At 58.8% G+C, this 139,123-nt stretch overlaps 1 protein-coding gene and 1 long non-coding RNA gene across 2 annotated transcripts; both read left to right on the forward strand.

The window, feature by feature from the left end:
* Positions 1–420: 420 nt before the first annotated feature.
* On the forward strand, positions 421–55,851 carry PKD1L1 (polycystin 1 like 1, transient receptor potential channel interacting). Its single transcript, XM_040964497.1, is given in 49 exon segments — positions 421–613; positions 1,808–1,978; positions 4,029–4,148; positions 4,566–4,734; positions 5,040–5,279; positions 6,039–6,171; positions 7,362–7,568; positions 8,242–8,423; positions 9,273–9,494; positions 10,936–11,096; positions 13,721–13,780; positions 14,966–15,139; positions 15,645–15,722; positions 18,162–18,304; positions 19,041–19,161; positions 20,740–20,851; positions 22,483–22,678; positions 23,656–23,712; positions 24,293–24,508; positions 25,281–25,526; positions 27,114–27,224; positions 27,334–27,494; positions 28,298–28,398; positions 29,258–29,450; positions 31,231–31,314; positions 32,488–32,695; positions 33,040–33,146; positions 34,167–34,383; positions 35,540–35,731; positions 36,784–36,897; positions 36,981–37,050; positions 37,965–38,002; positions 38,683–38,794; positions 39,521–39,638; positions 40,358–40,442; positions 41,258–41,434; positions 43,217–43,335; positions 43,836–43,946; positions 47,504–47,615; positions 48,492–48,575; positions 49,087–49,177; positions 49,731–50,053; positions 50,482–50,586; positions 50,688–50,828; positions 52,545–52,685; positions 53,525–53,761; positions 54,233–54,394; positions 55,395–55,565; positions 55,798–55,851. Coding segments are annotated over 49 exon segments (7,140 nt in total).
* A 38,015-nt stretch (positions 55,852–93,866) lies between these two features.
* On the forward strand, positions 93,867–136,010 carry LOC121145908. Its single transcript, XR_005882101.1, has 4 exons — positions 93,867–93,944; positions 117,637–117,748; positions 124,934–124,971; positions 135,312–136,010. It is a non-coding gene; the product is annotated as an uncharacterized LOC121145908 (long non-coding RNA).
* The last annotated feature ends 3,113 nt before the right edge of the window (positions 136,011–139,123 follow it).

Below are 139,123 nucleotides of genomic sequence, written 5' to 3' on the forward strand. Positions count from 1 at the left end.
CAAAAGTGTGGGAGGTGTATGTGTGGGGAACCTGTTTTCACATTATGCCGTTGGTGACTGATGGAAGTCCCAGCTCAAGGCTGTGGCTCCTGTGGCTGGAGTCGGGCGCTCGAGTCCCTGCTGACCTCCGAGTGCCCTGAAGCCTGCCGACCCCACCCTGGAGTTTCTGATTCCATGGGGTGTGGTTGGGCCCGAGTGCTGAGTGCTGAGCTCTGCTGGCTAGGGCACCCCACTTTGTGACCTGAGAAAACTGAAGCTTTCATCTGGGATTGTGGTATGCGATGGCTGCTTCTCTCCCACAGCTCGCCTGGTGCTCCCAGCACCCCTGGCCTCTCTGTGTCCTGGTCTGGACCCCAGATGCTGTGTTCCCTCACTTGGTGTCCTTCTGGTACCGTTCCCACACGAGGCACTGGCGAGGCCATGAACTCCTCCACCTGTCGTTTCCTGGAAACAGACGCTCCAGCCTCTCCAGTTCTGGAGCTTCGTGTCCACACACCATCTGGAGCAGCTCTGTGCCTGCTGGTGGCTTTCGGGGCTGCTGCTGGCTGTGGCACGAGGCCCCACAAAGTGACAGAGGCAGCCTCGGTGACTGCTCACCACCAAGATGCCAGAGGTAGGCCGATGCCCCGAGGAGCCACAGAAGGAGGCTGAGCTCGGGATGCCGGGCACAGGGAGGCCAGCTGTGTGCCCTGGCCCTGGGGCTGTCTGAGTTCGGGGTGCCAGGCATAGGGAAGCCGGCTGTGTGCCCCTGGACCCTGTGCTGTCCTAGCTCGGGTGCTGGGCACAGGGAAGCCAGCTGTGTGCCCCTGGCCCCGGGGCTGTCTATGCTTGCATCCCCTCCTGTGACCAGCCACGTTTTTCTGTTGCCTTCCTGGCAGCCCCGGGCCTGGGCAGGATAGTCCCTGGTCACTCGGCATTGGCCAGGGACTCTGGCCTGCACAGGGTGGACCTCTGGGAACAGTGGCTGTCACACACGAGTTGTGTTGCTCACCCTTTTTCTGTACCAACATTTGCAACACTGTGTTTTCACTGAAGTAAAAAAGAAAAGCTCTCCAGCCCTGGCAAGGATGGGCGCTGTCCCCTCAGTCAGCCGCTCAGTTGCTGATGTGACCCGGCAGAGCTGAGTGGGGAAGCCGGACAGCCGCCTGTTCAGCAGCGCCTGTAGCTTCTTCCCTCCCTTCAGGTTAGTTTTTGAACATTCTCCTGGCACAGACACCCACATCCTAAGAAGATGGGTGTTGAGAACGCTTTGGCAACAGCTGTCGCTCTGCCCTCAGCGTGGGCACTCAGGCTGCCTCGCCTGTGGCAGTGACCGTGTCCCCAGACAAGCCAGAGAGAACAAAGCTGAACACATACACCCTGCAAATCCATTGGTACAAAGACCCGCACCAATTCCTGGGCTGAAGAAATACACGCCTGCACTCAACGAGGGGCCAGAGGCTGCAGTGGGGGCACTGGGGGGAGGGGCTGGGGTGACTGCTGGGCAGTCCCATACAGCTGCTGTTGAGCTGTTGAGCTGTTGGGCGCCGCTTTCCTGCCCAGCTGCAGGTGACACGACCTTCTCCTGAGTGTCCCTGACTGTGCACACAGGCCCCTGGCTCACAGCAAGGAACCAGAACTTCTCCCCTGCAGAGCCTGAAGCCACAGAGCATGGACTCGGTGGGGGTATGGCCCAGCTGCCGTGGAAGAGGGCAAACTCGTCTGCTGACAGTGCCCATTGCTGCGCCAGCCACCCCCGCATGGCCCACCTGTAGGTGTTAGCTGCTCTGCCTGCCTTAGGAGCTCACCACACCCTTTTTCTTCCCAGGAGTCTACTCGCTCAGGGCTCTTGTTGCCAGTGACTTCCGGGGAGCAGAGGTGGACTTTGGACCTTATTTCGTGGAAGTTGGCAGTGGGGCTGTGACTGTGTTCATGAATGCCAGCAGTGTCCGTGCGGAGGAGGCTCTGGCCTCTGCTGGCTCATTCAGGGACAGAGAGGGTAAGCACTGGTCCAGAGCAGGAGAGCGGGCAGGTGTCCTGCACCGCTTGCGCAGCCCAGTGGCTCTGCCCCTGACCTGCCACCTGCCAGCCCTCGTCCAGGGAGTGGTTGTGGCCGAGTGCCTGCTCTGGGGACATGAAGATACGGTCAAACAGGGGCCTGCGTCCTGGTGCAGGCAGTCACAAAGGGTTGTTTTTATCTTGTATTTGAGGACAGGAGACAGACCGGCAGCAGCCAAAGCTGGGAGCTGGGGGCTCAGTCCTGTCTCCCAGGAGGGGGCCAGGGGGCCAACCTTGGACCAGCATGTGCCTTGGCAGGAAGCTGAAGCTTAGAGTCCAGGTGTCCTTGGAGGAGCAGCACCCCAAGGAAGGCATGGAGCTGCTGGGTAGAAAGACAGGATGGGGCAGTGCCCTGAAAAGGGCTGCAGGCTTTGCAGGTGGGGACGCCTGAGGGGGGCGTGGCCCCGTGAGAGGGAGGGAAGGCGCTAAGGACAGACGGGGGCTCCCAGGGCAGCACTGAGGGTGTAAGGGCCTCCCTGTGTCACTCGCGAGGCTGCCTTCTCAACCGCCCTCCAAAGGATCTGTCTGTGTTCCCCACAGTTGAGGTCCAAAGCTCACAGGGGTTGGGGGCCCCCAGCTGAGTCCCATGGGGGCAGAGCAGAGAGTCGAGGTGTGGACTGTGGTGTGGCCTCACCTGTCAAGGAGGCCCCTGGAAGGTGTGTCCCAAGGAGCCTGCTCTCACAGGAGGCCGTGTGACTGTCCCATGTGGTCAGCCTTGGGGGACACTCCCAGCAGCACTGAGCCTGTGCGCGGGATATTCTGACTCTCATCACACTGAGCCACTGGCTGCCTGTGTCCACCTTCCTGCTCAACCCCGTGGGAGCGCAGCCCTTGGAAGCCTCGGGCTCGATGCCGGAACGAGAGGCAGGCGCCTGAATTTGACCCCAGCCCCTAGGCCACGCTGTGTTACGTGGGCATGCAGTGTCTTTCCATCTGAGCTTTGTGCTGCTGGCGTGTTGTTGTTGTTTTAAGGAAGGGTTTTATTCATTCAGAAGAGAGAGATCTTGCATGTACCCACCCACTCCCCAGTAGACACTGATGGACTGGGTGGAAGTCAGGAGTTGGAACTTGTCGCACGTCTCCCATGTGGATGCAGGCTTTCCCAGCTGCTTTAGCACGGAGCTGGACGGGAAGTGGAGCATCTGAGAGAGGAGCCAGTGTCTACATTGATACTGGTGTCACAGTGGTGGCTTCCTTGCTACGCCATAAACTGTTGCCCAGAACTGTGCCCGTAACTGCTAGGCCATGGTCAGATTGGCTGGAGATCCTGTTAGTACCACCGTGTCCTTATTTTACAAACATCGGAATGCTTTGTGGAGGACAAAATATCTACTTTGCATTTTCTTTCTTATAAGAGAGAATTGCTTCTGGCACAGAAGTGGCAACAGTCCTTATCGCCTTGCCTAACACCCCATGTGGTACACGGCTCACTCCAGGTCTTCCCAGATGGCACAGGCCTCGGCAAGGACCCAGCACGGCAAGGTGGCTGCCTGCCAGTACACACGTGCGTGTACACATTGCATGCACACATGTAACATACATGACACACATGCCTTATGTGGTGTGTTATCTACTGTGTGCTTGGAGTATGTGGTGTATGTACCACCTGCATATGTGTGTGGGGATCTGCATCTGCATCTGTGTATATTTCCAGAACCTTGCTCCACATCTGAGAGGGTTGAGATGCATGGGGCTGGTCTTTGAACCCCACTGAGAACCCACTTGAGCCAGCTTGGTGTGACAGGCCGTGCGGCCAGCTGTCACTGTCCCAAGGGAGCTGATGTGTCTCCTGTGCTGTAGGGAGCTCCCAGCAAGGAGAAAGCACACGGGGAAAATGTTCATGGGTGGGATCCTTGCCTCATGTTCCCCAGGTCTGTATGATCAGAGCTCTGAGTGTGTGGAGTCCTGGGAGGGAAAGCAGAAAATCCCGAGGGCACGTGGCGCTTGTCAAGTGGGCTGGTCTAAGACCGCTTTCTCTCCCCTCGGCCTAGGCGCTGGCGTGATGCACCATCTTCCATCCGCCTCTTCCTACAGCGTGTCCTTCGTCTCCTGGGCACGGACAGGGGCTTGCCTGGCATGGCACAGCGTCCCCATGGGCTACAGGATGGCATGTACGTTCTACCAGAGCTCTTGGCTGACAGGGTCTTCCAGGCGTGGGCGGTTGAGTTTGGAAAGCCACAGAGGGCACGGGTGCTGCTGTCCCCTCTGGCCCGAGCTCCACTGCCGTCAGTGGGGGCATTGTTCTCTGCTGTCTCAGCTGGGCCTTCGCAGAGTGTAGACACGGAGCTGTGGCCTCCAGCGCCCAGGAGATCAGCTGCCACATGTTCCCGCTCTCCCCAGCAGTCCCCAAGGCAGCCAAGCAGCTGGCCGCCTGGGCCTTGTGGTCTTTGCCTTGGCATGACTGCCAGGCCCTGCACACACCCTGGGACTCACACCCTTCGCTCCCAGCCCTAGATAGATAGAGTGAGGAGATTAAGAGGCTGACCTCTGCCTCCCCACGCTAATGTGTCTGCCCCCTGTCTTCCTAGCCGTCTCTGTCCGCACAAATGGAACTGTATTTGCCACGGACACGGAAGTCACCTTTGAGGCTGTTACCACAGAACCCGCACCCCTGGAGTTTGTGTGGCTTTTTGGCAATGACCCACCAGTGCGGACAGCTTCCAGAAGCATCAAGAGGCGGCTCCGCAAGCCCCAGGGGTCGGTAAAGTTGGTCACAGGACATTGGTAGCTTGCAAGGCTGATGTTGAGCCATTGTGGTCGTGTTGCGACAAGCCACTGGACACTCAGTGAATGCGCTTGTAGCTTTAGAGAAAGAGGGGTTCTCCTCCCTGGTGTGAGTGGACAGCACGTGCAGGCTCTGACTGCACAGTGCTGGCTTCCCTGTGGCTGTGAGAGGGACCCATGTCATGAAGGGACCCTGTGGTGGGGGCCCTGGGTGCCAGCCCACCTCTCTGTGGGAGCAAGCTTGCTCCATGCTCTGACCTTGTTGCCCACCCCGGCAGGTACCAGGTGACAGTCGAGGCTTCCAGCAGGTTCGGCAGCGTGGTTTCTGAGGCCCACCTCATCAAGGTGCAGGAGAGAATTGTGGCCAATCGGCTCCTGTCCACCAACTCGGCTCTGGTCAACACCAGTGTGGCCTTTGAGTGCAGAATCAGCTTTGGCACAGAGGTGACCTACCGCTGGGACTTTGGCGATGGCACCGTCAGCCTGGGGAGCAGCAGCAGCAGCCACGTCTACCACAGGTGAGCTGCAGGCTGCATGCCAAGCGTCGGCCCTCGGGTGCCTGCAGCCATAGCCTTGCAGTCAGTCTAGGGGAGGGCTAGGTCAGCATACACGGGTTAAACCCGCAAGCTTGAGGAGGTCACAGATCTGGGGAAAGAGAGGCAGGAGGTATTGGGGAGACGTCCCCTTGTGACTTGTGAACCCCGGGAACCATGGCCGTGCCACCTTCTCCGGAGGCCCAGGAACCATGGCCGTGCCACCTTCTCTGGGGACCCAGGAACCATGGCCTGTGGTTTAGCACCTGCCAACCCCCACGTTCCAGGCCTGGGAGCCTCCACCTCCCCAGGCTGGACATGGATCCATGACTGAGTTCTCTCCTACGTCTGAGTCCATCCTGAGAGATCAGCCCCCAGGCAGGGATGAGCACAGGAAGTAGGTGCCCAGGGATGCCCAGGGATGGGACAGGGGTGCTGGTCCCACCCCCATGGATCATGGAAGGATCTGTGCTTGGCCGGGCCTGGGCCATGGATGCTTAGAGCAGCGAGGCCCTTGGCCGCTCTGTGTGACGTGGCACCAGCTTGGCATAGCTACCCCATGCTGAGGGGCAGTCGGTCTGAGTGGGACTGTGAACAGGGTCTGGACTCAGCCCTCGCCCAGTCGCTTCCACCCTTGTCCGTACTGCCCGTCTTGCTGTGGAAGCCACAGTTCCGCGTGATCCGGCTGGTTACGGAAACTGGGCGAGGTCCGAGGCACAGCAGCTCCTGCCCTTGCCTCTCCAGGGAGGGGGAGTTCACCGTGGAGGTCCTCACCGTCAACGCGGTCAGCACAGCCGCCCTGCGGAAGCAGCTTTTCATTGTGCGCCGGCCCTGCCAGCCACCCCCCGTGAAGAACCTGGGGCCCCCGAAGGTGCAGGTAGGGCTGGGCCTCGCCTTTGGGGCTCAGGGCAGACCTGGGAGGCCTCCAGCCAGGAGGGAGTGGAAGGGGGTGTGCAGAGCCAGCTTGGCTCACTGTGACAGCTGCAGGCGCTGGCTGTCGGAGAGCCGTGGCTGTGTGAGGAGGAATGACAGAGAGATGGCTGTTCACAGGACACTTCCTGTGGGTCAGAGAAACAGCAACTTTTTATTTCTCTCATTGTTTTGAAGTCCTGATTGGAGCAAGTTTCCCTGTCCTGGACATGGACACGTGACAGGACTGAGCTGCACTGGCATGATGCCCGCCCCTGCGGTCTAGGTCCCCGCTGTGGTCTAAGCCCCAAGAGACACGGGCCCTCCCCCAGGTCGGGGACATCGGTGGGGTGGACAGCTTCTCTGGGCCCACAGCATCCAGCTGGGGCCCTGCTCAGGCCGGCTGCGTGGTCAGGTGCAGATTCTTCTACCTAAATGTCTCTAGTTCTGCGTTTTCTCATGTATGGGCTGAACAGGGCAGCACAGGTCAGTGAGTGCAGTCAGCGGGAGAGAGCCGCCGTCAGCCAGGTGCCGGGTCAGTGTTCAGTCTGACACCTGCCACTGTGGAGTGATTGCTGCCTTGTGCGGCTGCACCTGGAAGTCACAGCACGTGCGACATCCACACTGCCAGACGCATGTGCCCGTCTTGTGTTGCGTGAACGCTGTGGTGGTGACTGCCAGGTTGCAGGTCTCCCTGTGCCACACCCCACGACCAGTTCCTGCACACTGCCTCCCCGGGACCGACCCGAGCCTGGCCACTCCTGCCACGGACCCCAGGGAGCAGCCCCCCACTGCACACTCTGCATTGCCAACATCCGTGCCCACTGATGGGCTCCAGATGGGCATGTCATGGTGCAGTTGTGCCAGCGCTGAGGAATCTGGGTGGCTTTGTGACAAATCCCAGAAGGGCAGCACTCTCAGAGCAGAGCTGCTAAAGTGGATTTCCGTCGAGGCCAAGCTCCTCTAAGGATGGCTCTGCTGCCTCCTCCAGATGCAGTCACTCTTCCTTCTCGTGCTTTTCTCGCCTCAGTTCCTCTGTGACGTAGATGTGGTCTCTGGCGACTCCAGCCCCGGGGGCCTCTTGCAGTGATCCTGTGGGGACCTGAGGGTGGCTGTGAGGGTCAGGCGCTGACGGGGCGTCCTCTCTCTGTCGCCTAGGTTTGGCGGTCCCAGCCCCTGCGGCTGGGAGTTACCTTTGAAGCTGCCGTCCTCTGTGACATTTCCCAAGGCCTCGCCTATAGCTGGAGCTTCCTGGACGCTGAGGGCTCGCGCGTGCGGCTCCCAGCTGGAGTCGACACCCACAGCCAGACGGTCGAGCTGCCAGGCTACACGCTGCTCAGTGGGAACTACACGGCCTTGGCCAAGGTCTGCTCCCTGCACCGTGCTCCTTTGGGTCTGCCTCGCTGAGGAAAGGGTCTGTGTTAAAAACTTGATTGTTCCTGGAGAAGAGCTGGCGTCCCAAGGCCGGCCACGTGTTCAGCGGGCAGCTCCTCCCGACGTGCTGGTCTCAGGATGGTCTCTGCTGTGCAGGAGGCAGCCAAGGCCATGTGCCCATCAGGGGTGGGCATGCGCAGGGTGCTCGGCATGTTTGGGTTAGGTTGTGATGAAAACACAGGGGAACCTTCTGGAGAGTGGGCTTCATGAAGCAGGGTCTGAAGGAGTCAACTCACAGGCCAATAAAGGGGCACGGGAGGCGGAAGCAAGGAGGAGCTGGGGTAGTGGACCCCACCTGGAGGGGGCTCTGACGGCCACCAGCCAGGAGCTCCAGGCTGAGAGCAGACCGGATGCCCAGGGTGTGCCTTAAGGGCTGGTTTCCCTGTACTCTGGGCCATTGGCTCACACTCTCCTGGGCCCCTCCACTGGGCGCATGATATGCAATGGGTCAGTCAGAGCCAGATGGTGCGTTTAGACTCACTGCTTCCATTCTAGTTGGGTGGAGAGTGCATTTCTAACAGGTGCCAGTTCATCCGTGTGACACCCTTGCCCTCGGCCTGGACTCCAGCTCATCCGTGTGACACCTGTGTCTTTGGCCTGGCAGGTGCAGATCCGGGGCAGTGTGGTGTACAGCAACTACTGTGTGGGTGTGGAGGTGCGACCCCGGGTACCCATCAGTGTCATCACAGAGGGCACACACCTGTTCATCCCCAGGGCTGCCTCGGCCCCCCTTGTCCTCAGGGGGTCCCAGTCCTATGACCCCGACCATCCTGGGGCCGTTCTCAGGTGAGGACCACACAAAGGCCCAGGGCCCAGATCTGCCTTCCAAACTTGGCCTTGGGTTGTTTTTTCCTAAGTTGAGCTGTTTAGGGCTGACTGTAAAGGAAGCTTGGGAAGGGCTAGAAGCAAAGGTGGCGTTGAGAGTATGGTTTTGGAACGTGAGCTTTGCACATGTAACCTCACTGAAATCCCTGGTTGGCAAGCTGCCCCGGGCCCGCTGACGGTTGCCTGTCCCTTTGGGCGATCTCATGCTAGGGGCCAGATTCAGGCCACACTCTTCGCAGGCGCCTCCCTAGGACTGACATGGATACACTCACGCCCCAGCTTGGCCTCTGGCAAGGCAGCAGCAGCCTGTTGCCTTGGGCTCTGCCTGGCTCTCTCCTCTGTTGGCATCTGCCAGCTCCCCGATGCCCAGCTCTGCCTCAGGGTTGAGGGGGGTTGTCACAGGCCTTTGTGGGTACCCCGTGCTGGCCTTGGGGACAGAGCTCTAGAACAAGGCACCTGCACTCCCTCAGGGCCACATGCCTCTCTAAGCTCAAGAGCAGTGCTGACCTCGGTTAGCACCTGCAGACAAAGCTTGTTTCGGGGGCTCTGCCCTTGCCTTTGATCCTGAGAGCTGAGCTCCCACAGCCTGGCTGACTGTGCTGGCCCAAGCCGTGTCTCAAGGCTGGAAACTGTGCAGTGTGTGCCTGGGGAGGGGCAGAGAGAGGAGCAGGGACTATGGCCACGGTCCTGCCCTGTGTCTGCTGTCACCGTGTCGCTCAGCGCAGAGAGCTCAGCCTCCACTCTACCATGTGTCACAGGTTGTCCCTGGCCCCGACCAGTGCTCAGACCCTGCAGTGACTTTTTCTGCAGGTTCCACTGGACATGCAGTGCCGCCAGCTCCTCTGGGCAGCCCTGTTTTGAGGACTCTGCCCGCAGCCAAGTGGACATGGCGTCTCCCACCCTTGCTTTCTCAGCAAGGTGGCTCAGCACCTGCTGTGACCAGTTCCTTGTGACACTGATGGTCTCCAGAGGTGGCCAGAACTCTTTGAAGGCCCAGGTGTTCCTGTCCACCCGCCAGGACCCCAGCTTCAGGTATGTGTGCCCCGGACCCCGCACATCCCCTCTCCACTGTCAGCAGCGGGGCGGGAAGCCACCGTGCTGTACAGGGTGTGCTCCTTGCTCTCGGCACCGAACAGGATGGGGCACTGCATGCAGCCTGCTCTAGGACTCAACTCTGGGCTGTGTCTCACACTGCCAGCACCATGCTCAGAGGGGGCTCCCATAGGGCCTGCCCCAGGCCTGCCAGGAGGCAAAGCCATTTGGCATCCCAGCCAGGTACTTGGGGAATGTATCTGGGAGATGAGGCATGGCAGGGCTACAGGGACACCCAAGTGAGACTCATATGGCACCTAGTCTTCTAGGTGTGGCAGGAGCCGGGACATGCTGGACCCAAGTCCAAAGCCCTGTGGCTCCAAGGCTGGAGCCTCATCCTTGGGCCCCAGGCGGTCTCAGGCTCCGAAAGCTGGCAAGTGAGAGGCTGGGTGGAGCTGTGCCTGGAGCATGGAGAGGGGGAAGTGAACAGAAGGAGGGAGCCACTTCCTCCATGGGTGTAGAAAGCTGGCAGTGCCCAGTGGACGGTGCTGGCCCTGACCATGCCCAGCTCTGTAGCAGTCAGGGGTGCTCTGGGCAGCAGGGCTGCTTCCCCCACATGGCTGGTGTGTTCCAAGGCTTTCTGGAGAACCTGCTGGCCTCGCAGGGCAGGAAGGCTCTGCCCACCTCTGAAGACCCTACACCTCAGGCCAGTTTTGGGATGGAGGCGGTTGGAGTGAGCTCAGCAGGAAAGGCCACTCTGCCATCAGCATCACTGGATGCGCTTTAGAAGTGCAGAGATGCCAGCACAGGGGGCGGCACCATGATGGCCTTTAAATGGAGCAGATTCGATATTTAGCCCCAATACACAGTGCACAGTCTAAAGCAAGAATAGTATTTAAAAAGATTCACCACCACTGAAATGGTCGGGTGAGCTCTTTGAATTTCTCAGGCCTGAGTGGTTCACATCCCTGGTTGGTCTGGAGCCAGAGGATCTCTCCTTGTCTCAGACCATCCCTTCACCCCCACCACACTCACACCCTCACACGCATAGGACGTGTGCACGGTCACAGGCCCTGAACAGAGGATGGGCACACACAGATGCACTCTCTCTCTCACACACAGATATTCACTTCCACATCATCCAGACACATGGATGCATGCTCTTACTCTCCCCTGCCATGCACTGAATGGAGGCTGCAGGCTACTGTGTTGGAAAGCTTGGCTGCTGCCGAGGCTGGGGCCCAGAACTGTGCACCTGCTGGCAGTCACATAGCCAGCCTGTTGGCCTGTGTGTTAGCTCTGATCACATGGGGCTAAGCGTGGTGCACATGGGAGCTGTACACAACACAGACCCAAGGTGGGCATTGCCACACTCCCAACACCCGTGCCCATGGCCGCCTGGCTTGACACGCTTTTGCTAAAACCCGTCGTCATGTCCCAGGTTTGTGCACCTCTCCTGGGTCAGCTTCAGGGCCTCTGCTGTCAACCAGAACACAGAGCTGTCTCTGGAGGCTGCGTGCGAAGGCTGCGGGGACCTGCGAGACCTCATGTTCTCTTGGGAGCTCTTCCTGGTCAACGCCACGGAGGACCGCAGGCTGGCAGGTGAGGCCACAGGTCCTCTTGTTGCCGCCGAGGGGAGCAGTGGGGGTGAGGTTGCTTGGGGTCAGTACTGTGTGGTTGGTCTGCCCCCGTGTGTTCAGTCAGCAGCTGGTGGTGTGCACCAACCCTGCCTATACCTTTTGTGCTGGGGTGCACAGTAGTGATACAGCGGGGGGGGAGGGAAGGAAGTCCTCAGTGTCACCCTCACCCCGGGCAGCTTGTAGAGATTGTATCCTGGTCTGAAGCCACAATGAGTGTGACGAAAGCACCGGGTGATGACTCGCTGTCCATGTGCTGTGTCCCTGGGGTGCACGGACTGCGTACTCGGTGCTGCTGTGTCCCTGGGGTGCACGGACTGCGTACTCGGTGCTGCTGTGTCCCTGGGGTGCACGGACTGCGTACTCGGTGCTGCTGTGTCCCTGGGGTGCACGGACTGCGTACTCGGTGCTGCTGTGTCCCTGGGGTGCACGGACTACGTACTCGGTGCTGCTGTGTCCCTGGGGTGCACGGACTGCGTACTCGGTGCTGCTGTGTCCCTGGGGTGCACGGACTGCGTACTCGGTGCTGCTGTGTCCCTGGGGTGCACGGACTGCGTACTCGGTGCTGCTGTGTCCCTGGGGTGCACGGACTGCGTACTCGGTGCTGCTGTGTCCCTGGGGTGCACGGACTGCGTACTCGGTGCTGCTGTGTCCCTGGGGTGCACGGACTGCGTACTTGGTGCTGTTGGGGTTCCCCAGCCTGCAGCTTCTGAGACTCTTGTGCACATGGCCCAGCTGGAAGCTCACATGTTTGGGGGAGTTGGGACCCTGCACCTTGGCCTCAGGGCAGACAGTGAGTGGGTTCCTCGTGTCTCACAGTGTTGTCAGGAGCTTCAGTCTGTTCGCAGGACAAAGCCCACGTGATGGAGCCCACGTGAGGGAGCCACATAACAAAATCTATGTGATGGAGCCCACATGACAAAACCCATGTGTTAGAGCCCACGTGACAGAGCTCATGTGATGGAGCCCATGTGATAGAGGCCACGTGACAGAACCCATGTAATAGAGCCATGTGATGGAGCCCACACAACAAAACCCAAATGATAGAGCCCACGTGAAGGAGCCCAGGTGATGAGCCCATGTGAAACCCCAGAAGGGTGGGGTCCAGGAAGCTTCCCCTAGCCACGTGATAGGGGTTCCTGAGGGTGGCAGCTGTGGCAACTCTGTCCTCCCCATGCTTCACTCTGGGGTCACCCCTGCCCTCTGCACTGTCCTTCAGAACAAGCTTATTCATTGAGTCTTTTTTGAGTCCATGAGTACTTGGGCTGACTGGTCAGCCCTGAAGTCGGGGTGACAGGGACCCCAATCCTAGAGCCTCAGTCCAGGCAGTGTGTGCACTGGGGGAGCTTGTAAGGAAGACACCTACAGTGCACACAGTGTCCCTGTGTGTGGCCCCCAAGACGCTGACACGGTCACACCTGAAAGCCCAGCCTGCTGTCAGGTGGCTCGTCTATGCACGCTGGTCCCTTTTTGCTGCTGAGCCTCTGTCACTGACCCTGAATGGCTCTTAGAATGGTGGTCCTGTGCGATGGACAGGGAGTGGCGGTAAGGAAAATCCCTGTGTGCCCCAGAACGTTGGAAAGGACACAGTGGAGGCCGTAGGCATTGCGTAGAGTTCTGCAGACTCCCACTCAAGCCTGCAGGGCTGGGGCAGGCAGTTGGTGGAGTGGCCATGAACACAGGCCTCACCACGGACACGGTCCCTCCTGTATGCTACCCCCTGCTGTTGGGCAGCATGGCTGCAGGTGAAAGCCGGCTCCCACAGGAGGGTTTGAACACATGTGGGATCTGTCTGGAGCTGAGTGCATGGGTGTGGGCTGTTTGCTGGTCCTAGTGCAGACGGTCAACATTGCCTCGCATGTGTTGCAGTGCCCGCCTGCAGCGCTGTGGGGATGCTTGGTGTCTCGGCACTCGGGGCCTCCTGGGAGTCATCAGAGCCCAGCTCGCTGTCCACAGAGCCCAGTGCGGCAGGTCCTGATTCAGGGACGTCAGTGCATCTGCCATGGGCACCTTCACCTGTGCCCCAGGACCCGCCTGCCCTCTCTGTGATGTGGAGGACCTCCCTGGAGTCCACAGCAGGGACCCAGGGGACTCCAGCTGCTGTCCCCGGGGAGGATCTGGACGAGGGGCCGCTGAGCCTTGAGGTGGACTCCTGGGATGAGGGAGCCCCGACGGGGAGCCCCGAAGAGAGAAGCTGGTCCTCTCCCTATCCTGGTAAGCGCCACCATCCCTGGGCATGTCCCTGTCTGTGTCCCTCTCTTCTGGACCCCTAAGTTGCCTTGGGAAGGAGTAAGTCAGGGGTCAGGTGTGAGATCCCCTGCCTTGGGACTGTAGCTGGGTGTGTGCCCACTGCCCACAGGCTGCTGTGCCCATTACCTGCCAGCTGCTGTGCCATGCTGAGCCAGGGTCACTCAGCCTGCACCTGCTCAGAGCTCTGGCTGTTCCCATCTGCCATGTGGGGTGAGGGGTGAGGGGATGCCACTGGCAACACACAGACTCACAGAGACCAGGGCCTCCCGTGGAGTTGGTACTGGCTTGCGGGGAGCATCTGGCTGTGAGGCCGACATCTGACTTTGGCCCCTGCTGTAGATTTCGAAGCCTATTACGGCAACATTGAAGAAGCAGAGCCATCCCGAGGAAGACAGCCAGGTGGGTGGCTCGGGGCTGGCATCTGGCATCTGCCTCTGAGCCTGCTTGTCTCCCAGCCCTCCCTTCTCGAGGTCCAGACCCTTCTAGCTGCCCTTCCAGCACTCCCGGTGGCGGCGCCTGGGGTGGGGGTTGGGGGTAGAGGCAAAGGTAGACAGCTCTGTGTGCTGCTCCCTTGCCCCCGACCCCCATGCACCTCGAGAGGTGCCCCAGGCCCTGCTGGGGCATCATGGCTGCTCGGTGCCTGGTGCTGAGGGTGTCTGCCGGGAGCTCCACCCTCAGCCCTGCACGGCTGGCTCCCTGGGCCCTCTCTGGCTTCCCCTCACCTGTGTGTATAGCAGCTGGCTTCTGGTGCCCAGCAGTGCCTGCCTGCTCTGTGCTGAGGCTCCCCAGGGCTTCTGTGGCCAGGTCAGTACTCCCAGAGCGGTCACCCGGCGACCATGTTGCTGAGTGATGGCTGCCTGGGCATGACTTACCAATCAGATGAACAGATGATGGATGATGACCAGTAGGTTGCTTATGCATGTAGTGAATAAACAGCTGGCCGACGAACTTGTCGAGTGGACAGGTGGACACTGGGCAGGGAATGCTGGGCTCCCTGGGGCATCACAGATGAGTGGCCATCCTATGCCTCTGGCTTGCTGCGCTTGCCCTGTCAGCTTCCTTCCCACTTGTCACTCGTCCTGGGATCAACATGGAGGGCAGGATGCGTGGAAGTCCCAGGTCCTTGAAATGCAGGCTAGGAGGCCACATGGGGAGCCTCAGGGTGACCAAGAGACAAGACCCAACCAGGGGCCTGCGTGGGCGTCTCTGAACTGTACCTGTAGTCCCCAGTCCCCTGGGGTTAAACGGCCTGCTGGGGCCGGTCCCAGGTGAGCGCCCTGCCACTACCTGCACCAGCCTCTGCCACGAGCCCCCTGATTCACTCGCCCTGCTGTGACACGCTTCTGGGCTTCCTTCTTCAGCTTTCTCATCCCCTCAGTTCCCATTCTAAGTCCAGGGACTCCTGGGTTTGGGCCTGGGTTCTGGAGACCACAGCGGCGGATGGACCATGGGGAGGGCTCCGAGGGAAGCTGTCACGCCCAGGGGGAGTAGAGACCCCTGCAGATACTTGCCCCAAGTGAGACCCCTGCGGATACTTGCCTCGAGTGGGTTTCTTTTTCACCTGAGCATGTTCTGTCTTCACAGGAAGCGCCAGCCCCCTGGAGTCAGGAGCTAGCCTGGATGATGAGGGGATCCCCGGCGAGGGGGACAGTCTTGTGGGCCCCTTCCTCTCTTCCAGCCGAGCGCAGCCTACCCTCCTGGTCGACTGGCCCAAGACCCCGGTCAGCAGAGCTGTCTTCCAAGGCTACACCTCGTCAGGTGTGGACGAATGAACTGCGGTCTGGGGCTCGAGGCTTGGCCCCAGGTTCCTCTGGGGATCTTGCCCTGCAGTCATGGCTCTTTTGACGACTTGTCCTTGTCCTCTTGGGGACCCAGCCTTTTACAGGCTGAGGTTGGAGCCGTGCAGGTCAGCTGCCTGCAGAGGGAGCAAGGTGATACCCGGATACCCAGGCCTCAGTCGTCCTCCTCCAGGTGGGAACTTGCCACAGCCACATCCTGCGAGGACTTGCTGCATTAGCGTGCTCTCATTGCTTGGGCACTTGGCCTTCCTGAGCCGAGGTGCCAGGGCCACTCCTGGCCCTGCTCCAGCGTGGTGAGGGCCGTGAGCACTCTGTCCTGGAGAGCTGCGAGCCTGGGTGTGTGACTAGCACCTGTTTCACCTTCTCCCTGGAGTGAGGGCGGAACCTGCTCCCAGGACCCCGTCTGCCCTCCCACCTGGCACCCACTGACCGTCCCTTGCACATGGCCACCTTCTCCTCTGCAGGGATCACAGGCCCAGCCGTGACCATCAAGCCTTACTCACTCAGCAGTGGGCAGACCTACGTGCTGCAGGCCTCCGTGGGTGAGTAGCAGTTTGCCAAGTTTGGTACAGGGAGAACCACAGGGCGGTGGGCCTATCCCGTCGTGACGGTGGGGTAGGGGCCAAGGGTTCTGCACAACGAAGGGTCAAAAGGAATGTTTTAACTGCATCTGCTCTGAACACATACAGACTTCTTTTTTTTACAATGATCTGCAGTGTTTACATCTCAGCAGGAGCTGAGACTGCACAGCTGCCGTGTGTGGGCTCAGTGCAAACACCACGTGTTGATTGGAAGGGACTCTAGCAGCAAAAAGATACACTCTTGAATGCATCTTCTTTCTTGGGAATTTTCCTGGTCGGGACAGAACTCGCCACCTTTGCCCCCTTGGGTTTTATGTCGTGTCGTGGGATCTGTCCCCCAGGGTTGGTGTGGCTGCGGTGGACAGCAGGACAGGTCTAGCAGAGGTTTTGGCAATGGCAGTGATGGTTCTCATCAAGTCTTCACAGTTTAGCACAGGAATCTCCTATAATTCATCTCAAGGGAAATGCAATTTATTTTTTTTAAATAGTTAACTATTTTAATATGTAATTTAACATTCTTATTTAAATCTCTCCAATTCATTTTCAATCGCAGCACTTTTTAAAATTTTTATTATTATCATTTTATGGTACAGTTCCATAGGCTCCTGGTTTTTCCCTTATCCCAGCCCCAATTTCCTTATGTCATTACTAAAGTATAATTCTTCATTCACAGTCATATGTCCATCATTGCAGGCATGGACAATGGCAGAGAGTTCAGCATCCTATTGTCAAGATATAGTAAACAGTTTCATTGGGAGTCCATCTTTGTCTGGAAGCAGAAATGCATACATTGTATCCTCACATCTGGATGTTATCTCCGTTTCACAGCTCCTGTACACCCCCTTAAATGAAAAGTCATAATACAAAATCAACCATAGAAAGAAAAATAGAAATTTACAATGCCATGACGTTAAATAACATGTTGCTAGATACAACAGCTACTATACATCCAAATGCAATTTAAACGTCTTAGAACTTTGAGTCACTGTGAGGTTGTTGGTAGTAGCAGAGGCAGAGAAGAAACGCCTGGATCCCTGAGCAAGGCTCTGCGTGCCTGCATCCCTGAGCAAGGCTCTGTGTGCCTGGATCCCTGAGCAAGGCTCTGCGTGCCTGGATCCCTGAGCAAGGCTCTGCGTGCCTGGATCCCTGAGCAAGGCTCTGTGTGCCTGGATCCCTGAGGAAGGCTCTGTGTGCCTGCATCCCTGAGGAAGGCTCTGTGTGCCTGCATCCCTGAGGAAGGCTCTGTGTGCCTGCATCCCTGAGCAAGGCTCTGCATGCCTGGATCCCTGAGCAAGGCTCTGTGTGCCTGCATCCCTGAGCAAGGCTCTGTGTGCCTGGATCCCTGAGGAAGGCTCTGTGTGCCTGCATCCCTGAGGAAGGCTCTGTGTGCCTGCATGCCTGAGCAAGGCTCTGTGTGCCTGGATCCCTGAGGAAGGCTCTGTGTGCCTGCATCCCTGAGGAAGGCTCTGTGTGCCTGGATCCCTGAGCAAGGCTCTGTGTGCCTGCATCCCTGAGCAAGGCTCTGTGTGCCTGCATCCCTGAGCAAGGCTCTGTGTGCCTGGGAGGGCATTTCCGCCCAGCAGGATCTTACACAGCTGCTCACGAAGGAGCTTCACACCCGGTGCTGCGACTTGGGGAGTAGTTCCGGTGCTGATGCTGTGTGCACACGCAATCCAGAGAAACCTATCAGTGCTGCAGCTGTCCTGTGGGAAAAGTCTTCAGAAACTCCGTGGACAAACTGCATGGGTTTCAAAGTTATTTTTGCACCCAAATAAACTGATGTTTGAAAAATTATTTATTCAGTAAGAGGTGGAGGGGAGGAGTAATGGGTAGACAGTAATGGGTAGTACCAGTTCCTGGGGTGTGGCAGGGCTGGAACCAGGAGCCAGCAACTCAATCCAGGTCCCCTGCACAGGTGGCAGGCATGCAGTGACGCCTCCCGGGGTGGCAGTAGCATTAGAGTTGGCACCAAGGAGACTGGGTTCTCCGAGGTGGGACACGGGCATCCTGACTGGCACCTTAGCTCGAGGCTCAGCACCTGCCCCAGAGTAAGCTTCCTTGGGAATTCCTCTTTCCCACTAACGTTTGGAAGTCCCCTCGTGTGTGGCTGAAGCACTAAGAGAATCCAGGTCGGCAGGGAGGTGTGCGGGTGGGCCATGCGCCTGCCTGTCTTCTCCCCGTGCTACTGTGCAAGACTGTCCTCTGTCTTCCAGTGCCTAGGACTGAACCCCACAATGTGCCTGAGGTTCCCCAGGCGCGGCAGAGAGCCAGGAGAACCAGGAAGTCACTGGGGGCCTAGCAGGGCTGCCACTGCTGGTCCAGCGGTGCAGGTCTGAGGACCCTGCCGTGTGGTCTCGGCCCTCCGTCGTGAGTGAGGTACCTCTCTCTCCTCTTCTTTAGCCACCAAGCACGGCCTCCTCGGCAAAGCCCAGCTGTACTTGACGGTGAACCAAGCTCCGCAGCACGTGGCCTGCCAGGTGCAGCCACACCAGGGTCTGGAAGCGCACACCCTCTTCAGTGTCTTCTGCATGTCGGGAGAGCCGGTACGTGGCGGCCCCGCAAGCCTGAGGGAGGCGGCTGCAGTGGCTCCGACTGCAGTGCCCTTCCCTGATCATGGAAGGACTTTGGCCTAAGGTGGCGTGTTGGGGTCCCCCAGAGCAGCCCCCATTTCAGAGGAGTCTGGGACCTGCTCACCAGGAGCCATGCAGGGTACTGAGGGCCTCTGGCCAGGGCAGGACACTGTGGTTGAGCCTGCTCTGAGAAGCTGGCAGGTGATGGAGAGAGGGGTGCACCCAGTTGTTCTATGGGTGTGTGGAAGGTCACTGTGGGGCTGACACATGAGTGCAGCAGGAGGGTTAGCCTGCTTCCTCCGGGGCAGGTGGCAGGCAGGCAACTGGTGGCCCTGGGCTTCCCTCCAGACCTAGTTGTGGTGGCCTCTGCCTGACAGCCAGCATTGTATCCCTCTAACCACTCCTGCCCTGCCCCTCTGCACTGTGCCCAGCTGGGGGCCATGACAACTGATGGGTGGTGTCAGGAGGGGCAAGGAGAGCCAGCAGCTCCCTGGGAGGGACCCCAGCGCACTGGGAAGGCCGTGGGAACTGGGCAGAGGATGCCCACAGGCTGGGAGGCCACACCCCTGGGCTAGGCTGCTGGAGTTGTTCACCCATGCTGTCGCGGAGCATAGCCTTGGGGTCCACGCTGGCAGCACGTGCTCCTCAGGGCCGCCACTCATAGTCCATTCATCTCCCTGGCCCTTGGTTCCCCACACTTGGCTCCCAGGACTTTGAATACGAGTTCAGCTACCAGATCGGCGACACGCCACGACACATTCTGTACCATGGGAGGGACACCCAGTACTACTTTGCACTGCCAGCTGGAGAGCCCATGGACAGTTACCAAGGTGGGTCACGGTGCCAGCTGGAGAGCTCATGGACAGTCCAAGGTGGGCCACAGTGCCTGTCAGGGTCCCTGTGGACAGTTACCAAGGTGGGCCACAGTGCCTGTCAGGGTCACTGGCTGCAGTCACCAAGGTGGGTCACAGTGCCTGTCGGGGTCACTGGCTGTGCAGTCACCAAGGTGGGTCACGGTGCCTGTCGGGGTCACTGGCTGCAGTCACCAAGGTGGGTCACAGTGCCTGTTGGGGTCCCTGTGGACAGTTACCAAGGTGGGCCACAGTGCCTGTCGGGGTCACTGGCTGCAGTCACCAAGGTGGGTCACGGTGCCTGTCGGGGTCACTGGCTGTGCAGTCACCAAGGTGGGCCACGGTGCCTGTCGGGGTCACTGTGGACAGTCGCCAAGGTGGGTCCTTTGGGTTCTGAACATTTCCTTCTGGTTTCCAAAGACTAGAGATTGTCAAAATGATGTGTGTAGAAATCAAGATCTTTCATTTACCGTTGTTCATTTCTTCCACTATTTAGTCAATTAAGAACATTCATAATCATTAAGCTAGCTTTTTATGCTTTGAATGTTAATTTCATTATCATGTAAGAGATCAAATGTCGGAGGAAATCTTTTAATATATGAGTTTAATGTTTAGAGCACGCAGTCCCTCACCAGCGAGGGATGCCACATGCGGTAGATGGTGAGATTGTAACGGGACAGCGAGGCACCTGCTGCGGGGAGCAGGCAGTGCTGGCCTGCCGAGTGGGAGCCTCGTGATCCCAGACCAGGTGAGGTTAGCAGTGGCAGCAGCTCTGTGCCCTGGCCCCTGCCGCCAGGGTCCTGGGCTGCCCTGGGCAGTGGTGTCAGCCAGGCCATCTGAGGGGTGTGCAGAAGCAGAGGCCTAAGAATGTCCTTGGACAGACATGCCCTTACCCTGAGGAGACCACGAGGCTATGGCAGCTGGGGTGTGAGCATTCAGAAGTCACCCCTGCAGTAAGTCCCCGGATGTCAGCACTGGGGCTTCCTCCAGGAGGACTGCCTTGTGCCTTGTCAAGGGTATACCTTGTGTGATCAGCCCATGTGGCTCACAGGATTGAACCTGTGACTCTTGCCATCTAGCCTCCGGCAGGTCTCCTAGCCTCACCCTGGGCCCTGGTCACAGGAGGGACTCCCTGGGTCCCCCAGGTTGCTGTTCCCCGGAGTTCCTGCAGACCTGCCCTAAGCGCTCTTGGCCTGTAGCTGCCAGACCTGCCCACATCATTCAGGACTCACTTCAAGGACTGCTCAGCCCTTGTGGAGGTCACACTGTGTTCCCCAGACACTCCCCAGCCTGGACTCCACGGAGAAGTGGGTTCTGGAGCTTGGGGCAGATCTCCTGGGGGATGGGAGCCCCGTTCCCATGCCCTGCTTTGCTGTGCTGCCTCTGCAGCTCCCACTAGTCCCTGGGCACATGCCCTGCTCTGCCAAGGTGCCATTGTAGCTGTTGACGTCCACGGCACAGGCCTGGGGAAGGGTCAGCATCCCATTGGTGTCCCCACATGCCTCGGTGGGCTGGCCACATGCGCAGAACGCATCTCCTCTGCTGTGTTCCCTGTAGTCGTGGTTTCTGCTGAGATCACAGATGGCCGAGGCTCCAAGGCACAGCCGTGCGCTGTGGCCGTCACCGTGCTGCCCCAGTTCCGAGGGATGGACTGCCCTGGCGAGGACCTGTGAGTAACAAAGCCTGCATGACACATGTGTCACAGAGCAGGGCAGCAGGGGCAGGGTGGGCATGGCAGGAGAGACCAGCCAAAGGTGCAGCCAGCAGCCTGCATGCACCGAGGTGTTTGTGCATGCTCTTCCGGCCCTCCACCACTCGCTCCTTTTCGCAATAGCCTCAGCAGGCCTGAGTCCCTCCTTCCTTTATTTAAGTGTATCATGACGTTGTATGTGTCAACAATGATAAAAAGTCCAGCATCCTATTGTCCAGATGTATTTAACAGTTTCACTTGGAGTCCATCTTCTACTCAGGGGTGGAAATGCATACCGCAATGTATCTTCGCAGTATGCCAATTTCTTTTTAAAATATTCCTCTGGATGAATAATGGGTAAATGTGTCTGTATATCTATTGATCTTGTATTTTGCATGAAGGCTGCTTTATATCAAAGAACAGATGGTATTTGTCCTTTTGGGATTGGCTTATTTCACCGAGCTTAATGGTCTCTAGTTGGGACCATTTTGTTGCAAATGGTAGAATTTCATTCTTATTAATGGCTGAGTAATATTTCATGGAGTAGATGTACCAGTTTCTTTCTTTTTTTTTTTTTAAGATTTATTGATTTATTGGAAAGTCAGATATACAGAGAGGAGAGACAGAGAGGAAGATCTTCCATCCTATGATTCACTCCCCAAGTGAGCGCAACGGCCGATGCTATGCCGGTCCGAAGCCAGGAGCCTCTTCCAGGTTTCCCACGCAGGTGCAGGGTCCCAAAGCTTTGGGCTGTCCTTGACTGCCTTCCCGGACCACAGGCAGGGAGCTGGAAGGGAAGCGGGGCTGCCGGGATTAGAACCGGCACCCATATGGGATCCTGGGCATGCAAGGTGAGGACCTTAACCACTGCGCCACCGTGCCGGGCCCTGTACCAGTTTCTTTAACCACTCCTTTTTTGATGGACATTTGTGTTTTTTTTTTCCTTTTGTTGGTCATCTGGGTTGTTTCCATGTCTTTGCTATTGTAGATTTTACTGCTGTAAATATGGGATTACAGGTAACTTTCTCATATGCAGATTTCATTTCCTTTGGATATATCCCTAGAAGTGTGCCCTGTTTTTAATTGGGCTGCAAGAGTTCTTCAAATGCCCTGATTGAAGTCTGTGGGGTTTGTAGATAGTTCTCCCGAGGTTGTGGGTTTTCTTCCCACACTTGTCTGCTGAAGAAAAGAAGCTTTTCATTTCAGTTCAATTCGATGTGTTTGCCCTCTATGCTTCATGTCATTGGCATCTTTAAAGAAACTGCTGCCTCTGCCAAGAGCATGTGCACTTGGCTCTTGCTGTTGTAAGGAAGCCTGGCAGGTTCCCCGTTACTGATTCCATTATTGACAGGATCTTAAAGAAGGGTATGCATTTGAAAGGCAGAGTCTCACATGTATGTACAGAGAGATTGTTTACTCACCACGTGCCCACAGCAGCAAGGGCTGGGCCGAGCAGGAGCCTGGCACTGCCACGCAGGGTGCCGCCTGGCTCAGCAGGCGCTGCAGTGAGGGCGAGGATGTCTGAGAGCTGACTCCTCCCTGTGTCTGTGGGCAGGCTGGAAGGTTTTGCAGCGTGCAGGAACACTCATGCCACGCGGTGTCCCCTTCAGGTACAATTCCAGCCTGAAAAGCCTGTCCACTCTCCAGCTGATGGGGAGCCACGCGGAAGCCAGGAACTACATCACCATGCTCGCCCGGATCCTGAGCCGTCTGACCACGGAAGACGGAAATGCCTCGTGCGGCCAGTGGTCACGGATACAGGATGCGCTCATCTCCTCGGTGTGGGCCTTCTCCTCTGCAGACCAGGTGTGGCCCGGGTCGGGCAGCTTCACTGGCTGCACGCACGTGCCAGGCAGCAGGCCCGACAAGTGGTTGTAAGCACACAGCACAGGCAAGAGAGCCCATAGGGCCAGCTCGGCTCCATGCATGGCCGTGGTCCCTCTCGCCTGCCAATGTTTCAGATGAGTGCTGCTCATTTATTATTTTTTAAAGATTCATTTTTAAAAAATTTTGAAAGAGTTACAGAGAGAGGGGAGATACAGGGAGAAATCAATCCTCTAGCTGCCGGTTGACTCCTCAAACAGCTGTAGTTGAGCTCTGCCAAAGCAGGAGCCTCTCCCAGGTCTCCCACATGGGCGCAGGGGTCCAAGGGCATGGGCTTGTCCAGCTGCATGGACAGGGAACTAAATGAGAAGTGGAACAGCTGGGACCTGACAAGATACCCGTACGGCATGCTGGCACCACAGGTGAAGGCTTAGCTTGCTATGCCATGGTCCCGGCCCTGGTGCTGCTGGTTTATAGAGAGTGGTCTACGTCAGCGCCCACCGCAGCTAATTAAACACTAACACTTCAGGAAGGAAAAGCTCCCTAAATTCAGCTTGGTTTCTTCTGTGGCCGGGCTGCAGGCTCCTGTGCCTCCTCTGAAGGACTGGTGACTGGTTGCTGAGACCCCTCCCGGCTGTGCCTGGCACTGGCATCAGGGCACACTCACAGCTCCCAAAGCAGCTCGTGTGGTCACCATCATCGGACGCCACACTGGAGCTCAGCCCGTCCCCACCTGTGTCCCTCTCTGACTGGTCACAAGTCTGTCTCCTGATGGGGTTCTGTGGGGCTGGCCAGGGGGATGCAGGAGGAGCTAGAATGGGGGGGAAAGCTAGTGGCCAAGGTCATGGTCCCTTAAGAGCTCTGGGCTCTCAGCCAGAAGGCAAGGGGCCCACTCTGCTCCCACGTAAGCTGAGGTCTGAGACTAACGCATGCTGTCCCTTCTTGGTCTGCTGCTTCAGGAGGAGTTGATGGCTTCAGTACTGATGCTGAGGGACCTCGTGGGCCTCCCCAGGAAGGTGGGTGGCCTTTCTTCCCAAGGGCGTTTGCCTGCTTGTCGCGTAATGGGGGGATCACAGTTGGATGCGTTGGGATTTGGATACACACAGTGAAAAGCAGGGCTTATTCCTAAGAACTGCCATTGGCTGGGAGGCCCAGCTCGGCTCTGGGGCGAAGACCTTCCCTTAATGCAAGAACAGGTCAAGGCCAGCACTGACAGTGCTGTATACCTCGGGCACAGCCCTGGACTCTCCCATCACCACTGCTTCCTTCTCTTCAGCTCTCTGACCCCCAGCTGGACCCTGACATGCTACGGGAGGAGGGAGGACCTGGCAAGAAGGGGTTTTCATGCCAGTGGGCTTCAGCCCCAATAGCCTGTTAGCACCTAAGGGGCTGGAGACACCTTTGTTTGTCCCGGTGAGGCTGGGTGGGGCAGCCATGTATCCGAGAGCCGGCTGTAGCTCAGGAGGTCAGCTGGGACTCCCCTGGAGCCTGCTCCTGCACCTGGGCAAGTCTCTCAGTTCCTGATCACGAGGAATAGCGGCTGTGTGCACGCTGTGTGCCAGCGGTCCCCAACCCACGTCTCCTTTCCCCTGGCAGCTGAGCTCCACCAGCAAGCTGCTCATCCTTAGGTATGTCCGAGGACTCCTAGCTCGCAGCCGTCTTCCCACGGGGCTGGTGCTCGGCCGAGGCCTGCGGCTGGAGCTCGTCCAGCTCCTGTCCACAGTCTGGGATGCCTCGGGGCAAGAAGGGACAGTGGTGGCCCAGGCACACATCCAGGAGGAGGGAATGGAGTTGGCGTCAGCCTTGTTGCTGGTGAGTCCTCACCCTCTTGTGCAAAGTGGACACCCCATTCGGGAGGGCTGGGGCTGGAGTCGCCTCACAGAGCCGTCCTGTGATTCTGGGGGACACCTGGGGGCCCGTGTTTCATGTTTGGGAGAATTTCCATTTGGCACATGCGTAGGATTACATGGGAACTGCTAGGAAGTGATGGCAGTGAGCCCATGTGCAATTGTGCCGCCATGCTGCAGCTGGAAAACCTACAGAGCCACACTTCACTTTCGTCTGCAGCAAACGCTGGGAAGCTCTTGGAGATGGGGCGGCGGTGGTTGCGAGCTTCTGTCTGTCCTTGCACTTCTCCCCTCCCACCTGCCCAGGCCTGCTGCTTTTATTTAACAGGTGGGAAGTTAGAACACGAGTTAATGTCCACGTGAGTCGAGCAGCAGCAAGCCTGCTGGACTGACATGTAGAAGCCTTGTCCACACACCTGTCCTGGAGCACCCTTGGGCGCAGTCTCCCCTGCTTTAAGAACCACACTGCTGTTAAACTCCACTCTGCTGAGCTAAGACTTGCAAGAAGCTCAGCTGGTGTTAAGAAGAAGCAAAGCCTCCCAGGCAGATGTGGCGCAGCCAGAGACCCCGTTTGTACTTTGCTGTTGCCTGTCACCTGCACGTCCACGTGGCAGCCTTTCTCAGGCACCCAGACTGGAGACAAGCTGATGTTGTAGCTTCCTGCTCTGCCCTGCTCTGCTCCCAGCAGGGTCTGCTGTCTCTGTCACCAACATGGGGCACCACTCTTTGTGTTTTAGGGTGGCCTCTCTCTGCCACAAGAACGTGAGCTCCGGGTCAGTGCCAGGCAGGTGGAGTTCCTGACCATGCTTCATTACAGCCTTCAGCGCTCTGCCCACAGCCTGGGCCCCATCCGGGTGCACCTGCCTGATGACCTGGCTGGGCCCGGAGCCGCCTGGGAGGAAACACAGAGCCCATGCTACATCAGCCAGCTTGTGCTGTTCAGGAAGAACCCACACCCATGGGGCGGACGCGCTCCCGGGCAGGTACAAGCACTATGGGAACTTGGCTATCTCCAAGCTCCGGGCTCCGAGGGCGAGAGGAAACAGGTGTTGGGTCTACACCTGTGTATTGGTTTTAGGAGAGGCCTGGCTTGGGACATGTTGCCATCACCACTGCGCTTAGGTCAGCTTCCCTAGCACCACAGGTGTTGCTGCTCCTGGGGTGGCTGGGCCCCTCCCTTCCTTGTTTGCTGTTGGGGTTGGTGCATGTGGGACCTTGATGGTGCCTGGCCTGGGGCTCAGCCTGAGTGATGCTGTGGAGGGGCTGTGAGGACCTGCTGGTTCTCCTGTGTCCCCCTGACCCTGCAACAAGCACAGTTCAGCCAAAACAGCAGTGGGCTCCCTGGGCCCCTGGGGGAGGACCAGAGAGGAAGTGTTGAGGTGGGGACAGCAGAGCGGGTGGTCCCAGTCACTCGGTGGCTTTGTGAACACCCACCTCACTTCTGTACCCAGAACTGCACGCAGGACATCCTGGCCCCCGTGGCTTTGGCAGGTTGAACAGAGCGAGACCTCTGGCTGTTCTGCCCCAGCCCCGCTGTCCTGGCTCACACTCCAGGCTCCACTGGGCACTGAGAAACAACTGGGGAATGAGCATGCAAGAGAGTGATGAATGCTTGTTTTGTTCAAAGATAAATGATTTTAGAATGTACTTAGTTTTTCTTAAAAGACTTATCTTATTTTTATTGGAAAGTCAGATATACAGAGAGACAGATAGAGAGGAAGATCTTCCATCTGATGGTTCACTCCACAAGTGACCGCAATGGCTGGAGCTGAGCCAATCCAAAGCCAGGAACCAGGAGCTTCTTCCGGGTCTCCCACATGGGGCAGGGTCCCAAGGCTTTGGGCCATCCTTGACTCCTTTCCCAGGCTACAAGCAGGGAGCTGGATGGGAAGTGGGGCAGCCAGGACCTGAACAGGTATCCGTATGGGATGCCGGCACTGCAAGTGGAGCCCAGCCTACCACACCACAGTGTTGGGTCCCTAGTGTAATGCTTTTAATTATGCAGGAGTTGGAATGTAGTGAGTGTGCCAAGATGTCTGCTGCAAGGGAACGGCCTTCGGACGCCTGGACTGAAGCCAGGCTTCTAGGAATGCATGCTGTAGAAGTAAGGAGAGATTGCTGGAGGAAAAGTTGTGCTGGTTGTGATCACCCAAATGGAAATATACCCACATGTGCAAATGGGGGTGTAATCCACTCATTTCAAGGAATTAAAATCCTTCCTTGAGAGCCAGTTAAAATGACACCAGTCAGGGAAAGTTACTGATCCAGGAAGAGTCTCAGCAACAATGCTGAGGGCCGAGTTGTCTACACGGCGGTGTGGTCGGTGGGTGCAGCACCCCAACCCTGCCCGCTCTGAGGAGAGATTGGGAGCGAGAGCCACGCCGTTCACCTTTCTGAGCGGAGACTTGATGCCCATGAGCTCTTCCGGGGCGGATGGAAGGCTCTCTGAATGCTTGCAGTGTCCACCTTGCTGCACACAGAGCGGCCAGTGCACCCGGCTGCTGCCCGTCCAGCCGCGGGGTAGGTGTCTCGGGCTGCCTCCTCGGCGTCAGGCTGGCCTTTCCCCCCAGGTTGGTGAAGCTGTGGGCCTGACCCTGCACACCTGCTCCGGCAGAAGGCCGATCCGCCGCCATCGGCTGGCGAGCCCTGTGACTGTAGAGTTTGGGGAGGCCGGCGGCTCGGTAAGGGGTGCCCCTCGCGGTCTGTGCCTCCGCGGGCCTTGCAAGCAGCTCCGTCCCCGCTGCCTGTCGGGGGCAGGCTGTACTTTGCTGTTTTCTGTTGTGGCGGCAGGACGGCCAGGGAAACAGAATGCCCTTTGTGTTGCTTCGTGATGAAGTGAACGTCCATGAGTTTGCCTCGGGGCCCTCTGGAGGTGCTCCGGAGACCCTGCAGATGCGCGTGCAGTTCTCCAAGCCGGCGGTGCGGGCCTTTCCGGTCCTCCTGCTTGTGAGGTGAGCGTGGTGGGAGATCGGGTTCCTGAGGATCTTGGCGGAGGAGCCTCATTTTATAACTATGGCACACACAAAGGATACTCACGCGAACATCAGAGCCTGGCAGTCACACCCGCACGGAAGCCGCCGGCCTGTGGGGCTGGAGGGACCTCCCCCTCCCAAGGGATGGAGCCCCACTCGCTCTGCCCTCTGAGCTCTTGCCCCTGGTGCAGGTGTTGCCCACACAGCCCTTAGCACAAGCCCATTGTCCCATTGTCAACTTGCGTCTGACCGAATGACCTGAGCCATTAGACTTAGAGCTGCTTGCTTATAGAGTTTGGAGTTTGAATGGAAGTCTGTACTGGAAGTCTCATTCTGAGGGTCCTGTGCTTCCCGTTGGTCAGCACCAGCCACCTACTGCCCACAGAGGGCGGCATGCCAAGGCCACCATGTGCCTGTACCCAGGGCAGCTGTGCCCTCCCACCAAGGGCAGCCATGCCCTCCCCGCCCTGGGCAGCCGTGCCCTCCCCATCTTGGGCAGCCATGCCCTCTCTGCTCTGAGCAGTCATACCCGCCCCACCCCGGGCAGCCGTGCCCTCCCACCAAGGGCAGCCATGCTCCCTGTGCTCATTCTGGAGTGTGCAGGTTCTAAATTAAGTTCAGGATGACCAGGTTATGTAGACAGTTTTATGTAGACCGATGGGGCTGGGGTAGGCCTGGTGGCCTGTGTGTCGTCCCGGGGAGAAGGGACGTGTGGCCCCAATGTCAGGGTGAAAGGCTCTAGGGGGGAGAACCTGGACGCCTGAGTACACACTGTCTCCTAGATTCTCCGAGAGACCCACGCCCTCGGCTTTCCTTGTGAAGCAGACCCACCTCTGGGAGGAAGGAACGCTGCAAATTTACATCCCTGCTGCTGCCTGCAAAGGTCAGAGGGCAGCACGGCCGTGGCCGCAGCTCCTGGGGTGTGAGGAAGCCTGCATGTGCACGCGTGCATGGGCGTGCGTGCGTGTGTGTGTGGCCCTGGCCCCAGCCCTGGTGTGGCCCCCTGTCACATGTGAATGCATGGCATACAGGCGTGCAGTGGGCAGTACAGCCTAAGGGCCTGGGCCCCTCACCTGTGTGGGAGACCTGGCCCAGCTCCTGGCTTTAGCCTGGTCCAGCCCTGGTCTTGTGACCGTGGGGGGTGGGCCAGCAGCTCGGCCCTCCCTGGCAGAGGTATCCGCCCCTTCTCTGTCTCTTTCAAGTAAACAATCAAAAAGTGTATATATTTTAAGTGGTTAAGTCTGCCAGCTTTTCCTCGTACATTTTGAGGTGTATTGGTAAGGCCCCGGGAAGCCTTGCCCGGGCCACCTGCTATGTGACTGAGATCTCGGCCTGCGTCTATTGTTGTGAATGCCGCTAAGAATGGATCTGATTCTGTATTTTTATAATTGGCTGATATCCAGTTATCCCAAGAATGATTTTATTGAAAAAAAAATCTTAGAACATTAAGTGCTTTTGCTTTTAAATATGAAAATTACCCCAAAATGGTGAGCCAAGACCACATTGGGCCCCAGGCAAGTTGGGACAGGGACATGCTGGTGGCTGGCCAGGGGGCCTGGGCAGGCAGGGGTGCATGTGGACGGTGGCAGGCAGGTGTGGATGTCGCCAGCCCTGGGGACACTGCACTTCCGCCGGTTCTCAAGTGATAGGCCTCATCACGGGGCCTCAGCCTTCCCTGCCTGTGTAGGGAGCAGGGTCTCCTGCAGACCCCAGCCTGTGTCCATGCTGGCCTTTCTCTGCAGAGTCCCGAGTGGGCTTCTTGTCCTTGCTGGATGCTGACTACGACAAAAGACCCCCGAACAAGCACCTGGCTGAGGCAGTGAACTACACGGTCCGCTTGCAGTGGCTCCGGTGCCTGCAGTGGGATGAAGGAGAGTGGGGGTCGTCCCGCTCCTCCCCACAGCCAGGGACTTCTCCTGACTCAGTGAGCTGCAGGTACAGGGGTTGTTTTTATCAGTTGATTTGGCTATCATTTTCCGTCGTGGGTCCAGGCCCCGGAGCCCTCTCCTGGGACAAGCTGGAACCATCTCCGTGGGACAGCCCCAGCCCTACTCGCCCATGTTACCACATCTGCCTGCCAGCCACAGGCCTCCCACTTGCATGGCACCAGAGGGATGGGGGTCTAAGGCTGCAACTGCCCTGGCCCATCACTGGGGACGGGCACGTGGGGGCCGCATCCCCAACACTGAGATCTGGACACCATCTGGTGTTCAGACGAGCATCAGCAGCGAGGCCGCACTCTCTGGGCAGCTCTGTGGTCCTCTGTGTCCTTCATCGCTGTGGACTTCTCACCATGTCTGTGTGTGCCTGTGTGTGCCTGTGTGTGTCTGTGTGCCTGTGTGTGCCTGTGTGTGCCTGTATGTGCCTATGTGTGTCTGTCTGTGTGCCTGTGTGTGCCTGTGTGCCTGTGTGTGCCTGTGTGTGCCTGTGTGTGCCTGTGTGTCTGTGTGTGCCTGTGTGTGCCTGTGTGTGCCTGTGTGTGCCTGTGTGTGTCTGTGTGTCTGTGTGTGTCTGTGTGTGGCTGTGTGCCTGTGTGTGCCTGTGTGTCTGTGTGTGGCTGTGTGCCTGTGTGTGCCTGTGTGTGCCTTGTGTCTGTGTATGCCTGTGTGTGTCTGTGTGTGCCTGTGTGCCTGTGTGTGCCTGTGTGTGCCTGTGTGTGCCTGTGTGTGCCTGTGTGTCTGTGTGTGCCTGTGTGTGCCTGTGTGTGTCTGTGTGTCTGTGTGTGTCTCTGTGTGTCTGTGTGTGTCTGTGTGTGGCTGTGTGCCTGTGTGTGCCTGTGTGTCTGTGTGTGTCTGTGTGTCTGTGTGTGCCTGTGTGTCTGTGTGTGTCTGTGTGTGGCTGTGTGCCTGTGTGTGCCTGTGTGTCTGTGTGTGGCTGTGTGCCTGTGTGTGCCTGTGTGTGCCTTGTGTCTGTGTATGCCTGTGTGTGTCTGTGTGTGCCTGTGTGCCTGTGTGTGCCTGTGTGTGCCTGTGTGTGCCTGTGTGTGCCTGTGTGTCTGTGTGTGCCTGTGTGTGCCTGTGTGTGTCTGTGTGTCTGTGTGTGTCTGTGTGTGGCTGTGTGCCTGTGTGTGCCTGTGTGTCTGTGTGTCTGTGTGTCTGTGTGTGCCTGTGTGTCTGTGTGTGTCTGTGTGTGTCTGTGTGCCTGTGTGTCTGTGTGTGCCTGTGTGTGCCTGTGTGTGTCTGTGTGTCTGTGTGTGTCTGTGTGTGCCTGTGTGTGCCTGTGTGTGCCTGTGTGTGTCTGTGTGTCTGTGTGTGTCTGTGTGTGTCTGTGTGCCTGTGTGTGCCTGTGTGTCTGTGTGTGTCTGTGTGTGGCTGTGTGCCTGTGTGTGCCTGTGTGTCTCTGTGTGGCTGTGTGCCTGTGTGTGCCTGTGTGTGCCTTGTGTCTGTGTATGCCTGTGTGTGTCTGTGTGTCCCTGTGTGTGCCTGTGTGTGTCTCTGTGTGTGTGTGCCTGTGTGTCTGTGTGTCTCTGTGTGTCTGTGTGTGCCTGTGTGTGCCTGTGTGTGCCTGTGTGTCTGTGTGTGCCTGTGTGTCTCTGTGTGTCTGTGTGTGCCTCTGTGTGTGTGTGTGTCTGTGCCTGTGTGTGTCTGTGTGTCTGTGTGTGTCTGTGTGTCTGTGTATGTATGTGTGTGTGTGCCTGTGTGTCTGTGTGTGTGTGTGTGTCTGTGTGTGTCTGTGCACATCCATGCCACGTCCTAACCCCGTGGTTTTCTCCCAGCTATGACCGCCTCGCTCTCTTCTCTCTCCTGAGACGGACACTGAGCGCCAGCCTGGGAGTGAGCCGTGTTTCCGAGTGGCGAAGGTCAGCTCGCGGTTCTCTCTCCTGACTTGGTCCCATTCATGCCTCTGCCTGCTCTGCCTTCTTTTCTGGCGTGTGGGTGTTGGAGGGGAATTGGCTGTAAACAGTTGGGAAGGCGCACACACTGCTCCCTCACACTGGCACGGGTACCATGTGCATTTGGTCACCTCACACCCGTTGGTTTGAAGCCTGTGCTGAGAGCACTGCCTGGCTTGCCTGTCCTGGCCTGTACCACGGGCTTAGCCTAATTTCACCTCTCCCTCTCATAAAAGTGCCCCGTTTTGGATAATGATATAAGAGCCAGGCTATTTTTGTGGCCGGTGTTCTATGTGGACCCCTGCCATTTGCTGTGAAATATGGGCGGGTGGACGTGTGGTCGGGAGCTTCCCTGTCCGCCATCAATGTCACACGATGCTGTCGTCAGTCCAGTGCCCGACCCTGAAGGTGCTTAGGGGACGTTTGCTGAATGACTGTCCAGGGCAGTTGTCTCTCTGTGTCCGTGTGCTCAGAAGCTCTACCTGGCTTGCTTGTTTACTCGCCCATATCAAATACTTAGGAAATAGGAGGGTCGCTACTGAAGAAGCAGATGGTGGCCATGGTGGTCACGGTCATCCCAGCAACCAGGGCCCCAGCACAGTGGCCACAGCCAAGGCTTCTGTGGCACCGACAGTGCTGGGGAACCAGCATGGGGAGCAGCCCAGAGACAGGTGCAGCCACACGGGCAGGTGGAGCATCAAGAACTCCTGCCCAGGATCTGGGAGGCTCAGGCCTCCCAGCCGGGCAAGCAGGAGACACCTGCCAGCCAATAGCCTGTGGCTTAGACAGGCTTACCCAGACAGGTGGAAGAGGAGAGACAGAGAGCCCAGGGCTGAGCCCAGTCCTCAGATGGGTGCCTCCATACGGCCTGGGCTTCGGGGCCGGCCCAGCAGAGTACCACCGAGGGCTAGCGGAGCCCAGTCCAGGCAGAGCACCTTGTCAGGGCAAGGCTCCCAGCAGAGTGGTGTCAGGCACGGGGGACAGATAAGTAGCACCATAGGGCCGGGGTGGGACGGGTTGGGTGGCAAATAGAGAATGTGACTCACCTCCGAGGGCCAGCGCTGGAAGGGCTGGGGGCCAGGGCTGGTGGGTCATTGCCTGGCCGTCTGTGAGTGAATGCCAGGCTTCCTGTCCTTGCAGGCACCCACAGAACTTGGTACCCGGGGTGTGTGTGGCAGTGCTTGCGATCCTGTATGGACTTCTGGCTGTGAAAAGCCGGCGTGTGGACTGCCGCGAGAAGAAGAAAGCGGGCTGTGTTTTCCTGCAGGAAAGTGTCCCTCCTGGCCACCAGCTCTACGCCATCGTCGTGGACACGGGCTTCCGGTCGCCCGCAAGGTTTTCTTCAAAGGTAGTAGGAAGCTCCACAGCTGGCATGGGAGGGCACAAAGGACTTTAGAGGCATCTGCTGCCCGTCTCAGCTGCCCCCTCCTAGTCAGCACAGCCCCCCTTTGCCGTCTTCGCCGTATCAAGCTGCCTGGGAGATGCTGCTTGCCCCCGGTGTTGGGGAATCCCTCTGGAAGCCGAGACTGGAGCTGTGCACCTTGGAGCCTCGATGATTCCGCTGCCCACCACCCGGGTCCACGCTGTGATCCCGGCCTGTGTCAGGAGAGGAGGAGGGATTTCAGGGGCCCCCACCCCAGGGCTGGTGGCAGGTGTTGGCTGTCCCGAGCTGTCCTCCGTGTCTGTCTCAAGGTCTACGTCGTCCTGTGCTTTGAGGATGGCTGCTCACCGACCAGAGAGCTACACTGTCCCGAGAGGCCCCTGTTTGAGAGGAATTCCAGACACACCTTCATGCTGAGGTATGCCGGGGCACTGCCAGCGCATGGGTGTCCACCGTGCACCTGCGGGTCTGGGGCGGAGGCTCACAGGGGAGCTCTGAGCAGTTTGCTGCTTGGAAGTAAGCAGTGCGCATGTGTAATGGGGAGAGGAGAGAGGAAGGCCTGTGTGCCACTGAAGTTCAAGTTCATGGTCCCTGGGGTCCGGGCAGACCCAACATGTAAGAGCCAGGCTGCAGCTCTCAGAGACCACAGGGTTGGAGAGTGGGTGGGAGCACAGGGGCCCCGTTCCACGCAGATGGAATGTGCTGGGGCTGGAGAGCGGGTGGGAGCACAGGGGCCCCGTTCCACGCAGATGGAACGTGCCGGGGCTGGAGAGCGGGTGGGAGCACGGAGCCCCGTTCCACGCAGATGGAACGTGCCGGGACTTTCTCCTGCGAAAAGTGCTTTCTCCTGGGAAACTTGATTTATAGCAATTGGTGCACTGGAGTATTGGTGGCTTTTTAAGGGGAGAAAATGCTAACTTAAGATCAATCCAGGCCAGACACCAAGATGTGGAGATTTGAGTGACTGACTTGGGCACGCCTCCTCAGTCCCCATACCCATGGGGTGTGGAGTTGATTCCCAGCCCTGAGGTGGGCACCTCCTGCCAGGGCTGGTCCTGGGCGTGCCAGGGTCTTTATTTCATGAGCACCCGTCCATACCAAAGATTGAAAGTTCCACTTCTCAGTTAGGTACAGCAAGAGACGAACATGTGGTAATAGACCAGTGTAAGAACAGACTGAAAGAAAAGTCGTGGGAAGCTAAGGAATCATTTCTGAAACTTTCCAACCGGAACCGTGGGAAGCGGAGCCTGGATGGGGAAGGGCAGCGTGGCTGTCCTTGTGAGCGGCGGGCAGGGTCCCTGCTCACGGCACCCACCTGCCTGCCCCTCTGCCTGCTGGCCAGCAGCTGGCATGCCTGCCCGCCCCGGGGCCCACAGGCTCCTGAGGCTGCACACTGGCATGGGCAGGGGCTGAGGAGACGTTGCCTGTGTGTCGCCAGTGCCCCTGCCCGGCTGGGCACACTCCAGAGGGTCCGCCTGTGGCACGACAGCCGGGGGCCTGCCCCAAGCTGGTTTCTCAGCCACATGATGGTGAAGGAGCTGCGGTCTGGACGGGCCTGGTTCTTCCCTGCTCAGTGCTGGCTGGCTGCAGACCGGGACGATGGCCGCGTGGACCGGGAGCTCACCTGTCTGCACCAGGGGTTTGGCATCTGCAAGGTGAGTCCTGGGCTGTGACACAGGGAGGGGTCCTGGGCTGAGACACAGGGCGGGGTCCCAGGCTGTGACACGGGGAGTGGGTCCTGGGCTGTGACACAGGGAGGGGTCCCGGGCTGTGACACAGGGAGGGGGTCCCGGGCTGTGACACAGGGAGGGGTCCCGGGCTGTGACACAGGGAGGGGGTCCCAGGCTGTGACACAGGGAGGGGGTCCCGGGCTGAGACACGGGGAGGGGGTCCTGGGCTTGACACAGGGAGGGGTCCCGGGCTGAGACACAAGGAGGGGTCCCAGGCTGTGACACGGGGAGGGGTCCTGGGCTGAGACACAAGGAGGGGTCCCAGGCTGTGACACAGGGAGGGGGTCCTGGGCTGAGACACAGGGAGGGCGTCCTGGGCTGTGACACAGGGAGGGGTCCTGGGCTGACACAGGGAGGGGGTCCTGGGCTGTGAGACGGGGAGGGGGTCCTGGGCTGTGACACAGGGAGGGGTCCCGGGCTGAGACACAAGGAGGGGTCCTGGGCTGTGACACGGGGAGGGGTCCTGGGCTGAGACACAGGGTGGGGTCCTGGGCTGAGACACAGGGAGGGGAGGCGGCAGAATAGGACAAAGCCTCCCACCATCTCATGAGCTGCTGGGAAGACCCTTCTTTCATTTGAAGAGTTGCAGAGAGAGGGAAGGGGCCGTGGGAGACAAGCCGTGACCCCATAAGCTCTTACCAGTAGGCAGTGCGGCTGCCAGCAGGATTTGGCCTTGCTGCTGCTGGGACGTGTGCATCAGGCTGCTTTTCCACATGCTCCCAGGACGTGTGCGCCAGGCTGTGTTCCCACCGTGCTCTGGGGACGTGTGCGCCAGGCTGCGTTCCCCCCCATGCTCCCAGGACGTGTGCTTCAAGCTATGTTCCCCCCATGTTCTGGGGACGTGTGCGCCAGGCTGCATTCCCCCTATGCTCCCAGGACGTGTGCGCCAGGCTGCGTTCCCCTGCCCCCGTGCTCTGGGGACGTGTGCGCCAGGCTGCGTTCCCCCCATGCTCCCAGGACATGTGCATCAGGCTGCGTTCCCCTCGTGTTCTGGGGACGTGTGCGCCAGGCTGCGTTCCCCCCCATGCTCCTGATACATTGTGCCAGGCGACTTTCCCCGCCCCCATGCCCCCTGCTGCAGCTTTTCTACATGAGGTGCACGGAGTACCTGGAAGACTTCCACGTGTGGCTCTCCGTGTACAGCCGGCCCTCCAGCAGTGACCTCCTGCACACGCCACGTCTGGCCGTCTCCTTCTGCCTGCTGTGCACGCACATGTGCCTCACTGCCCTGGCCACTGCCCGAGGAGGCTCACAGGTGGGGGCATAAACTCATGTCCTCGGGCAACAGCGGGTACCTGGGGACGTGCCATGATCTTGGAGATCCCGCAGGGACTGCTAGCCCGGACGGGTGGGCAGAGTCTGCAGGGGATGCGCAGCATGGCTTCCCTGGAGGCGCTGACCGCCTGGGCTGTCGGAAAGGGGTGTTCCCGAGTCTAAAAGAGACTCCTGTATCTATTTAAAAGACTGACAGATCTCTGTCTGCTGGTTCCGTCCAGTGCCAGGCCAAAGCTAGGGTTTCCCTCCACTGTTTTCTCAAGAGAGTCCAGCAGAAGTGGAAGAGCTGGGATTGAACCTGGAGTCCCGAGTGGTGGCTTAGTCCACCACGCCACAGTACACACCCCACTCCCTGATGTTTCTGAGGTTAACCACGTATTCGGACAGTAACACAAACTGTCCCAGGTTAAGGGGCGGAGAGCGGCTCTGACGGCCACTCCTGCCCCTGGTGACCTAGAGAGAGAATCCACTCTCAATGTGCCCTGAGAAGGCGGGCATCTGGCTTTCCCAAGGTCAAGAGTTATAGCCAGGCTTCGGGGGGTGAGGGGCACAGCACATGGCCACCCCGGGGCATGGCTCATGGGGCACCGGGCGGCTGCAGGGTCTCTCAGCAGCTCAGTGAACCGTCCACAGGACGGTGGTCCTGGCGCTGCTGTGCGACTTGGGGCGGGAGGGCTGTGGGAGAGTGCCTGGGGGAGGTTTGTAAAATCAGGGCGCGCCACCTAGTGGCAGGAAGGGAACAGTAACACCCACCTGGGAAAGCTCAGGGCTGCTGTGGGAGTTTGAAGGTCATCTGGGGTGGACAGGCTGTCACGGGGCCTGACCTCCACAGTGGCCTCCTTGTGGCTCCTGGCCCTGGCTGAACCTGCTGAGTGCGTGCTTGTTGCCAGACTTTCCTGGCTGCAAATCCTGTGGTTTGCGGGCAGTCCTCGTGCCGGGGGTGGAAGGGAGAGCACACTGCCCGGAGCTCACGCACTGTCCGACCTCAGACGTCTTGGGCTCAGGGCCCACGGGTGCCAGCGGTGATGTCACTGCTCTGGGTTGTTGCAGCTGTCTGCCGGCCCCACCGACCTCACCTTCCATGCCTTTCGCCTGGGTCTCCTGTGCAGCCTCCTCGCCTCCCCCGGGGCGCAGCTCTTGTCTCTGCTCTTCAGGCTGAGCAAGGTACGGCACCTGTCTGAGTGGTTCTGCCTTCCTGGGGGGACCCTGCTCTGGGAGCCCTCGTAGCCTTCCCTTCACCTCCACAGGAACCCCCGGGGCCGCCCAGGGCTGCAGCACACACCCCCCTGAAGGGCGCGCAGATGGAGGCACCGCAGGGTAAATGCACTTGGAAAGGCTGAAGCCCACCACTCCCCTGGCTCCAGGCTGCTGCTTCGGGCCAGCTTCTGTGTGCTGGGCTGCCGGGGGCTCCAGGCTGCTGCTTCGGGCCAGCTTCTGTGTGCTGGGCTGCCGAGGGCTCCAGGCTGCTGCTTCGGGCCAGCTTCTGTGTGCTGGGCTGCCGGGGGCAGGTCAGGTGTCAGGTGGGCTCCACCCCTCTGCTTCCTCTGCCCGTGTTGGACTGAGTGTTGTCACCATGTGCCATGATGCAGAGGCGTTCGTTACCCATCAGGTGGCTGCGTCAGACCCCTGCATCCCCACTCCCATGGCTTTGGTAGAGTTTGATTTTTTTTTCACAAGATGTGTTTATTGGAAAGTCAGGGTTGCAGAGAGAGGCAAAGCAGTGCTCTTCCACCCATGACTTCACGACCCAAATGGCTGAACAGCCAGGGCTGGCCGGGCTGGAGCCAGGTCTCCCACATGGGTGTGGGCCCAAGCACTTGGCTCACCCGCTGCCTTCCCAGCTGTGCCAACAGGGAGCTGGATGGGAAGTGGAGCAGCTGGGACGCAAACTGGCACTCAGGTGGCAAGTTGGTGCTGTAATGTTGCAATGCCAGCCCTGCATCCATTACTTTTAGGAAAATTGTACCCACCCCATTTATAGTCACAGTCTCCTTTTTGCTTCCCTCAAGAGCTATTTTTCTCAGCTGCTGTCTCCCCAGGGTGGCCCCTGGTGGGTGCAAGGGTGTCTGAGGCCATGGCGACCCAGCCAACCCCCCAGACTCTGACCCAGCCTGGTGCTGCCCTCAGCAAGGCCCCTCCCTGAGGAGGGAGGACCAGGGCGATCCCAGGGCGATCCCTGGAGAGTGCAGGATGCTTGGCCTCAGGTCTGACTATGCTTTTCTTCAACTCAGGCCCCGGAGAGACGCCTGGCGACCCAGAGCTGCACCAGGTAAGCAGGCGGGACTACAAGCGGGCCTGACTCGGCCACTGGCTCTCTCTGGTGTTCCCCAGGCTGGGTTCTGGCCATGAGTGAAAACAAAGACCACAGGGCCTAGCCATTCCCCAGGGCACCCGGGCAGGGGGCGGTGAAGGAGTCCCCGTGGGCGCTGCTGGGAGTGGAAGGCGCATGTGCCGGAAGTCCTGGCCAAGCTCACGCAAGGCACTGAGGCCTGCTCAGGCAGCCGTGGTCCTTCAAAAGGCGCTGAAGTGAGGAGCGGCTGCCCAGCAGGGCCCATCCCATGTCCCAGGCGGGTCTGGAGCGAGTGGGGGCTGAATGTGGGATCGCAGCCGCAGCCCCTGGCCCTTGTGCCTTGGGCTCCCTGGATGGCTCTGAGGGCTCTCTGGTCTCCAGCACCTGCTCCTGGGTGCCCTGCTAGAGCACAGGGCCTCCCTGCCCTCATCACCACCTGCAGGCCCAGCCAGCCTCCCACCTGGAGACTGCTCCTCTCCTCGCTCCTGGCTGAATGACCTACCCTGGAGGCAGGGCCTGATCACCTTGACCCTGACCCCACACTCCCCTTCTGCCCCTCACCCTATCTCTCAGAACTCATCCCACCCATGCCACACCTGCAGGGGTCACCACTGTCGAGGGCACAGCCCTCCGTAGTGACTCTGACCTTGTCATTGCAGCACCCTGCCTCGGCCATTCTTGTTCAGAGGGATGGGGCCCGGAGGAAGGCGACGAGCAGACCTGGCACAGCCTGTCCACCGTGGGAGCCGGAGGCCTTGGGGGCTGCCCAGGGTGAGCCAATCCTGAGGGAACAGAGCCACCGCTGCCCTCCCCATCCTCAAGATGACAGCATTGTGCCATCCAGTTGGCCCAGTGTGGCCTGCAGCCCAGGGGGGAGGCCTGGCCAGCGGTGCCACAGTTGGGCCCAGTGGGTCTCATGTGAAACCAGACTTGGGCCCATCTGAAGCTGGGACGTCATTTGAGCTACACTGGCCGGGGAGCCTGGACTGCGGGGCGTGTACCCCCCAAGACACTGGCCCCTAGGGCGTGTCGGAGCATGGCTCAGGAGGACCTGGCCGTCCTGGCCAGGGCTGTGTGGACCTTGCTCCATGCTGGCCCTGGCTCCACTCCAAGGCAAGCGTGCTCCATATCTGCTGAAGCCTTGGGTCGCCGCTGCTTCGCCCATGGGCTGCACGGGGTGCAGGGCAGTCTCTGGAGGGGCAGGCTCCGCAGTCCTCTCCCCAGGCATGGCCCTGCTCCTGGGCAGCAGGCAGGGACGGGAACCTGCAGACCATGGAGACCCGATGCGGCCAGGCAGGCACCGCCCTCAGGCCAGCTGCTCTGTCTCAGGCGTGAGCTGGAGGCTGCTTCCTCCGCCTCTGGGGGAACTCTCAGTTCAGGAGCAGGGTTCTCCGAGGGCCCGCTGGGGGTCACACTGCATGCTGTCCTGTCTGTGCTGGGGAGCACGGGACCTACTCAGCCACCCCGTCTGCCTGTCCTTCCCGGCTCCCAATCCAGGCCCAGGAGGATCCCACAGGCGAAGGGTCCGTGAGCTTTGGCCAAGTTGGACTGCATGGGCCATCTGCAGTTTGGCTTCCCTGGCCTGTGCTCTGGCGACAGCGATCCTGGGCTACAGGTAAGCCATGGGCCCTTGGTGGGAAGGCCAGTACCTGCACGGTGACCCCTGCAGCCCCAGGGTCACAAACACGGGTGCCCGTGGCCATGTGTGGTGGCTTTCTCCTTCCTCCTCTTGTCCTCCTGGGGGTGAGCACAGCCACAGCCTCACCCGACCTGCACCTGTTCTGTGGGCTGTGGCTGGCTCTGGATGCGCTCCCAGGTGCTGGAGGAGAGGCCGCAGGGCTCCTTGAGGAAGTCAGGGCAGGCCCCAGGCCAGGTGCACCTGCCATTTGGGAGCGAGGGTCCAGGCCTTGCAGGCTCCAGCCATGCCCAGCATGTGCTGCTGGGCTCTGGTCCCGTGCTGCTTGGCAGCCGTGAGACAGCCTGGGCCGACACAGGGCCCTGTTGTCCCACTGCATGGCCAGGTGTTCTGCACAGCGGTGGTTGCGGCATCTTTGTGGATAGGAGTGGGGATGTACGGTAACAGGTGCAGTGTTAATTGTGGGCCTGGTGCAGCTGCGCGTGCCCCACCTGTGGGCGTGGCTGTGGCTGTTATTGCTGCTTGTCCTCTCCCTTCTCCTCCCTGTTGCTGGCCCTGGGCCCACCCACGTGTTGGACTTTCCTTTCTCTCCCCACTGGGTGGTCCCTGGAGTGCATGTCCTCTGGTCAGGACAGGACTCCCGGCCCTCCCTTCCCTGTGCCCCTGTCCAGCAGCCCCTTCCTGGCTGTCTCTGCCAGGTTCGAGCCGGCCCAGTGTGTGTGGTGGCTGCACCTGCTGTTCCTCTCCGTAGTCTGCTGCTGCTTCATCATGCAGCCACTCATGGTGAGATGCATGCCCATCATCAGGGCACTGGGGAGGGGTGGGAGCCAGGGGCTTTGCTCCACAGCCTGGCCTGGCAGCCATCCTAGTGGTACTCCCACCTCCGTTCGCATGAGGGTGCTGAGCCTCAGGGACCACCCCAGGCACTTACAACATCTGAGCAAAGTAGGATTAAAGGCAGTTCCTCCCTGAAACCCACCAAGTGAGAGGCCCCAGCTTCTGGGGGCCCAACTCAATAGCATAGCAGTTAAAGTCCTTGCCTTGAATGCACTAGAATCTCATATGGGTGCCAGTTCTAGTCTCGGCGGCCCCGCTTCCCATACAGCTCCTTGCTTGTGGCCTGGGAAAGCAGTTGAGGATGACCCAAAGCCTTGGGACCCTGCACCTCAGTGGGAGACCTAGAAGAAGCTCCTGGCTCCTGGCTCCTGGCTTCAGATTGGCTCAGCTCCAGCTGTTGTGGCCACTTGGGGAGTAAACTATCAGATGGAAGATCTTCCTCTGTCTCTCCTCCTCTCTATATCTGCCTTCCAATAAAAATAAATAAATCTTAAAAAAAATAATAAAGGTTTCTGGGGCCTGCATGTTATAAAAAGCATACATGGGCTTCAAAATTGGCCTCAAAATAAACCCAAACCTTTTCACTCCATTTCTTCAGGAGTTTGAAGCTCACCTGGGGCTTGGGTGGGGCCACACCTGGGGAGCAGGTGGCCGGGGTCAGGAGGCAGTGGTTCCTCATGACTGCTGGTAACGTGGGGACACAGGCCCGCAGGAGACAGACAGCCTGCCAGCTGCCCTCAGCACCGCGTCCTTCCTTCTAGATGTGCGTGCTTGCGCTGAGTTTCGCTTGGAAAAGAAGAGACGACAGCCGCTTCTTTGCTGAGTCGTTACACAAGGCCACTAGGAACCTAGACTCCGGACTCGAAGGATGTCCCAGGACCCACGACGCGCTCCCCAGCAGCCCCTGCTGTGCTGGCAGTGCAGGGCACATCGCGGAGGTGAGGGAGAACTGACCCCTCAGCTCCTGTCCTGCTAAGCACCGACCCCCACAGCACATGGGGCAGCTCCCCGGGGTCGCCTGGATGCACCCTGGGCTCCCGTGCCTCTGCATCCACCCGTGGGGCTCTGACCAGGACACACCCTGGGCTCCCATGCCTCTGCATCCACCCGTGGGGCTCTGACCAGGACACACCCTGGGCTGCCGTGCCTCTGCATCCACCCGTGGGGTGCTGACACCTCGGTCACTGTCTTGCATTTATGCCAAGCCTGCACACAGCAGCACCTCAAGAGAAAGGAATTTGTCATAGATAGGAAGCAAATGAAAAAGTCTTTCTTGGCCATGACCTTGGCCATTCATGTATTGGACCTGCTAACTTACAGCTTTCCTTCTGTCTCGTACCACCCCTTTGCCAGTCAGTTTTGAGGGGTGTGTGTGTGTGTGTGTGTGTGTGTGTGAGAGAGAGAGAGAGAGAGAGAGGGGGCCTGCCAGCAGCAGGGTGTGCTCACAGCTGCCCCGAATGCACATGGCATGCTGTGTGTGGCTGAGCCTGGGTCAGTTACAGCCATCACTTAGGGCTTAGGATGCACCTGCTCGCACGGTCAGAGCCTGTCCTTGGCCCTGCTGCTCCCTGGGGCCCCGCGAGGGATCCCTGCCCTCCCCCCAGCTCTCGGCTGTGCTCAGGTCATAGCTCTGTGGGAGGCAATGTGCTGTGCCGGCCCATGTCATGCGCACTCATTGTGCCGTGTCACTCTGTGCGTGTCACATGCTGCAGTGGCACACTGGCTACGTTTGTCATATAACTTGTTCTTGATACCTTATGGAGCAGGCTGCCTTGCTGTGTCCCCTTAGAGGAAATGGGAGCTCAGAGGAGCCACGCAGCACGGAGGGCCGGCTGCCCATAGCAGCTCCCGCTGGCCTGCCCTCTAGCCCCAGGCTCCCCTGGCCCTTCTCACACCCCGGGGTGTCTGCTTTCCTCTTCGCCCCCCGTGGCCACTGGCGCCTCCTATCCCTGTAGGCTGTGGGTTCACCTGGGCGCCAGTGAGGTGGCGGGGGAGGCGAGTCTTTCAGTTTGTGCAGGCGCATTGCTGCAGCCTTGGCTGGCAACTCCCGCCTGGGCAGGTCCCATGGGCAGCTGCAGTGGGGGCATCTCACCCACCACATAGCAGTCAGCACCAGCTTTGCATCCATCCCTGCCTTCTGCTTCCTAGAAGCCCAGAGGTCTGGGACAGAGGGCAGCCTCTGAGCTCTCAGGTCCCTGAGCCTGAGCCAGGGTTTGCCCAGTGTGTGAGAGAGACAGAGTGAAAAATCAACAAAGGATACTGTCAGCGATTGGTTTGTTGGCTACCGTTGTGCCCTGGCTGTGAACAGACACACGAGGAAGAGAAAATGCTTTATAAACCACAGAGCAAGAACAGGGCCGTTTCTCACCAAAACTTCTTGCAGCAGCATTTGTGGGCTTGCCGTGTCTGCCCTGGGAGAAGCCCTGGGTCAAGGCCAAAGCCGAGGGCTGGTCACAGAAAGCGGCCCTTTGTGGTGGCTGAGCAGAGCCCTGCCACCAACACCATCCTGGCCGGGAGCTCGGGGTGTCAGCTGCGGCTGCATCCCCCTGCCGGCCCACACTGGCAGCCTGGTGCCCTGGTCCGCACAAAGCACTCTTTGTTCCCAAGCGCCCACTGCAGTGTGCATCACGGCGATGCTGTGGGTGCCTCGGGCTTGGCAGGAGCCCCGGGGCCTCTCCCCTTCCACCTGGCAGCTTGCTTATGCACTCTGACCCAAACAGGTCCTGGCTGCCCGGCAGCGAGCCCGCCGCCTGCGCTGGGTCCAGCCCCCGTCCCGGGCCCAGCTCAAGGTCACCAGGGAGAGGACGAAGAGGGAGAATCGCGCCCGGGCCACCCTGAGGTGTGTGCAGCGTCCATGGGGAGGGGCTCATTCTGACCCCACTCTGCTCCAGGGTCCACGTCCTCATCACGGGTGGGGAGACCTCGTCCATGTCACAGCCCAGGTCCCCAACACGGAATGCCAAGAAGCTGAGTGGTAGAGAACACGACTCTGCAGCCTACCCACGATGGCAACCTGGCTCTGGTGCCCTCTGCCCACACCTGGCCTCATACCTTGAGCGCATGCCACCCCCCAGGTCATCATTAGCCCAGACCTAGGACTCCTGTCACCATGGGGACATCTTGGAAAAAGCACAGCAGGGCATCGAGTTAGCCCAGTGACGTGGGCTCAGTATGGCAGTGTGTGCCCCCGGGTTATGGTGCCCAACAGGAAGGCCACTTGAGATCATTTAGGGGTGGGCGCTGTAGGTAAAGCCTGTGGGGTCTGGGACGGAATCCTGGGTGCAGACGTGGGGGCCGCACAGTGTCCAGGGGCAGCTGACCTCCCCGTCTCCCCCGCAGGGATGTCGCTGTGCTTGCCCTCAAGCTGCTGCTGCTTCTGTGTGTGACGAGTGGACGGTCCTCCAGGGATGCGGGCTCTCTCAATCAAGCTGTGCGGAAGTGGTTCACCAGGTTGGAGGTTTGGGGAACTGCTCAAAGCTCCATAGTCTCTGGCCACATCCAGGGCCAGAGAGCCCAGGGCGGGCTTCCATTTGTTCACCCTCCCCCGCCATGCAGGCCCTGCGCGAGTGCACCGTGGGGACTGGAAAAGGCTGTCCGTACAGCCCACATGCAGCCCTGGGCGAGGCTGTGCAGTGGACGCAGCAGCCGCAGGCTCTGGGCCCCCTGCCCAGGGCCTCTCCATGGGGTGAGTGGAGAGACAAGGACAGTGCAGGACACTCCTGGGCTCGGGCCAGAGGCAGGGCCTTGCTGCCGAGAGATGCCACGGGCGCCCACCACCCCTTCGGTGCCTTCCGCTGCAGCCTCCGCCTCCTCCCTCCCCCCCTCCCCCAGGGCAGGGACCCACAGAGCTCCTGACCCAGGGGCCATGGCCAAGATGTCCATCCCAACATGAGCAGCTTTCGCCTTTCTGCTGAAAGTCTGCGAAGGCCACGGCCAGACTTCTCCCCCGGGGCAGGCTGACACGCCTCCCCAAGCTGGCTGGTCTTGAAGTCTAGCGTGCACGGCTGAGACCGTGTGGCTTCTTCACCATGGTGTCAGTGGCCACGTGTGGACTAGCCTGGCTCCCGGGGTTGGTTGAAGGCGACATCTGCGCAGCAGCTCCCCTCGAACCCACAGCCTCCGACCAGCTTGTTCAAGTTGACATGAATTAGTTCCTTGAATAGTCTAGCCAGGAACGAGCAGCTTGAAAATTGAACAGAATGGCCTGTTTTAAAGCACATTTGCTTTTCTTTCTTTTTAAAGATGATTTGTTTATTTAAGAGGCAGTTCCTGAGAGGGGGGCTGTGGATATAAAGTGACCTTGCATTTGTTTACTCCCCACGATGGCCACAGTGGGCAGGGCTGGGCCTGAATGAAGTCAGGAGCTTCTTCCAGGTCTCCCCCATGGGTGCAGGGACCTGAGCAGTCGGGCCATCTGTCTCAGGCACGTTATCGGGAGCTGGATGAGGAGTAACCAGGACTCGAACCGGCACCCATATGGGAAGTTTTGCCAGCTGCACCACAGTGCTAGCGTACAGAGGGATTTAGTGATACCAGCCAGATGCTGGGAAGTGAACGGCATCGTGCTGTTTTGGTCAGACCTGAAAGTTTCGGGTTGCTAAGCTCAGCTGCTGCCCTCTGCCCTGCCAGGCACCAAGCAGCCATCACTGCCATTTCCCACCCCTTCTCCTACGTGTACAATGCACACACTGTGCCAGGAGGGGGCGCTGCGGGCAAAGCAACGTGAGAATTTGGGTCCTTATGGACCAGAAATCTAAAAACAGTCTTAGCTTTTTGTTGTTGTTGTTTTGTTTGCTTCCCATTTCATAAGTCGGTACATCTGGAATACTTGCTACGTGAGTTTTTGCCTCTCGTTTTCAGATCCACAGTGTCTGTGCTGAGAACACCTGCCAGGGCGGGGCTTGTGGCAGGATGTCTGTCCTGTGGGTTCCCAAGACTCTCTATGCTCCTGCAGACAGCCATGCTGCGTGGGTCCCAGTTTGCCACAGAAGATTTGAAGTGCCTAAGCGCCCCCCATCACCTGGTCCTTCCAGCCCAAACTCTACCCCCCACCTAAGCCAGAAGGAGCGACAGCTCCCAAGGGGTTGGCGTTGTGGGCAGAGGAGCTTCCGGACAAGCAGGGAGAGGAGGGTTCAGGAGCTGGATGAGCTGGGCGACAACACCAGCCAGGGCAGCAGATGCTCTGTGTGGATGCCCGAGAGAACCGCACGCTGATCTTCCGTGTGCCAAGCCAGCACGTGGGCCTGTGCGTGTAACTGCTCCAATTAGCACGCCCAGAGCCTGGTGCTTCTTGGCGGTTGGGAGCACGGCCCTTAGGCCAGGGTGGCAGGAAGGAGGCAGACATGCCCAGCTGGGTATGGGAGCTGGCCGTGCTGGGTCATGCCTGGGCCCCGGTTGACGTTGTTGAGACGTACTTTCTTCACTGCCAGCCCAGCAGTGAGCAGGTGGCAGGAAGGGAAATGACGGTTGTGCAAAGTCAACAAGACAATAAAACCAACACTGTTGACTAAATACACAGAACGTGGGGCCTCTGGGTCTGTCCGCGCGGCGTGTTCACAGAGAAGCCTCACTTCCCCAGGCGGGCAACACCTCACCTCCTCGCACACCGCCCTGGCGCCTCTCCCGGCACGTGCACCCAGGCCAGGCCTGCCGACTCCATGGTGCCTGCCTCCCCTCGGTGCTCCTGCACACCGCTGCTTGCTCTGCACGTGGTGGCCACGTTGACGGAGGGCTCTGAGCTGTGTCAGAGCGAGCACACGGGATAAGCCTGCCAAGAGGAGGCTCCAAGATGCGTAAGCTGACCGAGGTCAGGTGCTCACCTGGCTAGCACGCAACCTCTGAAGGGAAAGGGGACAAGCCAGGGGCAGGAACACTGCTTCTCAGCTGCCATGCCCAGGGCCAGATGCGCCGCTGGGTCCCAGACAGCCGCTGGAGGCCGTGTGTGAATCCACATGTGCGTGCCCCCTCTGCTTGGTGTCTGTCCTCACATGTGACCCAGCATTGCTGTGACTCTCCCAGGACTCCAACATGTTTGCTAAGCTTGGCAGAGTGGGCAGTGTGCCCAGGCCTGGGCTGCAGCACTGTCTCCTTGGGGGTGGATGTCTCTCTGCAGCTCTTAGCCACCCAGCTCAGGCCTGCCCATCCCCGGGGTGTGGATGCTCGCCTGGGGTCTGTGTCATGCCGCCAGTGTGACATCACCCCACACAGAGCTGGCTGCAGAACTCCACCATCCAGGGGTCAGCTCTGCCTTCGGGTCTGTCTCGTCACTGCCTCGGTCACAACGTGAAGCCGCGTGGTCAGGCTCATCGGGGCCAAGTGGGTGGTTAGAATTGCACGGCCCTGGGTGACCCAAGCTCGTGTCCCTTCTGACTTGTCATCACTTTGCAACACAAAAGTGTTGGTCTCTCTGGTCTCTTTCTATGCCTCCAAACATGAGTGAAGCCGCCACCCCAGGCACATTTCTGTTCGCCAGGGAACCTACACTTGCTTGGTCAGAAGTGTACTTGGCTGCCCTGGACTGCCAAGCAGCACGACCTGCGCCCACCTGCCCTCCGTGTGCCCAGAGCACTTGCCAGAGCTCGCGCTGGGCGCCATCGCCTCACCCTGGAGTCCAGTGTCCTGCAGACGCTGGGTGTCTCCTGTCCAGCGCTGGCTGCTACCCCGAGCATGCGAGCATGGTGGTTGTGTGCTGTGAACAGGGTGGTCCCAGCGCGGGGCGACTTCTCACTCAGCTGTTGCTGCTTAGCTGCAAGTGCGTGGGGGCAGAGTTGGTTTTGTGTTTCTGAGACTGAGCAGAGTGTCGGACACCGCCTGGCTGCTTGTAGCGCTGAGCGCATGAGTATGTGAGTGGGTGTTGTCTCCTGCGACTGGCAGCCAGTGCTTGCCCCATTCCTATGCCCTGTGCTGTGTGTGGCTTTGAGTACCTAGCGAGAGAGAAGCAGGTGGGAAAATCCCTTCAGTCCTTGCCCTGCACGGACATCACTGTTCATTTCTGTCTCCCCATGCAGAAGCCCGGGGCATGCCTGGGACAGCCTGCAGAGCATTGATGGCTGGTGGGACTGGAGCCTGACCGTGTTGTTGGATGGCCTGCACACGGCGGGGCCTGCGATGGCAGCTCAGGTGTGTCTCTCTTTCTGTGTCAACCATGCTCTCAGGAACGCCTCGTGGCAGTGGCCATGCTTGCAGGTTGAGGCAGGTGTGCAGCCCCTGCTCTCTGCTGCTTTCCCTGGTCAGAGCCCAGTGCCAGGATGCCCTCCTTGCCCAGGAGTCTCCAAGCTGTACGCTTCCCAGGCTAGAGCACGGCAGGTCCCAGGAGGGTGTGCAAGGCGGGCAGGGGGCAGTTTAGTGTGCCAAGTTCCCCAAACCAAGGGGCACTCCAAGCTGATAAGGGGAGCAGCAGGGAAGCTTCTAGCAAGAGGACAGGCTGCTTCCATGTTCAGAAGAAAAAGTAAAGCGCATTTTTTAAGATTTGTTACTTCAAAAGCAGCGTGACGGAGTGAGGGGAGATCAAGCGAGCGCCTACTCCCCAAAAGGCCGCAAGCCCGGGGCTGGTCCAGGCAGACACCAGGAGCCTGGACCTCAGCCAGGGCACCCATTGCTTTAGCAGGGAGCTGGGTGGGACTGCAGGCAGGGTGCCCCAAGATGTGGGGTTCCCCTGCAGCACCCCCACACCGCCCCTGTGTAGTGTGTGTGATCCCAGCTCTTCCCACCGTGCTCCTCCGTGCTCCTGGTTTTGCTCTGCCGTGTCCTCTGGAGCCGTGGATGACACCCCTTGAGGCGGAAGTGAAAAGCGATCATTCCCAATGGTGCAGAGGCGGCAGATGCCACAGGGATGGGGGTCTTGTTTCCAGTCTAGGCCGCCTTTCCTGCTGGGTTCCATCCCTGGAGTGGTTCTGGAATTGGCATCTAATTCCACAGGTGGAACTGCCCCATCCACCGTGCCACTGTGGCACCAGTTGGTGGCACTGTTCCTTCTGAGTCTCCTCTCTTCTCCAGCCTGGTGCTCTGGGAGGGACATGCCACCTGCTGGGCTCTCCGGTCATCAGGCAGCTGTCAGCCGCCCCTCACGACCTCTGCAAGGTAGGATGAGTAAATGGAACTTGACAGATGAGGGAGCCGCTGGGCAGGTGGTGGGGTCACTTCATCTCCTCGAGACCAGACTGGGGCGGTGGGCACTGTCAGCTGCCCCCTGGGCAGGCCTGCGCCATGCCCTCTGTGCCCCTCCCAGCCCAGGTGCGCGTGCTGAACTGTCATGGGGGTGAGTGGAAGCCAGGACCTTGTCTAGGAACCCCGTTTGGCACTGACTCTCAACCCTGTGTATGCTCGCTCCCAAGCACTGCCCATGGGTACAAGGTCACAGCACCTACTTCCTGGGCTGGGAGACGCTGCCCCTCTGCCGCCTCACTCCCAGGCCGCAGGGCACACCTGCCTGACGTGGGGCTGGGTGCCAAGCTTTTCTCACATTGTGGAAGCCTGCAGAGTGCATGCCGCAGAGCAGGGGGCGCTGTGGCTGGAGGCCATGGGCCGGGCAGCGGGGGTCAGGCGCCCTACGGACAGGGCTACACCTGTTCTAAGCAGAGTTTGTCTTTAGCCTCCGGGGCCATCAGCTGCTATGTTTGAAGACACTCCATCCACACAGAACCCTCAAGTTGAAGGCCCCCAGAATGGGAATGGAAGCCACGGTGATCTTGTGGGCTGCGTGCATAGCCTGGGCCGAACGAGGTGAGAGCCCTGAGCCAGCAGCCAGTGGGGTCTGCTGCTCGCTGCTCCCAGCCAGAGGGCCCTCAGCACCTCAGGGCTGGCACACCTGTGCTGTGCTGTGAAACCACGGAGGACAGTGCAGGAGGGATGTTGGCAGGAAACACACACGGTCCCAATCCCAGCTGGGCCCTGTGCCGAGCAGCCCTCCCTGTCCAACTAGCACACACTGGACAGCACTCCTGTGACACTGGCCTGGGGGCATGCTGACCAGGCAGTGACACGGAGGGGTTGCCAGGCAACCGTCATGGGTGCCATGGAGGAACAGGAGGAGGAAAGGGTGTGTGGCTATGTGGGACCACATACCAAAGGCCATCAGGGTGGAACCAGGGTGTCCACTGCAAAGACAGGGAACCCTGAATCCCTGGACGAGGGCCTGTGCCCCTTGCCCTTACCTACAGCAGCACAAGGATATGGCCTCCTTCTCCGGCATCCCAGGGCCCCTGCGCCCCACCCCTTCCACTGCCCCTCTTCCAGGTGAAGGCGTGTATGAGTCGTTCGGGTCGGGGGAGCTGGCCGAGTGCCTTCCCCGCCGCTCCCAGCCCTGCCCTGTGCTGTCTCACAGGGAGGAAGTCCAGGCAGCCCTCAGCAGCCTCAGAGCCAGCAGGTGGATTGACCACAGCACACGCTCTGTGTCCGTGCACTTCACGCTCTTCCACGCCCCCAGCCGCCTCTTCACCAGCGTCTCCCTGGGCGTGGAGATCCTGCCCTCAGGGGCGCTGATCCCCTCGCCTCAGGTGGACTCAGTCGGCATCCTCCGCAGTGACTCAGTCTTGGGTCACTGCCTCATGCTGTCTGAGGTGTGTCCTGTGGCTCAGGCCTCCTGGGGTCCCTGGGCTCGGGGTCCTGCATATGCCCAGGCCTCTGCTTGTAGCCTTTCCGCGCCACCTTCACACAGCAGCCCGAGAGCGTGGGTGGCACTCTTCTCGCATGCCTGGGCTCTGCAGCTAGGGTCCCTGTGCGTCTCCACGGGCTTTGCCTCCACAGCCAAGTTCAGCTGTCCACCCTTACATGGGGGTTCAAGGCTCCTCCCGGGCTCTGGCCCAGCCACAGCGGGGTTTCTGTGAGTGTCTGGGGTGGCTATAGAAGGTGACATTCTTGATCAAACTGCAGAGCCAGCCTGTGGCTCACACTGCGCGTGCCGGAAGGGTGACCGGTGGCCGCCCAGCTGCGTGGCGGGAGTACAGAGGGCATCTTCATGGCCACCTGTCCGTGTTGTTGTCCTCAGCTGGCCTCCCTGGCACTCAGCCTGGCCCACCTCTGCTTCCAACTCTATGCTATGGTGGACAAGGGTGTCCTCAACTACTGGCGCAAACCAAGAAACTGGCTGGAGGTAGGTAGGCACCCCTGCCTCCTGTCTATGACAAATAGTAGCGTGTATCTTTGTCTAAAAGAAGACGTCATTTCAATGAGAAAGCAGTCGTGTCCTTGCAGCTCGCCGTGGCTGGAACGGGCTTCGCCTGCCACCTGGCCACTGGCCACCTCGCTACCCTTGCTGGGGATGCTGCCGACCAGTTCCATAAGGGGTTTTACCGGGAGTTCGTGGACCTTGGCTCCGTGGTGTGGTGGGACCAGGTATGGCTGAGGGCTCTGGGTGATGAGCGATGGTGGCTTCATTCCATGCTGACCCACGCAGGCACTCTGTGGTCACGGGTGGGGCTGGCTGGCCAGGGCCTGCTGCCTCCTGGGGGCGAGCTTCGGTGGGTGGGTTCTACAGGGAGTGAGGTGTGAGGGGATGTGTGTGGGGTGTGAGGGTGTGTGGGGTGTGAGGGTGTGTGAGGGGATGTGTGGAGGTGTGAGGAGTGTGTGAGGGTGTGTGAGGGGATGTGTGGAGGTGTGAGGGTGTGTGAGGGGATGTGTGGGGTGGTGTGAGGGTGTGTGGGGGTGTGGGGTGTGAGGGTGTGTGGGGGTGAGTGTGTGGGGTGTGTGAGGGTGAGGTGTGTGAGGGGATGTGTGGGGGTGTGAGGGTGTGTGAGGGGATGTGTGGGGGTGTGAGGGTGTGTGAGGGTGTGTGAGGGTGTGAGGGTGTGTGAGGGGATGTGTGGGGGTGTGAGGGTGTGTGAGGGGATGTGTGGGTGTGTGAGGGTGTGTGTGGGGGTGTGAGGGTGTGTGAGGGGTGGTGTGTGGTGTGTGAGGGTGTGTGAGGGTGTGTGGGGGTGTGAGGAGCGTGTAGGTGTGTGGGTGTGTGAGGGTGTGTGGGGGTGTGAGGGTGTGTGAGGGTGTGTGGGGGTGTGAGGGTGTGTGGGGGTGTGTGAGGGTGTGAGGGTGTGTGGGGTGTGAGGGTGTGTGAGGGTATGAGCGTGTGTGAGGGTGTGTGAGGTGTGAGGGTGTGTGGGGGTGTGTGCTCACGTACTGGCACGTCTCCAGTGTCGCACTGGTGGCTGTCCAGCAGTGACAGTTACAGTCATGACAACAGCTGGAGGCTCCGGTGACTCAGACAGCAGCTCCTGGCCCCACGTGGCCACTGAGAGGACCCCCACAGTCTGCTTCATTCGTGGGGAATATGGACTCCCCGAGACCTCCTGCAGCTGGGGCTACTTCAGAGACACTCATTTACACGAATCAGGGAGGCCACTGCACATCCGCGATGGCGCTGGAAGCGTAGGCTTGCTCCTGTAGCTGGGGGGCACTGGCTGGAGCCCCCAGCCCACCCCAGTCGCCCCCTGTTCTCCTATGCACATGGTACTGCCACTATGCCCAGCTGACCCTGCCTGGGCGCACGAGGAAGCAAAGCTGACAGAAATCCTGACCCCTCTGGTGCAGACCCTCAGATCTGCCTGCACCCCTTCCCCCACTCCTGGGATGGCGGTGAGAGCAGAAGCTCGGCCACTGCGGACCCCCCTCCAGGGACCCTCCAGGGCTTCGGGTGTGGCCGAGCTGTGGGATGCGACACTGGGAGGCCAGGCCACATCCACTCGCTGCTGACAGCCTCTGTGGGGCACCTGTGGACCTGAGCCTTGGGCCCCAAGCTGCCAGCCATGAGGACTTGTGGTTTTAGGAGCATTCTGTCTAAAACCCGGCAACAGGTGTCAGCCACCCCAGTGCATTCTGCACGTGGACATGGAGGGGAGGGCTGGCCTGGGCATGGTCTTCCCGTGTACTCTGCACCCCCGAGGGGACACTGGCAGAGGGAGGCTCAGGCAAGAAATGGCCAAACCTACTCCTGAAGACGTGTCCTTGGGCCCCAGTGCCAACTCCTCATTCTCGGGAGACCCCCGAGCCTCGTGCACACTGGCCGCACGCAGGTGCAGCCTCTGCAGTGACGTCTCCCCACCTGCTCTTCTGTCCCAGAGGGTGCGGTGGATGCAGGGGGTCCTCTCCTTCCTGCTGCTGTGGACAAGCCTGGCTCTCCTGGGTCGTCTCGCCCTGCCAACCTCCCTCTCCCTCGCGCTGGGCCACACCCTCTCCCGCATCCGTGCCCACGCCCCAATGGTAAGGATCCCCTCTCCCCAGGGATTTCCCAGTTGGCCTCAAGTCAGCAAACATTGGTCAAGGAGAAGCACCTCCCACCATTGCTGTCCTGGTGTGGTTCTGTTTTGCTCCCGCCCACTGGCTAAGTGACTGCGCAGCCAGGGCTGGGCCAGGCTGAAGCCGGGAGCTGGGAATCTCATCAAGGTCTCCCATGTGTTGGAGCTGTCCCATGGCATTCCCGGGTGATGTTAGCAGGAGCTAGCCCTGGGACTCAAAACCAAGTGCTCTGCTGTGGGCTGTGCACATGCCATGAGGCATCCGGCCTGCCACTCCAGACACCTGTCCAGATGGTGTGGTCTCAGGTCAGTGTCAGTAGTCATGTGTAAGTTACAGTCTGAGACCTTCAGTTAGTGCTGTCCCCAACCCCGCTCCATGTCACACTTCCCCACAGCTGGTGTCATTTTATTGCTCTGTAAGTAGTCATGCATGGTAGCGAGGTTCTCCAAGTGCCAGCAATGATATCAGGGGAGGGGACTCGTAGAATTACCACAACTAAGCTGTGGGCAGAAGCAGGGGCCAGGGGTCAAAGGAGGGCAGGCCTTCCCTTGGGGACCAGTGTGGCAGTCACATACCTCACCCCACACAGACTGCAACACTGCACTCTCTCCTTTAACTGCTAACCTGCTCCAAAAATCTCTCTCAGGCACTGGAACTCAGGGGAAGGGTCGCAGGGAGCCCAAGGTGCAGTGGAGAACCTGGGAGGGTGGAGGAGCCAGAGGTGGCCCTGTGTTCACTCAGAACACTCCTAATTTAGCTAGAGCGACCCTCCTAAGAAACCACCCTCAATTCTCTCCTGACAGCTGGCGGGGATCCTGCTGCTGGCTGCCCATGCTGGCATCACACGCCGGCGGCAGCTTCTCTCCACCTGGGCACCGGCCTCCAGTGCCTGGGCAGGGGCTTTGCCCGGCCTGCTCTTCCGCTTCCCGGGGAGAGGCCGAGCAGACTTGCCCCCTGGTCTTTCCCAGTCCAACCCCCGGGCCACAGCTTGTCCCTGCCTGGCTCTTGTCATGGTGCTGGCCACGCTGTGCTTTGGGGTGGTAAGTACACATCCCCACACCATGAAGTTCAAGTTTAAGAGTTCTGTCTGCTGACTGGGGGAATGTTCCAGGCTGCACTGGCCGGATCAGGCCAGTCATCCCCAAGGCCCATCATACCGGCCTGAGCTGGTCTGATCCAGCCAGACCACAGCCCCGCCAGGTGCGGCCTCCTCCGAGAAGCCTAGCCAGCCGCTCACTGCCTCACACCTCTCTTTGGTTTGGGCTTCACTTCTCGCCTGCCCTGTTATCTCAGTAACAATCTGCCAGCCCGTGTATGAGACGGTTTCCACCACTAACCTGTCCCTGCCATTAGCCCCCTCAGCACACACATTGGCTTGATATTTTTCTGCCACATGATGCCCGCCTTGCTAAGTGGTCATAAAGGGCACTGTCAGACGGGCTCTCCAGTTCACGAGTTCTTAGATGAAGCTGGCTTTCCATTGCTCACGGGAAGCCTCTTCCCTCCCCCAGCTGAGAGGAGCCCTCATGACCGTCCCCAGAAGAAGACCACCTCGTCGGCGTCAGCCTCTCATGAGGTTTGAGCGTGGTCGTGTGTGCAGCTGGAGGAAGGCCCTGGCCTGGCTGGGCCTGGGAACACCACAGTCAGAGGAGACGGAGGTGGCCGAGGACCACGTGAGCTGTGGACTGTGGGATCCCTGGGCGCAAGAGCAAGTTCAGCAGCTGCTCTTAGTTCTAGAGCAGGATGGCCTGCTGCCCCGAGTGTCGCTGCGCTGAGTCTGTTCTTAGTCCTCCGTAAAGTCAGGACGCCCCCTGGACCCCCCAAGCACCTCCCTCTCACTGACTCACCATGTCCTTGGCCCAACCCTGTCTGCCTGGAAAGACCAAGCTTGCGGTCTTTGCCGGGCACATGCATGCTGTACTCTGTCCCTTTAGAACTGGTCATTTCCATTTCTGCCTGCTGCGGGACCCAAACTTCTGCCTAGAACACGGAGTCCTGGGTGCATGGTTTGACATCTGACACCTGCAGCACTGCTCACAAGCTCCCAGACGACTCCCCTGAGACCAGGGCATCTGCCGGGCAGTTCCACAGGCAATCACACAGGGAGCGGTGCTGGTGTGGTGTCACTGTTTATCCCGTGCCCCACCTGTCACGGCCCTCGGGTCTGCCGCGCAGCCTGCATGCTGCGCCACCGTCCACGTGCGTGCAGGTCTGCGTGGACGCATTCCAGCAGGGCGTGAAGCACAGCCCGTGTGTGTCTGTGTAAACACTGCAGCAGGGCACAAGCCATTGCCCGGTGTGTCTCCCTGCACTCACTGGGATGGCGTGAAGCACAGCCTCTGTGTGAGTGCCTGCATGGACACAAGTGGCGTCCACAGTGTGTGTGTCTGCAGCATGTTGCACACTACGGGGAGCTGACGGTCAACTCCAGTGTGTGTCTGCATGAGCCCAGTATAGAGGAGTCTTTCAGAGACAGGCCCCTCATTCGGGTCTTCTGGTAGCGAATCCAGCACATTCTCCATTACGGCACAAAGCCGTTGAGAGCAGCACCCCACGCGTGTCAGAGAAGGGAGAGAGAAGTCAGACGAGATCGGGCGTGTTCAGCGTGGTATGGCCGTAGACAGAGACGTCAGATCCTAACTGCATTCGCTGAGCTGCTGTTCCTCCCTTCAGCGTTACTACCTGGACGAATTTGCGAGTCTGGTAGACGAACTTCTGATGAAGGTTGATGGTTTGTCCAGCAGCCTTCACCTCCCACCTCTAGAACGACCCAGGCCTTCAGCGGAGTCAAGGGCACAAGACAGGCCCCTGGGAGGGGTCCCATCCCCTTACCAGATGGCTGGGGTAAGACTAGGAGGCGTAGCTTGGTCACTTTCCTATAGCACATGTCCTCAGCTCTGGAGTTGGTCTGATGTAATGATTTAAATCAGCAGGACCGTTTGCATCACTGATCTCTGAGCACCATTGGAGCGAGACGCACTCCCGCCATGCCTGAGGAAGCGTCCTGCTGACTCAGAAGATGCGACTTGCAGCTTTACCTGCTGACAGAGTGCCCTGGCTCCTGCTCCCCCGCCAGCCTCTGAGGACACTGGACTCCACCAAGAGCCTGAAAAGCAAGAATGGAAGCTAGGGAGCGCCTGGCACCTGGAGAGGCCGAGGCATGCCTGGTGGCTCACAGTCATCCCGAGAATGGCTGCCAACAACCCTGAGAACCAGGTGAAGAGTTAGAGTTGCTGCCCCGCTTCCCACCCAGCTCCCTGCTTGTGGCCTGGGAATGCAGTTGAGAATGGCCCAAAGCTTTGGGACCCTGCACCTGTGTGGAGACCTGGAAAAAGCTCCTGGCTCCTGGCTTTGGATCAGCTCAGCTCCAGCCCGTGCAGCCACTTGAGGAGTGAATCAGCGGACAGAAGACCTTCCTCTCTGTATCTCTTTCTCTCTGTAGATTTGCCTTTACAGTACATAAGTTAAAATAAATAAATAAATTTTTAAAATGATGTTCTCAGCTTTCCTAGTTTGAAACCAAATTAATCTCCGTAAGCGATCCCTGAGTAGAACCCAGTGGCACACTGAAACAGTGCTGTTCCCAATTCATGAGTTTTAAATCAAGAACAGAAAGGTTTAATGACAAGCATCTGCACACCCTCACTGGAAGGAAGAGCTGTTTTACTTCCTCCCTGGCTGCACTGGATGCATTTGGCCATGCATTTCTAATTTTTAAAACATGCAAGGGGTTTTCCTAAGGGTCATAGAGTGTCGTGAACAGCCTCCCACTGGAATCGGAGGTTCCCCATCCAAACAGGGTCATCCGTGAACCCCCTTTTCCTGTGACCTCTTCAAAGCAACCCCTGCACCGAATGGGAAGGCATGCCAGCAGTTCTGAGAAAACCTGAATCTGTCCCAGGGTGCGGTGTGGGGTGTAGGCCGTGAGTGCCGTCTGGAGCTGGAGGACAGAAAGCCATCAGGAACCCACAGGGCCAAGGTGCAGGATGGGGCTCAGCCAGCTGTGCGGGCTCTGGTCCCTTCTTGTCTGGCGTCAGCATGGGATCCTGGGATTCTGCATGGGAGGTGGTTATGCACACCACACGCACTGTTCAGGGCCGTGTGTGCTCAGGACCCGGGATCCCATACGTGTACTCCCTGCAGCGATGGGGGTTCAGAGTGGAGCCTGGCCCTCAGAATGTATTCAGGACCCCGGGTCCCATATGCATACTTCCTGTGGCTACGGGGTCCCATACGTGTACTTCCTGCGGCTACGGGGGTTCAGAGTGGAGCCTGGCCCTCAGAGTGTGCTCAGGACCCGGGGTCCCACAAGCGTGCTCCCTGCACCTGCAGGGGCTCAGAGCATGCTGTCCTCATGCCTGTAGGGGGCGCTGTGGCAGAAATGCCGCCATCTCTGCAGGCCAGCACTGCTGGTTATGGGCAATGGGGAGAGGCCAAGGTGCTGGCTTGTGCAGGGCAGTGGCTTGGCGTCATAACTGCTAATATTGAAGATCTGTATCTTTGTAAATTACAGGAGCTGAATGCCCGCAGCCAGCAGGAGCCAGCTACCCAACATTCTTGGTGTTTCGCAGTGACCCACGGTAGCAGCATGCCGAGAGCCGCTGGCCCCCGCCCCTCGTCTGCCATGAGGTTCAGAGGCACACACCTGTTCTCTGGAGGACTCCTTTGTTAATTTGCTTTTCTGAATACAGTTGAGATGGGTGGGAGCGTGGGGGACAGGCGGGAGCCCAGGTGCTGAAGTGCAGCTGCGACAATGCTTGGCAGGCTGCCTCTCCACCTCGGGGTTCCGACGGACAGAACGGGGTGCTCTTCAGGGGCTCCAGAGGCGGTGCAGGATCATGGAACACACCGGGCCGCGCCCCGGGCAGAGAATGCAAGGGAAAGGGGCCATCCAGGGAGACAGCAGCCCAGCCCCCAAGACTCCTGCTCCTAGCTGGCCCTGACAGCAGGCCACTGCTACTCGTGGGTCACTTTCCACGCGGCGGTGGATGGGAAACCTAACACTCTTCCAAGCGTCTGTGCCCCACCCTCCGTGGCTGCAACAGCGTAGCAGAGGCTAGGCACTTCATGCATGTCTCACACATGTGTGGCTTAAGCGCATAATGCCGGCACCTGCTGGATGTGGGCGAGGGCCTCGCAGCATCACAGTGGCAGAGGCCCAGGAAGGAGGGAACATGTGGCAGGCAGGCAGGAAGCAGGAGTGACAGCCTCAGTGGCTTCATACCCACCCGTTCCCCAAGAGAATAAATCTCACCAGCTCGCAGGTTCCTGCACCCGGGATCACCCCTGCCAGCTGCTCCCACGCCGGGGACCGAACTCCTAGCACAGCCCCCCAACGTGAGCCCCAGGGCCCTTGAGAAAGGTCCAGAGTTGGTGTGTGTGTTTCGGAGATGCTCTCTGCAAGGGGAGCGTTATAGGGGATTGAAGCTGTAAAAGCCTGGTCCAGGATCCGGGGACCCAGCCATGGACGCCACTGACTCGCAAATTAGCTCTCTTGGGCCCGGCACCATGGCTCAGTGGCTAAATCCTCACATCACATGTTCTGAGATCCATGGCTGCCCCACTTCCCATCCAGCTCCCTGCCTGTGGCCTGGGAAAGCAGCAGAGGACGGCCCAGAGCCTGGGGACTCTGTACTCACGTGGGAGACCCGGAGGAAACTCCTGGCTCCTGGCTTCAGATCAGCTCAGCTTTAGCTGTTGTGGCCATTTCTGGAGTAAACCAGAGGATGGAAGAGCTTTCTTTCTGTCTCTTCTTCTCTCTATGAGTCTGCCTTTCCAATAAAAATAAGTAAATCATTAAAAAGGAGGGGGGGGTGGGAAGTGAGCTCCTTCCACCACGAAGACCAGGAGAATTCAAATATCAAACCACGCCCAGGGGCTGGGCAACCTGCACACCTGCTGGACCCAGGTTGGTTAATGACCCCGCACGAGGCAGTGGGCATGGCAAGAGGGTCCCGCGACAGTGCCTGGGGCTCATTCATCACCTTAGGGACCGCTGTCCTCCAGGACTGGACCGCTCAAGCCTGACCCCTGCCCTTGCTGGCTGAGGTGACTCAGCTACTTCCCCACCACGGGACTTGGAACTCAGCAGATACCTAGTCAGCTGACTACTGAGCGAGAGCGTGGGCAGACGGCGTGGGTGAGGAGGTGCAGAGGCCATGGCAGTGACCTGCGCAGGGCACGTGCCCGCTCTCGGAGGGTTCCAGAAGAGTAAAGCGATGTCCAGATGAAAAGCTCTTTACGAAGCAGCTCTGCACAGCTCAGGGAAAGCGACAAGACAGCGGGGTCAGGGCCGTGCGGCCTAATTAGTTCTAATGGTTTCTTTTATTTTTTTCCAAGATATGCTGTATTTCCAAGTATGTCTTGAAATCTTTCCCTTGATGGACAGCACAAAAAAAAAGCTGCTTAAAAGAATTATTCAGCTGATTTACAGCCTTTAATCGGCTCGGAGCGGGCCTGCCTCAGAGAGCAGTGGGAAGCTGCAGCAGGACAGCCCGCCCAGGCTCTTCTGAGCACTTGGTGCTCCCGGGGCCCACCCGGGGCCCACCAGGGGCCCACCCGGGGCCCACCCGGGCAGCTCGCGCGCAGGAGCGCTTTCCCAACCTCTGACTCGCTCATTCCTGGCTGATGGAGCTCCAGCAACACTGTGCTGTGCTCAGTCTCTTTGTTTGGATAAATGGCGCTCGAGTGGAAAGAGAAAAGACCAGGCCTGGGTTACTAGGAAGACGTGATTCACTTGTGTGAACCCAGCGAACTCGTCTGGGGGCCGAAAGCACCGAGTCAGCTGGCTCCGCTCTCCAGAAACTTCAGCGTCAGCTTGGAGATCCACACGCCACAGTTATTTCCAAGACAACAGGTCAAACATTGCACTGGTTTGTTCAGGCCGCCGTCACCGAGTACCATGCACAGAAACGTGCCTCGCCTCCCATTGAGGAGGTCGGGGGTCAAGGTGCTGGCAGGGCCAGGCCGGGCAGGGTCTGGCGTCGGCGTCTGCAGGTCCCTGGCCTGACAGGCGTGTCACTGGGTCTCCACAGTTCCCCTTAGCATGTGGACACGGGCAGCGGCCTGCGGCCCACTGCGATGACACGGCCTCGTCTGATGATCTTTGAAACAAGACCCGGTTCTCTGGTGTCTGAAGACGGGTGCTCACTCCAGCGTCGGAGAGCTGCAGGGACGCGGGCTGGCAGGAGCAGGCAGAGTGTTCAGGACCCTGTGAGCGTGCTTCTTCAGCTGGAGGGTTAGTGTAGGAGAGGCCTTTATGAGAACAGAGCATGCGTGCTGGGACGTGCGGCCTCTCTCCACATTGTAGAGCTGGTGGGTCGTTGAAGTTCTTTGCCTCTGGGAAAGATCAAGTAACAACCAAAGGTGTTCACTTTGCCACCTTCAATGCAATTTTAAATGGAAATGTAATCCGTCCCTCCTCCAAACACCAGGTGGTGTCAGTGTGTACCTGGATTGTCTTCCTGAATTCAGAATCGGACTGGGCGCCCGGGGTCTCTGGGTCAGCAGGCGTGCCCCTCACCTCCTCCTCAAGGAAGCAGCTCCTTCACAAGGCCGAGTCCTTAGACGCACCCTGTGTGTGGCACCAGCACGTTGCTTCTGTGGGAAGACAGAGCCGGTGGTCCTAGCCGGTGGACTGGAGTGCCGGGGCAAACCATGGTGCAGCAGTTGCCCCGGGGGCTGTGTGCTAAGGCACCTGCCACACAGCAGCACAGTAATGGACTAGAGAAAGTACTTCACAAGTTTATATTCCTAAAGTTACTTTAAAATCAGCAACTCTGTGTGTTTACATAGATAAGAGCTTCAGACAAAACTTCTGCAAATGAAATTGAAAGCTAAGTTTGTTTGGTACAAAAAAAAAGTTTGAACTCTTTGCATAAAAAGGTCTTCAAAAAGTTTCTAAAAATGCACACTGTGAAACTCCTATGTGTGGATTTCAGGATGTTTTGCACCAAGATACACATCTGTTAATTCCATTTCCCATGAACTTGTTGAAGGCCCTCGTATGTCGCCTTGCCCACTGACAGTCAGGCCCGAAGTCCTTCGTGCAGAGGCTAGCCATGGCAACGCTGTGGGCTGGATTCCATTATTAGCTCATCTTAGGACTGAGCCAGGGAGGCATAGAGAAGTGGCTTACTTTGTCCTAGGACACAGGAGTGTGCCATGGCAGCTGGCAGAATCCAGGCCCCTGGCTCTGCCCAGTGCTTGAGCCTTGATCCACACCAGGAGGGCATCTCTGCTCTAAGTGCACCCGGCCTCCCGCCTCCTGGGCTGGCTCATGTCCTGGTCAGCGCCTGCTGTGCGGTGAGCACCTGGAGCAAGGCTCATGTTTACCTCCTCCCTGAGGCAGGTGGGTTGGGAGTTCGTGTCCATATCCGCAGGCTCCAGGGTTAGAGGGGCTCACATGTCCTGGTACTCCCAGCGGCCAGGCTCAGAGGTGACAGCTGCTGGAGCAGACGCACGTCCCCAGGCTCACAGTTGCGGGAAACTGGGGCGGAAGTCGGGCTAATGTGTCATGGGACTGTGGCCCACCATGAGCGCTCAGGGTTTAGCCAGGGGCCAGGGCTGCGCTGCAGGGTTACTCCCGGGGTGCACCTGCCGGCAGCCCAGAGCTGCTGTTTGCCCACTGGTGTTACTGAGTCTCAGCTCAGCGGAGGAAGCCTGGTTTACCCATTTCTGCTCTGTTGGTCTCTCGCGCTCTCAATCACGTGGACCAACGGGTGCAGTGCAGGAGGCCGGGGTGGAACCTGCTGCTGACAATGATCTTGAAAGAAAGCCTGCATTTCAGAAGGTCCAAAATTGAATCTCGCCAGATGAATAAATCGTTTTGTCAGGCTTCCTAATTCAATAGGCCGTGGTTATTCAAATCTAACTTTCAAGTCCGCTGGCTGCTGTTCGTGCGTCTCCTGAAAACCTGCATGCTGAGAAGGAGTCTGCACAGGTCATTGGATTTGGAGTACACACTCGTCTTTTTTGGTTTCTAAATCATTTCAACATGCGTGGCTGAGGACGCACATTGGTACAAGCAAATGGCAGTAGACGCACAGTGTGACGTTGGCCAGAACTCGCTGCCTGGCCGCGGTGGAAGCCGGGAGACGGCACAGACAACCGGAGGATAAATCAATGGGTTCAACCATTGCACCGAGCAGACAAGATAACTCACGGTTTAAAGATGCGACCTCAGCCACAATGCAGACTGCCTACACGGGCGCCTCCACAGGAGTTAGAAGAAAATCTGTATTTTCAATACATTTGCTAAAAATAAGGAGATCCTAAAAGTCAATAATTTTGATGTGGAACTCAAGAACTCAGAAGATAAGTAGAATAAACATGAAGAACATAGGAATGCAGGTATTAAAAAGATAAGCCCAGAAATTAATGAAACACAAAATAGTAGCTATATTCAGCAAAATCAAAAGATGGTTTTTATGGAAGAAGGATTAAGGAACAGGTCTCTGATGGAGTTGACAAAGAACAGAAAGCCAGGAAACAGGAGCCGGGGAAGACAAATTCAGAGTAATACATAATACTACGGGCAGCTTTATTTCATTACATTCGAATTAAACATTTTATAGAAAAATAGAATCAAGTTGATAAAAAACAATACAAAGTCTACATTATATTCAATAAGAAATCTCGAGCTACTCATTTTCTGGAACATTTTTTGCAATCAAGTTTTGTGAAACATTCGACAATATCCTTATCGCCACTGTTCCAGGTCATTTTTTAAAGATTTATTTTATTTTCATTAGAAAGTCAGGTATACAGAGAGAAGGAAAGACAGAAACGAAGATCTTTCGTCCAATAATTCACTCCGGAAGGAGCCCCTGTGGCCAGAGCCAAGCCAATCTGAAGCCAGGAGCCAGGATCCTCCTCTGGGTCTCCCATGTGGGTGCAGGGTCCCAGGACTTTGGGCCGTCCTCCACTGCTTTCCCAGATTGCAAGCAGGGAGCTGGATGGGAAGTGGGGCTGCCAGGATTACAACTGCCGCAAAAAAAAAAAACCAGAGAGAACCACTGCTCATATGGGATCCCAGCACGTGCAGGCGAGGACTTTAGCTACTAGGCTACTGCGCTGTGCCCCCAGACATTTTAAAGAAAAACACCATGCAACTTGGTGTATAAAATTAACACAATCTAAATGTCCTAAAAATTGGCTAAGAATATTATAGTAAATGAAAATTGTAACTAATATTACAAAAAATGAAACACTAACAAATTCCAAAAAATGAAATACTAACAAATTCAGCAGGGCCTGTAAATAACCTTGCCATGGTTGAGGCATTTCTCCCTCTGAACACGATGGCTTAGTCCCCAAATGCTGGAGGCACAAGAAGCGGACACGTGCTCCAGCTGTGGCGTTTGGGAGTTGGTCCTAGGAGGGCAGACTAAGTCCTTGGGTCACGGTGACTCGCAGGGAGGAGAGGCACGCAGACCTACCCCGTCCCTCGCCGCGCGACAGCCCAGCCACCTGCAGAGGCCCTGTGTGTGCGTGTTCCTTGCTCTGTAATCCCACCTTTCCCATGAATGAGGTGGTTTTTAAATAAATGAAAGCAGCTACATCCGTTAATATGAAATTTGAAAAGTACAACGTTCAACACGAAAAACAAATTTCAGTCCCTCACTATGCGTTTCTTACAGCTGCCTCCGACCACACCAGGAGACGTGGGGCAGCCAGGCTCTGTGTGGCAGGGGCGGAGAGGGGGCAGGAGTGGTCCTCCTGTGCCCTCTCCCTGCAGACAAGATCAGCTCAGATGGCAGAGCGCTGTAGGCGGGCACACACACAGCTCTGCACCACAGGCGGGCATGCAGACCACTCTGCACCGCAGGCGAGCGCCACAGGCGGGCACGCACACAGCTCTGTACCGTGGGCACGCACACAGCTCTGTGCCGTGCACATGCACACAGCTCTGCACCGTGGGCACGCACACTGCTCTGCACCATTGAGCCCCCCTGCTTTCCCTGCGCACCACCATCTTCTGGGCTCCAAGTGCCAGTGGTGGCAGTGGCGGTGGCACTAGCTCGCTGTCCGAACCCCTCTAACGTCCTCGCGTTCCCCTCCAAGGCTGCCTGCTTGGCAGTTGCGAAACCTCGCGGAGCACAGCATTGCCAAGCGGCCTGGTGGGGAGGCTGGCAGAGGCTCTGTCATTTAGAGAATCCCGGAGTCCTCACCTGCGCCCTGCCGGCTGCCCACACCTCTCCGTCCCAGCGTTGTCCCCGGCCACCCACAGAGGGGCCTCTGTTCCCAGTCACCTCAGGTCAGGGGCTCGGCCTCCTCCAGTGAGGCCTCAGCTGAACTTGATTACATTTGCCAAACCTTTTCACTGTGGTGTTGCAAGTGAAGCCCCCGTTTCTGGCTTGCACCTGGACCAGCCTTGGAGAACAAACCAGCAAATACACCCTCCCTGCCTGCCTCTGGCTCTTACTGTCAAGTAAAATCCTTTGAAAGCCCTATTTCCAAATTGTCCATTGTCCATGATCTGAGAGTCTAAGGGCACCGTGGGCATCGGGGGAGGGGCACAATTTGACCTATGATATCTACCGTGTCACTTTCGGAAAGTCAGTGGCCACTCTCACCCTCTGTCCTGGGACAATCCCACTACAGTTTCCCTGGTGCCCAGAACCATCCGGTTTTACAGTTAACGGGTTGGCCTTTCAAACTGGTCATTCACTTTTAACTAAATTTACCCATGACGAATTGGCCCCATGTCCGAGTGTCCTCTCTATTATGGCCACCGGCAGAGCAGCCCCGGGAACAGCCAGTCAGGGTGCTAGGGTCCCAGCGGGGCCACCAGCTGCCATCTCTTCCCTACAGCAGTGTCCTTCTGGAAGGACACGGGCTGGCAGAGGTCACAGGTCAGAGTACGGAGTGCAGCCCGGACACTTTCCTTTTGATTTTTTTCAGCCTCTCTCTTAATGGACAGAGCATAGCTGTTGGTGGGGCCAAGTGTCGGCGGCTCATCAGATCGGGCTCACGAGCGTGCCCGCTGCCCAGGCACCTGCCTACTGCCCATCAGCCCAGCTCACCGTGCACTGTGCACATGGAAGCCCCAGCTCCATCTGCCTTAACTCCTGGCCTCCTCCCTCAGGGGCTGGAGACCAGGACGGGATGGTGACGTGTCACAGTCTGGCCCAGTGTGGGCTCTTGGCCACATCCGGGCAGCCCAGAGCAGCTCCCCGAGGGCTGGTCTGGCGGTGGAGGAGCCAGGCCTGAGTTGCTGGGAGACCCGGATGGCCCGGAGCACTGGCTGATTTGTCTGGGCCAGCCTGCATGGACGCAGAGCCTCAGGGCTGACCACTGGCCGGCATGCCAGAACTGAATCCCCCTGCAGCAGTCCAACCCCGAGATTGAATTACTTGTCATGTTTTTTTACTTGGTCGTTTCCTCCTTTCCTTGGTAAATTTGATTTTCCTTCATTCTAATGAAGCTTCTTGGAAAAATCAAATCACGATCTTATTCTAATCAGGATAATTACAACTGATGGGCAAGGCCTGGGTAGGATGCGGATTTGGTCCTTGGAGGAGCCTCAGTTGACAAAATGACAGTGTGGAGGGCTTGCACCCCCACACACCAGGGGCACGCAGCAGAGCACTCGTGGGCCAGGAAGGCCAGACTGTGAGACTAGAAACCAGCCCCTTTCTGTTCAAAAGCAGAAGACAGGACCTGGGGAACCTAGTGACTAAATCCTCAACTTGCTTCCTCTGGGATCCCATACGGGCGCCGGTTCAGGTCCCAGCTGCTCCACTTCCCACCCAGCTCCCTGCTTGTGGCCTGGAAAAGCAGTGGAGGACAGCCCAGAGCCTTGAGACCTGCACCCATATGGGAGGCCTGGAAAAAGCTCCTGGCTCCTGGCTTTCAATCAGCTCAGCTCTGGCCATAGTATCCACCTGGGGAGTGAACCAGCAGATGGAAGATCTTTCTCTCTGTCTTTCCATTCTGTAGTCTGGCTTTCTTAAAAAAAAAAAAAAAAAAAAAGCAGAATTGAACTCTAACTCCATCACAACCTTCCACGGGTCTGTTTGGTTAGACTTCAGGACAAAACTTACCCAAATGGGACTTGGGGTGCAGCCTGCTGGCAGGCGAGTTCCCCCCAGTTCCAGAAAGGCCAAGTATCTGTTTTCCTTGCAGGCAGTGCGGGCAGCAAGCAGGCCGTGAAAGCAGGCTGGCTCACGGCAGTGAACGGCAGTGGACAGTGAAGCCAGCGCGGCCGTGCTCAGACAAGGAGCTGACGGGAGGTCCTGCAAGCGGGGAGGGCAGTGGACGTGCCACATACAGGCTGCAGCTGAGTGTGCTTGAGGCACAGCCGGGAAACAAACGCACGATCAGAAAGAAATTAAAGCAAGGAAATACTGGCAAGGCCTGTGAAAGAAAAACTTGGAAATAACATAACACCTGTAGGGCGGCATAGAGCGAAGATACTGCATGGGGTCCCGACCCCCCTCAGCACGGGCCTGGGATCCCGACCCAGCTCTATTCCTGACTCCAGGTTCCTGCTCACACACACCCGGGAGGCAGCAGGTGGTGGCTCAAGAACTTGGGTGTCTGCCGCCCACATGGACGGATCTCGGCAAGTGCCTGGCTCAGCCCCAACTGGTACAGGCAGCTGAGGAGTGAACCAGTGGATGGAAGGACTCTTAGTCTAGAATAACATAAAATAAAATCCAATAAAATCAAAACAAATAGGACCTGGCTCAATAGCCTAGCAGCTAAAGTCCTCACTTTGCACATGCTGGGATCTCATATGGGCGGCGGTTCCAATTCTAGCAGCCCGATTCCCATCCAGCTCCCTGCTTGCAGCCTGGGAAAGCAGTCAACGATGGCCCAAAGCCTTGGGGCTCTGTACCCATTGAGAGCCCCAGAAGAGGCTCCTGGCTCCTGGCTTCAGATTGGCTCAGCTCCAGCTGTTGTGATTGCTTGGGGAGTGAGTCATCAGATGGAAGATCTTCCTGTCTGCCTCTCCTCCTCTCTGTATAACTGACTGTCCATTAAAAATAAATCTTTTCTGAAAATAAATAAGTAAATAAAAATGATAGATTGCCTAAATCTGGTGGACTCAGGTAAACTCCTTTGTTGATAGACTTCTACATTGCAACAAGCATTTGCAAAAGCAGCTGGCTGACCTGTCTTTGTCCCCAAAAGCTCCCAGCTTCGTCACTGGATCTGCCACATTTATTCTTCAACCAGTACTGTGCCAGCTGACCTCCAGCCTGTGTAAGCTTAAACAGCCGTGCCCACCCTCCTCACTCACTTGATGATGTCACCAATATGCAAATCCTTGCCTCTCCCCCCAGCTGTGACCCACCTGTCTGACTCACACAACTCCAGCCCTGGGCAAAGGTGCCTGTTCGAAAACTCCACGGGGCCGGACACTGCCCCCGCTCAGCCCGATTTTGAGAACTGAAACCTCTCTGGGTTATAAATAGGCTGACAGCTCACAGCTGTGACCACATGGAGCCGACCACGAGCCCTTCGCTCAGGCAGCCATCTTAAGGGTCTAAGTGCTTTAAAAACGTGGACATGTGGATCTCCTCAGTGCAAACGACCCTTTGTTAAATGCCTTAGTACAGCCTTTTCTCCCCAGCGAAGGAGCTGGCTGTCTATGCTCACACGGGGCATGTCAAAGAACACTGAGTGTGTCCACCCTGCTGTGCCCCCGAAGCCTCCCCGTGACGCCGCCTGCCCCAGCACATGTTCGTCCGGCATCCATGAGGGGCGTCTGCGGTGGGCCTGAGCGGGTACCTAGGTGACCACACGTGTGTAGGAGCCAAGACCCCTAGCTTTAGCCTGGCTCGGTCCTGGATGGGTGCTCTCTGTCTCTCTTTCAAATAAATAGTGTTTTTAAACGAATATGGAAGGTGTCATTTAAAATTCCTGCACGTGCCTAGTATTCAGATACTGCAAACCCCCTGGACGGGCTAAGCACCAGGACTGTGCCGGAAGTTCGTGGACCTCCTGGGCCTGCGAGTGGACCTCACACCAAAGCATGGGCTGCCTGCAGGTGAACGCAGTCTTCAAGGACACAAGTGTTCCCTCGGTTACTCAGCAGAGCAACGCACACTGCCTGGCTGCGAACCCAGACAAGAATCAGGAAAAGAGGTACGGTGACCCATTGCTAGGTAGGGGTCTTGCACTCAATTCCTGTTTGTGGTAAACATCTAATTTTAGTGTGAAGAGATGAGAAACTTCACGTGGAAGTTTTAGCCACCACACAGTCCTGTCACCTGCTCAAGTGTGAGGCTAGGTTTCAGAGTCATCCTGGTGCCTGGCCCGTAAAGTTGGGACAATGACGAACCGGTGAGCGGCGCCTCAGAGCACCCAAAGGCATCGGTCCCGGTGAGCCCCGCGGCATGTCGCCACCCACGGCCGCAGTGTGCCAACGGGCTCTTGCCCACCTGCTTTCTCCTCCACAGCTGTGAGGGCCAAGGTCTACTGCTGCCATGACCTGGCGCTGGGCGCTGGGCGCTGGGCGCTGGGCGCTGGGCGCTGGGCGCTGCCAAAGCAGCTGGACCCTGGCGGGAGTGCCACTCAGAATCCGTCCCAGCAGGTCTGAGCTGCAGGCACATCCACCGCCTGCTGTGGAATAAGTGGCTCCCGCAGGCTCGTCCTCCAACTCCTTGCAGGCCTTCTTAGTTAGCCAGCCATTACTCCTCAGGCGAGGACGGGGCAGCCTGCTCTGCCTGTGGTGGGGCATCAAGGACCTGGGGATGCAGTTCCTGGACACCCAGCCCCGGACAGTGAGATGCTCTGATCTGTAATGCAGTCCATGGCGATCTTTAAAGGCCAACGTAACTCACGAAGTAGAAGCTGACCGTTAAACAAAGCACACAGTAGCTTCCCAAGCAGGACAACTGGCCGACACCATGAGCCCTGCGCGTTGCTGCCTGCGAGCGGATTTAAGGCGTTGTAACCTCCACTCCTCCCTCAAGTCATGACCCCTCGGGGCTTACAGTAATTCAATCAAAATCACTTTCAAAACATGCTTCCTTAATCAAATTCACAAGCAGATGTGTTTACAAGGACAAGCTACTGGAGGGAACAACTGGGGAGACAGGAAACGAGGGGACGTCCTGGGAGAGCCCTGGTCCCTGCCCAGCGCTCCCCTCGGTCCTGCCTGCCCCGCCTGCGTGGGCTCACTGGAGGCAGCAGGAATGCACCACCGGCACGTGGCAGCTGAGCCTGGCTCCTGCAGTTCCTGCCAGCGAGGTGGGCTCTGCAGGGCTGAGGCTCTGAAGGCGGAGGGAGCGGCACAGCTTCCACTTTCGTAATGAGATTTCCTATGTTGATCTGCAGCAGCCCAGCACAGCTCTCATTTCCTCCTAACAGAACGGTTTCACATTCGCCAGGGTACAGAGAGTTCAGAGCGGCCATGCGGCCCATCAGCAGCTCCTCTCTCATCCCCCTCTCTGCGGCTGGGCACACTCAGAAGGGCGCTCTGAGCCTCTCCAGACCAGAACAGCCTGGCGCAGCGTAACTGGCTTAGCCCTTTGCCATCTTTGCCAACCTCCAGTTGGCTGAGCGCTGCAGCTGCATATGCTAGTTGCTAACTTGTCCCATGGGAAACAGGCACCCCAGTACGGCGTGCTGGTCTCCTGTTCAGGGCGCTCCAAGCAGAAGCGGCGGGGGTACCAGCCCTGCCCTCCCACCCTTCTCCAGGTACCCCCTGCGGGATCTCTGCCATCTACATGACGTGCGTAGAAGGCTACCTGCCCATGTGGACTGGCATCACACCTTCTTCATTTCCTTCCATCAACCCCACTTGACAGGTGAAGGGCCTGAGGCACGAATATACGGTGTGGTGTGGAGGTGGGGTACCCTGGGTCTGACACCAGGATCCATCCTTTTGATCTTGTTTGATTGCTGGCCAATGCCTCTGTGCCCTGGAGCTCTCTTTCTTGGGACCCATCTCTCGGTGTCAACTCTGGCCTTATGCCCATGGGAGATAGGAACTTCAGCAAGCTCAGCTGTTGATCTGGGAACAGAGTATTTTTGAATTGCACGTTTTTTTTCCCATACCTCACATTGCCAATGAACTTTTTGAAGATCTCCCATATACACAATGACTATGTTTTTGGTACTGAAATAAACTTCTGCTTCAATCCCGTCTGCATGGACATTTGGGGGTTCCTGGTGTGCACCTGCTGGCTCAGCCTCATCCAGTCCGAAAGAGGACGGAGCTCTGCAACTGCAGACAGAGGGTCAGGGCACACCCCTGGCTCCTCGCCTGTCCTGTGGGTTGGGAGCTGCCACATCCCTGCAGGGGCAGCAGGGGCCCGCCCCCACAGAATCAATGCATCCGTTCCTCCCTCAGTCAGATACTCACAGACCCCCTGGGATCAGGGCCTCTCAGACGCTCACTGGGCTCCTTAAGGGCAGCCTTGGACCCACTGAGGTTGGTTTGTGCACCTCAGCAGGGCTGGGCAGGAACGCTGGACAGGCCTGTCTTTGCAGGGGGCAAGGGGTGTGTCCCACTCACCTCTGCAGGTGAGACACACCTGTCGGTCGGTGGGAATGGCTCTCCTCTGGGGCTTGCCTGCCCCTCCCTTCCAACTAACCTACCTGATTCTCAGAGATACCATGTCCAGAGTCACTCAGCCATCTCCTGGCAGCTGGAGGAGGCCAGGGAATGCCCACCATGGCCCCTGGCACTCCACTGAGCATCCGCCCTCCCCTCCACCTCCCTCGCTGGTCCTCCTGCTCCCAGTGTCTTCCTGAGCATTCTCCAGCAGCCCTGCACAGGCCTGGTGCCCAGACCCCACGGCAGGGGCGGTCGGATGTGTCTTTTGTGTGTCACCAGATCAAAGGCAGGCGGGGGCTGGGTTTGGGGTTTGTGAGTTTTGTTCCTGTGGCAGAGGCTTGCTGGTGGCCGTGTCGGGTTCCACCGCAGGCAGCCCTGGTCTTGAGGTCTTGATGACCTCATCTCTGAATGCTCTGAACTGAATGCATTCTTCTGCCAGGTCATGGCCGCCTGTCTGGGCAGCGGGACTGGCAGGCTTTGAACAAAATAGCTTGGCAGGGTCTGTGCGTTGCCAGCCGTGCAGGGACGGGAGCCTACACAGCTCTTGGTGAAGGCAGACAGATCACTCCTGCCAGCCCCAGCTGCCCCCTGTGCCAGGGTTCTTCCCCATTCCTGACTCCTGAGCAAGGTTGCGGTATACCTCAGAGTGCCTGTCCACCTGGATCTGCTCTGAGCCTGCACAGAGTGGCCCACATCTGGCTAGAAGCCCTCAGCCTCTTCCAGGGGTCGTTGTCATCCTCACCCTGTCGGCCCAGGCTTGCCAGGCTCTGGAATAGCTCACGTCCAGCTTACTGTGTCTTTCTCATGCCAACAACCCCAGGTAGATGGACACCAGAGGGTCACTGCTCTGAGCTCTGGCAGTGGCCATGCAGCCGGCACACCCCTCAGTGACTGCCCCTCCCACAGCCCACCCAGACACCGAAGAGTAGGAGACCTGAGTCTGGCTTGTGGAGAGCCAGGGAGCCAGGATTTCCTCGTGGGCTGTGGGCATGGGGTGGCCAGAGGCGACACAGGAGCAGTACCCCTAGTCTGAAAAGCTAAGGACAGCAGCAGTTTCAGATTGCAGATTTCTTTAGATGCTAGAATATTTGCGTCTATGTAACGTGGCATCCTGGGGACAGGACCCAAGATTCATAGTTCATAACCCCTCTGCCATCTAACCTGCTGGCCGGCATGGAAGTGTACCTGTACTCCAGCTGGCAAGCTGTCTCAGGAGTGTCCTTGCTATGTCACACCTGCAGTCATAGATTTCAACAAGGGAATGTTCCGGACTTAGAAATTTCACATTGGGGATGCTCAGCTTGCAGCAGTGACATCCAATTCGATGACTGGAACCATGGGCATGTGGCTTAGCAGGGACACCCTTGCGTCCTCAGCTTTGCCCAGGTGAGACCCAGCCTCCTTTGACACCCACAGCCCAGAGCCCATCCCTGCACCACACCTGCGCCTCCCATTGCCCTCACCACTCACCCCAGCCCTGCATCCCCCACTTGGTGAATAAATCACCACCTGCAGCATAGCCCTCATCAGCACCTCCCTGCACAACCAGGGTGGGAGACACCTGTCCCCAGGGAGAGAGACCCAGGAGTCACCCTTGTTCTCCCCTCGCTCCTGCCTCCTTGAAAGCTTCAGAAAGTTTCCTCCCCAGGCCAGTTGGTCACCAGGGGTGTGGCAGCATGACCTCTTGCTCAGGGCCAGGACAGGGCAGATTGAGCTGGGCACTGACCCTGCTAAGATGGGATTCAGGGCTGCGCATGTGCTCACATACTCAAAACCCCGGGTGCCCTGGGGGCTGTTGGAAGCAGGCAGCTACACCCTCTAATACCCAGGACGACCCCTGCAGCAAAGGCGGGTGCAGACCCAAAGGGCAGCAATAGCCATCAATGGACACCAGGAAGTTGAGGTTCATGTGAGGGGGGCTGGGGGCTCTGAGGGATGGGCAGCAGAGGCAGTGCCCCCACTCCTGCCATGGATAAGGCAGGGTCCCCAGACAGGGGAGGCATGAGGGGAACTGCCTGCAGGCCTGACTCCCTTCCTGTGCCCCAACAGTGCCCTCAGAGGATGCTGCTTACGTGAGAAACACATATCCACCATGTGAGGTCCAGGCTGAGCCACCTGCTCCCCTGAGCTGACTGATGCACATCGTACCCAGCACAGCCCATCAATCACAGCTCAGCCCCCAGCCTTGGCCACTCATCAGCCCAAGGGTGTGGCATGCCCCCAGCAGGGTTAACGCGTGCAGACAGTGTGGGGTGGCAGGCAGCACAGCCAGAGCAGGGCTGGTGGGGTTGGCAGCTGGGTCTCCAAGCCCCGGGCTCTGGGCACCACATATCCATGCGGCCACTCCCAGCCCATGTGGTATTCTGCAGGCAGGGAGCAGAGGGAGGATGGATGGAAGCCAGGTGGAGGCAGCCAGGCTGGGGCCCAGGGCACCAGGGCGCCCATCCTAGGCCATCAGCAAGTATGAACTGGGAGCCCCACCACCCGCCCTGACTCCATCTTCCTGCAATGCTGCGTGGAATGAGGGAAATGAATTTCAGGCATGTGAACATATATTTCATTATTATGATTTATCACCACCGAGGACATAAAGCAGTCCCTGGCCGCGACATTCCTCATTGCCCAGCGCGCCTGGGAGTCTACGGGGCCCCCACCGCCCCTGCACGCTTCTCCTCGTTACCTTCATTGGGATTATTTACAGCCTCCCAGCTGCTGGCAAGCAGCAAAGTCACTGAGACGTTCGCAGCAAGTTCAAGGCCTGGCCAGGGGCCTGGGGGCCTCAAGGGCAGCTACAAGCATCCAAGGCCAGCGGTTGAGGAGGGGGGACTTGGGAGGGGGCTGGGATGTGAGGACCTGAGGGGTACGGGGGGGGGCTGTGGGCTGTTGGTGGGGGCTGCTGCTGCGTCTAGACTTTCTCCTTCTCTTCCTCCCTGATTTGGGGTGTTTCTTCTGAGCCACGGGGAGACAAGACTGGCTAAGGTCCAGCAGAGGGCGCGGGGCCAAGCCCAGTCCAAGCCCCAGGGTCACTGTAGTTTGTGTTGGGAGCGTTGCCTAGGGGGTGCTGGACGGGAGCAGGGTGACTGCACTGTACACTAACCTCCCGGCCACAGAGGCACTAGTCCTGCAGGTGGCATGGCATGGGGGGCCCTGGCACTGCAGCATGCTAGGAGGCACCACTGATGTCTTAAATGCATCATCAAAGGCTTCGCAACGTGCATGCTGGTGTGCCGTCTGCCCACAGGGCCACACAGGCAGTTGGGGACGAGTCTCCGCTCTCAGCAAGATCATGCCTGCCTGGAGGTGGGGTAGCGGGGCTCAGCCATCCTCTGTCAAAGGAGGACTCAGCTGACCCCCAGTCCTGAGGCTGTGTTCACTCGGGCATTGTTGGTTGTTGGTTTGCAGGTGGTAAGGAAAGACATCTAAAAGAGAAAGCCCCCGAGCAGCCCACCCAGGACGGTCCCGTGGTGTCCTCATGGTGCCTCATGGTCCTCATGGTGTTGGCTGTGATCCCTGCTTTGTGAGGGTTTGTTCAATGTCCCCTGTGCACAATGCTGGCAGACTGTCTCGAAGTCTCAGCAACTCCGTGAGTTAGCTGTGATGTCTGACGGCAGGTAAGATCCTGGAGAGCTGCTAGCATCTCCCAGTCTGTCCACGGCAGCCCCAGTGACGTCACCGCCTTCCTTTGCGTGGTCATCTTCCAGAAGCACAGGCAAAGTCTCGTGGGCAGGAGGCAGAACTTGACACTGACCCCCGCTGGCTACAGGAAGTCCAGGTCCACCCATGCTCTGCAACTGTTGTCTGGGAAGGGCTTCATGAGGGCAGCAGCAAACTTGTGCGTGGGGACTTTGGGGAGAGTGAACCCTAGCAGCGAGGTGGGAGACATGTCCGACGTGGCAGCATCGTGACCCAGCACCCTAGAAGCTCCAGCTGACCTGTTGAATAAGAATGTGAAATGACCAGGGCTGGGAACGAGGGTGCAAACACTGTCTTAATTCTTTTTGCGACGTGGTGTCTGCTGCATAAACAGTGTGAGGGAACGGAGAGCAGTTGGCCTGGTGGCAGAGTTCAGGAACAGTCATACAGCTCTCTGAATTTACCAGCGTCTCACCGTAATTTTCCTTTTAATAAGGACTGGCATTGTGCAGTGTCTGAAACTCATAAAGTATTTTGACTTTTTTTTGGTAATGCAGCAGCCACGTGTTGAACATGGCTAAAAGGGTATGTGTTGCTCTAGAACAAAGCTGAATTTGTAGCTTGTCTCTAAAGGAAGCCAGCACACTTTCTAAACAGAAAAACCGAAAGGGCCATATTTAACGGCCCAAAGTTACAGGGCAAGAATATAAGTAAGTAATCATTTGTCCTAAAGCTATTTCTCCTTTAACAAAATCAGCGGAATCCAAAGAAAGCTGGCTGTTGTCCAGCACGGGAGGCGGGGTGTGGCCACACGGCCCCGAGGTGTTTGCATGACCACAAGTTAGCCTGTGCCATGTGCAGCACAGGAATGATGGGTGCCTCGGGGGCCCTTAGGTGACACACAGAAAAGCGGAAAATGCTTTTGAAGACAAGATAGCAGGGAGAGCTTAACGCAGTCTCCTTAAACAACAACAGGACTTCGATGAGAGTTGGGGGCCTCTAACACCTGTTTGCTTGCTGACTTAATTTCTGCAACAACTTCCAGGGACTTTAACCCCACTTCTCAAATGAAAAAGCACAGAGGACCAGACTGTCTGGTTAGAACACTTAGTTACCCAAGTGGCTGGTTCCGTGGCTCACAGCTGCCACAAGCCAGATGCTGTGTCCCGGAGGTCCTAGGAAGCTGTGTCTCCTGGTGACCTCACGCCAGCCTCACCAGTGCGAGTAGACCTCAGGAAGTCAAAGCGGGTCCGTCGTTGGTCCCGGCACACCACCCCGACAAACACACGCACATATTGTTTCCTGTAGCAAGCGCTCAAGCTCCAAGCATAGGAGTCAGCGTCTAGCCCATCACATTCATGCAGAACCGAGCCATGAGGCTCTTCAGCTCCTCTGCGCCCACTGCCTCAGTGCACGCCTATCCACCGAGTCAGCTGCCTGCACACAGCACCGTGAGAGCCCGCGGACGCTGCCCTGAAGTCTTACTGCGCCGGAACCTGGAGGGAAGTTGGCGCAAGCACCAGAAAAGCAGCTGGGTCGTCTTCCTTGGACACTCTGTGCCCCGTGACACACACTTCTCCAAGGCATGCCTGGCACACAGCCACAGGAAGCACAGCAGCAGCACTGTGACCGAGGGTCCCATACAGCAAGAACCCAATGTCACCTTCTGTCGATGGATGGATGACAAGTGGCACGTGCTGGCACAGCCTTGAGGAGAAATGAGCTGTATTCAGTGAGACGGAGGCGTCACCTTCCAGACTAAACTCAGTGAGACGCTAGGGACTAATGAACACAAATGGACGTGTTCCATTCGCACAGCAGCTCAGCCAGACGGCCTGAGGACCCATGTGTGCAAAGGACACGGCAAAGGGCCAGAGGGGGTTATCGCGAGAGCTTGGTTGATGGGCGTTGGCTGCTAGAAACTGTTCTGCGAGGCGTGCAGAGCTGTCACTGGCCCAGCTGCGGGGCCTGTGCACACAGTGGTGTGTTTCACTACGGAGGCACTCGCCTCACACCGCCTCACACATATGCGTGCGTGTACACACAGACGGGCATGCACGGTACACAGTGATTGTGGAGATGGGTCACCACGCGATTTTCCTTTCTGCTCTTTGATTTTTATAGTTTTGCAGAGTGACTTACAGCAGACAGGTTCATGGTCTCGGCTCTCAGGCTGGGGTAGAGGAGGGGAACCAGGACTTACAGCCTAGCCTGGACTAATAAAAGCACCCCAGTACGCGCTTCGGACCGACTGGCCTTCGTCCCTGGGTTCCTAAGGAATGCTACTTCTGTTTGGACAGTCCTGGGGCCCAGAAGGTGGAGGGGTGCCTGGGGAGTACGGGACAGAGCTCCTTTGCGCCTCCCCAGCGCAGAGCCGGGGCCCTTGGCTTCCCTTGCCCTCTTCCTAGCTGCTTGCAGTCCTTTCGGGGTCCTGCCAGGGTTCCAGCCCATGCTTGCCGTGTCTCACGGCCTGGGCCCTTCCTTCTCCCAGCCCCGACAGCCTGAGACCACGCATGGATAAACCCTCTGCTGGCCCTAAAGCCCTGTGCCTGCCATTCATGCTGGGAGGGAAAGTCAGCGTCTCCCCAACAGGGGTGATGGGAGATTCCGGGACCACAGGTCTTGTCCCCAGAGACCCAAGCTTTCCCAAGAGCAGCGTCCAGTCCCGGCTTCTGCCGCCCTGGGCTCTGACAGAGTCAGGGTGCATGTCCCAAACACATTTCTCAACTCATCCCAGTCCTAAGCTTCATGAAACCACCACCAATCCACCGCAAGGAAAGCTGCGAGTTAAAACGTGCTGAATAACGACCTCTGGGCAGGCCCGGCTCTTGTGTGTCAAATCAGAACATCCCTTCCAGACTGGCTTTGGTTTCTATGAATAAACGCAGACTGTCGAGTCCTGCATTCCTGTCCCGCGCTATTGACTTTAAACACTCTCAGACAACACACTCCGAAGCGGCACTTCAGTGAGACGTGAAACTGGAGATATGGAGACCCTGGCTCTCCTTCCCCGACAGAACCGCCTGAATACCCAAATAGTTGAGGAGGGATTTAGAATTCAGCTGAGTCACCCACTGGGTGGGATTTCCCTGCAGAAGGGGAACTGGGGCCCAGCTTTGCTCACATCAGCGCTCCTGCTGAGCAACTGAGCTCAGAGCTGGGTGGTCCTGAGGCTTCCCTGCAGACTGGAGGGGGCACTGCTGTGGACCCAGCTCTGGCTCTCCCCCAGGGAGGCCTCGGCAGAGCTCGGTCCTGGGCCCTGCTTTGTGTGGCTGGGAAAGGCACAGGGCTGAGACTGGTCCTCCAAGAGGGCAGGAAGGAAGTGGGGCTGCCTGGTCCCCAGCCCAGCTCTGCGTTCCCTAGCCCTCGGATCGTGCCACCTGCTTCAAATGCAGACAGCAAAACAAATCTTCAAAGACCATGAAGAATACAATCGAAGGAAGAACAAGCCAACCCATAAACCAAGAAGAAATGCAGATCTGTGAGTTCCCCAACAAAGAATTCCAAGTCACCCGTGAAGAGAAGCCCCGTGAGTCACGGGCCAACACACACGGATGACAGATGAGACTGGGAAATTGAGCAGTAAGCAAGAATATCAGCAGAGATGGAAAGGATACACGTTTTTAAAAGACCAAACCCAAACACTGAAGCAACTTAACACAACAGCTCAACACAACGTCACTAAAAGGGCCCCAAAGCTGGCTGGAGCAAACATTATGGGGGTCCCAGGTGGGAAAGAGCTAGGAATGAAAGCCAGTTTAGAGCCCAGCACAACGGCCTAATTGCTGGCTGACCCACCATCTGCAGGTACCGGCATTCGCTATGGGATGGCTTGTGGCCTGGGGACGCAGTGGAGGCTGGCCTAAAACCTTAGGGCCTGCACTGACAGGAGAGACCAGGAAGAAGCTCCTGGCTCCAGATCGGCTCAGCTCTGGCTTTTGTAATCATTTGAGGAATAAACCAGCAGATGGAAGATACTTCTCCCGAGCCCTCCTTCTCTCTGTCCCGGTCCATCGGGGTTGAGAGGGGCTATGGCTGAAGTTGTAGACTCTATCGCAGTTCATGGGAAAAAAGCCAGGCGCTAGGGTTCCCACCCCAATGGGGCTGCGAGGGCTGAGCGCAGGAGCAGGTGTGGGGGACACAGCCAGGAAGGGAGTTGGTGGGGGCCAGTGGCCTTGCCCCGGGAGCTGGGCCCCCCACTGCCGTCATGGGCCAAGACTGCCAGGGTCAGCATGTGGGAGCAGCATGCAGCTGGCCCGCCGTGAACACACACCTTGTAACATGCAGCACATTTGTGTTCAGGAAGACATGCATACAGCTGTAGCACTGTCAGGGACTTCAGGTGTGTTTCTTGCTTTTCTAATGTGTCTGTCGGCTGCTCTGGCTCTTAATGGGCTGCTGTAGTCTACCAGATGCTTGCAAGCACAGGCAGCTCACGGTCAGTCCACCCTCTCTGCTGGCCTGCAGATCTCCGTGTCTTCCCAGGCTGCACTAAGGCCCTAGGAGTTTCCAAACCCTCACGATCAGACACAGAAGCACCCTCCATTACCATAGAGTGACCCAGCCTGTGCTGCTGCCCAGCCCCAGGACCCCGGCGGCCCCCCAGGCCCTCCCAGGCTCCACCCTGGCAGCCCCACAGGCCCTCCCAGGCTCCACCCCCACGGCCCTCCACACCCTCTCCACCCGGGCAGCCCCCAGACCCTCCAGGTTCTACCCCAGCAGCCCCCCAGACCTGGCCAGCTTGGCCTTCTGCTGTGCCAGGCACGGAGTCCTGAGGTCCCAGAGGCTTGTCCCTGCATTGTTTCCGCAGCACAAGGAGCTGTGCTTCCATGCCACAGTAGTCCGTGGGTAAGGGTACCTGGGTGGGTTCCCACGGTGGAACATTCCACCAGGCCTGGGCTGGGCGCCTGTGGCAGCCTTGGCAATCTTGTATTTGCGCTTGGGTCCTGTAATTTTCAGGCCTGTGTCTATTTTAGGGCCCCTCTGCTCGGAATGTGGCCGTGCCAGTGCTGGCGCAAGGCTGCTGCTGAGGGCACAGGTTCCCAGCTCTCACTCCAAGCGTGCATGCTCAGAGGCCAGAGCACAAGGCGGAGGCTTCACACACAGCTCAGTGCCATCCTTAGAGGGGAGAAGATACACATTCACATGGGAGTGGGCCAGAGTGTGGTCAGTGAGGAGAGAGCACTGGTGGGGCCAGGCAAGGACGCAAAGGCAAGGCCAAGGATCCAAACAAGGAAGGGGCTGCCGTCTGCACTGGCAGCAGCCCACGTGGGCTCCAGTTCCAGCCCCAGATGCTCCACTTTCAACCCAGCTCCCTACCTGGCAAAATGGTGGAGGATGACCCAAGTGCTGGGGACCCCGCACCAACATCGGCAACCTGGAAGAGGCGCCTGGCTTCAGCCTAGGCCACCTGGGGAATGAACCAGCAGATGAAAGATCTTTCTCACTCCCTCTCTGCGCCTGCCTCCCTGCTCTGTAACTCTGACTTTCAAATAAATAAATACATCTTTTAAAAAGGAAGAGGGGTCATCCTGCACAATTGTAGGCAGGGGTTGGAGTCCTAAGCGGTAAACAGCAGGGTGTGAGGCTCGTGTGCCCCCTGCAGGGCTTAGCTCCCCGGGGGGGTTGGTGGGTCATTGCTGGGCTCCTCCTTCCAGGGCCCAGTGGACACACAGGTGCAACATGGGAAAGTGGGCCCAGGGGATTGACAAGTAGTGGGGCGGCGCCATAGCACAGGGCTTAGAGAGGCTGGGGGAGGACGCTACAGCTCCCACCTGGTCTTGCCATTCAGTTCCCCCAGGGTCATTGCCTTCCTGGGCAGTGGCAATGTAGACTGACAGCACACACTGGACTATTGCTACTCTTCTTCCCCACTGTGCTGTGGCCTCCGGCTTCAGAACAAACACGCGTGTCGGCGGGCTGGGATCACATCAGCACCTTTGGTCTACAGCCTTCCTCTGCACTGCTGGGGGCTCTGCAGTTCGTCCCCCACTGAGCTCCATGCGGATTGGCTGTTGTGGGCAGCAGTTCCCTATGTGGGAGCCACAGAGGGGAGTGTGAGGCCAGGGTTTGGAGCCAGGAAGCCTGGCGTGCCCCAGCCTCACCCCCATCTTATTAAGCTTGAGTTTGTTTCCCAAGCTTTTCCCATGGGGAGCCTCTAGCTTCCTAGTGGCTGGGGCTGGGCCTGGGGACACCATTCAGACTGATTTAGACAACTCATGGTTTATGTTACGAAATTCTTGTGGGATCTGAGCATTTAGTCCACCTCGCCTATGGGTTTATTTTGAGGTTTTGTGTTGAAATGATTGTTCAGTAACAGTTCTCCTGGGAATGGCTCTGACCACAGAGTGGGACACCCAGGCGTGGAGAGGATAGTGGGGGTCGCTGGAGGGCCCCTCATACCTCGCTGGTTGCAATGATCTTGGCCTCAGTCCCGGGGAGGCGAGGGGGGACGACGTCCCATTAGGGGGATGGGCTCCAGGCCCAGTGCAAGCTGAAAGTTGGCTGTCCCTGCGTGGCCGTGGAGCTTGCTCAGTGGTGCCCAGCCTGGCTGCCACTGTGTCTCCAGAGAATATGGATCTTTTAGTTCTATTTGTCATGAGCATTTTAGAATCTTCCCATGTATATTTAAACTTCGGGGAAACTTTCCTGGCAGGGACCCCAAGTCTGTGGTCAGTCTGAGGGGTCCCCACAGAAATGTAAGGCTCACGCACTCACCCCAGGAACTCCGACCAGCCTGCCCCCGCCTCCTGCTGGGCTCCTGGGCCTGCGTGGGAAAGTACGGGTTTGTCTTCGGCGGCTTCTCATTTTGGTGTGTGTTCTTTTTTATTTTTTCCTGCAATTACACAATTCAGACATTCGGCAGCTCCCCACATGTGGTGGTGTGGGCTGCGGAGGACAGGCCGGCGGGCCTCTAATTACCTAACTCAGCAGAATGTGTGGGCTCCTAGGCACTGAAGTGGGCGGCCTCCCTCCTTTCCCTGACCCTGGCAGGGAACTGCCAGGGCACAGCTGTTCTCTCTCTCTCTCTCTCAATCACAAGGAAAGGACAGCTTCCTCACCCTCACGCTCCATCACTCCGTTGTTCCTGTCTTCCACTGTTGGGCTCCCGATGCTGGGGTCCGCTTGGCTACCCAAGGGACACCCAGTCCCAGCTCAGTGTCCATTGCGGGCATCTGGGCGGGAGTTCTGGGGGCTGCCAATGTGTACATCAGGAGCCAGGTGGGGAGAGCCCCCGGCATGGGCAGGCACCAGGCAGTTGCCTGGGGGCCGAGAGGAAATGAAAAACATGAAGAAAACCAGATTTCCTCCTGTCTCCCTGCTGGAGCTGGGCCACTTTCCTCATGAGCCTTGAGGTCACGGCCCTGGGGCTTTCCTGTGGGTGTTCCTGGGAAGGAGGATGCTGGAATGGGCAGGATTGTGCCCCCCCAAAATCCATGGGTGATGCCCCAAAGCCCCAGTGGGGAGGTGCTGGAAGTGGAGCCCCGGGGGAGCTGGGTCAGAGGAGCTCAGAAGGGCTGGTTCCCCAGAGCGCTGCTAATGCCTTCCAGGAAGAGCAAGCAGAAACCGTCCCTATGTGTCACCTGCGTATGTCCTTCATCTGCATCTGTTATCTATCTGTACATGCCTGTCCTCTGCCCAGCTGTGCCTGCCATCCTCCCTCTGCCCGTCCGTGTCTGCTCTCCTCCAGTGTCCACCCGTCCCTGCTGTCCTCCAGTGTCCACCCGTGCCTGCTCTCCTCCAGTGTCCACCCGTCCCTGCTGTCCTCTGTCTGTCTACCCATGTCTCTTGTCCACATCTGTCCACCCATGTCTGCCGTCCTGCCATCTGTCCACCCATGTATCTTGTCCTCCATCTGTCCACCCGTGTCTCTTGTCCACATCTGTCCACCCGTGTCTCTTGTCCTCTGTCTGTCCACCCATGTCTGCCGCCCTGCCTCTAGCCTGCTGTCTTCCTTTCTGGACCTCTGTCTCCCTCCTAGCCACACAGAGTCAGTCATGGGAGACGAGAGCAGGAAGCTGGCTTTCTGCCAGCCAGGAGGACCAGCCCTGTGCATGTTGAGGGACTTTCCAGAGGTTTCTGGAAAGTGGAACTCAAAGTAAATTTATTTTTGGTGCAGAATGTGTTTAACTCCAGGCATGCAAGGTCTGGGGGAATGTGTATCATAAAGAAACTGCGCAGGGATCAGGAAGTACGCGGGGCAGCGGGGACTGCATCCTTGTGGGAGAGGAGGGGGTGTGGCAGGGGCTGCAGAACCTGCTTCCAGTTCCGGCTGAGGCTCCTTGGGAGTGGCTCCCAGGGAGCAGCCAGCTTCTTCGCACAGAGCCAGTGAGGGCATCCTAGCCCACTGGACCCCGTGTTCTACCACTCAGGCCAGCGCTGCATTGAAGACAACACCTCCCCCCCACACACACACACACAAGCCAGGAACTGTGCACATGCACTGGCCGGGAATGACAGGGTCCACCAGTCCTTGCCAACCCTCCCCAATGCGTAGACTCGGACACTCAGGCGCGGCTTGGGAACAGCAGAGGGTGTGCTCACCGTGTCCTGCCCTGGTGCCCTTGACCCTCAGAGGTGCTTAGGGTATGGGCTGCAGACACACGGTCTCTTGTCTATGTCCATGGCTAGGGCAAGCCAATGGCAGGGAGTCACTGAGGGGTGCGGTCCCCAGTGCTGGTGCCAGGCAATGCCAACCATGTTCAGCCTCTGCTTCCACTGCTCCAGCCCATCCCAGGAGCTCGCCGACACTCCCAGCCACTCAGATGTTGGTCCTCCCACCCCCAGTGCAGACCCAGCATTGAGGGCTGGGAACGGCAGGACACTCTTGCCTCTCCCCAAACACAACAAGCTTGACCTCAGAGCCCAGGGATGTGCCCAGGCTCTGAAGCAAGCCCTCCCCATACCTGCAGGGCTCCAGGGGCTGCTCCTAGCACACCCCGCTTGGGAGGAGAGGGGAGTTCTTTGAAGGCTGAGGTCCGGGGCCAGGAACATCACTCGTTCTCCCACATGGGTGAAAGGAGCTCAAATTCTTGGACCATTTTCTGTCGCTTTCCTGGGAGGATTAGCCGGAGCTGGAATCGAAGCCGAGCTGGTTCCTGTTCCAACCTCCTAATGCTCGTTTGTGAAGACATCAAGCCACTATGTGAACCCTCCTGGACGCTGACCTTGCCCCGCTCGTGTGTCCCTCTTTCGACCCGAGGGATGCCTCTGGGTCCTGTTGATGCTGTCACCTGGAGTCCTGTCCGTGTCCCAGGGGGCCCTGATGAGCACTGATAAGCAAGGAAACTGACGAGGTTCCCAGGGCCTCTAGTCTCCTGCAACAGGGACCTGCATGTGGGTTGGGACAGTGGCCTGGAGTCTGCAAGAATCCTCCAGGCACTGCTCCTGCACGTGGAGTCACTCAGGGGAGCCCCATAGTGCATGTGGGTTGTAACAGAGAAGGATGGGGAGGGAGAGAAAGAGAGGGAGACAGGAAGACAGCTAGAGACAGGAGAGAGAGGCTAGAAGGCAGAGAGGGAGAGACGGAGGGAGAAAGGAGGGAGGGGGAGAGAGACAGGGCCGGGAGAGCTACACTGTACTTTATGCATGCATTGTGCATGTTTCAATGCATGTCATGTGTGCAAGCACACACACACACGTGCACACAGACACTGCAGTGGAGGCTGGCTGGGCATCGGGCATCAGAGTGGCTCACCTGCAATGCCTGCACTGTCACGACATCCAGCAAACACTGGTAAGTGAGCCTGGGCCCTCGGTGGCAACGCGAAGGCAGGTGGCGAGGGGTCCCAAGCACCTGGGTGGGGGGGTTGGTCCTGTCTTCTGACGGCCCTGGAGGGGACTTGCTGCACTCCACACGAAGCACCGAGGCCCAGCCTTCCTGCAGGGAGTCTGCTGGGCTCTGCCGAAGGACAGTGAGGTGGAACAGCTGCTTCCCATTGCGGGCATTCTCTAGGCCCGGCGCCCTGCGAGAGCACAGCTATTTGTGATCGCCGCCGGAGCTGGGCTGGATCCTGTCCAGAAGCTGAGAGCGCTGGCCGAGGCTCCCACAGATCCCCCTGCTCCCCCCTCCCCGTTTCCTGTTTCCTGCAAAGAGCAAGACCCCAGGTCATCCATATTCTCAGGCGTTTTGCCTGCTGATTTGGGGAGAAAACCTGAGGATTTTTTGAAGCCCTTCAGGTTTGGGAGAGAAAAGGATCTAAAACGTCTGACAAATTCCTGGTTGTGAGAAGTTGGCCCGTCAGAACGTTGCTTCTTTGTTGATAGCTGGAGGCCTGGCTGATGTTTGCACTGAAGGGGGGAGGCGAGGGGAGAGGGAGAGAAAGAGGGAGGGAGAAGTAATGGGAGCATGGGAGGATGGGAGGAAGGAAGGAAGGAAGGAAGGAAGGAAGGAAGGAAGGAAGGAAGGAAGGAAGGAAGGAAGGAAGGAGGGAAGGAAGGAAGGAAGGAAGGAAGGAAGGAGAGAGGGAGGGAGGGAAGGAGGGAAGGAAGGAAGGAAGGAAGGAAGGAAGGAAGGAAGGAAGGAAGGAAGGAAGGGCGAGCGGGAGGAAGTGGGGGAAGGCCTGTAGGAGTCCCAGCTCTGGCTTCCAGCTCTCACACAGACTTTGGGAGAAGGAGGTGATGGCTCGAAGTGGTTGAGTCCCTGCTACCCACATGGGGAGCACGGGCTGGGCGCCCAGCTGCTGACCCTGACCTGACCCAACCCAACTGTTTTGAGTGTTTGGGAAGTGAGCCAGCAGAAGCCAGTGTTTATTCTTTCCTCCTCCACCCCCAAAGATGTAAATACTTTTGGAAAACATGTTTCCACATTGGTCCTCGGGTGACAAGGCCATAGCATCGCTCACTGTGAAGGCCTGAGCTCACCCAGCCCACAGCCTCTGCTGGGAGCTGCCAGGGCAGTGGCAGTTTGGGAGAAGCCTGAGGTGCTGGAGTCTTCTTGGGGCTGTGGTGAAGGTGGCAGAGCCTGGCTGCCCCACCCCTTGACTCAGCTCTGCTCCACCACACCGCTATACAGGAGTGGGGTGTTCAGACTAACCTGATTGTCCCCCACCCAGGGAATGGAGCGTGCGTGGGCTGAGGTGTCAAGAAGCACTCTCCGCCTTCTCTGCAGGACAAAGATCCAGGTGGGTCCTCAGGCTCGCAAACCAGTTCCCTTCTCCCTGGGATGGCTACAACAGAGGAGCTGAGGAGGCTCCTGCTGTGCCCACAACCCCAGCGAGAGACATCTTTAGAAGTCATAAGGATTGGCACCCAATTAGCTATGGCCATCTCCTGGATGCCCTTAACTGGGGTGACGAGCCTGCACTCTGTGCCTGGCGTCACCGCTGCCAGACAGAGGCTAGGGGACACCCACCCCTCCTCTCCCTAGGGGGAGGGACTGAGCGTCCACTTTGCTTCCTGGGGAAAGGCCGTCTTTTTTCAATCCCAGGTGTCTGCCTGTCAGCTTTTGGCAGCACTGTAAAACTCAACTGTTGATCTCCTGACCCTAATGCACCAAGTCACCATGCTCCAATCAGAGCCTCCAAACTAGGACCTTGCACATTCTTACCATGTGCATTCCAGTCTTCTAGAAACTTCTGCTGTGCCAGAAGGTGCACCCCAGGTGGACAGCAGCTGCAAGGCCATGTGTCCATGTCCACAGCTGAGACTGTGTATGACACCTGGAGCCGTTCTAGCTGAGCTGCCTGGTTAATCTGCTTCCTGGTAAGGAAAGAGGTCCATTTAACCCATAGCTCTGGGGGCCTGCAGCCCAGTACCTGGGTGCTGGCCTCTGGCCAGGGCCTTCTTGCTTCCCGCCCAGGCCTGCTGTCCCCATTTTACAAAGCCCTTGTCACCACTGAGTCCAACCCTATTCAGCCATGCCACCCCCAAATGTCACCAACACAATCCTGGGTGGCAGCCTTGGGAGACACACTGGAACATGGCAAGTCCATGCTGGACCCCGAGACCCTGGCCTGTCCACTGAACGCTCGGGAACAGAGCAAGTGGGAGTCCTCTCACCGCCAGCCCAGGGCAGAGCTTGCACCTGGTCCCACAAGGCACCATGTGCTGCAGCCTCGCTTTGACATCACAGGATCCTGTGTGCACCACAGGACCCTGCCAGGTTTGTGAGGCCGACCACTCCTCTCCCAGCAGGCCTGCAAGCAGGCAGCAGGGCCCAGCAGGGTTTCTGTGGCCAATTACTGCACCATCCCCACTGTGGCCCGGTAGGATGCTGGGGCTAGAAGGCGACTGTATCGGTAGGACGTTGGAGGTAGAAGGCAGGTGGCTTAATCGCAAGGTGTGCACCTGCTTTCCCTCTGTCCCTGCTGTATGCAGAGACTTGGCTGGCCCACAGGTGGTGGTCATCACAGCAGCGGGCGGCTTAGGCCGGGCTGTATCCTCCCAGAGTGCCAAGGCCCAGCGGAAGGCAGCACTGGCCGCCCCATTGCCGAGGGGTTCTTGGTGTCTCTCCTGCAGCCTCCGGGCGATGCCTTTTCCAGCTGTGCTCACTGCACAGGAATAGCACTTCTGCCTGGGGAAAGGTGCTGCTCCAGCTCACCCAGTGAAAGAGTCAGCCCGAAGCCTTGGGAGGACTGGGGGTCCTTCAGCGTGAGGCTGTGGGAACCACAGCATCAGGGCTGGTTGGCTCTTTTTCTGGGTGAGCCTCCCTCTCCTTCAGAGCTTACTGTTAGCCAGCAAGGCACTGGTCACACAGCCTGGGCACGTGTGGGGGTGTGCAGTCCTCCTGCAGCCGCTGAGGCTGCCAGAGGTCACCACGAGGCACTCGGACGACTGGTCCAGGAGGAATTTTGGCAGAAGAGAGTGCTTACTTAGCGGTTGACATGCGGGCTGCTGGCCGGGACTTTCCACACTGTCTGAAAGAATCTTGGCATCCCGGCTATGTGGCAAGAGCTGGCCAGGGCAAAGAAGCTACTCTGGGTCACTTTTGCATGCAGACATGAGATTGGCTTTGCTGTGGAGCAGCCACCACATTTGAGGTGTGTAGGGGCCATGGTGGGTTTCCTGGGGGCTCGGGACACTGAGCAGCCCCTCTTGGTCCCACTGGAAGCTGCCTTCCCATGCCGAAAGATCCCATGTTGAAACCATGGCCTGGGATGCCCACATGGCGTGTCAGTCTCTGCTCTGCTTCAGATTCAGCTTCCTGCTAATCGCACCCTGGGAGCGGCCAGCCACGGCAAGCATCTATGCGGGGGACACGGCTGGAGTTCCGAATGCTGCTGTTGGCCTGCCCCGCCCTGGGGGTGGCAGACGGTTCAGGATTGAACAAGTGGATAAAAGATCTGTCTCTTTAAAAAAAGAAAACGATTTATGTATTGTTTTTATGGAAAGGAAGATTAGTTTCACAGAGCGGAGTGGGACAGAGGGAAGCTCTTCCATCTGTTGGTTCACTCCCCAGATCTCTTTCTGGGTAAGTTTGTTTGTTTGTTTTGCAGAATTGGCAAACATCTCAGCCCCTACGTCCACAGGACACAGGACGAGAGGTAGGCAGGCTGCAGTGAGCTGCCAGGGGAAGGGCAGATGTTCCAGAGCTGGTGGCCCCTGCCCTGCCGGCTCCTCCCAAGGCAGTGTCCTGGGACTTCCCTGACGGAGCTCCGGGCCCTTGGGTTCCTCGAGGGTGTCACTTCTTCTGGGTGCCTTCCAATGCTTCCAGCTCATTAGCCCAGTGTTCCTGAGCACCCAGCTCATCGCACACTGCCTCCGTCAGCTGGTGCTGTGACAGTGGGAACCGACACAGGTAATCGGCAAGGTCGATATTCTCACGGTTCTGGGGCTGGTGGGGGTCCAGGAACTGGCTGCTGGTCAGCTCGGTTGTTCAGAGGTGCCCTGCTTCGTATGCCAAGATGGTATCCTGCTGCCATGTCCCTCATGTATTTGTTTGTTTGCTTATTTTTAAGATTTATTTATTTTTATTGAAAACCCAGATTTACAGAGAGGAAACACAGAGAGAAAATCTTCCATCTGTTGGTCTACTCCCCAAGTGACAGCAATGGCCAGGACTGGAGTAGACCAGTGCCAGGAGCCAGAAATTTCTGTGTCTCCCATGCAGGCGCAGGGTCCCAAGGCCTTGGGCCGTCCTTGACTGCTTTCCTTCGCCACAAGCAGGGAGCTGGAAGGGAAGGGAGCAACGGAACGTGAACAAGTGCCCACATGTGATTCCAGCATATGCAAAGTAAGGATTTAGCACTGGGCTATTACTCTTGCCTTCTTTTTGCCTGTCCCTGGGGTGGCTGGCACTCCGGCTCCCCTCCTCCCAGAGCCCCATGTGACCAGTTTTCTCCAGCTGGGTCTCCCTGACTGCACTTTGCTCCTTTCTGCCCGTTTCTCTCAAGGCTCATGGTGCCTGCCGCCACACCTCCCCAGGGGCAGGGCTGGACCAGGTGGCTGCTTGGCTCGGTCCTGTCTGTGCTGCACAGGATCTCCCTCGGCAGGGTCTGGGCGTGTCCCCACAGTATCCTCCCAGGGTCTGAGTGTGTGCTCATAGCATCCTCCAGGGTCGGGAAGCTCCTGGGGGTTCTGAGCAAGCAGATGCTGCACACACAGGCATCTCTGCTTTGCCATGGCTGCCATGGGAATGGCCACATCCCTTCTGTGGCAGCCACTCCCCTCGTAGGCTCCTGTGCTCACGTACGTGGGCTTCCAGAAGGCAATTTTGTGGGTCATTCTTCTAGGCTGGGGTGGACACTGCAGCTGGTTCGTGAGGGCAGAGCAGCCCACCCTGACCCGTGTGAGCTGCACTGTATGAGCATTTGCAGAGTGGACCAGAGGATAGGAGAACTCTGTCTCTCTTTCTGCCCCTAAAATCAATTGATTAAATTTTTGAAAAAGATAGGAAGTGCATCAGATGAGAGCTTGGGCCCAGATCACAGGCTTGTGGCTCCAGACCTTCAAAGGGGGCGGGGTGCACAGAGGACGGGATCCTGCGTCTGCTGGGTCACCCCTGGGTGGTCGCGCCGCCTGCCGGGGCTGGAAGGTGGGTTCCATTGCAACTCCGCACCAGAGGAGCCATCCACCCAGCTGCCGGGCGTGTGTGGAGCCAGGAGCGCGGGTTGGATTTAAAGAGTTGGGAAGATGCCCTGCTAAATTCCTGGGTCGGTGTGCAGGCTGCACCCTCGGGGCGGACGGCCTGCTCAAGAGAACACACATTTCTTTCTTATGTGGTAATTACAACAACATGGAGACCTTTTCTTTCTTTCTTTCTTTTTTTGAAGAGCACATTCCTGGCCCCCGTCCTGGAATTCAGAGGGAGGTTCAGGAATCCCCATGTCTCCCACTCCCCCCTTCCCGGAGCGCTGAGCTCATCTGTCAGGCTTGGAATCCTCACCTGAGGCAACGAGCTGTGCCTTTGGTGTTTCGCTCATCTCATTTCCTTGAGCGGCACAGAGGTAGATCAGTGCCCGACAGAGGGAACACTCAGTGCTTCCAACCATCGGATCTCTCTATACACACGGGAGCTGGAGCTGCACCCGGGTCCCCGCACGCCTGGCAGGGTCTGAGGGTCTGAGCCCCTGCAGCTGCCTCCTCCGGGTTCCAGAAGTCCCAGAGTGCCCACACCTCGGGCAGGAGGCGTTCTTCTGGGTCAGGGAGGAGTGGGGCACACAGCACAGCTTCCCCTGCCGGGGCGACAGCTCCATGCTGCCTCCTCCCTGTCTGGGGAACTGCAAGATGGAAGTGGCCCCACAGGCTGGCCAGCTCCTGCCCAGAGGGTTTAGAGCTGCTCTCAGCTGTGGGCCGGGTGGGGAGTAAGCCAGCTGGTTCTGCCTCCATCCAGAGGCCCCAAGGGGAGCACAGCCTCTCCAGGGCCTGGCAGGGAAGAGACATTGGGGGGACCACCTAGGGTCCAGGTTGTGCACCCAGGGAAGACACTCCTGTAGACAGATGGGGTGCAGGCACCCCAGGCTACACAGGGACAGCAGGTCTGCCCTTCTGCCTGGTGTGCACACCCCTCTGGACCCCGGGATCTAAAGGGGATTCCAGACTCCTGGGTCTGGTAGGACTGCAGCCTCTGTGAGCCACTGCCGGGGTGGGTGGATTCAACTAAATAATCATGAGCGACATTTTCAAAGCAATATTAGAGAGAACATCATAAAGGATTTGCAAAAATGCAAAGATAAGGGCCCAGCACAGCAGCCTAGCAGCTAAAGTCCTTGTCTTGCACGCTCCAGGGCACCGGTTCTAATCCCAGCAGCCCTGCTTCGCATCTAGATCCCTGCTTGCAGTCTGGGAAAGCAGTCAAGGACGGCCCAAATCCCTGGGACCCTGCACCCGCGTGGGAGACCCGGAGGAGGTTCCTGGCTCCTGGCTTAGGATCAGCTCAGTTCCGGACGTTGTGGCCACTTGGGGAATGAATCAGTGGATGGAAGATCTTCCTCTCTGTCTCTTCTCTCTGCGTATCTGAGTTTCCAATAAAAATAAATAAACCTTTAAAACACACACACATACACACACACAATGAAGAAACAGGCTTGTTCCATGTGGAAAATTCTGACATCCATGCATGGCCCTTTCACAATGTGTGTGTCATGTGACCTCTTCGAAGGCTGCTCACACACATAGATTTTCCCACTGAGCTTTACGTGCCATTCAGTGGCCACACACCTTTCCAAGTACCTGGTAAATTCAGGTACTAACTGTAAATCAGCATCATTTTATAATGATGCCACAACACAGATGTGTGTAAATTTATAGATAATTCTGGAACACGCATGTGCATGTAAATTTATAAATGATGCTGGATCATGCATGAGTATGTAGGTTTATAAATAAACCTGGGACACATGTGTGTGTAAATGTGTGTCCTGGGTACCTGGAAGCCAGGTACGCCTGCGCACTGCCCCCGCATCTCTCGGGACTGCCCTGGGCCTGCGACCCCTCGAGCAGGTTGGTTCATCCACTCCCTCCTCTGCTCCCTGCCTTTCCTTTCTCCTCCAACCACATTCCACGAAGTACTGCAGACCCTCCCCTCTGACGGCACAGCGGGAACTGGCTGAGTTGGGGGCAGACGGGGAACGGTCTTGCGGGGAAGCCGCAGCACTGCCAGCCATAGCCAGCGGCGTGGCTGGGATGGTTGCTGACATTCTGTGGCTGGGCTCACCCCTCCTCTGCCTGCACTTGCTCTGGGATCACTGCCTCCTCCTTCCAGGTTCTAGGCCCCTGTGTCCTGTGGATGAGCAACAATTAGGAATCAGAAATAAAATGTGTATATGTGGGACTGCATTGTGCTGGCTCATGTCCCTGCTGCTCCACTTCCCATTCAGCTCCCTGCTGACAGCTTCAGAAAGGCAGCAGCGCTTGGCCCCTGCGTCCACATGGGAGGCCAGGAGAAAGCTTCCAGCTTCTGCTTGGGCCTGGCCCAGCACTGGGTCACAGCCATCTGGGGAGCAAACCAGATCTTTTTGACTATTCCTGTCTCTGTACCTGACTTTCAAATAAATACATCTTTAAAAATAATAAGCAATGCACATAAATCCTGCAGAGAAACAGAACTGAGAGGTCAGGCGCAGGTGAAGATGTGCAATTGGCAGAAGAGGAAGGGGAGGGACACGAGGCTAACTCAGTGTCCCCTGGCACAGCAGTGACCTGGGCTCACACTCGTGGCAGGGCCGACAGAGCCGTGGGTGTGCCGGGCCAGCCAATGCTTCCCACTGTCTCTGCCAGTGGGCAGGTCTGTGGAAAACATTAATTCTGAGCAAAAGGGAACAAAAAGGCAGCCCAGGACCCAAGCTGCTGCTGGCACACTTCCTCACATCTGGGGGTGCACGCTCATCAGCTTCCTCCCCAGCCTGGCCATATCTGATTTGCAAACTCCCTTCCAGAGCTCCCACTGGGGTGGGTGTGGGGCGTGGGAGAGACTGAGAGTGGGCCTCTGGAGGAGAGAGATGGTGGGGGCCTCCTGCCCAGGCCAGCCTGGCCCCACAGGGGTGTGGGGAGGGGCCCTATTGACTTAAGAAGATGCTTTCTCCAGATAAATTGGTCTGAGACTTCTGTTTTCAAATAGGAGATATTTTTGGATGGCGAAGGATGGAAAAAATGCATGTTCTCTTTTTTCAGATAATTGTTTGAGCTCCTGTTTCCATTTAACTTCTTGGAAACCCCAAGTTGAGCCTGTGAAGTGGGGAGGTCCTGAACCTGGGAGGACGCCAGGAGCCGAGCTTGGACGCTGGGTGGGGAAGGCATGACCCCTGCACAGGCTCCCACGGGGCGCACAGGAGTGCAACCTCCAGCTCTGCTCTCTGGGGACACATCGCAGTGTGGTCCAGGCAGACAGGCAAGAACGGGAAGCAATGGAAGCCTGGACCAAGCTGCCACCTGTGACACTGGCATCCTGTTTGGGTCCCAGGTGCCCCACTTCTCCTCTTCTGTTGATGCACCTGGAAAAGCAGCAGAGGGTGGCCCAGGTCCTTGGGTCCCTGTAACCACGTGGGGGATCTGGAAGAAGTTCCTGGCTCTTGGCTCTGCCTTGGCTACTGTGGCAATCAGGGGAGTGTGTGTGTGTGTGTCCCTCTCTCAGGAACTCTGCCTCTCAAATAAATAATTTATTATTATTATTATTAAATGGGAGCCCAAGCCAACCTTTGTGCCAGGAGCCAGGGCATTCCCTACTAACTTAGCCGGGGCTGTGGGTTGCCTGCTGAACAGGAGTCCGGGGAGACCTTACACAAAGCTGTCCTGTTTCCCAGTCCTGTAAGGGGACTTCAAAGTCACGTAGTTGCTCAGCTACTGCAGACACTGGCATCTGACGGTTTCTGGGAAAGTGTCAGGTCGCCCTGGTCAGTGGGAAGGACGGGGCACAACTGTGTGGCTGGCAGGGGCTAAGCCCTGGCCAGGAAGGAGGAAGTCGAGAGGCCAGGTGGTCAAGTTCCTACCATGTTCTGACCCTGACTAGCCCAATGTCCTTGGGCATGACTCCAAGGACTCCAGGCCTCCCTCCCACTCTGGGAGTCCAGGCCCAGGGCGACCTTGCCTCCAGCTCTAGACCTGCCGGCTGGAGGGGACACTTCCTAGCCCACTGGCGACTTCTTTCCTGCCCCCCACCTCATCTCCCTCTAGGGCTGGGGTCCCCTGAAGAGTACAAAACCATGCCAACCTCCCAGGTGCCCGGGGCTCAGAGTTCACTGAGTTTGCCCAGGGATAAGAGAGGTGCCTGGCCGCTGGGTCCCGCTTCCCCAGACTTGCCCCCCAGGAGTGCTCTGGCTGCACCTGGACACACTGCGCAGCGCAGGGCACTGGGGCATGGGGGGTGGGCATCAGCCAGGGAGGCCAGCTTGGCAGCAGGGCCCCTGCAGGCCTGGCTGGCATTGGGTGTCCAGCAGCTGCTCTCCAGACAGTCCTTCCCAAGACACTTTTCATGCTGTGTTTCTGCACCAGCTCTGACCAGTATGGCTCTGGTCAGGCCGAGAGGGGCAGAGGGAACCCCAAGGGCCGGCAATGTGGTGTTGAGGACTGTTAGCTACTGGTATCCGCACTTGAAGCCTGTGCCCAGTGTGGCAGGTGCCGGAGATGCCCCTTCTGTAGGCTGTAAGCGAGGGGTGTGCTGATCACCCCCTTTGGGTGGCTGGGGCTGCCGGTGTCCACAGGACCCTGCCCACCTGCTCCGCTGCCATGAATCCTGGCCTCAGATTTCACAGAGAGGAAGACAGGCTGGGACTGTCAGACCTCGGGGTGGACAACCTGTAAGCTGCGTGGACAACAGCACAGACCCGACTCCCCACGAGCAGTGTCAGAGTGCCGCCTTGCCTTCCTGGGTGTTCTTGCACAGCAGGGCCCCGAGAGACACGGAGATCCTGAGGCACCCTGCGGGGCCTGGGGACCCTGCGGAGACAGGTCCCAGGGGTCCCCCCGTCAGGGCAGGGGCGCGGATGGCCAGCGGGTGGAGACGTGCGGCTTTGTTAGGGTGATGAGGCCAGGTGACCGGCCGGGCGCGGGCCGCGGCGATTGCCCGCTCCGCCTCGAGGGGGCCCTGCCGCCGCGGGCGCGGGCCGCCAGCCAGAAGGACGGGCCCGCCCGCGCGCTGCTTGGCGCCCAGCTTCGCTGCCGGCCATCGCCTCGCCGGACCGCGCCGGGGGCTCACCCAGGTACCTGGGGCCGGGAGGGAGCGGGGCGCGCGGTCACGCGCCTCCGCCTTCTTTGTTTTGGCTGGAAGCGCGGGTGTTTGCGCCCTGGACGCGCGGGGAGCAGCAGTTGGGGGCGCGGAGACGCGGGCTGGGCGCGTGGGGCAACAGGGGTTCCGTGGGCGCGAGGGGGAGGACAGAGGGAGGACGGAGACTCGGGGCGCCGGGACAGGGGCGCGGACGGACTGAGGCAGAGGTGCGCGGGCTCCGGGTCTGGGACGTGCGGGGAGAACTGGCGCCCGGCCGGAGCTTGGGAGCGGGGCGCGGGCCGGCTCGGCCCCGGTCTGGGGACGGGACTCGCGGCGCCCGGGTGCCTCGGACGGCGGGCGGAGGCCAGAGCCGCCGGGCGGACTTCGCTCCCTGGGAGCGTCCGGGACTTGGCGCCTCCGAGCCGAGCCAGGGGCCGCCAGCCACGGGCAAAGTCGGTTTGCTGCTTCCTTCAGGCGAGCGCCGATGGCCTCCCTTTTTTGCCCGGTGGGAGGCAGGGGGTCCCTCGCGCCTCCTTTCCGCCTTGGGAAGGAGAGGGGCCCTGCAGGGTGGTCTGGGCAGGGGCCACCTGTGGCACGTGCAGCCTGGCACGCCGGCCTGCCCTGACAAGCGGAGAAGGAGGAGGTGCAGGAGGAGGAGGGTCTTGGCGCCTAGGGGGTCTCTGCCCTGCCTGCCCAGCGGTTTCCTGGCTGTGGTTGGAGACTGTGAGGCAGGAAGAGAAGCGTGAGTTCCCTGTACTCCTGGGGGGTGCCAGCAGGTGACCCGGACAGAGTTGAAACCGTGGTCACCACTGCCGGGACGCCCTCTGCCTGTGCCCTGATGCCTTCCTGCATTTTGGGACTTGAGCGGGGGTGGCGGGGTTCTCTTCCTACAGGAGATGTGGGATTGGAGACACCCCTGCGGGGACAGGCAACAGGGCCGGCTGTCAGAGCTGTCCTGTCCGTCCGGGCAGCCCTACTGGCTGGGCGCCTTCCCTTCACAAGGAGACTCCGTCCTTGTGAGTTTGGCTCTTCTCTGGGGCCTGCCAGGCTGTATTTGCAAATCAATCAACAAGTATTAAGAAAGGGTTTTCTGTGTGGAGGCCTTGAGAACTGGGAAGGGTTGGGGGAGTTGCCTCAGCTGGAGGGTGGAGGGGCATGGTGGAGGCTAGGGAACAGTGCGCAGGCCCTGGGAGCTGAATGCTGGCGGGTGGCCAGGCACCCAGACTCAAGGACAGCTGGAGGCAGGCGACCAGGGCCCATGGAGGAGCTCGGTGCTCTGCAGAGGCCTAGCTGCTTTCACCCAAATACAGGCCTTCCGGGGAGTAAGGATTACTGACCCATTTTACAGATGTGCAAACACAAGCAGAGAAAGACTGTGTGAGCTACTCGTGAAATGCACGGTGAAGGTGCAGCCAGGGAGCTGGCAGGATTAGGCTGACATGTTTGATGGGGGGGGCGTCCTGAGGTGTCTGACTGTGGGGGACCCTTACGTGTGTCTGACAGGGCACCGATCCTAATGCTTGTGCAGGCAGCAATTCCTCAGCTGAGGTTTCTGAAGCTATCAGCAGCTGCAGTTGAATTATTGCTCGGAAAACCAGCAGGAAGAGAGCGCCTTTGGAGATGCAGCCCCCGAGTGCAAGCTGAGAGCCTCTGCCAGTGCCCGCTGGCATCCCTGTGGCAGAGCTGCGCTGCTCAGAGGTGAGCCCAGCTGCAGGAGTCCTCTCCCGTCTGCAGTTGGTGCCACAGCCTGGTAAAGGGCCACCTGGCTAGGAGGTGGGAGGCAGCTGACTGCCAGCTAAAGCAGCTCCCGGCTACAGGGTCCCATGCTGCAGGCCATGACAGGCTGGGCGACTTTCCACAGTCCTGGCTCTGCGTCCAGTTCCTCCTGCTGCTGCTCCTGGGGACTCAGCACTCACTCAGTCCCCTCCCCTCAGCCACTGCGGAAGGTGGGCTTGGCAGTGCCAGCTGTCTCCCAGGGAGGCAGAACCCTCTGTCCAGCCACCTGTGGGACAGAGCTGTCTCCAACCCAGTGTGGATCCAGGCTCTCCGGGCGTTTTTGCCATGGCTCCTGTGTTGTGGTAGAGTCTGGGGATCTCCCCTAGGCTGACCCCTTCTCACCGGGCCCTGGCGAGCTGTGCGTCCGAGCCAGGGACCCTTGCAGCCATGCCACTTAAGCTGAAGCAGAGGCTGCACTTCCTTGGTTAATGTGAAACCGCCCTTTGCTCCTCGGTCAGCAGCAGCGCTGCTGGCCAAAAAAGGGCTCCTCCAGGCCTCACTGAGCTTCAAACACTGAGTCAGTTATCCCTGACCGCCAGCTGCTCATTGCCAGGGGAGCGTGCCAACTCCTGGACATGGGCACAACCCCTGCGTGGCTGCACTGGTCCTGGGGTGCAGTGTAGGGTGGGACTTTGGTCCCTGGTGCCTGGCACATCCCTTGAGGCAGGATCCCAGGCTGGCCAGCTCTCAGCATCCTTGCTTGGTGTGTGGTCATTGACCTTGGGCATGACACCGAGTTTGGAGGCCTCGCATCTTTGATGTCCGTGTAGCCGTCCTCTGAGGGACATTGCGATGGACAGAACTGTGTGCTCTCAGGGGCCCTTGAGCCCGATAGTCTAACTGACCCCACCACAGCCCTGCCTTGGGCCTCTCAGCTGGTGATGGAGCCCCGCCGGGGGCTGCCCCTGCAGACAGGAGAGCAGGAGTGTGGCTGGTGGGGCAGGACGAGCACAGTTGGGGCCCTGGTGTATCATCAGAATGACTGCTGGACACTTGACAAGGATTCTTCTTATTTTTTAAAGAAGTCACTTATGTACTGTTGATATGTCTTGTTCTAAATGGGCAGAATCCACCAAAGATTATGCCAGCAGAGGTGATGGCCTTGAACAAGAGTTCCAGTGTGGCGGAACAGCCCCTGCTCCTGTCCACTGTCCCTGCTCCCCTGCCCCCAGCCTCTGTCCCCAGCCCACTGCAAACAGCCTGCCTTGAACTCTGCCACCTGCCACAGGAGGGCGTGGAGATCCGGCCAGCTTAGGCCCCTTCTGGCGCCATGGGGTGGAGCCCAGGTTGGCGTGGGTCCTGGAGCTATCGTCCTGCGCGGGTTGTCCACAGCCATGGCTGTACTTGGAGTGGGCAAGGCCTGCTCTGCAGCCCAGCTGCTTCCTCCAACAGGCCGAGTGTCCTGTGCTGCCCTTCCTTCCTCCTCCAGCTCTAATTATGGCCCTTCCTCTTCCTCCTCTCCCGGGGAGAGCGGGACCTGGTGCTTCTGCAGCTGCTTCTCTCTGTTCCGCCCCCGTTGCTGACTCTGGCTGGGGGGCGCACAGTCGCGTGGACCCCTCCCCTGGGTGGGCACCGTCAGCCGCACAGCTCACCTCTGGCCCCATGCTGGCCAGGTGTGTGCACTCCTCCGGGAACCAAGGCCTCCCCTACGCTGCACTGCACCTTCCACACTTTGCCTCACTTGTAGCATCCCATTGCCCCCGGGGTGCAGGGCTGCCCAAGGAGGACTCGCCCCTCCCTGCAGGCTGGCTCCAGATCCTGGGTGTGTTTGGCTCCAGCTGGACTCCCTGACCCTGGGCGCCTGAGAAGCAGGTTGCCTCTTCCCTGTCCACTTCCCCATTCTTGGAGGAGTTCCTGGCCCCTGCCTGGACTGGCTGTAGGAGCCTGTGTGCTGTCTTCGGTGACACGTGCAGGGAAGCAGGCATCACAGATGACTTTGGGAGCAGCTGTGTTCCTCTGCAGTGCATCTCTGGGAAGTTCTGCATAGTCCAGGACAGGGACTGAAGGGAGGGGTCAGGTCCTGGGGGTGCTGGGGTCTTGAGGGTCAGGGCGGGTGGGAGAAGCTGTTTAGCTAATGTGTTACTTGGGGCCTAGCCTAAGGCTGTCATGCAGGGAGCAGTCTTTGCTGCCTAATATGCTGTTAAATTTGATTGATTTATTTCATAGTTAGAGCAAGAGATTACATCGACTGGTCACCTCCTGGCAGCCCTGGCTTTGGTTCAGTGGAAGCTGGGAGCTAGGGACAAGGACTCTGTGCAGATCCCTCCCATGGTGGCAGCAGAGTCAGGAGCAAGCTGGGAACCGACCCCGGGCACTCCGCACTGCTGGCTCAGGCGCCCAGTGCCCACTGGGAACCGACCCTGGGCACTCTGCATTGCTGGCTCAAGTGCCCAGTCCCCGGCTGGGAACCGACCCCAGGCACTCCGCACTGCTGGCTCAAGCGCCCAGTCCTTGGCTGGGAACCGACCCCAGGCACTCCGCACTGCTGGCTCAAGCACCCAGTCCCCGGCTGGGAACCGACCCCAGGCACTCCGCACTGCTGGCTCAAGCGCCCAGTGCCCGCTGGGAACCGACCTGGGCACTCCGCACTGCTGGCTCAAGCGCCCAGTGCCCGCTGGGAACCGACCTGGGCATGCCACTCTGCTGTCTCAAGCGCCCAGTCCTTGGCTAGGTGTTTTGGAGCCATCCCGCCCTTTTTTTTTTTTTTTTTTAATTTTAAGGACTCTTTTTAAAATTGGAAATTGGAAAGGCAGATTTGCAAAGGGGAAAAGAGATGGAGAGGAAGATCTACTGGTTCACTCCCCAAATAGCCGCAGTGGCTGGAGCTAAGCCAATCCAAAGCCAGGAGCCAGGAGCTTCTTGTAGGTCTCCAATATGGGTACAGGGTCCTAAGGCTTTGGCCTATTCTCTGCTGCTTTCTCAGGTCATAAGCAAGCTGCTGGGTGGAAAACGGAGCCACCAGGATACGAACTGGTGCCCATATGGGATGCTGGTACTTGGCAGTGGAGGATTAGCCAGTTGAGCCATTGTGTCAACCTTTTTCTGTAAGACAGGGACCAGGGTGGCCTGCACGAGTGGGGAGATCCACGGGGAAGGTGGCGGCCTGCTTCCAGGAGCCTTTTTCTGTAAGACAGCTTTTCCGTAACAGACGCTGTAGTCTGGGGCAAGGAAGACCGAGGAAGTGGAGGACTTGTTTCTCTGATTGCTGTGCTGGAAGCTTCCGTTGCTGTGAGATTTCTGAGTTCCTGGGCGGCTCTGGGAGACCCCCCAAGGGAAGTGTGTGGCTGCTCCTCTAGGCTTCGACTGTGGGCTTCCTGAATGCGTCCCCGGGTGCAGGTGCCTGGGCCAGCCCTGGCCAGCTATGTCCCCCGCATTCCAGCCGCCACTCTGGGTCAGAAGACACAGCTTTCTTGCCGTGACAGAACACATGTTGAGGAAGCATGCTTATTTACATGGGCAGCTCCGCACAGGTGCCCGCCATGCCCATCTCCAGAACTGTGTCTTCTCTGGACCCCTGTCTCCCGCCCCTTGCATCTGAGCGTCATGTCTGTGGCATCCTGCACGCAGGGCTTGTCCTGCGTAACTGGCTCACTTTCCTGAGCATGATGCCTTCCTGGTTTATGTCAGAACTTCAGGCTTTTGCAAGGCCGAATAGCATTCTATTGTTTAGATATTGAGACATGAACACAAGTACACACCCATCAGAGTGCCTCGGGAAGTTCCCGGAGAAATAGAATTACAGTGCAAGTTTGTTTTGGTGTAAAAAAACATTGAGGGCCTGACACGATGGCTCAGTTTGCTAATCCTCCACGTGCAAGCACTAGGATCCCATAGGAATGCTGGTTCATGTCCTGGCTGCTGCTCTTCCCATCCAGCTCCCTGCCTGTGGCCTGGGAAAGCAGTCGAGGATGGCCCAAAGACTTGGGACCCTGCACCGGCGTGGGAGACCCGGAAGAGGCTCCTGGCTCCTGGCTCCTGACTTTGGATGGGCTCAGCTCCAGCCATTGTAGTCGCCTGAGGATCTTTGTCCCTCCTTCTTTCTATAAATCTGCCTTTCCAATAAAAAGAAATAAATCTTTAAGAAAGAAATTTTGAAATCTACACATTTTTTCCATAGTACGTTTGCTGTGAGGTTTCTCAGGATCTGTGTGTGTGTCTGTACCTGTGTGTAATTGGCATGTGCACTCGTGTCATCATGTATGTGTGCACACCTGCACACGTGTGTCTGTGCATATTCATGCATGTGCTCACTTGTATGTGCGCCGATACCCAGTTTTTCTTCTTTTAAAAATATTTATTAATTTATATGAAAAACAGAATGACAGAGAGGGAACGAGGGTTTCTGGGTCTGGTTTGCCTCTCAAGGAGCCGCTTCGCTGGGGCTGGGCCAGGCTGGAGCCAGCAGGCTGCAAGTCCAGCATGGTCTCCCACGTGGGCGGCAGGGGCCTGAGCACTGCTCTCCCAGGCACATTTGCAGGGAGCTGGATGGGAAGCGGAGAAGCTGGGGCTTGAACTGGTTTTCCTGTGGGACACCAGTGTTGCAGGGGTGTGTAAGCTTCTACACCACACCGCCTGCCCTGCCTTTCTCTTCGTCTAGTCCCCTCTGACAGACAAGCACCCTATCCCATCTCTGGCTGCTGAGAATGAGTGCTGCAAGCCCCCACTTGCAGTCCTGTGTGTGTTACACAAGGCTTGAGGGTGCCCAGTAGAACCCTGGCAGCTGGGCCACAGCAGGCTCCCTGGGCCTACCTGGACATGGCCGAGTTGACGCCCCTGGGTGGGACAGGCCTGCGGGACAGGGCAAGGCTTCTGGCCGTGCACTTCTGACAGATCGTGTAAACTTGGTGATTAATGGAATGAGAAAGCAGGAAGAATGTCTTTCATTTAAAAAAAAAGAGAGAGAGAGAGAGAGAGCCTTTGGGGCCGCATGGTTTATTTTCAGAGAGAAGGGTCTGATTCTGTTTCTGGGAATGGTTTTAATTTGGGTAAATGGTTCAGTCTGGGAGCCACATGCCAGAGTCTGTGATCTATGAGAGCAATTACTCCGGGGTTCCTTGCTGCCTCGCAGTGGGAACCACACAGACGCACACATACACTCTCTCACACACACACGCACACATACACACAAACACATACTTATACACACATGCACACACACACACACATACACACAAACACACATACATACAAGCACACACAGACATACACACAGGCCGGGGTTCCTTGCTGCCTCATGGAAGGAGACACACACACATGCACACTTACACACACACATGCACACATACACACAAACACACTCACACACACACAGAATTGTGGGGTCTGATTCAGGGGCTGTTGCCCCCTGGCCTGGAAGAAGTGGCTAGTCTGCTGGGGGACTACTGGCAAGCCAGGCAAGCCAGTGGGAAATAGCAATAAAGCCACTGAGCCAGAGGGTGCAGGGCCTGCGGGCACCCCCTTGGAGGGTGTAGGGCCTGGAGTACCCCCTTGGAGGGTGTAGGGCCTGGAGTACCCCCTTAGAGAGCGTAGGGCCTGAGGTACCCTCTTGGAGGGTTCAAGGCCTGGAGTACCCCCATAGAGTGTGCAGGGCCTGGGGTACCTCCTTGGAGGGCACAGGGCCTGGGGTACCCCCTCTCCTGAGACAGGGCAGGTGTAGGCCGTGTGTCTGCAAGTCCTGCCCATCTTGGGACCTCATATCAGCTTTGTGTCCCCAAAGCCTAGGACGCATCCCTGATTTCTTGGGCAGCCCTGGGGGTCCCTATCTGCATCTTGAAGAATGTGCCTGTTTCCCACAGGTAGGCAAGGCTGCTGGGTGGCCAGATAATGTGGATGGCCGTTCTGTGTGAAAGAACCAGTGGCATGGCACAGGACGGCTGGCCTTCTGGTTGACCCGTCCTGGCAGTCAGCCTTGGAACAGCACGTGACGCGGCGAGTGGCGTGGTGCAGCTCCTCTGCTTGTTGCCCAGGCTGGGGCTTGGCAGGAGACCCCTGCCCTGTGTGCCCTCGCTGCGATTTCTTGGCATGTGGAGCTGACTCTGTGAGGAGACAATTCTTGGCAGTGCTGCTTCCAGAAAGTTCTAGCTGAACGCCAGCAAGGGCTGGCTGGGCGTGAGGCTATAGACTTGGGGTTACATGCTGTCCGTGGGGGGCCTGGGTAGCTGGCACCTGGTCGGAAAGCTGACCCTGTGCCCGAAGGCCAGCGCAAAACCTGTGCCCTGGGGCCTCTTGATGCTGATCTTGGCTCTGAGAGGGAGGGTTGGTGAGTGTCCAGCTGGGTCCTGTGGGTGTTGAGTTCGGCACCGTGCTCAGCCACATTCCGGCTGAGTCCTAGCGCCATTTCTGTTTCTGTGCCAAGAGGCACAGGCCCATGACTGCAGCAGACAAAACCTTGGCTCACCCATGATCCCTTTGTCCTGGGTTCCTGTGACCCATGGGCTCCTGGCCCATCCTTGCGCCTGGATGCACACACACAGGCCCTCTGAATGTGTCCATCCTTCCGTCTCCCATGCTCTTGAGCAGCGAGGAGTGGCCCTGGCCAGGTGCTGCTGGGAGGGTGCTGACCCTTCCTGCTTGGAGCCACCCTCGCCTGTGCGGCCTGCTGTCACATGACCCTGGAACCTTGCCCTGGGGAGCTGGCTTGCCCCTGCCTCCTGCTTTCTGTGGCCCTGGGGTGGTCTCCTGGCTGCTCCGAGAGGCTGCCCACAGCTGGCCATGCCAGCAGGGACCTTGCTGAGCTCTGGCTGCTCTGCAGTCTGGGGCTGCTGAACCCAGAACGGTCAGCCTGGGCTCCTGCATACCAGTCTCCTCCCTGCACACCAGGAACTGAGAGGAGCTGTGGGGGTCTTCCAGATGCTCCCAGCCCTCCCCACCCCCACTTCCTGTCCTAAGGCTCCGTGAGCTGCATTCCTGGCCCTCAATGCATATGTGTTTCTCTGTCCTCCTTGTAGTCCTGGCCCCAGGATCAGTGCCAGGACTACTGTGTCTTTCTTCCCAGGATGAGGGCTGGGGGGGGGGGGAGGGAGCTGATGTCCCCAGGCAAGAAGTCTGCATTGTCCTGGACTACCAGGCTAACGCAAGAGAAGGGAGCACCCCTGCTTCCCCCAGGGAGACATTCTAGAAGCTCTGCTTGTTCCCAAGGCTTTTGTGCATGTTTGCATGGCTACCATTTCTTCTATAAAATGATCTGATTGAGAGACAGAGAAGGGAGTCCGCTGGGTTCATTTCCCACATGCCCCTAGCCAGGGACTGAAGCTGGGCGCCAGTCCTGTAATCCAGGTTTCCTGTGTGGGTGGCAGGACCGAACCCCTGGGGCCCTCCCTGGGGACTCCCAGGCTGGTATTAGCCAGGAACTGGAGCTGGAGCCTGGAGCCCAGGCCCTGAGCCGCCGGCCTTGAGCCACCGGCCTTGAGCAGGCAAAGGAAGCAGCCGCGTCTTCGTTGCTGGCCATGCGTCTGTCCCAGGGCCTCTGTTTTTCTGTGTGTGACCTTGGCTTGCGGGAAGCATCGTGTGCCCCTTCTTGCAGACTTGGGACTCTGGGTTCCTCCGCTGATGTTTGGGGGGACCCCTGAGGGCTGCCGGGGCTGGGCTAGGTGGTGTTGGGAGAATGCTCTTCTTGGACAGCGCCTGCTGGGGGCGCTGCCTGTAAGCCTGGTGACTCCCCACTTGGTAGCGAGATGCCGTGTGCTTATCTTCGGAGTGTCCCAGGGCTTCTAGGATCATGACTTCTGTGCTGAGAGGACAGCGGCCAGGGTCAGGAGCCATGTCCAGGCCTGGCTCAGACCAGTATCCACAAAGTTGGTTGCCCTCTGTGGCCAGTCCTGGGGGACAGTGTGTCCTGCATGAGATGAGGCCCCAACGACTGAACCGTCTCAGTCCCTTGGACAGCTGAGTGTCGGCCTTGGCCTGGGTCCCAAGTGCAGCTCACACCTCCCCACCTTGGCCTGGGTCCCCGGTGCAGCTCACACCTCCCACCTTGGCCTGGGTCCTGGGGTGCAGCTCACACCTCCCCGCCTTGGCCTGGGTCCCCGGTGCAGCTCACACCTCCCACCTTGGCCTGGGTCCTGGGGTGCAGCTCACACCTCCCCGCCTTGGCCTAGGTCCCTGGTGCAGCTCACACCTCCCCGCCTTGGCCTGGGTCCTGGGGTGCAGCTCACACCTCCCCGCCTTGGCCTGGGTCCCTGGTGTAGCTCACACCTCCCCGCCTTGGCCTGGGTTTCTACTGATGGTCCTCTGCTCCTGTTGAGGGTGTGCGCGTGGCACAGTGTGGCTCAGGCTGCACCCAGGATGGAGGACAGGGCAAGTGGCTTCTGACTGCCCTCAGCGTGGGTTTGCAGACATGAGACTTCCAACCCCGGGATACCCTGTTTGCTCTGGGGCTGCAGAATCTGCTGGCTGCACCGTGTAAGGCCAGGGTCACAGGACTGCCCATTCGGCACTTGGCATTCCTACTTCTGAGAAGCAACCTGGCAGGACTGCGACCAGCAAGGTCTGATTCAGGGCAGTGCTGGGGAGGACCCGGGGGGTGTGGCCAGGAAGCACTTGCCCTTGGCGCCCGTGGGTGTAGGTGGCAGTGAGGGAAGGGGCTTCGTGTGCAGCTGCAGCCTAGGCCCCAAGATTTTCTTGCTGTTTTGAGGGGCAGCTGTCAGGTGCAACGATGACAGGCCTGGCATGAAATGTGGAAAACAATGGACAGTGGGGTCAGGCGGCGGCCAGTCTGCTTTCACCTAGCTCCGAAAGGCCCGGTGTGCAGGGTCGAGTCCGCTGCTGGACTCTGACACTGTCCTTGGGGGTTGGGGCTGGTATGGTGGGGCAGGGGAGGCGCTCGCTGTCGCTGCTCCCTTACTTTTCCACGCTGCCCTGGTCACCAGCGTGCAGTACCTCAGGGAGGAGGGGTGGCCAGAGCACCCCGGGCCAGGTCAAGCTGGTTGCCTGGGTGGCCGCCGTGTCTGTGCCAGTGTCCACTGCCTCTCGGAAGTCCTAGGCACAGAGCAGGATGCCAGAGTGGCGACCAGGGAGAGAGGCTGGGGAGGGGTCACTCCATCTCAGAAGGGTCGGGGGTTCCTCTGACATTTGGGAAGGCTCCCTGGCTCAGTGCTCCAGGCTTCTCGGCTTTGCTTGGGGAGGCTGGGAGAAGTGGACTGTGTCCAGAATCAGTCCGCTGGGGGATGGGAGGAGATCCAGCTCAGGGGAAAATCTCATCGCCCTCTGTCTTGTGAAAATGCGATTCTGGGCAGGTTGCGGGGCTAAGGAGCTTGCTGGCATCCTGCTTTTCCATTTGCTGGATTTTTTTTTTTCTGTTCTGCCTGATTTGTGCCTTTTTCCACCTATGTGAAATCTAATTGTGCACATCAGGTGCTTGCCCTAGTTGCCAGAAGCAGGACCTGCCCCTGCATCCCTCGCTGCTAAGGTCACAGCCACACCAGGAATTGACTGCTGCCCCCGTGGCCCCCGGGAGGTTTGTGGCCGCCCCTGAGCCGGCCCGATCCCCAGCCCGGGTTTGCACATTGCAAGGAGATGTATCCGCACTGAGTTCTGAGCTCTGCTGCAGACACCTGCCTGCTTAGCTCAGTGTGACCTGTAGTTTTTGTGATGTTGGCTTTTCTTGCTTTATTATAATTATTTTTTGCTTGGTAGCAGCTTGCAGGCAGGTGTAAGATATACAGGGAGCTTAGGAAGCCTCTACCCACTTCTCCGTCAAGGCAGTGTCCCGGGACCGTACACCCTGCTCAGCACACTTCATCCCACCTCCCTCCCAGGCCCCGCTTCCTAGCCTGTGGGAACCATTGGCCTGCTCCTCAGCGACACAGTTCCTTCATCCCGGGTGTGGCATGGCTGGGGAGCCTCAGGCAGGCTTCCTTCACACTGTGGGACTGGAGGTTCGCATGCATGTTGACGGCTTCGTGTGGCTGAGGACGCGCCATGCTCGGCCTGTGTCCTGTGTCAGGCCACGCAGGGTCATGGTCGCAGGTGTGTGTTGAGTCTTCCCAGCCACGCTCATGGTCTTCTCCACTCGGGGCATCTGTCTGATTCCTCGGCATGGTGCAGGTCCCGGCACCTCCAGGTCTTGGGCCTGTTTGTAAATATTTCCACACCAACTTCTCATTTCTTGGTGTGTGTTTGTGGTAGATGGAAGAGTGCTGTCAGTTTTGTGTTGCTGTAGGTACCACTGGTACCCAGGGGCACACCCAAGTGAGGGGCCCTTGTGGTGCCCAGAGCTGGGGGGTGAGATTTGGGCCGTGGGCTGGGAGGGGTCACTGCTGGGCCCTCCTCCACATGGGCCCCCTCCCCTTCCTGACTCCATGCGTATGTGCACCTGCTCAGGGAGGCCAGTCAGAATCGGCAGCAGGTGAAGCGGAGGTGGGCTGGAGCCCAAGTCCTTGGAGTGGCGCTGGCGTCCTTTCTGTGCCCTCAGGGCCTTTGGCTGCGGGCGCCTGAGGTCTGGGGACCATGCTGGGTGTGGATCCTCCTCCCTTCGCCCGCGCCAGCTCCTCCTTATGGGGCGGGGGCTTTGCTTCGCGCTGCCGGTGAGCAAGCCAACAGTACCTCAGGGGAGGCATTCCTGGCAGGGATTACTGGGGGGGTGACTGCCTGGCTTTGATCCTGAGGCACCTGGCTTGCTGCGGCTCGTCCCTATCAGGACTGCAAATTCCCTTTGCTTTCATGCCGGGAACACACCCCGGGTTCTGACGCCACAGGCTGCAGCCACGGAGGACTCTGGAGGGTCTGCCCAGCCCAGTTCTGGTTGCATGGTCCTCGCCGCGGATGCTGGGAGGGTTCCCGAGGCTCCAGGCGGAGGCCCAGGGTTTCTGGGCTTGTGCCCTGCAGGGCAGCATCCCCGGCTGTGGATTCCCGCTGGAGAATTCCATGCTGCCGACGCTGGAGTGCGGCTCACAGCATCCCAGCTGGAGAAGTCTGTTGGAGTTTGTCCTGGGGAATTGTGGTGTCTCCGCCACCTGCCATTGAATGCTGGGGGCCACCCCTGTCCATTGCCTTCCCAGTTCTTCTCTGTCTCCCCTACTTTTCCAATGACCAGAGGAACCAGGAATGAAAAAAATCCCAGGAAATGTTTTCAGTAAAAGCCTGGAGTTAATGATGAACGCGTGCTGGTTGCTCCTTAGTGCGTGCTTCTGTGCGCTATGAGAGACGTGCCCCACGAGAGACGTGAAAGATCTGTTTGGAAGTTAGGGCAGCGTGGGAGCAGGGGTGCTGAGGGCCGGGGAGGAGGGTGCTTTGTGAGTATGTGGTGCGGGAAGTGATGACCACCTTGTCATCCTGCGTGTCCTCCCCTTGTGGAGGAGGACACACCCGCCCAGCCCCTGCTCAGTGCCTGTGGGCTTGCGCAGGCTCCGTGGTGGAGACCTGCAGGGCTTGGCTCAGGTGGGGCTGCCTCCCGGTCAGTTCGCGGTTCAGGGCTTGCACACTGGCTGGGTGACCTGGGCTCTGCCCTCCCCCACCCACTCTCTGTGTCCTTGAGACCCACGGCTCAGGACAGGGGTGGGCTGCCCAGCAATGGGCCACACCAATGTCAAGTGAGGGGCATTGCACTACAGAGCTGGGGAGCTGCTTCCCATGGGCCAGGCAGGAGGTGGACGTGGTTGGGCCTGTGCCCACACTGCTGTCCTGGGGCTCTCCCTGCTGACCCAGCTGGGTGTGCAGGCGCTTTGGGGCAGCTCCTGCAGCTTTATTCCCCGTCTCCGTTCCAGGGTTGGGCAGAGATGCTGTGCTGAGCAGAACCTGCCACTGCCTGCGGTGTGGTGAGAACGTGGGCCCAGAGCTGCTCACCGCCTTCTGTCTGAGTGCTGTGTCTGGCAGGCACAGGTGTGGTGCTCCACACACACTCATGCACACACATGTGTGTGTGCTCGCACATGTGTATGCATGTGTCCTGTGATTCTGGGTTGCTGTCTTTTTGTGGCTCCTCCAGGCACGCTGTTTCCCGCCCTCACCCACTCACATGCCGGCCTCCAGACAGCTCTCCAGCTTGGCATCCCTGGGCATTCCTTTCATTGCCAAATCCCTGTTATTTTGTTAGAGCCTGTCTTGCAGCCAAAACAGCCTGAGGACAGGAGTCCTGAACAAAGGAGCGGCTCAGGTGTTGGAAGAATGTGCAGGCAAGAGTGTGTGCAGGTGTCTGGGCAGGGGCGGGGGCGGCGCTGCGCCTGCTCAGGTCTGCCCATGCTTCCGGTTCTTCACCATGGCCACGTGCATGTGTAGGGCGGCTCCCGGCATCTGGTGTGCGCGCCTGCAGGCTCCTCTGGAAAGCCACTTCCCCATCCTGCTCCACGCACCCTGCAGAAGCCAGACCTAGCCCTTCACTCCCATCCTGGCCCCTCCCTCCAGTCATCTGACACATGTGTGTACAAGTGTATGTATCTGCAGATGTGCGAGCACACTTACACAACCGTGTGCACATGAGTGTATGTGTGCATGTACCCACATGTGCCTATATGGGCACATGGGTACCTGATACACTGTGTATGACTATGTGCACATTTGCACATGTGTATACAGGGTGTGTGTGTGACACCTGCTCCTCTGTTGGCTTGCTCCACTGGCCCTGCTGGGGATGCTGCTTCCCTGTGGTGCAGTGAGCAGGGCACGCAGTGTGTACATGGTGTGTATACATGGATATGTGGATGGTATGTGCTGTTCTTCCTGTGCATGGTCCAGCAAGACACTCCCAGAGCTTCCCTTGACTGCGTCATCTTCCACAGGCCAGCTTCTAGCCCCAGGTCTGGCCCGAGACTGACCTGTGTTTGGCTCTGGCAGAGTTCCAGGGCCCCGCCCCCAGGCCCCTGCTCCCTGCACCCCGGGCTCCCAGGCCCCTGCTCCCTGCACCCTGGGGTTCCCAGGCCCCTGTCCCCTGTCCCCAGGGCTCCCCTGGGATGTCTCTTGCATCATCCATCTCCATTGTGGGTCCCCATCTGTGATGAGATCCAGCCCTCCAGGCCCTTACCAAGCCCCTCAGATTGCACCTGATTGGGGTCTAGCCGGCACCCAGCCCTGCCCTGGGTGGCTGGGTCCCTTGCCTGCCCTGCGAGGCTCATGTGCTGTCCCTGCCTTCGGCTTCTGTTGTCAGCCGCATCTCACAGTTCCTCATGCCACACTTCGTGGGTACTTCCATTTCTGTTCCAGAGCCTGTCCCTTGTCCACCAGGAAGCCCCCGAGGAGCTGTCCCTACCCTGTGTCTCCCTGCTGCTTCTTGTCATCCCACCTGGCAAGGGGGGTGGGGCCCTGTAGCCTAGCTACCCCTCAACTGGTCTGCATGTTTCAACTTCACAAAGGCCCAGGGAGTCCCCCAGGCTCCCCAACTGTCTGCACAGCCCTAGCCAGGGGCCCTTGCAGAGCCATAGGCACCGTCCGAGTCTTCCTCTGCTTCTCTTGTCCATCAGCCTGGGCACCGCGGCCTGCAGCCTCCCCAGCCTCAGGCCTGCGGCCAGTGCGGGACGCAGGTGGGAGGACCGGGCTCCTATTGGTACAGCCTGTTCTCCATTCGGGATGGTGCACAGGCAGCCTGGAAGAGGTGGCCTCTGGTGCAAATCTGAAGAAAGAGAGGAGAGTGGGGCAGGAGCTGGGAGAGTGAGGTGTGTGTGGAGGCCCAGCATGGCAAATGTCTGAGACGGCTGCTGGCCGCGCAGGTTGGAGCACCGGCCAACGTGGCTGGAGTTGTTCTGTGGACGTGGAAATGACATTGGATGAATTGAAGGCAGAGGTGGGTGCTGGGCCGGGATGTAGCCCTTTGCAGACTTGCGGATAGCCCAGGCTGAGGGACAGGGTACCCAGGAACCTCTGTGCCCTCCTGCCCTCACTCCTGGCTCGTGCCCCACCCCCTGAGCCGTCCCTCTCCCCTGCTCCTCCAGGGGTCCCTCCCATGAATGGCCCGCTGAGCTGGGGGGCTGGGCAGCAGTCTAATCAGAGATTCAAAGGGCAGCAGATATGCCGCCAACATTCCAGAGGCCCAGCCCGGGGCGTGACCTTGGGTGTGGCTGGGACACAGGCACCTGAAGCCCCGCCTGTCTGCTGAGGACACACTCTTTCCACGAGCTGGGGCGCCTGGCCACAGGTGCTTTATGGGCCGGGCGGGCCTCCTCAGGCCAACAGCCGTGGTCGTGTCCAGCTCACCTTGGGGCAGGCGACGGCAGAGGGGCTCCTGCTCCACTGACCCACTTGTGTGGCGCTCTCCCTGTGTAACATGGGAAAGTGAGAATGTGTGGGTACAGCCCTCCCTCCTGGGTGGTCTGGGGCAGGAGTGACCCTCTGGTGAGCTGCAGCACAGTGGCCCCTCTGTGCCGTGGCCAGCTGGATCAGGAGGTGCCCAGCATGATGGCCACCCCAGATAGGGACTCAGGTAAAGTGCTTCAGGCCTGAGCCCTAGCCTGTCAGCTGTCATGGGCAAAGCCACACACTCTACTTGGGGTTGCATCCCAGATTCCGTAAGCCCAATATAGGTGTGCCTGGTGCACCCTGGGTGCTCATCCTACCTGTGTTCAGGTGTGCAGGACGAACAGCACGTGGGTCCTCCTTGCCCACTATGCCATGTGTGGCCTCATGACATGGCCGGGTTATGTCCCTGGGAGGCCTGGCCCGTGGGTGCCCGGCTGCCTCTGTGTCCAGCACCTCCACACACCCATGGCACAGTCTCTGCATCCTCCTGACAGAGGACTGTGGCTTCGGCCAAGGGGCTGCCTCGCCGCTGCTGTTAGGGAGTGGATGGGGCTGTGGTTTCCTCTTGTCCAGTGCTGGCCAGGGGCATGCTTTTCACAGCCTGCAAATCTCAAGTGTGAGATCTTGGTGTGAGGGGCAGGGGTCGCCGGGGAGGGGGCGCTGGGGATCACTTGGGGTTGGGAGGGGGCTCAGCAGCAGGCCAGTTCCACTGGCTCCTGAGCTTGACTCCAAGGCTGGGGTTGTGGTGTGCTGGGACCAGGGCCTATGAGGTGCTCCCAGTGGGGAGCTGGTCAGTGCCAGGGCGGGCGGCCCCAGAGTGCTGTCTGCTCAGGTTCCCTAGGGCAGGACCTGACCCCCAGCCCCACCTCCCTCCGTCCCAGGAGCAGAGGGACTTAGGAGCACACCTACATATAGGCCTTTCAGTATAAAAAAAGAATTGGTTTATTTATTGCAACAGCAGAGAGAGAGAGAGATCTTCTGTCTACTGGTTCACTCCACAGATGGTCACATGGGCCAACGCTGGGAGCCAGGAGGCCCATCTGGGTCCCCCACGAGGATGGCAGAGCCCAGAGGCTTGGACCGTCTGCTGCAGGGGCATGCACAGGACGCTGCATGGACCCCAACCCCATTGCTCCAGGGTGGGCTGCAGCAATGTCCCGGAAGCGTCATTGCTGAGTCACAGCGCCAGCTCCAGCCTGGGGCGTTCTGTGGAGCTGCGGGGCCAGCGGCCATGCTCTCAGGAGGTGGCAGCAGCTGGTGTGACTGTTAGGGAACCAGCCCATGGTCAGGTGCCTGATGCTGTTCCCCTCGTCAGTGAGGGCTGGCTCCTGGCGCACAGGGCAAGGCTGGGAAGAGTGGGTGATGTCAGGAAAGGTGTTTGCAGCTCCAGTGGCATGCTTGGAGCGTCGCTGTGGACGCTGCCACGGCCTGGGTTAGACCTGGGCTCTCTGGCATGGGTGTGACTCAGTAACTCCAAGGGCAGGAATGGGAGACATTCGCAAACCTCAGGCCTCGGTTAACTATAGAAGCCACATCAACAGTATGCCTGAGGATGCGTGGACGCAGAGAAAGCCGGTTCACTCGCTGGGTGGCAGGAAAGAGGAGGCAGGCGACATGCCACAGAACTGTTGGTGCTCATTGGGCAGGGAGCTGGGCCCTGGAGAGGTGGAGAGGCACACAGTTGGAGGGCAGGATCCGATGGACGGACACAGGGAACGGGGACCTGAGGGGGGCCGCGGCTGGAATGCACATGTGCCAGCCCTCAAGGCCTGGCCTGGCCCTCCCAGGGTGCCCTTCACCTGTCAGGCGTTTGGAGTTGAGCATGGAGCTGCAGCTCTGAGGGTGGGCGCATGGGCCCTGCAGGGGCTGCGCTCTGGACACGAGGCCTGTGAGACACTGGTGCTGGGGCCACAGGCGCTGCAGGGTTCCTGCTGGCGGGACTGTGACTTGGCTGTGCTTGAAGTGGCTTCTTTATTTTTCTAAGAAATTGGATTTTATTGTCACAGAGTTATCTTTGAGAAAGTTGTTTATCTATGGAAAAGGCAGAGTGACGGGGTGGGGAGAGATCTTTCATCTGCTGGGTCACTCCCTGCACTAGCCAGGGCTGGGCGAGGCTGGAGCCAGGACCTGGGCACTCCATCCTGGTGTCCTGCACGGGCAGTGCGGCCATCCTCTGCCACCTTTCCAAGGATATCTGCATTGGAAGTAGAACAACCACTTATCTCAAACAAAGAGGGAGTGGTGGCTTAACCTGCTGTGCCACAACACTAACTTAACTGTTATTTGAAGATTCACTTACTGATTTGGAAGATAAAGTTAGAGAGAGAAACAGCTCTTCCAGCTGCTGGTTCACTCTCCAAATGGCTGCGATGGCCAGAGCTGGGTCAGTCCAAGACCAGGAACCGGTTTGGTCCAGCGCTCTGGGCCCCCCGCTGGCCCCATGCAGGCGTTTGGTTCTGGTATCTCTCCTCCCTGGCTTTCTGATCCAGCTCCCCGTGGACCTACTTGGGCTCAAGAACGTGGGTCCGGCCCAGTCCGTTTGAGGAGTGAAATCAGCAGACAGAAGATCTCTCCTAGGTAAAACGAGAGTGAAAAATAAAAAGGCCCAGAGTGGGAACCGGGGCTGGGAGCTGCTGCTGCCTCCCAGTGAGGCTTGGCCAGCCCTTGCACAGGGCTTTGGTGGGCTCTGGCCGCAGCCTCTGGTCGCCCTGCGGCCCGGGAGATTCTGCCCCGAACGGCAGCTGCGGGATGCTATTCAGGACCCGAAGCTTTGCAGCCTGCAGGGCTCTGATTCGTGCTGGCCCCAGGGCCTGAAACCCTAGGACGGCCGCCGCCGCGCCCAGCCCGGTAATTCCAGTCAGCTGGGGCTGCAGGCGCTGCCCCCTGCCTGGCAGGCGGCTCCGGCGCGCCCGCCCTTGGCCCGCCAGCCTCCCCGGGGCTCGCGGCGCTGCGGGCGGGGCGGGGACCGGGCTAATTCGTGTCAGATGCCGGTGCGCCGCGCGCGGATGCAGCGCGGGGCTTTTGTTCCCGGCGCCTGCCTGCCCGAGCCTCCCGGGCCGGACCGCTTCTAGCGCCCTGCGAGCGTGCGGCGGGGGCGGCCATGAGGCTGCGCGCCCTGATCCCCGAGCGGCCGGCGGCGTTCGCGCGCGGGCCCGGGGCGCGCGGGGGCCAGGTGAGTGCGGCGGGGCGCGGGGCCGAGGCGCACGTGGGCTGCGCCGGCCGCTCGACCACGCGTGTGTCCCCGCGAGCGAGCGGCCGTGTGCGCGCGAGGCCCGTGGGGCTGCGCCCCGAGCGGGGCGGCTCCCGCAGAGCCCGTGGCGCGCGGGATTCGGGCTTTACTCCTTCCGCTCCCGCCGCCTCTTGGAAGCGCTTCCTCCCACTCCTGCCCCGGCATGGAAGCGGGGCGCGGGCCCTGGCGCAGACTCGCCGCGTCGCGCGTCTTCCCTGCGAAGGTAAAGCGCGGCTCGCCGTGCCCTCGCGTGGGTCTGGGCGAGCTGGCGGGTTGCCCCAGGGCACAGCCCTCCGCGGTGCTGGAACGCTTGTGGGTTCACGGCCTGGCTTCAGCGGCAGCCGCTTCGCCCACAGTAAGTCCGGCGTTGGCTGCGTTCCTTGGGAAACTTGTAGGGCTCTGAGGAGCGCAGGCTGTCAGAGTGGCAGCCGGGATCCTGCACTCGCAAGTTTTGCCTGGAGGCCACGGGCCGACGCTCCGCGTGTGGCGCCGGCGCGGGGGCGGGCCGGGCTCTGGGCTCACCGCTGCAGGCTTCCCTGGGGTCCCAAGGCCCCCTGGTCCCCCTTCCTACATCTGCGCAGTTTGCTGGAGTGGTGCGCCCTGACCCGGCCCGGCCTGGCCCCGCGGGGCGCCCGTTCTGCTGCCTCCGCCTTTGGGGAGGGGATACTGAGGCAGAGAGTCTGCGGTTTCACGTTTGCCCGAGTGGAGCTCCCCCGCCCGCCCCACTTGGCAGCTTTTTCTTCTGGAGAGAGACCTCCCCATGTGGAGCAGCACTAATTAGGGCTCCTGCTCAGGGAGTCCGGGGAACCCGTAGCCTGGCGGGCTCCTCTTCCAAGCCCTTAGCTGTGAACAATTACGCACATTTTAGATTCCTGCCGGGAGCCTGCTCAGAGTAGGGCAGGGAGTCCTGGTTGGCAACCCTGCCCCCCAGCCCAGATGTGTGGTCCAGCTGAGGTCGGGTAGCTGTCACTTGTGTCACTGGCTTCAGTGGGCACAGGACCCAGACGAAACAGTGTCCCTTTCTCCTTGGGTAGGTTAAAGGTGCTTGTCGGGAATAAGAGGTCGTAGTGTCCCTCCTTGGCCCACAGACTGTGGTCAATTCATTTGGTCAACAAGCATCGATTGAGGGGCCCGGTCCCCTGACTGCCAGGCACCATGGACAAAGAGGGCCGGGCGGGTGTCTTGTCTCTGGGAGGCTGCGGATGGGCACAGGGAGGAGGTGAGACGACACAGCCGTGCACAGTACTGGAGGGACAGACTGCTGGACGGGGCGGTGTTTGGGGCGCGAATGGCTGCTCCTGTACGGATGTGACACTGGGGGAGAGGCTGGCCCTCGTGCAGGGCTTGCTGTCCCCACTGGTGTGAGACGCTGTTGTTGGGACCCCGCTGGCCCCCAGGACCTTGGATGCCCCCCACTTTGCTCTCAGAGACCCTGCAGTCTCCTTCAAAACAGCACAAGAGTGAGAGCTGCTGCTGGGCGCTGGGAAAGTGAAATAGGCCATCGGTGACTTGGTACAGACTGTTTTGAAACTTGAGCAGTGGGGCTCCCTGGCTGCTAATTGGAATCACCTGGGGGAGCTTTGGCCCCCAGCCAGGGCTCTGGCTCCACCTCCAGGTAATCTCATTTAATTGGCCTGGGACTGAGCTGAGGCTGAGCTCTTAAAAAAGCTGTGCCCAGGGGCGGGCATAGTGGCACAGTGAGTTAAGCCGCTGCCTACTGTGGTATCCCACGTGGGAGTGCCAGTGGAGCTGACACTGTGCTGCCTCTGATCCAGCAGCATGCCACTGCTCCTGGGAAGGTGGCAGAGGAAGGTCCTGGTGTCTGGACCCTTGCCGCCCACGTGGGAAACCAGGGTGAATTTCTGCCTGGCTTAGCCCCGGCTGCTGTGAGTTTTGGAGTGGTGATCAGCAGGTGGGACAGGTCTCACTGCCTGTCATTCTGCCTTTAAAACAAACAGCAGAGCCAGTAGCTGCCCAAGTGGAGTTTGAGGACTGGTGTTGGGCCCTTGCAGCAGCTGTGCCAGGAGTTAGGCGGAAAGGGCGTCCCTTGCTTTTGAGAGGTTATGACTTGCCCAGGGCCGCCAGGCTCGGGCTGCAGGGGCAGGGTTGACGGGACGGTGTCTGCTCGCTCAGGGGCCCTCTCTGTGGTTTGACAGTCTTGACGGAAGCCCGGAGGCTGGAGCGAGCAGGGTTGACTTGGCAGAGGTTGGGATTGGAAGTGGTGATGACAGCAAGCTGTATGTTAGCCGCGCGCCGGACGGCTTGAGTGGCAGGGGAGACCAGGGCCATCCCAAGGCTTCCAGCTTCCATCTGAGTCCCAGCTGGTGGCCTGGGAAGCAGGGAGGGTGACCCCAGTGCTTGGGCTCCCTGCACCCCCATGCGTGCTCCAGGCCCCTGCCTGTGGCAGTTCCAGCCAGCTTGGGGAGTGAGCCAATGATTTCTCTCTTTCCGTACCCTCTTGCAACTGTGCCTTTGAAATAAAAAATACTAATAAAACCACAATCTGACAACCCTTGACCTTTAATTGAATTACTTACATGAATGATTGTTAATAAGATGAGCTTTAATGCATCCTCTCGCTACTTGTTTTGTATTTCCCCCACATGTTCTTTGTTGCGCTTTTCTCTTTTCTGTTAGCCTTGTTAGAGTTGTTGCCACGTTCGCTGCCGCTGGTGATTTTAGTGTTGCTGGAGGGTTTAGCAGACACCTCCCAGCCCGTCCCAGCGGCTCTGAGAGCGGCTCAGCATTTCCTCTGCTTGCCTGAGTCAGTGCTGAGCTGTCGTCAGCCGTGCTGGTTTCTCCTGGGTGGATGCCGCATCTGCTGCAGCAGTCGGTCGTGTGAGTTGCAGATCCTAAGAAGGAATCACCCTGTCGGGCGCTGGTACTCTGTTCTGGGTAAAGCCGTGTTCCACTGAGCGCTGCCCTTTTGCCCAGGGACTGGCCCTAACAGTCCTTACGTCACCCGGTGATGTGCTCTTTCAGCCTTTGTCTGACCAAGAGCTTGGCTCACTTTCACGTTTTGAAGATAGCTGTGCTGGGTGTGGAACGTTGCCTTGCTGGCTTTGCTGGTGCTCCTTGCCTGCTTTCTCTCCCGCGTTGTGAGATGCTGTTCTTCAGGGACTCCAGCTGCGCGCGTGCTCACTGCTTTGCGCCCACCGCTGCTGTGTGTGTAGTATTGGTCTGGCTGGCTCACGACCTCTCTTGCCGTGACCCACCGCTGTAGTCTTCAGCTCCCACCTTGTCTGCTCTGTCCTGCAGGAGTCTGACTGGGCTCTGCTGCGTCTTCCAGGTCTCTGCCTGCCCTTTGGAGAGCGGCTAGGATCTCCTTGGAGGTCCTGGTCAACTGGCCCTGCCGCCTCTGCCATCTGTCTCGGCGCCTCTGTCAGACCTTGTGAATGTGACCCTGTGGGTGTTGGACATGTTTACCCTGCCGATGGTTGCCTTGAGTTTTATAGAGGGCGCAGAGTGAACCTGCTGGGGTTGCTTTGTGGATGGGAGAGCAGCTGCAGTCGCCTCCCGGCTCGCCATTCTGCAGGGTGTTTTTGAGAGGCTGTGAAGTCTGAGGCTTCCTGCCTGGCTGTGGGATAAGGCCTTGTTCCCTGCTCGATTCCGGCACTGGGCCTCGCATCCTGCCTGCAGATTTCTTTCCCCAGCCCAGGGGAGCAACCTCTCATGTGTGTGTGTGGGTGCGCGTGCACACACACACGCACACATGCTCTCAAGACTGAGTGTGCGGTGTACGCTAGTTCCTGCGCCTGCTCCTGCTCCTCCATGCAGACTAGGCCCTCGTTGGGAGCAGACTCCCCCTTCCTTCTCCGCCATCGTGGGGTGGTCCCAGCAGTCGCCTCATTTTCCATGTCTCTGACAAGGAAACTTCACCATGCTTGGTTTCCAGGTGCTATGTCTTTATGAACCATCTTTATATTCAAATCTCTTGGTGGCATTTTAAATCAGGCTGCTGTAACTGTTCACACAGTCTTTCATGACTGTAGGTATGTATTTCCTTATGTGAGGGTAGAATTCCAGGTAGCGGAAGACTGTCTGAAGTTGGTAAGAAATAGCCTGTTTCCAGAGCACTGTGCAGCTTCCTCCGTGTTCCCTGCGGTGCCCCATCCTCTCAACACGTTTTAATTGCCCCAGTGAGCAGCTGATGAGCTCAGTGACTCTGAGTGTGGATAAACACACAGCCGCTTGTCGGCAGTAAGCAGCTGTGGCTGCTGTTCTGTCCCCAAGGGAAACTGGGCTTGTGAAGGTCTGCTCCAGCTGGGAGGCCTGATTGCAAGCGTGTCTGAGAATGCACACACATGTGGCTCCCTGGGCTCAGGGAGAACAGGAGTGGGCACCCTGCGTGGGGGAGCTGGCCAACTTCTGCCTGACACTGGTGTTGCGTCCCTTGCCGTGGAGGCCTGGGCCCAGCCAGTCATGTGGCCGTCACGTGGTTGGGAGCTGGCTGTGATGGAAGGGGGAAGTGACCCAAACCCTGAACTGAAGGTTGACACCCCCACTTTTCCTTTTCCAGGTAGAAGAATTCACCCCAAGACGGCACGGCTTCAAGAGCAAGACCTTTAAGAAACCCAGGGCCTGTGGGGTCTGCAAGCAGATTGTCGTGGGCCGGGGCAGCTCATGCCGAGGTGGGTCCTTGCCCTTGCCTTGTCCTTGTCTTGCGCGTCGGCCAGCACCACAGCGAGCAGAGGTGCTGTTGGGAGTTTGCCCAGAATTCCCTGGCTCAGCCCCTGGCCGGACACGGCCGGGACCAGCTGGGCTTCCCCAGAGAGGGGCTCCCCTAGAGAGGGGCTCCCCCAGAGAGGAGCTCATGGGGACGCACATGCTCCCATGGCTTCTCAGTCCTCCTCCCCTGTCCTGGAGCTTCTGTGACTCGTGGGTGTCTGAGCAGACATGGCCACTCGGGTTCTGCTGCTCTTGGTTTCCACACAGCCCTTGCCAGGGCCCTGCTCCTGTCCCTGGGTACAGCTGCTAATGCCTCCTGCCAGCTGACCAGTGGGACTTACCTGCTGATGCTTTGGTGCCCGGGTGATGAACCTGTTGGTAGACATAGGGCTGTCTCTGTGCCATCCTGGCATCCCTGAATGCCAACGTCAGTCTGCAGAGTGGAAGGCTGCCTCTTGGTCGTTTCTCCTGCAGAGAGGAGGGAGGAGAGGGCCGTGTGGAAGGCTGCCTGGTGTGCCCGAGAGTGAGTGCCTGTGAGCATGTGCAGGTGCCCCGCACAGGCGTGGCTGAGCATGTGTGCACGGTGTACGTTCTTGTGCATGGGCACATGGCTGGGAGTGCATTGCTTGGCCACACAGGTGCCCTATGGGTTGAAGCAGGTATGTGAGCATTCTTCCAGCTCCTGCAGCGTTTGCCACTGTCCTCTGTGCTGCCCATTGTGTAGGGAGACAATGAGGTAGAGCCAGTGTGCAGGCCCTGCCTGAGCTCTTGCTGCCTTGAGAGAGAAGCGAGGGAGTGCACGGTGCCGTGCACACAGTTCTTGGCTGTCACCGTGCAGTCCTTCTGAAGGCCGCGGTCGGCCGTGCCAGCTCTGTTGCCTTCCGTGACCTGGTCCCCAGCAGCTTCCACAGCCCCTCTGCTGGCATCAGTGGATGTGGCCGCTGCCCCACTTCTCTCACAACCCCCAGCAGAGCGGTCATGCCAGGCACGTGGGTCTCAGCTCTCACCATCAGGCTGTAGGCATGGCAGTCTGCCCTGGCAGTGTTGGCTCCTGACTGGCCTACTCCTGAGTGTGGCCCTGTCCTTGCCTGTGGGGGTCACTCTCTTTTACCCGTCTCCCTGGCTGACACAGCGCTCTGAGTTGCAGCCAGTGTGGGCAGGAAGAGTCAGAACTTGGGTGGGAGTCTACATTCCGCCATCGCCCCTGGGTAACCCTGGACATACAGCAGTTACAAGAGCCCCTGTGTCCCGCTGTAGAGCGGCTGTGCGGACCCCAGTGAGGTATGCAGGAAGCAGGTGGGGCCCCGCCCAGAGGTGGGTTGGATGCCCAGCTCACCCTGCTGCCCTCGCTACTCTGTACCTCAACTCTGTGAGCCGCCTTGGGTACACCGTTAGGAGTGGCCCTGAGTCAGCTGATGCAGCCCTGTGGTGGGGCAAGTGCAGTTCTGCCACCCCCCCGGTGCCCACATGCCCAGCTTGGCCCACACAGCACCTCCACACACAGACCCTCCTCATTCTCACCCACCCTCCTGTGTCTGCCTCATGAGGTGACACTCCTGGCCCTGGGGACCTCCAGGTTGTGGGGCCCCACTGTGGGCTTTACCTCGAGGCTCTGGGGTAGCAGTGGTGTGGATACCCTAAAGCAGTGACACAGCTGTGACCTGACAGACCTAGGACAGCCACAGGGCTCATCAGGAGGGGGAGTGGGGCCAGGGACAGCGAGAGGCTTTGTTAACCCTGTGGACTTTAGTGGGGGAGCACTGCATGTTTCTTGTCAGTTCTAGGAGACCCGGGCTCTGCAGGAAGGTGGGGTAGGGGGGCCCTTGGCCAGACAGATGCCCCCTGGAGAGCCAGTTGGCCTGGGGCCAGCAGAGGGACTGGAGAGACCAGCATGGCATGCAGAGAGCAGTACAGAAGAGGGACTTGGTGCTGGGGAGAGAGAACTACAGAGCAGAAGTGGTGCTGTGAGAGCTGCCAGGAGGGAGATGCCATGGGCCAGGGGGAGGTGGGCAGAGCAGGCTGCTGCCAGATTTGATGGTGGCCAGTGCATTCATTCCATCCGGCAGCATCAGCACCTGCTGGCACAGAGGATGGGAGCTGTACACCAGAGGCCCTTACTGTCTCCCCTACGCCAAGTAATGGTAGTTGGAGTACAGGTGGGTGCAGAGGCTGCCCTTGGCCGGAACCAGGTGACAGCTGTCAGACATGGTGGTCAGCATAGGCCGTAGTGGGTCAAGCCACTGGCCATGACACTGGTCCCACTTCTGCAGCTCCCTGCTTCTGACCTGGGGAGGCAACATTAGCTGACCCCAGTGTGAGACCTGGATGTGTGTTCTGGCTCCTGGCTTCATCCTGGCCCAGTCCTGGCTGTTGCAGCCATCTGGGGAGGGAGCCAGTAGGCAGGAGAGCTCTCTGTCATTCTGCCTTTCAGAATAAGTTTAAAAAAAATGCTAGCAGGGCCGTAGTGGGCAGTGTGGATAGTGGCCACTTGGGGTTAGGGAAGCCTGGCCTGTTGGTCATTCCCGCCTCTGGGGATACAGAGAAGCACAGGGTGGCTCTTGGGCTTATGTGGGACGTGAGCACATGGTGAATGTCCTCCAGAAGGTTCTGGAGGCCTGGCTGCACGCTTCCGGAGCTTGTGGGGTCTGGTGGTTGGACTTGCCACGGAGCGGTTGGTTCTCCCAGTTTTCCCATGTGACTGTCCTGGGTGGTTGAGCACCTGCGTGCGTGTGCCTTGTGCGAAGCGTGCTTCTTGGGGCACACGGAGCTGTAGTTAGCTTTGTCCGTCGGGGACGTTTCTGCCTGTTGTTTAGGGATGGTGATTTTAACGTCACTTGGCAGGGGTCTGGATAACTTTCTTCGCACCAGTGCTGTCCCTCTGCCCTGGCTCTCATGGCGGAAGCAGACCTGGCTGCAGGTGCCCTGTGAGTGGAGCCTGGCTCCTGGGGAAGGGTAGGGCAGGTCTGGCCTGTCCAGCGGCCCAGCTTCCTGGCCTCTTTGGCCCCAGGTGGCTGCTGTGTGTTTGCTGTACCTGCTCAGCCAGCCCAGTGGAGCCCAGGTGCCGTGCCGGGCACAGAAGGGCCTTTGTGCTCAGCAATCCAGGTGTGTGCTGCCCACGCAGAGCCAGGCTGGTGGCCAGCTCCGGCTTCCTGAGTCACGCGCCACTGGGTGCCCGCTTTGTCGCCAGGGCGGGCAGCTTCCGCACAGTTAGTGAAATGGAGCAAGGAAGCAATGCGGCCTCTATGCTGCTGCTAGTGGGGGCAAGTGTGACGCAGGAGCCACCCTGGGGCTGTGGGGCACGGGTGTGACGCAGGAGCCACCCTGGGGCTGTGGGGCACGGGTGTGACGCAGGAGCCACCCTGGGGCTGTGGGGCACGGGTGTGACGCAGGAGCCACCCTGGGGCTGTGGGGCACGGGTGTGACGCAGGAGCCACCCTGGGGCTGTGGGGCATGCGTGTGACGCAGGAGCCACCCTGGGGCTGTGGGGCACGGGTGTGACGCAGGAGCCACCCTGGGGCTGTGGGGCATGCGTGTGACGCAGGAGCCACCCTGGGGCTGTGGGGCACGGGTGTGACGCAGGAGCCACCCTGGGGCTGTGGGGCACGCGTGTGACGCAGGAGCCACCCTGGGGCTGTGGGGCACGCGTGTGACGCAGGAGCCACCCTGGGGCTGTGGGGCATGCGTGTGACGCAGGAGCCACCCTGGGGCTGTGGGGCATGCGTGTGACGCAGGAGCCACCCTGGGGCTGTGGGGCATGCGTGTGACGCAGGAGCCACCCTGGGGCTGTGGGGCACGGGTGTGACGCAGGAGCCACCCTGGGGCTGTGGGGCACGGGTGTGACGCAGGAGCCACCCTGGGGCTGTGGGGCACGCGTGTGACGCAGGAGCCACCCTGGGGCTGTGGGGCATGCGTGTGACGCAGGAGCCACCCTGGGGCTGTGGGGCCGAGGGCTAGCTCCTCCCTCAGTGCAAGGCATGGACAGGGAGCCCAGGGGTGGGGCCTTTGGCATCTTACAGATGTCCCTGGGAGAATGCTCCTCCTTTGAGGGTCAGGACTGGGTCGCCCCCTCACTCTGGGAGCCTCAGGCAAGGAGGACAAGCGGGGCTGCCACTGCAGTGTGAGCCAGCTGTCCCCACCCTGCGGTCTCAGGACCACCTGTTCCTGAGTTCTCAAAAGACCCTAAACAGGAGCTCTGGGCTGTGGGCTGTGCGTCAGTGTTGGAAGTGGGACTTGCAGTTTTAAATCACTTGAAAGTAACCTGAATAAATGAATGTAATTGTATTTTGAAGCTATTTGTTTTTACTTATTTGAGAGGGAAACCAAGTGAGAGAGCTCCCTTGCGTTGGCTAGGCCAAAGCTGAGGGCCTGGAACCCAGCGCAGGTCTCCCACGTGGGGACCCAGGCGTTTCGCAGAGTGCTTAAGGAGGAGGCTGGTGCTGAAGTGGAGCCAGGACTCGGCCCAGGCAGGCTGAGATGGGCTCTGGGGATCCCCAGGCAGCGTTTTCAACAGGTGCCAAGTACCTGCCCCTGGTTATTTTCATGAAAGCGGCTGCCGTGGTTGTCCGTACAGAGCAGAGGTGAGAGCGGCGTGATGGTGTGCTGTCCTGCCTGTGTTGGGCAGTCGTTGCACTTCTGGCCCTTGTCCATCTGCTTCTGTGTTGCTGCCAGCAGGTGGTCAGCCTTGGGGCGGGGCGGGGGGAGTGCTCTGAGAGCTCTCCAGGGGCCTGTGGCTGCTGCCGTGCTTCTGCTCCAGAACTCACGTGAGGTGTCAGGAAGTTGTGTTTCCCTGTACACCTGGGAATTGTATTCCTGAGCTTTCCCTACTCTGCTTCTTTAAGATCCTGTCTTGCTCCTTTTGCTCATTGGAGCGAGTGAGGGAGAGATCTGGACAGTTCAGCCTTCAGTGTGCGCAGGCGCCCCAGGCTGAGCTGAAGCCTACAGCCAGAACCAGGGGTCACTGGAGCCTTCGCTGCTGCCTCCAGGGTCTGCACGAGCAGGTGGCCGGAGCCAGGAGTGGAGTGCTGCCACATGGCGTCTTTGTCAACGTCTTAGCTGCTAGGCCACCTGTCCCCTGTCTCACATGTTGTACCCTCCACCTGGCATGTAGTGTAACACAGCAGTCATTTGGGAATGAGCTGTCCCACTTTGCTAGGTGGTTTGTAGTCTTAATAAAACCCTCATGGATTGTCTGTCTCAGTGTTGACTTGATCAGAACTTCTGAATGGTTTTTAGGTCCTGGTGACGGGCTCATCCTCCCATACTCTGGTGTGCCCTGGGAATCTCAGGTCAGCCGTCCGTGTTGTGACAGGCTGGCCTTCTTCAGTTCGGAGGAAGTGACAAGACTCAGGTTGGAACAACTGCAGCCTCAGTGCCAGGAGCTCTCTCAGGGAGAGGCTGTGTACCCCGAGGAGCCAGCGAGGTCTGCTGCCAGCCAGCTCACCGGCACAGGTGTGTCTCACCATGCGCGCTTGCTCCAGGCTCTGCCTTGGGACTGAGTGGTGCTTTGCCAGATTTTGAGGTTCAGCGAAATGAGCCGTTTCTGCTGCTGCATCGGAACATCAGCAAAGGGAGCCGGCCTTTGTTGGCCACGGAGAGTGGACAGCTCCACGGAGGGCTGGAGCCACTGTCTTCCTGCCCGCAGAGGTCAGAGCCAGGGAAGAAGCGCCTCAATGCATTCTCGGCCGCTGAAGCTGTCAGCTACCCTGCAGGGCCCCGGGAGGAACCCCTGGCCGGGTCCGCCCTGTGCATCAGCCAGACATGGAGGAGAGGGCCAAGTGGGCTATGTGGGCAGGCAGGAGCAGGCACAGTGGACAGCCGACAGTGACCCTGAGGCCCATGCCTAGGAGTGGGATTCCCAAGATCTCTCTCGCCATGGCAGGTGGGCGTGGTCTCCACAGCTGAGCACATTGATGCATTGCTGTGTGCAGGGTTGGCTGAGGGGTGGGAACCACAGGGGCAGTGACCTGGGCCAGCCAGGGTAGTGCGGGGCAGAGGGCTCCGGCCGCATGTGCGTGGGTGGCTGAGGCTGTTGTAGGAGCAGAGCCCAGGGCCAGGTCTGGGAAGCTAGGAGAGTGTTCTAGAAACCTGTGATCCTGGCTTTGGCTGGGAGATTCTGGACTACAAGGATTCCAGTGGATGGATCCCAGGAACAGGAGCTGGGGGAAGAGGTGGGTCCAGGGCACCTGTGGTGGCTCTGGGGGCCACAGCTGGCCCTGGTGGTGCATGCGTCTGCCCTGCTCTGTGTCCGTGGCGTGGGTTGGCTGTGCCGCTGGTCCACTCTGTGATCCACTCTCCACTGAGGACTCAGCGGCTTGTCTTCCAGTTTGGAGGATGGTGTGAACTTGCCCAGGACCCGAGGAGACCATGGGACTTGGGTGGCTGGGGCAGCCTGGCTTGTGGTTCCGGAGCGGCCATGTCGTTAGCTGGGCCACAGCCCCCTCTCGAAGGGGCGTACTGGCCGGCACTAGGGATTATAGATCCCTCCACCTGGGCTCCTCGGTCACTTACTAGAATCAGGGCAGAAGTCCCCTGTCACATACATAGGTCCTCCCTCTGGGGGAGTCCATGGCAGCTGGGACACTGAAGCTGACTGCCTGAGGCACCGGTGTGGCCAGGCAAGGCTCCCGCAGGCACCCCTGCCAACTCCTTCTCAGAGGCCCGAAGACCACAACTGCACCCCTGCCCGCCTGCTGGCCCCTGGCGTCTTGTTGCCTTGTGTGTCCTCCTCAACCTGACATGACTTTTGCGGCTTCTGTGCTTCCCAGAAGGCAGGGGCGGAGTGGGGAGATGGGGGTGAAGGTTCTCAGTGGCCTTGGGACCCATACCCCTCACGTGGACATGGCTGCAAGGCTCCCGTGCAGTGGCAGTGTAGCTGCCCAGGGGAGAGTGCCCTGGGGTGGAGTCCCCTGGATCCTTCCCCAAGGCCACTTGGGGGCACAATGGGTCCTTTTCTCTCTGGGGTCCAGTATGGCTGGTCATACTCCTTGGGAAATCTCTGCCTCACAAATGCCCCAGGCCGTTCTAGCCGCTGCCGCCTCGGGCTGGACACAGCCACCTCCTGTCCAGCTGCATCGAGGCGACCTTCCGGAGCCTTGGAGAACAGAGCGCTCGCTGGCTGCCACACACATTCTTTCTTTCTTCTTTTGCAGCCTGCAAGTTTTCCTGCCACAAGAAATGTGAAGCCGAGGTAAGCACTCCGCTCCCGTCCCGCGGGACTCTTTATGGCTGAGTTGGCTCGACTGATCGAGCGTGGGGAAGGGGCCCCTTTGGACGGCGGCCACGGGAAGGAGCGGCGGGCGGGTCCCTTGCTTCTCGGCGGCCTTTTCATCTCCAGGATAAACCCAATAGCCTTGGCTCCGTGTTTCTCCTCATGGGAAAGAATTCCAGAGGGTTTGGTTTCGGATAAGAGCTCTCTGGCTTTCTCCGGCTGTGGCAGCAGCTCTTTCTTGGGGTCAGGCGGGCCTCTGTGTCCTCTCCTGCCCAGCCCTAAGGACCTTCTGGACCTTGTTTGCAGGGGAGTCCTGCAGAGGCAGCGGGGTCTTGAGCTGCCATGTAGACCTGGGAGCCCTGGAGGAGGCAAGCCGGCCCTGAGGGGCATGGCTGCTCTCAGGCCTTGGGACCCCTGTTTATTGTGGCTCCCTCTCCCCAGCTCCCTAAATGCAACGTGTGTTCAGGTGGCTGGAGCCCGAGGCTGAGCCCTGGATGGGGCTGAAGGGAGCCAGGGTGGCTGGTCTGGGCTCCCAGTGCCTGCTGCGAGCGTGGGTGGGCCTGTCTTGAGCAGCTGGGTGTTGGGTCATCCATTGGGCTTAGCAGAGACTGAGCCACGAGCTGGTTGCCGCAGAGCCCTGTAGAGGTCACTGCCTTGCGGGTTCCTCTGTCCCTTGGGGCAGGCGGGGGGGACACAGACCTGGGCTTTGATTCCAGGAGACCCTGGAAGTCCATCCACGTTCCTCCCCACAGTCATCCAGCTTTGGGAAGTGACCCTATGGTAGTGGTGGTAGAAGGGGGTCTTTTGGGGTGATTGGGTCACGAAGGTGGGTCCCTGGGGAGGGACTTAGTGCCCCTCAGAGCTTACTCACCCCTCTGCCCTGAGGAGGCACTGGGGGACAGTTTCTGGGAACAGGAAGGCTCTGCTGGACCCCAGATCTAGTGGCACCTTGCTCTTGGCCTTGTAGCTTTTCGAGCTGGGAGAGACTGGTAAGGGGTCAACCTGGCCTCCCAGGGTGAGGTGTCGGCACAGCCTGGTGAGTACAGGGCGATGGGCCAGGAACCTGGGTCCCGTGTGGACAGGTGCGAGGGGCAGGCCGTACCCTCCCTTAGCTGTCCAGACTGCCTAGTGTGACTTGCAGGGGACCCAGCGCGGTGGGATGGGGACTTGCAACTCGGATGCACACAGCTGCTTCCTGCCTGCGGGCTTTGCCTGCAGCTGCACAAGCTGTGTGGCCATGTGACTTGGTGTGTCCCTGGTCCAGAGCTGACTCACGGGCAAGAAAGGAGGAAGGAAGAGAAACCAGGCGTTTTCCGGAAGGCACGAGGGGACGTGTTGCAGGGGTGGGGTTGGTGGGGCACCCGAGTCCGCACTACCCATGGTGTCTGGCAGCAGTGTCCTGTCCCTTGTTACAGAGGGCTTTGCTCGGGGAGAGTTGTGTGGTCTCCTAGGATGCCCAGCTTGTAGTCCTTTGGACAGGTAGTGCTGGCCTGCAGTCCATCCTGGGACTGTGCATAGGGGCTTCCCAGAGGGTTCTGGCTCAGCGTCCAGCCTCCTGCCCTCGCTCAGCCTCCTGCTCCCCTCCGGCCTCCTGCCCTCTGGGCTCACCCTCAGTCTCTGCTCTGCTTCACTTGAGCAGGGTAGTAGCTGGTGCCACTGCTTACAGGATCAGACCACATTCAGGCCTTGCAGAAGGAGGTGCAGGGAGAGGAGAGGAGCCCTGGCTCAGCCCAGCCTCCTGTGCTGACCCATCCCCTCCCCTGGCAGCCCATGCCCTGGTTGGTGCCCCACTCGGTGTGCCCACCCCAGGAGAGATGGTACCATTGCAGCTGCTGTATCGTGGCTGTGTTGCCCTTCTCCCAGCAGGGAGGGAGGTCAGGGACCCCCCACCAGTGTTGAGCAGAGCCCCTTCCCCCACTCTGGCCTCTGGGCACTGTGGGGTCTCCCCCGTTTCCTGTTGCCTTGGGGCTCCCATCTGTAGTCCCCTTGTGCTGACCGGGTTCCTACCTGCTGCTGTACAGGCCTTGGGTGAGGATGGGCCTTCTGGTGGTTCTGCCACGACTCCTGGGCTCCATTCTGGGGCTGTTTGTCCCAACAGCTCTCACTGGCAAGGTTACCCCCTCGTTTGAGCATCTGGAGGGAGTGCCTCTCTCTGTGACAAGGAGCCACCCTTCCTCTCTGTGCGGGTGCAAGAAACAGGCCTGGAAGTGATGTCACCCATCTGGGGTCAGCAGCCTCTGGGGTCCCGAGTCCTGGGCGGGGGTCCTAGTCCAGACACTTGCTCATCAGCAAGCTCTTGGTGCTTTGGTGTCAGGCACAGGCCTGTGGCCCCAGACGTCCTGCCCCAGTGTCTCGGTCTGACCGTTCCACGCCTCCGCACGCGCCGGCTGGCCGACAATCCTTGTTGCTCTTTCCCAGCCTCTTTTGCCCTGCTACAGCACTTCGCCCTGCACTTGCAGCTTGCTCCTGAGGTGGCTCTGGGGGACTCCCCACCCCCAGTGACGTCCTGGCAGGACAGCTGTAGCTGGGACTGGGGCTCAGGGCTGGGAGGGTTCGTGTGGCTCCTTGTGTGTGCACAGTCACCTGTGGGCTAGGGTCAGTGGCTTAACACTGTGTTGGTATGTGGGCAGTGTGGTCACACTGTAACTACGAATGTTTGCTGATGGCTTGGGCCTTGAGTCCAGGCTGACTGCGCGCGCCTCCCTCGTGTCTACAGTGTGGAGCAGCAGGTGCAGAGAACACACACATGTGCCATGCTCCTGCCTCCTGGAGATGCTGACGGGGCAGGGAGGCGAGGGTGTACCTGCCAGGGCGGAGAGAGGCCCTCGAGCTGCAGCCGGGCATCACTGCTGTGCCCAGAGCACCACGCAGGTGCCTGTCCCGACAAGACCAGGCAGCACATAGCACACGTGCCTCACGTGTGTGCCCTCCATCAGCACAGGGGACGCTGGCCGTTGCTGGCCACTTCCTGAGCAGACAGAGTACAGGTGGCTGTCCTTGGAGCAGCTGTCAAAAGTGGCTTCCGAAGTGTGACTGACAGACCTGGGTCTGGGCCCAGGCTCTGTTTGGGCCTCAGTTTCCCCTTCTGTCAAATGAGTCCAAGAGCCCACCAGTTGGGCTTCTGAGGACTGGACGTGGCTGCCCTTGGGTGGTGCCTGAGGGCTTCTGTGGGGGTACTCTCCCATGGTGGGCTGTGTTAGTATGTGGGTTTCTGCTGCTCTGGCTGCTGGAAGCAACCTTCCTGCAGCCATGGTGACTTGGGACAGTCGGGCTGTGCCTGGAGAAGTTGCTGGCCACTGGCCTCTGGTCTTTTAGCTGTCAAATGGTGGGAAGGTGGGATATGCGTTTTTGGGCTCTCTCCTAAGAACAGGACCTGCTTTTGCAGGCTAGCAGGCCTCTGACGTTGCCATGTGGCTGGAACAGAACAGCCAGCTGCTGACTTCCTGGGGGTGTGCACCACGAGTACCCTGGCACAGAGCCGGAGTCAGCTTCCACCTCTCCAGGAAGCAGCCACCAACCTGGCTCTCGCAAATGGGATCCACTGCCCACGGCCACTGCTCCTCACGGCCACTACTCCCCACAGGCTACCGCTCCCCACGGCCACCGCTCCCCACGTGTGTAACTGTGGCATACAAGCTGCATGCAGTGCATGTGTGAGTAAGTGCACCACGGGTAGACATGTGCAGTGCATGTGTGAGTAAGTGCACCACGGGTAGACATGTGCAGTGCATGTGTGAGTAAGTGCGCCACGGGTAGACATGTGCAGTGCATGTGTGAGTAAGTGCACCACGGGTAGACATGTGCAGTGCATGTGTGAGTAAGTGCACCACGGGTAGACATGTGCAGTGCATGTGTGAGTAAGTGCACCACGGGTAGACATGCAGTGCATGTGTGAGTAACCACACCACGGGTAGACATGTGCAGTGCATGTGTGAGTAACCCCACCACGGGTAGACATGTGCAGTGCATGTGTGAGTAAGTGCACCACGGGTAGACATGCAGTGCATGTGTGAGTAACCACACCACGGGTAGTCATGTGCAGTGCATGTGTGAGTAAGTGTGCCACATTGCAGACACACGAGTAATTACCATGTGGCAGAGTCAGCAGTGACGCAGGGGCGGAGGAGAGGAACAGGACATGCAGGTGGCTGGAAGGTGCCGGATGCCCTTTCCTGACTTGTGCTGGCTCTTGGGGGCCTGTGTAACCCTATGGGTTGACCTGGCCGCCCTGGCTTCCTTTCAGCATGGCGTCCGGGGCCACGGGCAGGGTCCTGGAGGCCCCCATGGCCGTCCGGCTGGCTCCCTGTTGCTGGCCTCACAGTGGCTTCTTATCCCTCTCACCAGAACGAGAGGAGAGGTAGACACCCCCTTGTGGTGAGACCCCGTGGGGGTGGTCGGGGCCATCGCCTGTCCCTTGCTCACAGCTCGGGCGGACGTTTTGGGGGACAGGTGGTGGTGGGATTTGCCCAGAAGGGTTTGGAGACAGGACAGCCACCTCTGGCGTCCTCTGGTCGTTCTTCTGGACTACTGACTGCTTCGGGGCTTTCCAGGGGGAACGGCTAGCATTGTGCCAAGCACCAGAGGGCATGCTGCTTGATCCAATGGATGCAGCAGTATGTGGGGGCGGGTTGGTCTGGCGGGCACGTCGGCCCTGGGCCACTCCTGCTGGTCATCACAGCTATCCCTCCGAGGTTTCAGGCTCTACTGTCAGGCTGTTGTCTGGCTGTTTTGGCTGGGTTGTGGGAATGTGTACCCATCACCCAACAAGTGCATGACCCTAGCTAATGCTGGGAGGTGGGGAGCTGTGGGTGGGGCTCCTGAGGGGGTGGTTGGCTTCAACCAGTGCTTGCCCCTGTCGGAGCTATGTCCCAGTTTGTCCTCTGTACCCCTGCCCCTGCATGCCCTCGAGGCCTGCTGACCTGAAGGAGCACAGACTGTTCAGGCCCTCCTCCTGCGCCCTGTCAGCGGGTTCTCATGGGAACCGGGGCAGGCCATCAGGCTTTTGTGCTGAGTGCCCCGGAGTTGCCCGAGGAATGTGGGCCTCATTGGCGACACCAGGGTCAGGGCTGACGGGGGATGCAGGGGCACTGCCCATGGCGTGGAGCTGCTGAGATCTGCCTGTCTGCTTCATGCTGTGTCCCTGGCATGGACCCTTTGTTGGCTGCGAGGAAGAACTTGACCCATTTAGCAGCAGCATTTTGTAAATTATTGTGGTGGTGTTTTTTTTTTTTTTTTAAGGCATTGTGTCTCACACACACGTGTCTGGGTTGCTGGGAACTTTGTGTTGGGCTTCCTTGTGGGTGGCAGGGAGGCTGGCACTTGAACCGTCACCTGGCACCTCCTCGCAGGAGCTGGGCCGGAGCTAGATGCCCTGGATGGCTGAGGCCGTCCCAAACATGATGTCATTGGCTGTACTAACACTTGAGCTCAGTAACAGACTCACTGCCTTTGTCACATGTGCAGCCCTCTGGGGCCACCTCGAGGACCCAGCCCTGCTGGCATTCTGGGGTGTTTCATGCTGACTTCAAACTTACAGGCACATGCTCATATGGGCACACACGTGTACATGTGGACACATCACGTGGACACAACACACATGTGTACACAGGACACTGGGACGCATCACATGGACACACCAACACACACGTGTACACATGGACACAGGGACACATCACATGGACACACCAATGCACGTGTGTATACATAGACACAGGGAAATATCGTCGCAAGGACACACCAACACACAAGTGTGTACATGGACACAGGGTCATGTCATCACGTGGACACACCAACACACACGTGTACACATGGACACAGGGACACATTACATGGACACACCAATGCACGTGTGTATACATAGATACAGGGACACATTGTCACAAGGACACACCAACACACAAGTGTGCACATGGACACAGGGACATGTCATCATGTGGACACAACACACACGCGTACACAGGACACATCACATGGACACAGCAACACACGTGTACACATAGATACAGGAACACATCACATGGACACACTAACACACACGTGTACACATGTACACCAGGACACATCACATGGACACACCAATGCACGTGTGTATACATAGACACAGGGACACATTGTCGCATGGACACACTAACACACAAGTGTGCACATGGACACAGAGACATGTCATCACATGGTCACACCAACACATGTGTGCACATGGACACAGAGACATGTCATCACATGGACACACCAACACATGTGTGCACATGGACACAGAGACATGTCATCACATGGACACACCAACACATGTGTGCACATGGACACAGAGACATGTCATCACATGGTCACACCAACACATGTGTACACATGGACACAGGGACACATTGTCGCATGGACACACTAACACACAAGTGTGCACATGGACACAGAGACATGTCATCACGTGGACACACCAACACACATGGACACAGGGACATATCACATGGACACACCAACACACACGTGTACACATGGATACAGGGACACATCACATGGACACACCAATGCACGTGTGTATACATAGACACAGGGACATATCATCGCAAGGACACACCAACACACAAGTGTGCACATGGACACAGGGTCATGTCATCACGTGGACACACCAACACACATGTGTACACATGGACACAGGGACACATCACATGGACACACCAACACATGTGTGCACATGGACACAGACGTCATCACATGGACACACCAACACACACATGTACACATGGACACAGGGACACATCACACGGACACACCAACACACGTGTACACACGGACACAGACATGTCATCACGTGGACACACCAACACACATGTGTACACATGGACACAGGGACATATCACATGGACACACCAACACACGTGTGCACATGGACACAGAGACATGTCATCACGTGGACACACCAACACACATGTGTACACATGGACACAGGGACACATCATCGTGTGGACACCACTCACGTAATGCTCACTTGTATACACACGTGCCCTTATGTAGACACACGTGGGCACAGGGACACACTGTCACACAGTTGCACACAGAAGGGCCTTGTGCACACAGCCAGGTTCACACATTACGCAAACCCACAGTTCAGACACCCCATCCATGCTCACACAGGCACCCCACATCCACACCCACACTCCTGCCACATGGCAGAGCTGGGCCTCACCCAGGTGACCTGTTGGCCCGGAGATGCCGTGATCAGTCCCAGCAGGCTCTTGGCTCCCATGTCGCCAGGTGTGGGCTGGGCCAGGCTTTGTTTGTTTGTGGTTGTCCGTGGTAACAGTGTGCTGGGCCCCAGACAGCAGGAGAGGGCTGTAAAGTGACTCTCAGACAGGCCTATCAGAGGGGCCACCCTGGAGCACCGTTCTCTTATTTCCTGGCCCTTGGCGCCGCACCCGCTGCTGCCAGCAGGAGCCGCTGTGTTCACCCCAACCTGCTGTCGCTGCTCTTGAGGAAGCTCCTCTCAGGGCCAGGGGTGGCTGCCCTATGGGAGGTGCAGCTGTGCACCTGTTAGGGTCTCTGTGTATCGCTGGGTGTCCCACAGCCCCGCGGTGTGGGTGGCTGCCCTTGGGTTTCCAACCTTGTGAGTGGTGACACGCGGGCCCACCCATGTGTCAACGTCAGGATCCAACTGGCCATTGCACGGTAGATTGAGCTGCCACTTGCCCTGTTGGCATCCCGCACAGGCTGCAGTTCAAGTCCTGGCTGTCCCTCTTCCAACCCAGCCCCCTGCTAATGCTCCTGGGAAAGCAGTGGAGGTTGACCCAAGGGCTTGGCCTCTGCCCCAACGTGGCACCCATGGGAGTACTTGCCTGGTTAATGCTCAGCTCATGTGGCCATTTGGGGAGTGAACCAGCAGGTGGGAGAGTGCCCTTCTGTCTTCCCTGGACTTCTCTTTCAAATAAATCAATGAAGAAAAAAGGAGCCAGAGGCCACGTGTCCTGGTGTCAGAAAAGGGGCATGAGTGAGGGTTTGCCCTCCTATGGCCTTCCTCCTCCTCGCACGATGCCCCTCCCTGATGTGGGGCTTGGGGGCTGCCAGTGCTGTGTGGATTCCTGTGACTGAGCTGCCTCCCTGCCCTGGGCAGTCTTGCACTTCCCCTCTGCCCAGGACACCCAGGTATGCAGCAGGGATGGCCATCACATGGCCAGTGCTGTCCTGCCTGCTTGGAGGCACCCTGGGAGTGAGGGCCCGAGGCAGTCCCTGGTGGACGCTGCCTTCCTTGTAGGAGTCAGTTTCAGTTCCCCAGCAGGTGGCTTCATACTGGGTGGCTCTGTGTCCTGGAGGCTGCCTTTGCACAGGTGGGTCCCGTCACCTCCCTGTTGCGTTTCCCCACTCGGGGGTGCGGTGGGTCAGCAGAGGTGCCAGCCGGGCTGGGTGTAGGTGATTGCAGAGCGCTGCTGTGTCCGTGTGCTGATGAGCGGTGAGTGCTGGCAGGAGAGAGCGCTCAGTGGGGATGGGGTTCTGACTGCAGGGCACACGTGAAGCCCCCAGACCTCCCGTGCCCCCGTGTTGGCTGCAGGGGTACCTGGCACACACCTGGCTTCAGGGCTGGCTGCTGCCACAGGCCCCAGGAGTTTGTGCTTTGGGACACCTTGAGGTCGCTGGCAGGTTCACTGCACGCTGTGTTCCGTGCGTGTTGATGCGTGCCTCATGTGTAGCCAGGACTGCCCGTCACTGCTAACCGAGCCCTTGCTTGTGTTGGATGCTGTGTGCACCCCTGGGGTGTGGCCTGGTCGTTTTACCGCCCTGGAAATCCCCCGCACTTTGCCCCAGTCCCACACCAGCCCGGGTCAGTGTTGCCTTTCCCCTCCAGCTGGAAGTGCAGTAGCCTGCAGCGTGAGTCCCAGCTCCCAGCTTGTGGGGCCCGCAGTGACCTTCACAGACAGCAGTCCGACTGTCAACACGCATGGGGCGGCCCAGGATCCTGGTGTGTGTTGCATGGGAAGTGGCCGTGGGAGGGGTGTCCCTTGAACTGCAGGCTGTCACCAGCGTCCCCCGGGGTTCCCTCTGCCCCTCATCATGTTGCAAAGCTGTGTGCCACTTGGTAGCTTCGTGTTTGCTCATTCTCACCTCTCCCCAGGGCAATGTGGAAAAGGTGTGTCCTGCTTGCTATATGTGTGGGCAGGTGGGCTTGCGTAGGGGTGGAGCCACGAGAGTCATCACACACACAGCCCCAGACAGGAACTTGAGTCATGGCCCGGCCCAGACGCATGATGACCGTGTGTCACCGATGCCTGGAGGAACTTGACTGAGTCAGATGGGCGGAGCGACTGCCCCCTGCTGCTGACCATGAGGCAGTCAGGTCTCTGCAGGTTCCCAGCGAGGAGCCTGAGGATGGAGTGGGGGGGCGGTCCTGGAAGCAGAGGGGCTGTGGGGAATGGGGTCCCGTTCCCAGGAGCCAGCTTGGCTGCTTCCTAGAGTGGCGGCAAACAGGCCAGACCCTCCTGCTGACTCCCTGCTCTGTGCCAGCCCCCGCTGAGCCTCCCTCTCCCTGCTAGTCTCAATGGGTGCCCTGCGAAGGGGTCACCGCTGCCTGCTTTTAAGGCTGGTGTGTGTGTGGACAGGTGGGCTAGGGTTGGGTCGGGGCTACGAGATCGATCCCAGCCCTGTGGCCTGGGTCAGCTCTTGGGCAGGCACCTCCCATCTCTCTTCCTGCCAAGCCCCATAGGTGCCCTGCAGGGGCCCCTGATGCTGCCCATGGCTTCCAGAGGAGGAGGCAGAGCCCAAGTTGGGGCTTAGCTGGTGTCAGCGGGATCCCAGCCCTGTGTCCTGGGGAGGCTTGGGCAGGTGCCTCTCGTCCCTCGCACGTTGTGTGTGTCCTTCCCCGTGAGCCCTCCTGTGCTCAGACCCCTGTGATGGACTCAAAGCACACTCCCTTCTTATGTGTCCTGCGCCAACTGGATATCCCTGACCGCCATGTTCAGACTCTGTGCAGCTGCAACTGTAGAGAGTTCTAGAAGGGGCAGGGGACCCTGGGAGTGGGTGTGGTGGGACAGCCTATAAAGCCATGGGTGGAGGCCCCCTCCAACTCTGGACTGGCTCTTCTGCCCCCTGCAAGGAGGACCCGTGCCTGGCCCCAGGTCTGTGTCCTGTGGGTCAGGGGCCTCGTTCCTGAGAGACAGGTGCAGGGTTTCTGTGAAATGTTGACAAGGGCCCGAGCCTTTCCGCTCGATGCTGCCCACTGGCCCCGGGTCTCAGTCCCGACGCCACTTTGTGGCTAAGCATGTGGTCAGTGAGGGCCCAGCCTTGTGCCTTTGCGGAAGCTTCCTTCCTTCCTGGCTCACCTCTTTCTTCTCTTCCAGGTGCTGACGCCCTGCTGTGTACACGTGGACCTGCACCAGGTAAGCCCCTTGCCTGTCTGGGGCCGTCCAGCTGTGGAGTGGGCAGTGCTCCCGGCCCCGCCCCGTCCATCACCAGAGCTCCTGTTGGGTGTAGACTGCTGAGGACTGCCCTGTCCACTCAGCTACTTTAGGGTTCACTTCCTGGAGGCCTAGTTTGCTGAACTGGACATTGGCTGTGTCACTTGTGGCAGAGTGCAATGGCTGCTGAACAGTCAGCTGGATGAGTGCCGTGTGTGTGTGTGTGTGTGTGTGTGTGTGTGTGTGTGTGTGTGAGAAAGGTTGATTTATCTATTAGAAAGGCAGAACTGCAGAGCAAGGGAGACACAAAAAGGGCTCTTCTGCCTGCTGGTTCACTCCCCAGACAACCTAAGCCTGGAGCGTGGAACTCCATCAGGTCATTAGCTGGGAGCTGGTTGTGAAGTAGAGCAGCTGGGACTGGGCTAGGCTCCCATATGAGATGCCAGCACAGCAGGTAGCGGCTTACTGTGCTACTCCACAACGCTGACCCCACCATGTGTTTTTATCAGATGGAAGTCATATGGGTAACGGTTTGTCTTTGCTTGTTGTTTGGGCAGTTGCTCTGTGGTCTATTTATTTACTTAAGATTTATTTTATTTTTATTGGAAAATCAGAAAGGAGGAAAGACAGAGAGGAAGATCTTCTATCTGTTGATTCACTCCACAAGCGGCTGCAGTGGCCGGAACTGAGCTGATCCGAAGCCAGGAGGCGGGAGCCTCTTCTGGGTCTCCCACGCGGGTGCAGGGTCCCAAGGCTTTGAGCCGTCCTTGACTGCTTTCTCAGGCCACAAGCAGGGAGCTGGATGGGAAGTGGAGCAGCTGGGATTAGAACCAACACCCATATGGGATCCCAACATGTGCAAGGCAAGGACTTTAGCCACTAGGCCACCACGCCGGGCCCATGCATGTGAAATCCACCTGTGCAGTTTGTCATTGCATATGCATGCATGCACATGTGGGATTATTGCATGCACTTGAATGTATCTGTGCATATCACATGCATAATTGTTATAGCATGTGAATGTGTTTTTCATTTTATAGGTTTTTAAAAATATCCATCCAACTTATTTCAAAGGCGGAATCACAGAGATCCCCCATGTGCTTGTTCACTCCATATACCGCTGCCATGGCCAGGGCTGGGCCAGGCAGAAGCCAGGAGCCCCGTGGGGTCCCCGTGGGGTCCCCTGTGGGTGCAGGAGCGTGGGAATTGGCACCATCTCCACTGTTCCCCAGGAGCACTGGCAGTTACTTGCAGAAATGGCAACAGTGAGAGGTGTGTGATGTGTGATGCTTACTGGCATGGACTTGCGTCCGTGTGGTCTTCATGTGAACGAGAGTGCACGCTGTGCCTGAGGAGTTGCCCTGGCTACCTGTATGCTGAGTGGCCATTGCCACAGCTGGGCACCTGCTACCCTTTGGGGGCAAGACAGGCCTGTTGGTGAGTTGGATGTTGTGATGTGCCCGGTTTTGAAGTTGGAGGTCTGCTGCACAGGATGACAATCGTTCATTCAGTTAGTGGAATTTCGGGGCCATCTGAGCTATGTGCTCTGTCGTAGGCCCACCGTGTGTCCTGGGGCCTCAGAGACTCGCAGGCCTGCGAGATGTGTGTGGCAGGTTGTGGTTTTGGGGGTACAGTGTCCAGTGGGGACCATGTTCTCTCACCTTGTTAGGGGGAGTCCCTTGGGGTGTGCTCCCATGTGTTGGTCATGCTCCCTCGCCTTGGTGGGGGAGTACCTTGGGGTGCAGTCCCGTGCTGTTGGGGTGGTGGTGTTCGGTCCTGCTCACTCCCTGCCTTGCTGACTCTGGGTTTGGGCACAGGTGGCTATGGCTGGTGGTGTTCCCAAACCCACCCTGCTGTTCCCTGGGGTGCCAGTGTCCCTGCCTGAGCCTCCAGGCCTGGGGTTCCACTGTTGGAGACACACCCGCATTCCTGCTCCATCCAGTCCTGGTTTCGCCTTATCCCTGTGGCCACCCTCAGTGACCCCCTCAGCGACCCCCTGGCCGGGCTGTGCCTGAGCCCTTGCAACAAGTTCCCACAGGTGTGTCTTAACATGCCTCGGTGTCGTGAGCAGCTGGGCTGCCAGGAGCCTGGGCATATAGCTGCCCTGAGAGCCCAGGTGCCATTCGTTGGACCCAGCTAGGGGTTGTGCCAAGAAGTGGGCAGAATGGAGGCTGCCCATGGGACCCTGTTCATGACACCACAGGCTCAGGGCTATGTTATTTTTTTCTGGCATAAGCTGTGGCTGCCAGACTTGAGGGATGTCTGCCTCCTGGAGTTTGTACAACTGCTGACATGGGGCCCCAGGCCTAGCCATGCATTCCTTGCTTCCTTTAACCACAACGTGGTGCATCTGTGCTTGGCTGGAGCAGCAGAGAGGCAGTCAGTCCCCTGGGCCCCTGGCCTAACACACCCGGATGTTGGAGGCCTTTCCCGGTGCTGTGCTGGGCTGGGCTGGGCTGTCTGCTGGGCTGTTTGCCTGTGGGTCTGCATTTCCCTTGTGAGTCTGCTGTTTGCCCTGGCCACACAGTGAGGTGTGAGGTTACCACGTAGTGCACGGCCTCCACGTGGGAGGCAGAGTCCTCCTTGTCAGAGCTCCCAGCTGGTGAGTCACATGCAGGCTCTGAGGTCCTGGGGGACCAGCCTGGGAAAGAGTCCCAGGAACAGACAGCACCTTGTGTGCAGGGAGACAGATGGGTGGCAGGAGAGAGGTCGTGTGGGTGCTGGGACCTGTGCTGGGCCATGACAGTTGCAGGGGGAAGGTCGTTCCCAGGTGTCGTCCTAGCTGCGGTTCTGGGAGCAGAGGCCCCGTGCTCTGCCTGTCATCGTCATCAGCCGACATCACGCCACGCTGCATTGGGCATGGTAGGCTCGGTGGCCCCTCCAGTCAGAGGCAGGGCTGTGACTCCAGTATCGTATGTGTGTGTGTGTGAGTGGGGCCGTGCTTTCCCTTTCCTCTCCCTCGGATGCCACTGGTCCCTGTGCACCCCAGAATCCTGGCAAACTCAGGAGCAGGATTGGCTTTTGCAGGGAGACCACGATGGAACCCTTGTGCACTGCTCCTGCCCCAGCCAGGCCAACCCTCCCAGCGGCTCATGCCTGCCGTGTCCCCACCCCAGACAGCCCTGCGGAAGCCTGCGCCATTTACAGTGGCTGTTGCCCTTGAGAGAGGCCCGCACCCCTGCCTTCCGGTGGCCTTTGTATATGGGAGCAGGTGCTGGCCCAGGGGCGGGGGCACCGAGAGGCTGAGTGAGCTGTGACACTGCCCACTTCTTTGTTAATTAGAGTGAGTACCCATCAGAGGTGACCCCAGGTGACTGAGACCGCAGCCCTCAGCCTGGTGTTTCAGATGACACCTGTGTGTGTCACATATGCCTGTGTATACCTGTGTGTGCACCTATGTGTGCGCATGTGTGGACGTACACGCCGCGAGACAGCAGGGAAGGTAGGAAGCACCTGGATCCGCCCCGGGTCCAGCAGGGAATGCACGCCTGTTGGGAGGCTCCCTAGTCTAGTGTGTGGGCAGGCTCGAGTGAAGCCCACAGAGTCCTCCTGCACATCCCCTCTCTGGATGGCCCAGCACCTCCCCAGGCGTGTCTGGTCCTTCCTTGGCCCCAGGGCACGGAGGAAGCTGCTGCAGCCATGTGGAGAAGGAGGAAGACAGCCAGGACTGGCTTGCAGCAGCTGCTGGGCCTGCATTATCCGGAGCAGGAGGGCGCCTGTGTGGGTGTGTGCGAGGGGCTCCTGGCCAGCTGGGC

The sequence above is a fragment of the Ochotona curzoniae genome, unplaced genomic scaffold (genome assembly GCF_017591425.1).
Source record: "Ochotona curzoniae isolate NIBS_2020 unplaced genomic scaffold, NIBS_Ocur_1.0 scaffold_3835, whole genome shotgun sequence".
NCBI lineage: Eukaryota > Metazoa > Chordata > Mammalia > Lagomorpha > Ochotonidae > Ochotona > Ochotona curzoniae.